This window comes from Oncorhynchus gorbuscha, linkage group LG03, assembly GCF_021184085.1.
Source record: "Oncorhynchus gorbuscha isolate QuinsamMale2020 ecotype Even-year linkage group LG03, OgorEven_v1.0, whole genome shotgun sequence".
Taxonomy (NCBI): Eukaryota; Metazoa; Chordata; class Actinopteri; order Salmoniformes; family Salmonidae; genus Oncorhynchus; species Oncorhynchus gorbuscha.
This window is the reverse complement of record NC_060175.1, coordinates 87601458-87745636: the sequence shown is the minus strand read 5'-3', so window position 1 is coordinate 87745636 and position 144179 is coordinate 87601458. Positions and strand designations below refer to the sequence as shown.

Here is a 144179-nt window from a genome sequence, read left to right as displayed (position 1 = left end):
ACTGTGAACCATATCAGGCCAAACATAGAAATAGACAAACCAGACACACAAAATAGAATGCCCACCCAGCTCACGTCCTGACCAACACTAAAACAAGGAAAACACATACGAACGAGTCCCCCAAGGTGCGGACTCCGAACGCACAACCTAAACCTATAGGGGAGGGTCTGGGGTGGGCATCTGTCCGCGGTGGCGGCTCTGGCGCTGGACGTGGACCCCACTCCATAATTGTCTTAGTCCACCTCCTTAGAGTGGCGACCTTCGCCGCTAACCTTGGCCTAGGAAACCTAACAACGGCCCCACTGGACTGAGGGGAAGCTCGGGACTGAGGGAAAGCTCGGGACTGAGGGGAAGCTCGGGACTGAGGGGAAGCTCGGGACTGAGAGGAAGCTCGGGACCGAGGGGAAGCTCGGGACTGACAGGAAGCTCGGGACTGACAGGAAGCTCGGGACTGACAGGAAGCTCAGGCAGGTTGATGGATCTACCAGATCCTGGCTGGCTGGTGGTTCCGGCAGATCCTGGCTGACTGGCGGATCCTGGCTGACTGGCGGCTCTGGCAGATCCTGGCTGACTGGCGGATCCTGGCTGACTGGCAGTTCTGGCGGATCCTGGCTGACTGGCGGATCCTGGCTGACTGACGGCTCTGGCAGATCCTGGCTGACTGGCGGATCCTGGCTGACTGGCGGATCCTGGCTGACTGGCAATTCTGGCGGATCCTGTCTGACTGGCGGATCCTGGCTGACTGGCGGATCCTGGCTGACTGGCAGTTCTGGCGGATCCTGGCTGACTGGCGGATCCTGGCTGACGGCGGATCCTGGCTGACTGGCGGATCCTGGCAGACTGGCGGATCTAACTGATCCTGGCAGACTGGCGGCTCTGGTGGCGCTGGGCAGACTGGCGGCGCTGGGCTGACTGGCGGCACTGGCGGCACTGGCGGCGCTGGGCTGACTGGCGGCGCTGGGCAGACTGGCGGCGCTGGGCAGACTGGCGGCGCTGGGCAGACTGGCGGCGCTGGGCAGACTGGCGGGACGCACTGTAGGCCTGATGCGTGGTGCTGGCACTGGTGGTACTGGGCTGAGGACACGCACAGGAAGCTTGGTGCGGGGAGCTGCCACCGGAGGGCTGGTGTGTGGAGGTGGCACTGGATGGACCGGACCGTGAAGGCGTACTGGAGATCTTGAGAGCAGGGCTGGCACTAACCGCCCTGGCTGGATCTTCACCCTAGCCCGGCAGATGTGGGAAGCTGGGATGTAGCGCACCGGACTAAGCACGCGTACTGGGGACACCGTGCGAACCACCGCATAACACGGTGCCTGACCAGCACCACGCTCACCACGGTTAGCACTGCTAGGAGCACTGTAGTGCTGAGATGGCACAGGACGTGCAAGGCTAGGGAGGTGCACAGGAGGCTTGGTGCGTGAGGCTGGCACCATCTTCACCAGCCGACTAGCACACACCTCAGGACGAGTATGGAGAGCTGACCCAGGTGTCATCAAATCCCCGACACGCTCCGTTGGGCGAATTCCGTGTCTCATGCACCAACACAGCAACTCCCTCATATCTCTCTCCTCCAATTTCCCCATTAACTCCTTCACAGTCTCTGTTTCACTCACCTCCAACACTAGCTCTGGTTCTGAGCTCCTCCTTGGCTCCTCACGATAAACGGGGGGAGTTGGCTCAGGTCTGACTCCTGACTCTGCCACATTCCCCCTGTGCCTCCCCCCAAGACATTTTTGGGGCTGACTCTCGGGCTTCCGTCCGCGCCGCCGTGCTTGCTTCGCCAACCTCATTCTCCTGTAACCTTCCACGCACTGCTCCATCGATTCCCAGGCGGGCTCCGGCACTCTCCCTGGGTCGACCGCCCACCTGTCTATTTCCTCCCAAGTAGTATAGTCCATATTCTCCAAGTAGTGCAGCCTCTCCTGCTGCTGCTGCTGCTCCTGCTGCTGCTCGTTACCACGCCGCTTGGTCCTGTTGTGGTGGGTGATTCTGTAACGGTTTTCTTCTGGTGAAAGAGAGGCGGGCCAAAATGCAGCGTGGTGGTTATTCATGTTTAATTTATAAAGACACTATACATTAACAGATTAAACAAAACAAGAAAAGTGAAAACCTAAACAGTCCTATCTGGTGCAAACACAGAGACAGGAACAATCACCCACCAAACCCAACACAAAACAGGCTACCTAAATATGGTTCCCAATCAGAGACAATGACTAACACCTGCCTCTGATTGAGAACCATATCAGGCCAAACATAGAAATAGACAAACCAGACACACAACATAGAATGCCCACCCAGCTCACGTCCTGACCAACACTAAAACAAGGAAAACACATACGAACGATGGTCAGAACGTGACACCAAGACAACGCAGGAGTGGTTTCGGTAAAAGTCTATGGGTGGCCAAGCCAAATCCCGGGCTTGAAATTGATCTAACATTTCTGGAAAGACCTGAAAATAGCTGTGCAGTGACACTCCCCATCCAACCTGACAGAGCTTGAGAGAATCTGCAGAGAAGAATCAATCAATCCAATTTATTTATATAGCCCTTCGTACATCAGCTGATATCTCAAAGTGCTGTTCAGAAACCCAGCCTAAAACCCCCAAAATCAAGCACGTCCGGTGAACAGGTCAGGGTTTCATAGCCGCAGGCAGAACAGTTGAAACTGGAGCAGCAGCACAGCCAGGTGGACTGGGTACAGCAAGGAGTCATCAGGCCAGGTTGTTCTGAGGCATGGTCCAAGGGCTTAGATCCTCAGAGAGAGAGAGAGAGAGAGAGAAAAAGAGAGAAAGAAAGAAAGAAAGAAGGAAAGAAAGAAAGAAAGAAAGAAAGAAAGAAAGAAAGAAAGAAAGAAAGAAAGAAAAAAAAGAGAGCGCATTAGAGGGAGCATACTTCAAATCCCACAGGACACCGGATAAGACAGACTGACCCTAGCCCCCTGACACATAAACTACTGCAGCATAAATACTTGAGGCTGAGACAGGAGGGGTCTGGAGACACTGTGGCCCCATCAGACGATACCTCCGGACAGGGCAAACCAGGCAGGATATAACCCGAATGGGAGAAACTCCCCAAATTCAGATATGCCAAGTTGGTAGCGTCATAACCAAGAAGACTTGAGGCTGTAATCGCTGCCAAAAGGTGCTGAGTTAAGGGTCTGAATACTTATGTAAGTGAAAGTTCAAAAAATTATATACATTTGCAAAAATGTCTAAAAACCTGTTTTTGCTTTGTCATGATTGGGTATTGTGTATAGATAGATGAGTAAAAAAAACAATTTAATCCAACTTTACTTAAATCTGATGTCTCACCCCGAGTTCAAGAATGGCTTTTTTCCTTCATTCAGATTTGAAAATGAAATAATCTCCAAAATATCACTATTTTTAAAAACAAGCTATAGAAAGCTGGTTGCAATTTCAGTTTAATCTCAAATATACTAATTGATTTAAAAAAAACATCATTTTTGGAAAAAGTGTTTACAAATGGTATAATCAAGGGCCTCCCGAGTGGCGCACAATTGGTCCAGCGTCGTCCAGGTTAGGGGGAGGGTTTGGCCGGGGGGGCTTTATTAGGCTCAACGCGCTCTAGCGATTCCTTGTGGCAGGCCAGGCCCCTGCATGATGACTTCGGTCATCAGTTGAACGGTGTTTCCTCCGACACATTGTTGTGGCTGGCTTCCGGGTTAAGCGTGTGGGTGTTAAGAAGCGCGGCTTGGCGGGTCATGTTTCGGAGGACGCATGACTCAACCTTCGCCTCTCCCAAGCCCTTTGGGTAGTTGCACTGATGAGACAAGATTGTAATTGGATCGCAATTGGATATCACAAAATTGTGGAGAAAAAGGGGGTACATTTACACACACACAAAAAAAATATATAATCTTTGTAAATTAAATCCTAAATAGGACTTGTGGAGTTATGTCACACATGCAGTTTACAAAAATATATGGAAATGTGTGCGCTTTGCAAAATTGCAAACAACTGATCGTAGAATTACTGCAAAAATGGTGTAGGTAAGTGAAAAGGGTAGAAGGTAAGGAACTTGAAAGTTGGCCCTGCATTTAAGACCAAAATTGGCAAAAGAAATTTTCATTTAAGGACCAAAAAATTGACAGCTGCGCCATACAGGTTGCAAAATATTTGGGAGGTGATTTTTTTATGTACCGATTCCATGGCACATGGTTCATGAACTGATACACAAAATGACGCCGGATTCAAAACTCCAAGTTTTTATTTAAATTATTATACAAAATTCTTGCAACCAATAGATACACAGTGGGGCAAAAAAGTATTTAGTCAGCTACCAATTGTGCAAGTTCTCCCACTTAAAAAGATTATGACAGACAAAATGAGGGGACAAAACCCGGAAAATCACATTGTAGGATTTTTTATGAATTTATTTGCAAATGATGGTGGAAAATAAGTATTTGGTCAATAACAAAAGTTTATCTCAATACTTTGTTATATACCCTTTGTTGGCAATGACAGAGATCAAATGTTTTCTGTAAGTCTTCACAAGGTTTTCACACACTGTTGTTGGTATTTTGGCCCATTCCTCCATGCAGATCTCCTCTAGAGCAGTGATGTTTTGGGGCTGTTGCTGGGCAACACGGACTTTCAACTCCCTCCAAAGATTTTCTATGGGGTTGAGATCTGGAGACTGGCAAGGCCACTCCAGGACCTTGAAATGCTTCTTATGAAGCCACTCCTTCGTTGCCCGGGCGGTGTGTTTGGGATCATTGTCATGCTGAAAGACCCAGCTACGTTTCATCTTCAATGCCCTTGCTGATGGAAGGAGGTTTTCACTCAAAATCTCACGATACACGGCCCCATTCATTCTTTCCTTTACACGGATCAGTTGTCCTGGTCCCTTTGCAGAAAACAGCCCCAAAGCATGATGTTTCCACCCCCATGCTTCACAGTAGGTATAGTGTTCTTTGGATGCAACTCAGCATTCTTTGTCCTCCAAACACGACAAGTTGAGTTTTTACCAAAAAGTTCTATTTTGGTTTTATCTGATGATATGACATTCTCCCAATCTTCTTCTGGATCATCCAAATGCTCTCTAGCAAACTTCAGACGGGCCTGGACATGTACTGGCTTAAGCAGGGGGACACGTCTGGCACTGCAGGATTTGAGTCCCTGGCGGTGTAGTGTGTTACTGATGGTAGGCTTTGTTACTTTGGTCCCAGCTCTCTGCAGGTCATTCACTAGGTCCCCCCGTGTGGTTCTGGGATTTTTGCTCACCGTTCTTGTGATCATTTTGACCCCACGGGGTGAGATCTTGCGTGGAGCCCCAGATCGAGGGAGATTATCAGTGGTCTTGTATGTCTTCCATTTCCTAATAATTGCTCCCACAGTTGATTTCTTCAAACCAAGCTGCTTACCTATTGCAGATTCAGTCTTCTCAGCCTGGTGCAGGTCTTGGCCATAGTGGAGTTTGGAGTGTGACTGTTTGAGGTTGTGGACAGATGTCTTTTGTACTGATAACAAGTTCAAACAGGTGCCATTAATACAGGTAACGAGTGGAGGACAGAGGAGCCTCTTAAAGAGTTACAGGTCTGTGAGAGCCAGAAATCTTGCTTGTTTGTGGGTGACCAAATACTTATTTTCCACCATAATTTGCAAATAAATTAATAAAAAATCCTACAATGTGATTTTCTGGATTTTTTTTTCTCATTTTGTCTGTCATAGTTGAAGTGTACCTATGATGAAAATTACAGGCCTCTCATATTTTTAAGTGGGAGAACTTGCACAATTGGTGGCTGACTAAATACTTTTTTGCTCCACTGTATATATAGACCAATTATTTCTGTATATATATGGGGGGATACGACCATTCCAGCTCTGCAGATTTTGCTGCGAAGAGACAGAATCATTAGGTCACTTGTTTTGGTACTGCCCATATGTAGCTTGCTTTAAGGTCGCAGGTTCAGGAATGGCTGAAAAATTGCAACATTTACTTGGAGTTAACTCTGCGATTAGCACTGCTGGGTGATTTGAAAAGTCATAGTCAATCGATCAATAATATAATAATACTCTTAGCAAAGGTGTTTCTTTAATTTATAATCTGTAGAAACTATGAGAATAGAAAGGTTCAGAACTTTTGAAACAGCACAGTGGAAAAATATATGGCAGCTAGAAATCAAAACTGGATAGTCTACAGTGATAAGATGTGAGGGGTTGAAGTTTGGCTGAAGGCTGGGGCTAAAAACAAACAATAGTTAACTAATGTAAAATATACTGTCCATGAAATGTATGTAGTATGTAAAAGCTGGAAGTGGAAGCATAAGTATTGCTGTCCATTAGTTTACTAGGGTTAGGGGAAAATAATAAAGAAGGAAATATATTTCAAAAATATATATTGGGAATGGAAATTATGCAGACAATTACATTGATAAAAGCCACAATCTATCTGCATTAAAATAAAAAAGGAGAATGTAAGGCTAAAAGTTCTATTTGAAAACCGTATTTGACTAACTTATTTTTGTTGATATTGCAGTGTAAGGGGGTAGGTAACACATCAGAAGTGGTATCTATTCAATGACTTCCTGATTGAGCCAATTGACAAGGTAATCTTTGGTTACTCACTGAATCAACAAATCAAATATCTTATCAATAAAAGAGCTCTTATCAATTCCTCAAATATAACAATGTGTTTGTATTTTTTTTGTTCATGTGTCTCAGGCTGAAGCAGCACAGTTTGATGTGAACTGGAAGCTTCCAGCCATCCTGTATTACGCCAAGAGAAACTACCACTCCAAATACGACCTACGCAGTAAGCCATCCACTCATTGTCTGTTACAGTTTCTTCATTTATCTGATCAGGGTCAACATGACCGTGGATTGCCATACATTTTACATACAGGATTTCATTTAAATCATATAAAATAAATAAGGTAATTTCAGCAGTAGATATTTGCTTTAGTGCATGCCACTCCACAACATAACCTTGACATCCTCTGTGAAGATGAGGGATGGTTGTGGTACTGTGTATGACTGCACTCATTACCTGTTTAAGAACATACCCACCCCGACACTTGATGCCTGTCTGTCTTCCCCAGTTAAGAACCCCATCGAGGCCAGTGTGCTGTTGACAGAGGCATCGCTGGCGCGGAAGCAGAGGAAGAGCCACGTCACGTTCATCCCCCTCATGGTCAGTGGGATGCCCCGGGCCGGGGACCTCGTGGGACTGGACGCTGAGTTTGTCACCCTCAACCAGGTCAGTCTGGCAGGTGTGATTGCTAGATTTAGAGTATACAGTGCATTCGGAAAGTATTCAGGCCCCTTGACTTTTCCCACATTTAGTTATGTTAGAGCCTTATTCTAAAACAGATTAAATAGTTTTTTTTAGGGATGCATGATATATTGGTGAGCATATCGGAATCGGACGATATTAGCTAAAAATGCCAACATCAAAGCTGACGTGCATACCTATATAATGTAAGTAGATGACATAACGACGCCACAAAAAATACAGCGCTACACAGAACAAAAGCAGAAAAATACTAAGCGCACACTTCCAACAACTAAACAAGTTCAAGTCCAGCAGTCATTTGAAACAGTAAGAAAATTTCAGCATGACAACTCAAAGGTGAAATCCATTAACTCCAAGATAATGGAATTTATTACCCTTGACAATCAACCATCTTCTGTCGTGGACGATGTTGGCTTTCGCCGACTGGTCGAGCCCCGGTACACACTTTTTTTCAGATGTTGCCCTACCGGAGTTACAGTATTGTTGAAACGTACAACTATGAGCTACGTGTTATGGGTGTCACTGCTATTAGCTTCACGACTGACATTTGGACCAGCGATGTCAGCCCCATGAGCATGCTGAGTCTGACAGCACAGTGGGTTGATAAGGATTTCGTACTGAGGAAAGCCGTATTGCATGCTCATGAATGTGCTGGTTCTCATACCACTGCTGCCATTTCAATGGCATTTGAGAACATGTTTAAAACTTGGAAACACGAATACACTAGTTAGCGCCATTTGAACAACTGACTCGAGAAATAAGCTAATCAACTGCGTCTGCAGCAGACGTGATACCCTCTGTCATGGTATTGAAAACGCCTGCTCAACAAAACTGCCAACACACCGTGGGGTTCAAATTTGAGGCTGTGAACGAACGAAACGAAACAGCACAGCAAGTAAGTGAAAGAAATAGGTTTTGATGATGTTTTACTGGTAATGGGGACATAAGTAAATACCAACAAAATAACTTTTTGGTCAATGTGGTGTGTGTAACCTTTTATTTAACAAGGCAAGTCAGTTAAGAACAAATTCTTATTTACAATGACGGCCTACCCCGGCCAAACCCGGACGGCGCTGGGCCAATTGTGTCACGGCCGGATGTGATACAGCCTGGATTCGAACCAGAGACTGTGGTGATGCCTTTTGCACTGAGATGCAGTGCCTTAGACCGCTGTGTCCATGTGTGTGTGTTAACTATTTAACTGTACTATAATACTTAAAAGGCTGAAAAAAATGTCTATCGGTTATCGTTATTGTTTTTTTGGCAAGGAAAATATTAGATGTCAGTATCGGCCAAAAATGTAATATCGGTGCATCCCTCATTTTTTCCCCCTCATCAATCTACACACAATACCCCATAATGACAAATCAAAAACAGGTTTGTAGAATTTTCTGCAAATGTATTAAAAATAAAAAACTGCAATATCAAATGTACATAAGTATTCAGACCCTTTACTCAGTACTTTGTTGAAGCACCTTTGGCAGTGATTACAGCCTCGAGATTTCTTGGGTATGATGCTACAAGCTTGGCACAACTGTAGTTGGGGAGTCTCTCCCATTTTTCTCTGCAGATCCTTTCAAGATCGGTCAGGTTCTAACTGAGCTCAATTGTTATGAAACGCATATACAGTGATTACTTTTTTGTCTCTTTTATAGAAACCTTGAGAAATAACAAGGAGCGCCCATAATGTGTTTTGTGTGGGGAAGTGCTTAGTAATGAGTATCTCAAAACGAACAAATTAATAAAATGACACGTCCTGACCAAACATCCAGGCAAAACATGACGGTAAACCCAGGGAGTTATTTCAGAACAGGGCAGAATGCTTCAGGAAACAGTGCTTCGAAAGTGGAAAAGTAAGTCAACTAACAAGGCATTGTTGTCATTAACGTTAGCCAAAGCAAGCTAACTAGCTACTGATAGTGCATCCCTAAGAAACAGTACAGATGAAGATGGAAAATTTAGGCCTACTGTACATTTTACTGTAGAAATTATTGTTGAAAACAAGTTTAGGTTGGAACTGTTGCTGTTACAAGTAATACTTTTTTATTCTGAACTGGAATAAACTGATTGAAGCAAGATGTTTTTTGAGACTAACACAGTTCTGGGTTGCTCATCTTCAGCAGGAAACGGTCTCCTGCCTGACTGAGAAAGCAGTAGATGTTCAGATCCACTTTGGCACCACATACCTATGCAAGTCAGGGTTCTCAAATACAGAAACAGTGTCAATGCTGAGCATCACCTCAGTGTTGCACTGTCAAAAACTGATCCCAGATTAGACCTGCTTGTTGAAAACCTTAACCAGCCACACACCTCTCATTAGTAGTGTGTGTGTGTGTGTGTGTGTGTGTGTGTGTGTGTGTGTGTGTGTGTGTGTGTGTGTGTGTGTGTGTGTGTGTGTGTGTGTGTGTGTGTGTGTGTGTGTGTGTGTGTGTGTGTGTGTGTGTGTGTGTGTGTGTGTGTGTGTGTGTGTTCTGGTCTACATCTGTGTGATGTGATCAATCAGTTTATTCCAGTTCAAAATAAAAAAATATGAATTTTAACAGCAACAGTTCCAACCTAGACTTTCTATCAACAATCATTTATACAGTAAGATGTACAGTGAGATGTACAGTAGGCCTGGTTATTTTTATCTGTACTGTTACTTAGGGATGCACAAGCAAAAAGCCTGTGTGTGTGTGTTCTGTTAGACATCTGTGTGATGTGATCAATCTGTTTATTCCAGTTCAGAATGAGATTATTTATTGTATTTTAACAGCAACAGTTCCAACCTAGACAGGTATGTAAGAGTGTTTTTAATGGGAAAAATAAATATTAGATTTATGGGTATTTCATTGTTATTTGTTTTTGTCTATATCCCTTTTTTTTAGGCATAAGGGCAATGAAATGTACCGATATTTACGCATAGTTTTATATTTTCCTAAGCTTGGGTCCCAGGAAAACATAGAATTTCTCATTCGGGTCCCAGGCTGAAAAAGTTTAAGAACCCCTGCTCAAGGATATTCAGAGACTTGTCCTGGAGCCACTCCTGCATTGTCTTGGCTGTGTGCTTAGAGTTGTTGTCCTGTTGGAATGTGAACCTTCGACCCAGTCTGAGGTCCTAAGTGCTCTGGAGCAGGTTTTCATCAAGCATCTCTCTGTACTTTGCTCCGTTCATCTTTCCCTCGATCCTGACTAGTCTCCCATTCCCTGCCGCTGAAAAACATCCCCACAGCCTGATGCTGCCACCATCATGCTTCAGTGTAGCGATGGTGCCAGGTTTCCTCCAGACGTGACGCTTGGCATTCAGGCCAAAGAGTTCAAACTTGGTTTCATCAGACCAGAGAATCTTGCTTCTCATGGTCCTTTAGATGCCTTTTGGCAAACTCCAAGCGGGCTGTCATGTGCCTTTTACTGAGGAGGGGCTTCCAACTAGACACTCTACCATATAGGCCTGATTGGTGGGAGGGCTGCAGAGATGGTTGTTCTCTCATCTCCACGAAGGAACTCTAGAGCTCTGTCAGAATGACCATCGGGTTCTTGGTCACCTCCCTGACCAAGGCCCTTCTCCCCAGATCTGTGCCTCGAAAACAATCCTGTCCTGGAGCTCTACGAACAATTTCTTTGACCTCATGGCTTGGTTTTGGCTCTGCCATGCACTGTCAACTGTGGGACCTTATATAGACATGTTTTTGCCTTTCCAAATCATGTTGAATCAATTGACTGTACCACAGGTAGCAAAGGGTCTGGATAGTTATGAAAACAAGGTATTTCTGTAAAATATATATATATATATTTGCAAAAATGTATAAAACCATGTTTTCACTTTGTCATTATGGGGTATTGTCTGTAGATACATTAGGAATTTATTTAATAAGTTTTCGAATAAGGTTGTGACGTAACAATGTGGAAAATGTCAAGGGGTCTGAATATTTTCAGAATGCACTGTAAGTCAGAGTATGCTAGGTCAACAATGTATCTGGGTAGAAGGTTCCTTTAGGTACAGATCCGGGATCAGTTTTTCCTGCCCAGATCCTAACCTTAACCATTTAACAGGTGTATAATAGGGGAAGCTTCACCCTAGCAACATAGCAATGAGGATAATAATTAACAACTGTGATACATCAAGGAGCTCTGCTTGGAGATCCACTGTTTAAATTCCCCCTTATGGACCGCATACTGTCTATATATAGGAGGAGGCAGAGCTACGCAGCGACGGCACCAAGTCCACCATTAAGCCTAGTCAGATGTCTGTGGCACGGATCACCTGCGTGCGTGGTCAGGGTCCCAACGAGGGAGTACCGTTCATCGATGACTACATGTTATGCAGGTGAATGAGGACCCAAAAGCGACTTAACGGAAACAGAGTCTTTATTCCAGTTTTAAACAAAAGCGATAATCCTGGATATTATCTAGGTAAATGCAAAAACAGGAAAACTGAAATCCACTCGTCAGTAGAGAGGAACGACTGGAGACGCGACCACAGACTGCAGGTCGCTTCAGGAAGGCACCGGCCGTAGCTGACATTAACACCTGCTCACACGCAGCATCTGAAGAAGGTAAAAACACGACAGGGCGGAACAAGGACACAGAACTGCGAACATGAAACAAGGATCCGACAAGGACAGAAGCGGAAAACAGAGGGAGAAATAGGGACTCTAATCAGAGGGCAAAATAGGGGACAGGTGTGAAAAGAGTAAATGAGGTAGTTAGGAGAATGAGGAACAGCTGGGATCAGGAACGGAACGATAGAGAGAGAGAGCGAGAGAGGGAGAGAGGGAGGGGGAGAGAGAGGGATAGAAAGAGGGAAAGAACCTAATAAGACCAGCAGAGGGAAACGAATAGAAGGGAAGCACAGAGACAAGACATGATAATCAATGACAAAACATGACACTACATCTCTACTCAGGAGCAGGTAATGCAGCCCCTCTCACCCTGGCAATAATAATGACTACTTTAACAGGATGGATGGATGTCCAGATAATTATTGTTATGCAGTTAAATCTGATGTGACAGCTTCCTAACAAAGCGACCTAGTTTTAACTAATCTTAGTTTTTAAAGTTTATTCTTCCTCGCTGTTTTGCTGGTGCAGGTGGTGGACTATCTGACCCAGTACTCAGGCATCAAACCAGGGGACCTGGATGCTAAGATTTCCTCTAAGCACTTGACCACTCTGAAGTCAACATACCTGAAGCTGCACTTCCTCATTGACACCGGAGTACGCTTTGTTGGCCATGGTTTACAGAAGGACTTCCGGGTTATAAATTTGCTGGTAAATTTGTATACTTAATTTACCTGATTTTTAAATTGAACCAATTTTATCTGTGTTTCTATACCCCTGGCCGCAGTTTTAGTAAAGATTATGGGCTGGTTTCCCGGAGACAGATAAAGCCTAGTCCTGGACTAAAAGCATGCTCAATGGGGAATCTGCTTTGAAAAATGTCTGTTTAACCTAGGACTAGTCTTTATATGTGTCCAGGACACCAGCCCTATAGGTTAACTAGATTAACAGTAGACAGGGTAATTTCAATGGAGGGAGAGTGGGAGCTCATTTTGATATACCTTGCTCAGGTGCTGAAGGATCAGGTAGTTGACACCGTCTACCTGTTACATATGCCTCGTAAGGGGATGATCTCTCTGCGCTTCCTCGCCTGTTACTTTCTGGGTAAGAGCTTATACTCCTTCACCACTGTTTTGGTCATATAGAAATTATTACTTTAGTCTGCCATTTTCCAAATTCATCCATGTAACAACCAAATTGTGTGAAATGGCAAACTTCTACTTCCTTCTCCGGACCTTAACATCCAAGGTGAGACCCATGACCGTATTGAGGACGCACGGACTGCCCTTGCTCTGTACAGGACAGGAAGTACCTGGAACTGAGTCGTGGAGGAGGGAACGACGAAGTCCGCAAAGTTCTGAAGGGACTCTATGAGAAAGGCCGCAAGCTAGACTGGAAAGTCCCTGACTGTGACACAGGAGATGGTCAAGGTAGCCCAAAAAGTATGAAACTGGCATTGCATTAGAGGGTGTAATGTAGGTGGGATCTGGATATTATTGGGGCTAACTTTATTTTTATTAGCAGTATACGGGATCTACCAATCTTCGTTGATTGAATGTAGTCCCATCAGTACAGTCTTCCCCTCAGTGAAGGGTCTGTGAAGAGTGCCTGAAGACATTCCTGCCAAACTGATTTAATCCTGGTGTTTAATCATTTCAATCAATCTTTTATTTATTGTTAAAACCAGTACTCACAAGGTATTGACTCCCATAAAGTATGAAACTGGACAGGTTATCAACAAGACCAGAATGCTGAAAGAGGTTGTGTCAGTGTCCCAACTTTCCACATAATCTTGCTTGCCTGTACAGTACCCTGATCTGACTCTGCCATTTACATTATTTGAAAAAGGACTGAACAGTTTTGATCTTCTCCAAAACAGAAGTCAAAACAATTTCTACTTTCATTTAGTATTTTTCTTTAGGTTTGTAAAGAGTGTTTGTCATTATGCTGTACATTATGCTGCTAACATGGGCAAATAATTTTAACATTTTGATAAACTTTTTATAGTGATGTTTTTTTAAATAAAAGCTTAATATAGTACACTGTATATTCATATTTCTATTTTCTTCCTAATTCACTTTTTATGATAAATTGGGAGATAGACATTTACCTTAAAAGCTAGAATCCTCAGTTGCTACATACACTTATACATTAATGATATATACGCATTGATTATTGAGGAATATAACTTTATTTATTTATTTCACTTTTATTTAACCAGGTAGGCAAGTTGAGAACAAGTTCTCATTTACAATTGCGACCTGGCCAAGATAAAGCTAAGCTATTTACTTTTGCAGCTTTTGAAAATGTTTTTCTGGAGCAGGTAAAAAATTAGATTTTTATTGGTTAACGCTTCACAGAGTTGCAATTTAAATGAGTAGACACTGGGTGAACGTATTTATAAATGTTAAAATGGATTTGAATTAGGCCTAAAACGTGCTATTTGGGTTATTGGACGGGATCCTGCGATGACGACCACACAACGTTTCAGTAGCCGTGCGCTAACCCGTGCTGTTACGTCATCCGTGTCTCTATTGTGATGTATGAGATTAGGTGGTTTTCAATGTCCGAAAATGGCTAATCATACGGTCATCATTTTCTACAAGACAGGTCATGAGGCAGTCGATCAGCAGAGATCTTACCAGCCAGCCACCCTACTCAGTAGACCCCTAGATCATACAGTAGACCCCGTCTCGACAATTATGATCGGACAGAAGAACAAAGTAAATCCTGTATTTCTCTATCCTAGAATATCCCATAGCCAAATATCCAGTCCATAATAATGCCAATGGACTTTTCGACTGCATTCAATTTAGTCGCCATAGGCTTATTAATGTTTTAGGATACGTTTAGCAGATTATGTCCTTATTAAGCCGCATTCAGACAGTCCGGGAAAACGCTGCTGCCTCTATTCGTTTTCAAGTGAAAATATATTTCTCAAGCGGCAGAGAAAAATGACCCGCACGTGCGGCTGTAGTTGTGGTCGGTAGCGAGCTGCGCCTTCGATGCCGCTGGGTGGGAGGCAAATCTGCCGCTGGCTTTCCATAGAAACCAATTGAGGGGGCTACGTTTTATTTCGTTGTGTGTAGACCATTGCATGCTCAAAAAAGGTGCTAGTTAATATAGCCTACCAAATAAAGGTTATTCATTTGCATCTGTAGGAGAACCCTTTGGATAACCTTTTATAAAGGTTCTATGTATAACCATCCACAACTAGATCTAACTTAATTAGAGGGTTCTATGATTCCCATACAGGGACAAATCAAATAACCATAAGGGGTTGATATTGTTGCTGTGTGGGAACCGTTTTTGGTGCAATGTATAACCTTTTTATTAGACCCATAGAGGGTTCTTTGATTTGTCCCTTTAGGCTAGTGTAGGTGAATGTTTTTTCATGCTATGTAGAACCAATTTTTGAAGAACCATAAAGGTCATTTGGGTTGTCATCGTAGGAGAACCGTTTTGCTGCTATGTAGAACTTATTTGGAACACATTCATTTAAGGGGACTATTTGATATCTACAAGGGAACCCTTTCTGGTGCTATGTAGTGAGAACCCTCTTATGAAAAACTCTATTCTGGGTTCCAGGTAGAACCAATAACGTGTTCTATCTGGGACTGAACTAGAATTGCATTATCTGATTACTATTTACATTTAGCAGAATGGCATATCCATAATTCAACTGATGAGTTGAACCCTTTTGGAACCATTTTTTCTAAACTGTAGTAGATCATTTATTTCACATATGCAATCCATTCTCTCTTCTCTTCATCTACAGCGTAATAGTCTAAGGCGTAACAGTCGCCGTGCCATGCAGGTGAGGTTGCTGTATGCTAGCATGCTTTCCATGCAGTCTGTTAACATCTGTTGCAACGATGCATCATACCATTAGGCCTATATTCAGCTGAGACCCAACTATACTGATGATTCTACATAGAGGATGCTTTTAAATCCATGGCAGGATAATCATTTTTTTTGTTTGACAATCCCAAATGGCACTCTATTCCTTATTTAGTGCACTACTTTTGACCAGGACCCATAGGGGAATAGGGTGCCATTTGGGACAGATTATTTTATTTAATAAGGGTACAGGAAATACAATTATGTTCACAGGCCACGTTGACCTACCCTGAGGTGATCGTTCGGAGTGTGGAGATGACATCGGTCAGTCGGAGAGACATCTCCTCTTCGATCAGCAACAACACCTACAACCGATACTTGCTGGAGAAACAACAGAAGATAGGTGTGAAACACTTAGATGTTGGTAGCCCTTAAAACTCGTACCCATATATGTGTTTGAAAATGGCTGATTTGGGCACTGATAATCGCCTAAATTTGAACGCAGTGGCTATTCAGTAAAATGCTATAAATTACGTCAGAGCTCAGGCTCTAAGCTTCACAGCGCAGAATGCGGACACAACAAAGTTACCCCCATCCCTCTCGCTAATTGTGCAATGTTTGCACCCTTTTCGTTGTCTGAGTGAGGGAAATGCTGTAAATTAAGAGGGCTCAATATATTTTGAAAGATGAGAAGTTGAGGATTATAATAAATATTGCTTTGATGTCCTACAAGCAAGTCAAACACCCGAGTCCAAATGTGCACTTGACATTTCCATATCATAAAACTCATGTCATATACAGTGTCAACGTTTATGATCACTATGTTTGATGTAGTTACAAGATGACAACGTGGTACCCTGGGTTGTTCTGAACAGAATGAGCCTATGTTTGTCTATTGTGGAGCCAATTTCCTGTGGAACGCGGACCTGAATGCATGCATGACTCCTTTCAATGCGCATCAAAATCATGGTTTGTTTCTCTGAATTGCCCTGTGAAAGCCTAACACTGTAAGATTGTATTTTATAACTTAACTAGTCATGTTGGCAATAGAACAAGATTTCAAATGATGCCCACCTGACCCATGGGCTGTTTTTTTCTTTTGATTGCGTAAGCAACAACAGTAATCGTATGATGGTGGGGATGCAAGGTTGTGTTCAAAACAACTACAAGTGTGTTTGCTCTAGTTCATTTGTGCGATTAAAGTGCATTGAAATTACTTAGGAACGTTGCACCTTTTGGAGAAGTGTGTGTCCACTTGGAGATACCAGTTAGTCCTCTCACTCAAACACATTTTTTTTGTCATGTTGCACCTACTCCACATTTTCCAGGAATATTCTTTATTATTTTCAGATTTCGTAATCAACAAATGCAGCGAAAAGTAAAGTAAATATAAAATGCACATTAAATCAAAAGTCTTGTGTCAGGTGAACTGTTGTGTCCTCATCTTTGGTTCAAATTTTCCCTAAATCCGCAAACTGTTCCCTTTCAAATGCTACTATGCTTATGCATATGCTTTTTATATTTATTCTGTTAGAAACATTTCAATTTAGACCTATAGGCCAAGGGTTAAATAGGCAAATGGATGGTGTTTTTTCAGTTTGGGCTTCTTACACAACAGATTTTGTATAATAAGGAAATACTTGAGTACCAGTTTGGTAAAAACGCAACATGTAAAGTGTTGGTTAGATGAGCTGAAATAACAGATCTCAGAAGTTTTCCATATGAACAAAGCTTATTTCTCTCAAATTTTGTGCACAAATTTGTTTACATCCCTGTTAGTGAGCATTTCTCCTTTGCCAAGAGAATCCATCCACCTGATAGTTGTGGTATATCAAGAAGCTGATTAAACAGCATGATAATTACACAGGTGCACCTTATACTGGGGACAATAAAAGACCATTCTAAAATGTGCCATTTTGTCACACAGCACAATGCCACAGATGTCTCAAGTTTTGAGGAAGCGTGCAATTGGCATGCTGAATACAGGAATGTCCACCGGAGTTGTTGCCAGAGAATTGAATGTTAATTGCTCTACCATAAGCCACCTCCAACGTTTTAGAGAGTTTGTCAGTATGTCCAACCGGCCTCACAACTGCAGACCAAGTGTAATCACCCCAGCCCAGGACCTCCACAACCTGCTTTTTCACCTGTGGGATCATCTGAGCCCAGCCACCCAGACTGGTGAAACTGGGTTTGCACAACCGAAGAATTTCTGCACAAACTGTCAGAAACCGTTCAGGGAAGCTCGTCGTCCTCACCAGGGTCTAGACCTGACTGCAGTTCGGCGTTGTAACCGACTTCAGTTGGCAAATGTTGACCTTCGATGGCCATTGGCACGCTGGAGAAGTGTACTCTTCATGGATGAATCATGGTTTCAACTGTACCGGGCAGATGGCAGACAGCATGTATTGGATCATGGGGGTGAGCGATTTGCTGATGTCAACGTTGTGAACAGAGTGCCCCATGGTGGCGGAGGGGTTATGGTATGGGCAAGCATAAGCTATGGACAACGAACACAATTGCATTTTATGGATGGCAATTTGAATGCACAAAGATACAGTGACAATATCCTGATCAAACCATCATGTCATTCATCCGCCACCATCACCTCATATTTTAGCATGATAACGCAAGAATCTGTAAACAATTCCTGGAAGCTGAAAATGTCCCAGTTCTTCCATGGCCTGCATACTCACCAGACATGTCACCAATTGAGCATGTTTGGGATGCTCTGGATCACTGTGTACGACAGCGTGTTCCAGTTCCCGCCAATATCCAGCAACTTCGCACAGCCATTGAAGAGGAGTGGCACAACATTCCATAGGCCACAATCAACAGCCTGATCAACTCTATGCAAAGGAGATGTGTCGTGCTGCACATGGTGGTTACACATAATACTGACTGGTTTTCTGATCCACGTCCCTACCTTTTTTAAGGTATCTGTGACCAGCAGATGCATATCTGTATTCCCAGTCATGTGAAATCTGTCACACCTTGATCTGTTTGACCTGTCTTTGTGCTTGTCTCCATCCCCCACCAGTTGTCTCCCATCTTTCCCCATTATCCCGTGTATTTATACCTGCGTTTTCTGTTTGTCTGTTGCCAGTTCATCTTGTCCCATCAAGTCCTACCACCGTGTTTCCTGTGCTATAGTTTTTGTTTTTCTTAGTCCTCCCAGCTCTGACCTTTCTGCATGTCCTGACCCTGATCCTGCCTGCCGCCCTGTACCTGCCTGACTCTGATTTGGATTACGACTCTTTGCCAACCAAATGTCATTCAAAACTAGACGTTGAAATGACATGTGTGCCCAGTGGGTTGATAGTTAGACTCGTTGTTAAGCCTTTGTCACGGCTGGCTAGGTGTGTAGCGAGGAATCAGGCGCAGAGAGGTCCAGGGGAAAAGTGCACTTTAATACGGCACAAAAATGAAATGCCCGACACGCAGGGAGCAAACACTGACCAACCCAAAACAACGGGTAACAAGGTCCAGAGCACGAACAACACCAACGATACAACGTGAACATCAAAATGAAATGCCCAACACGCAAGGAGCAAACACTGACCAACCCAAAACAACGGGTAACAAGGTCCAGAGCACGAACAACACCAACGATACAACGTGAACATCAAAATGAAATGCCCAACACGCAAGGAGCAAACACTGACCAACCCAAAACAACGAGTAACAAGGTCCAGAGCACTAACAACACCAACGATACAACGTGAACATCAAAATGAAATGCCCAACACGCAGGGCGCAAACACTGACCAACCCAAAACAACGGGTAACAAGGTCCAGAGCACTAACAACACCAACGATACAACGTGAACATCAAAATAATCCCGCACAACAAAGGGGCGGGTTCCATACGCTAAAATAGGGAAGAAAATCAAGCACACACAAAATAGGAACAGGTGTAACAAATGAGACAAAACTAACAGAAAAGAAGAAAAAGGGATCCGGCTGGTGAAGGTGACCGCCGAGCACCACCCGAACAGGCGGGGGAGCCAACTTCGGCGGGAGTCGTAACAGCCTTTGTCAAGTACTTGTTACACTGTAAAGATTAAACATCTAATCAACTTCATTTTTGGGCTTACAGAGTTGGTTTGGTTCCAGAAGACAGGGAAGAAATCAACTCTGGCTGTCGGAGCAACCAGTCCAACACCTGCTGTGTGCAATGTCACTAAGGGTCTATCTGACAAGTAAGGTATTTTTTACATATCCTTTGTGGTTCAGGGTTGGTATGATGTCGACGGATCCCCAGCAGTTGTCAATTTATGAAGTGCATATACACATTAGGCCTACAACAGAGCCATAGATTGATATGGCTATGGCTATATTGAAGTTGCATTGCACACATGATCAGATCTGACAACGCCTGGTTGTTTTATTGTCTCAGGATGTATCATATTGAAGTGGATCCTTAGACTGTCAAATAAAATCAAATGTTATTTGTCACACACACATGGTTAGCAGATGTTAATGTGAGTGTGGCGAAATGCTTCTGCTTCTAGTTCCAACAGTGCAGTAGTATTCAACACTTCTCCAGGCGTTGTGAGATCTGATCATCTGTGCAATGCAAATGCCATATGATCAGAGCTTTATATAGGCTATGTAGAAATCTATGGCTCTGTTGTAGACCTGGAACATAGCCATTTGAATGATTTCTATTGACCAGCGATATGTGAGTAAAGGTCAAACAGGTCAACATTCACAAGGCCGCTGGGCCAGACGAATTACCAGTACGTGTACTCCGAGCATGTGCTGATGTAACAGTATATTAGACCGTCCCCTCGCCCATACCCGGGCGCGAACCAGGGACCCTCTGCACACAGTGCACAACAACAGTCACCCTCGAAGCATCGTTACCCATCGCTCCACAAAAGCCACGGCCCTTGCAGAGCAAGGGGAACCACTACTTCAAGATCTCAGAGCAAGTGACGTCACCGATTGAAACACTATTTAGCGCACACCACAGCTAACTAAACTAGCCGTTTCACATCCGTTACACTGACCAACTGTCAAGTGTCTTCACTGACATTCTCAACCTCTCACTGTCTGAGTCTGTAATACCAACATGTTTCAAGCAGACCACCATAGTCCTTGTGCCCAAGAACACTAAGGTAACCTGCCTAAATGACTACCGACCCGTAGCACTCACGACTGTAGCCATGAAATGCTTTGAAAGGTTGGTCATGGCTCACATCAACACCATTATCCCAAAAACCCTAGACCCACTCCAATTTGCATACCACAGATGATGCAATCTCTATTGCACTCCACACTGCCCTTTCCCACCTGGACAAAAGGAACACCTGTATGAGAATGCTATTAATTGACTACAGCTCCGCGTAAAACACCATAGTGCCCTCAAAGCTCATCACTAAGCTAAGAACCCTGGGACTGAACACCTCGCTCTGCAACTGGATCCTGGACTTCCTGAAGGCCCGCCCCCAGGTGGTAAGGGTAGGTAACAACACATCCGCCACGCTGATCCTCAACACGGGGGCCCCTCAGGGGTGCGTACTCAGTCCCCTCCTGTACTCCCTGTTCACTCATGACTGCACAGCCAGGCATGACTCCAACACCATCATTACATTTGCTGATGACACAACAGTGGTAGGCCTGATCACCGACAATGATGAGACAGCCTATGGGGAGGAGGTCAGAGACCTGACCATGTGGTGCAAGGACAACAACCTCTCACTCAATGTGATCAAGACAAAGGAGATGATTGTGGACTACAGGAAAAGGAGAACTGAGCACGCCCCAATTCTCATCGACGGGGCTGTAGTGGAGCAGGTTGAGAGCTTCAAGTTCCTTGGCGTCCACATCACCAACAAACGAACATGGTTCAACCACACCAAGACAATCGTGAAGAGGGCTCAACAAAACCTATTCCCCCTCAGGAGACTGAAACGTTTTGGCATGTGTTCTCAGATCCTCAAAAGGTTTTACAGCTGTACCATCGAAAGCATCCTGACGGGTTGCATCATTGCCTGGTGTGGCAACTGCTCAGCCTCCGGACAGCGACTATTTGCATTGCCCCCCCCACACACACACACTGCTGCTACGCTCTGTTATTATCTATGCATAGTCACTTTAATAACTCTACCTACATGTACATAATTACCTTGACAAGGGTGCCCCCCTCATATTGACACATTGACTCTGTACCGGTACCCCTATCTCTTACTTTTTTGGGGGGATTTTCTTAAAACTGCATTGTTGGTTAAGGGCTTGTAAGTAAGAATTTAACTGTAAGGTGTTGTTATTTGATTTGATTTATGACGTGACCAAAGGCAACCAAAGATATTGCAGAGAGATGGCATGAGGCTGCACTCATCAGGACCCAAACACAGATACTACATTTACATTTACATTTCAGTCAGCACCCAAACACAGTGCATTCACTTATGACATCCATCTCACTTAACAATAGTGCATCTAAAACTTAGGGGGGGTGGGATTAAGCATCTGCGTGGAATTAGCTTCTCTCTCTCTCCTGCAACATTGTTTCGCACTGTCTTTGTGTCAGCAGTTGTGCCACGGCTCATGTTTACGTCATATTACTCAATCTACATTTAAATCAAATTGGAACACATTTTAATTTACATTTGTTTCAGGCAGTGGCAGTCCATACAAGGGGAGATGCCAGGCAATGTAAGATTATTTTCACTTTATTCCACCAGAAGAGGCTGGTGGGAGGAACTATAGGAGGATGGGCTCATTGCAATGGCTAGAATGGAAAGATGGAACGGTATCAAATACATCAAATATATGAAAACCACGTTTGACACCGTTCCATGATTCCATTCCAGCCATTACATTGAGCCCGTCCTGCTATAGCTCCTCCCACCAGACTCCTTGTCATACCGTTTCTGTACCATACAGGGTAAATGGTATTATCACCCAAGCCTACTTCATAGAGCTCCTCCCACCAGCCTCTTGTTCATTCAACATACAGTCGAAGTTGGAAGTTTATATACACCTAGGTCATTAAAACCTGTTTTTCAACCACTCCACAAATTTCTTGTTAACAAACTATAGTTTTGGCAAGTCGGTTAGGACATCTACTTTGTGCATGACACAAGTAATTTTTCCAACAATTGTTTACAGACAGATTATTTCACTTATAATTAACTGTTTCACAATTCCAGTGGGTCAGAAGTTTACATACACTAAGTTGACTGACATTGACATAATTTGAGCCAATTGGAGGTGTACCTGTGGATTTATTTCAAGGCCTACCTTCAAAATCAGTGCCTCTTTGCTTAACATCATGGGAAAATCAAAAGAAATCAGCCAAGACCTCTGAAAAAAATATTGCAGACCTCCACAAGTCTGATTCATACTTGGGAGCAATTTCCAAACGCATGAAGGTACCACGTTCATTTGTACAAACAATAGTACACGTATAAACAGCATGGGACCATGCAGCCGTCATACCGCTCAGGAAGGAGATGCGTTCTGTCTCCTAGAGATGAAGGTACTTTGGTGCGAAAAGTGCAAATCAATCAACAGCAAAGGACCTTGTGAAGAGGAAACAAGTACAAAAGCATCTATATCCACAGTAAACCGAGTCCTATATCGACATAACCTGAAAGGCCGCTCAGCAAGGAAGAAGCCACTGCTCCAAAACCGCCATAAAAAAGCAAGATGACGGTTTGCAACTGCACATGGGGACAAGGATCGTACTTTTTGGAGAAATTTGAAACAAACAGAATCAAATCAAATCAAATGTATTTATATAGCCCTTCGTACATCAGCTGATATCTCAAAGTGCTGTACAGAAACCCAGCCTAAAACCTCAATCAGCAAGCAATGCAGGGGTAGAAGCACGGTGGCTAGGAAAAACTCCCTAGAAAGGCCTAAACCTAGGAAGACACCTAGAGAGGAACCAGGCTATGTGGGGTGGCCAGTACTCTTCTGGCAGTGCCAGATGGAGATTATAACAGAACATGGCCAAGATGTTCAAATGTTCATAAATGGCCAGCATGGTCAAATAATAATAATCACAGGCAGAACAGTTGAAACCGGAGCAGCAGCACGGCCAGGTGGACTGGGGACAGCAAGGAGTCATCGTGTCAGGTAGTCCTGAGGCATGGTCCTAGGGCTCAGGTCCTCCGAGAGAGAGAAAGAAAGAGAGAATTAGAGAGAGCATACTTAAATTCACACAGGACACCTGATAGGACAGGAGAAGTACTCCAGATATAACAAACTGACCCTAGCCCCCCGACACATAAACTACTGCATCATAAATACTGGAGGCCTAGACAGGAGGGGCCAGGAGACCCTGTGGCCTCATCCGATGACACCCCCAGACAGGGCCAAACAGGAAGGATATAACCCCACCCACTTTGCCAAAGCACAGCCCCCACACCACTAGAGGGATATCTTCAACCACCAACTTACCATCCTGAGACAAGGCCGAGTATAGCCCACAAAGACCTCCGCCACGGCACAACCCAAGGGGGGGCGCCAACCCAACTGTTTGGCCATAATGACCATTGTTATGTTTGGAGGAAAAAAGGGGAGGCTTGCAAGCCAAAGAACACCATCCCAACCGTGAAACACGGGGGAGGCAGCATCATGTTGTGGGGGTGCTTTGCTGCATGAGGGACTGGTGCACTTCACAAAATAGATGGCATCATGCGGTAGGAAAATGATGTGGATATATTGAAGCAACTCAAGACATCCGTCAGGAAGTTAAAGCTTGGTCGCAAATGGGTATTCCAAATGGACAATGACCCCAAGCATACTTCCAAAGTTGTGGCAAAATGGCTTAAGGACAACAAAGTCAAGGTATTGGAGTGGCCATCACAAAGCCCTGACCTCAATCCTATAGAACATTTGTGGACAGAACTAAAAAAGTGTGTGCGAGCAGGTAGGCCTACAAACCTGACTCAGTTGCACCAGCTCTGTCAGGAGGAATGGGCCAAAATGTACCCAACTTATTGTGGGAAGCTTGTGGAAGGCTACCTGAAACATTTGACCCACGTTAAAATATTTAAAGGCAATGCTCTCAAATGCTAATTGAGTATGTAAACTTATGACCCACTGGGAATGTGATTAAAGAAATAAAAGCTGAAATAGATCATTCTCTCTACTATTATTTTACATTCTTAAAATAAAGTGGTGATCCTAACTGACCTAAAACAGAACATTTTTAGTAGGATTAAATGTCAGGAATTGTGAAAAACTTAGTTTAAATGTGGCTAAGGTGTGGCTAAGGTGTATGTAAACTTCTCACTTCAACTGTGCCCTTCCTCACCATCAAATCCCTCAATTGTTGTTACTCATATTTGTTACTCATATACTATTACAGTATATTGTAAAAATCTCTTTAAAAATATCTTTAGTAATGTAGTTTCAGGAGACATGTCAAAAGACAAAGTGCTAAATATCGTTGGCATTCACATTACCTCTAATTTAAAAAAAGATCTGACTTTTCTTGCCACTCTGTGTAAAAAAAGATGACAAGAGAGGACTTTAATGATACCTGCAACACCATCCTATCATGGGTGAAAGAGGCCGTTGGGACTGCTGTGAAGCCTGCCCTGGACCTGACCTGGGAAATCATCACCACTAACAGATCTTCAATATTGTCCACCCCCTCCAGCTGCTCACAAACAGAGGAATGCTCAGTTGTGATCTGTCCCTTTCCATCAAGGTATTTTGAACGTAATAGTACTCTATGGTCAGTGGTAAGAACTTTGACCTGTGTTAATTATCACATGTCATACATTGACTGTACTGCTACTCTGCTGTTCTCTGAATTGTATTTATTATGGATCCCCATTAGCTGATGCCACAGATTGTAAACGGTCATGGTCAAAACATATTGATACAACATTAGCTATGATGGGGAGAAGTCTGTCCATAATAAAAGGCTCTTCTGCCTTCTTAGCAGCATTATCAACAAGGCAGGTCATACAGGCCCTAGGTTTGTCGCACCAGGACTACTGTTCAGTCGTGTGGTCAGGTTCCACAAAGAGGGACTTAGGGAAATTGCAATTGACTCAGAACAGGGCAGCACGGCTGGCCCTTAGATGTATACAGAGAGCTAACATTAATGTACACCGAGAGCAGCTACTCTTCCTGGGATCCAGCAAAATTAAGGCAGTTATACAATTTAAAAAACATTATGATATATTCACAACAGATTTCACAACACATTAAGTGTGTGCCCTCAGGGTCTTACTCTACTACCACATATCTACAACACAAAATTAATGTGTACGTTTGTGTATTGTGCGTATGTTATCGTGTGTTTGTATGCATGTGTCTGTGCCTATGTTTGTGTTTCTTCACAGTCCCCACTATTCCATATGGTGTATTTTTTTCAAATCTAATTTGACTGCTTGCATGAGTTACTTGATGTGAAATAGAGTTCCATTTACACATGGCTCTTTGTAGTACTGTGCGCCTCCCATAGTCTGTTCTGGACTTGTGGACTATGAAGAGACCTCTGGTGGCATGTCTTGTGGGGTATGCATGGGTGCCAGTAGTTCAAACAGACAGCTCAGTGCATTCAACATGTCAATACATCTCACAAATACAAGTAGTGATGAAGTCAATCTCTCCTCCACTTTGTGTGGAAACAAGTCTCTCACCGTTGCCGCTTGCTATAGACCACCCTCTGCCCCTAGCTGTGCCCTGGACACCATATGTGAACTGATCGCCCCCATCTATCTTCAGAGCTTGTGCTGCTAGATGACCTAAACTGGGACATGCTTAACACCCCGGCCATCCTACAATCTAAGCTTGATGCCCTTAACCTCTCACAAATGATCAATGAACCTAAATACACCTCTGCTGTTTTCAACCAAGATCTCAGCGATCACTGCCTCATTGCCTACATCCGTAACGGGTCTGCGGTCAAACGACCACCGCTCATCACTATCAAACGCTCCCTAAAACACTTCAGGGAGCAGGCCTTCCTAATCGACCTGGCCCGGGTGTCCCGGAAGGATATTGACCTCATCCCATCAGTAGAGGATGACTTGTCATTCTTTAAAAGTGCCTTCCTCACCATCTTAAATGCCCCTTTCAAAACAAAAAATTTAGAACCAGGAACAGATATAGCCCTTGGTTCTCTCCAGACCTGACTGCCCTTGACCAGCAAAAAAACATTCTGCATTAGCATCAAATAGCCCCCGTGATATGCAATTTTTCAGGGAAGTCAGGAACAAATATACACAGGCAGCTAGGAAAGCTTTTTCAAGCAGAAATTTGCATTCTGTAGCACAAACTCAAAAAAGTTCTGGGACACTGTAAAGTCCACGGAGAATAAGAGCACCTCTTCCCAGCTGCTCACTGCACTGAGGCTAGGAAACACTGTCACCACTGATAAATCCACTCAAATTGAGAATTTCAATAAGCATTTTTCTACGGCTGGCCATGCTTTCCAGCTGGCTACCCCTACCCCGGTCAACAGCCCTGCACTCCCCACAGCAACTCCCTCAAGCCTCCCCCATTTCTCCTTCACCCATATCCAGATAGCTGATGTTCTTAAAGAACTGCAAAACCTGGACCCCTACAAATCAGCCGTGCTAGACAATCTGGACCCTCTCTTTTTTAAATTATCTGCCGAAATTGTTGCAACCCCTATTACTAGCCTGTTCAATCTCTCTTTCATATCTTCTGAGATTCCCAAAGATTGGAAAGCTGCTGCGGATATCCCCCTCTTCAAAGGGGGAGACATTCTTGACCCAAATTGCTACAGACCTACCTTGGGGCAAAAAAGTATTTAGTCTGCCACCAATTGTGCAAGTTCTCCCACTTAAAAAGTTGAGAGAGGCCTATAATTTTTATCATAGGTACACTTCAACTATGACAGACAAAATGAGGAAAAGAAATCCAGAAAATCACATTGTAGGATTTTTAATTAATTAATTTGCAAATTATGGTGGAAAATAAGTATTTGGTCACCTACAAACAAGCAAGATTTCTGGTTCTCACAGACCTGTAACTTCTTCTTTAAGCGGCTCCTCTGTCCTCCACTCGTTACCTGTATTAATGGCACTTGTTTGAACTTGTTATCAGTATAAAAGACATCTGTCCACAATCTCAAACAGTCACACTCCAAACTTCACTATGGCCAAGCCAATTGCAATTTTCCTAAGTCCCTCTTTGTGGCACCTGACCACACGACTGAACAGGTGCGACAAAACTAGGGCTTGTAGGACCTGCCTTGTTTATAGTGCTGTTAAGAAAGCAATCCAGGGTTACTCCAAGCAGCTCACCTCAACTTGCTCAAATTCCACGTTATTCATTACAATTTAGTTGAGGTTTAGGGTTTAGTGAATGATTTATCCCAAATACAATGCTTTTAGTTTTATAAATATTTCGGACTAACTTATTCCTTGCTACCCATTCTGAAACTAACTGCAGCTCTTTGTTCAGTGTTGCAGTCCTTTCAGTTGCAGTATTAGCTGACATGTACAGTCGTGGTCAAAAGTTTTGAGAATGACACAAATATTAATTTTCACTAAGTCTGCTGCCTCAGTGTCTTTAGATATTTTTGTCAGATGTTACTATGGAATACTGAAGTATATTTACAAGCATTTCATAAGTGTTAAAGGCTTTTATTGTCAATTACATGAAGTTGATGCAAAGAGTCAATATTTGCAGTGTTGACCCTTCTTTTTCAAGACCTCTGCAATCTGCCCTGGCATGCTGTCAATTAACTTCTGGACCACATCCTGACTGATGGCAGCCCATTCTTGCATAATCAATGCTTGGAGTTTGTCAGAATCTGTAGGTTTTTGTTTGTCCACCCGCCTCTTGAGGATTGTAAACAAGTTCTCAATGGGATTCATGGTCTGGGGAGTTTCCTGGCCATGGACCAAAAATATTAATGTTTTGTTCCCAGAGCCACTTAGTTATCACTTTTGCCTTATGGCAAGGTGCTCCATCATGCTGGAAAAGGCATTGTTCGTTACCAAACTGTTCCTGGATGGTTGGTAGAAGTTGCTCTCTGAGGATGTGTTTGTACCGTTCTTTATTCATGGCTGTGTTCTTGGCAAAATTGTGATTGAGCCCACTCCCTTGGCTGAGAAGCAATCCCACACATGAATGGTCTCAGGATGCTTTACTGTTGGCATGACACAGGACTGATGGTAGCGCTCACTTTCTTCTCCGGACAAGCTTTTTTCCAGATGCCCCAAACAATCGGAAAGGGGATTCATCAGAGAAAATGACTTTACTCCAGTCCTCAGCAGTCCAATCCCTGTACCTTTTGCAGAATATCAGTCTGTCCCTGATGTTTTTCCTGGAGAGAAGTGGCTTCTTTGCTGCCTTTTTTGACACCAGGCCATCTTCCAAAAGTCTTTGCCTCACTGTGCGTGCAGATGCACTCACACCTGCCTGCTGCCATTCTTGAGCAAGCTCTGTACTGGTGGTGCCCCGATCCCGCAGTTGAATCAACTTTAGGAGACGTCCTGGCGCTTGCTGGACTTTCTTGGGCGACCTGAAGCCTTCTTCACAACAATTTAACTGATCTCCTTGAAGTTCTTGATGATCCGATAAATGGTTGATTTAGGTGCAATCTTACTGGCAGCAATATCCTTGCATGTGAAGCCCTTTTTGTGCAAAGCAATGATGACGGCACTTGTTTCCTTGCAGGTAACCATGGTTGACAGAGGAAGAACAATGATTCCAAGCACCACCCTTCTTTTGAAGTTTCCAGTCTATTATTCGAACTCAATCAGCATGACAGAGTGATTTCCAGCCTTGTCCTCGTCAACACTCACACCTGTATTAACAAGAGAATCACTGACATGATGTCAGCTAGTCCTTTTGTGGCAGGGCTGAAATGCAGTGGAATTTTTTTGGGGGGGATTCAGTTCATTTGCATGGCAAAGAGGGACTTTGCAATTAATTGTAATTCATCTGATCACTCTTCATAACATTCTGGAGTATATGCAAATTGCCATCATACAAACTGAGGCAGGAGACTTCTCAAAACTTTTGGCCACGACTGTATAGTGTTGAGTCATCCGCATACATAGACAAACTGGTTTTACTCAAAGCCAGTGGCATGTCATTAATAAAGATTGAAAAAAGTAAGGGGCCTAGACAGCTTTCCTGATTATACCTGGATTATGTTGGATAGGCTTCCATTAAAGAACACCCTCTGTGTTCTGTTGCACAGGTAACTCTTTATCCACAACAAAAGTCTTTAAGGCAATGGGTGGCTACTTTGAAGAATCTTCAATATAAAATATATTTTGATTTAAAATATATTTTTATTTCAACCAAACACGTTTTTTGGTTACTACATGGTTCCATATGTGTCATTTCATAGTTTTGATGTCTTCGCTATTATTCTACAATGTAGAAAATAGTTTTAAAAAATATAGAAAAACCCTTGAATGAGTAGGTGTGTCCAAACTTTTGACGGGTACTGTATGTATTCAAAATATATACAAATTAGAATAAAAAAATTGGCAAAAGTTTTGCACTTGGTCTTTAGTAGGATTAGAGTACCAATATAGACACTATATTCGGAAAGTATTCAGACCCCTTGAATTTTTTCCACATTTTGTTATGTTACAGCCTTATTCAAAAACTGATTAAATAGTTATTTTTCCTCATCATACTACACACAATACCCCATAATGTGAAGCGAAAACAATTTTTTTTAGAAGAAAACCCCCCCGGAAATATCACATTTACATAAGTATTCAGACCCTTTGCTCAGTACTTTGTTGAAGCACGTTGGGTATTCTTCTTGGGTATGATGCTACAGACTTGGTATAGCTGTATTTGGGGAGTTTCTCCAATTCTTCTCTGCAGATTCTCTCAAGCTCTGTCAGGTTTGATGGGGAGTGTTGCTGCACGGCTATTTTCAGGTTTCTCCAGAATTGTTAGATCTGGTTCAAGACCGGGCTCTGCTGGGTCACCAAAGGACATTCAGAGACGTGTCCCGAATCCACTCCTGTGTTGTCTTCGCTGTGTGCATAGGGTCATTGTCCTGTTGGAAGGTGGACCTTTGCCCCCGTCTGTGTTCCTGAGCACTCTGGAGCAGGTTTTCATCAAGCATCTCTATGTACTTTGCTCCATTAATCTTTTCCTCAAGCCTGACTAGTCTCCCTGTCCCTGCTGCTGAAAAACAACCACACAGTATGATGCTGCCATTACCATTCTTCACCGTAGGAATGGTGCCAGGTTTCCTCCAGACGTGACGCTTGGCATTCAGGCCAAAGAGTTCAATCTTGGTTTCTTCAGACCAGAGAATCTTGTTTCTCATGGTCTGAGAGTCCTTTAAGTGCCTTTTGGAAAAATCCAAGTGGGCTGTCTTGCTTTTTACTGAGGAGTGGCTTCTGTCTAACCACTCTACCATGAAGGCGTGCTGCAGAGATGGTTGTCCTTTTGGAAGGTTCTCCCATCTCCACAGAGGAACTCTGGAGCTCTGTCAGAGTGACCATCGGGATCTTGGTCACCTCCCTGACCAAAGCCCTTCTCTGATTGCTCAGTTTGGCCGGGCGGCCAGCTCTAGGAAGATTCTTGGATGTTCCAAACTACTTCAATTTAAGAAAGTTTGAGGCCACTGTGTTCTTGGGGACCTTCAATGCTGCAGACATTTTTCTGTACCCTTCCCCAGATCTGTGCTTCGAAAGCAATCCTGTCTCAGAGCTCTACAGATAATTATTTCAACCTCATGGCTTGGTTTTTGCTCTGACATGCACTGTCAATTGTGGAATCTTATATAGACAGGTGTGTGCTTTTCTAAATCATGTCCAATCAATTGAATTTACCACATGTGGAATCCAATCAAGTTGTAGAAACATGTCAAGGATTATTGGTCACGATAACAACACCCACCCGTAGCACACGTTCCAGCAGGTATATCTCACTGATCATCCCCAAAGCCAACACCTCATTTGGCTGCCTTTCCTTCCAGTTCTCTGCTGCCAGTGACTGGAACGAATTGCAAAACTCGCTGAAGTTGGAGACTTTTAATTCCCTCACCAACTTTAAACATCAACTATCTGAGCAGCTAACCGATCACTGCAGCTGTACATAATAGTCCATCTGTAAATAGCCCACCCAATCTACATACCTCATCCCCATACTGTTTTTATTTTATTTACTTTTCTGCTCTTTTGCACACCAGTATCTCTACTTGCACATTATCATCTGTAATTTATCACTCCAGTGTTAATCTGCAAAATGTAATTATTTGCTCCTATGGCCTATTTATTGCCTACCTCCTCATGCCTTTTGCACACACTGTATATAGACTTCCTTTTTTCTACTGTGTCATTGACTTGTTTGTGTTATTGGCTTGTTTACTGTTTACTCCATGTGTAACTCTGTGTTGTAGTCTGTGTCACACTGCTTTGCATTATCTTGGTCAGGTCGCAGTTGCAAATGAGAACTTGTTCTCAACTAGCCTACCTGGTTAAATAAAGGTGTTCTTGTTATGCAGGTGAATGAGGACCCAAAAGCGACTTGGCAAAAACAGAGTCTTTAATCCAGTAAAGTAAAATACAATCAAAAAACACAACTTCCACTCGTAATGACGAGAACCGACTGGAGACTCGATCTTGAACAGCAGGTTGCCTCGGGAAGGCACTTGAACCTAGCAGACTCAGACACCTGCTCACCACGCAGCATCTGAGGGAAACACGACACGACTGGGCGATACACAAACACAGCACGGTGACCAATACATACAAGGATCCGACAGGACAGGAACGGAACACAAAGGAAGAAATAGGGACTCTAATCAGGGGAAAGGATCGGGAACAGGTGTGGGAAGACTAAATGATTGATTAGGGGAATAGGAACAGCTGGGAGCAGGAACGGAACGATAGAGAGAAGAGAGAGCGAGAGAGTGAGAGAGGGAGGGGGAGAGAGAGGGATAGAAAGAGGGAACGAACCTAATAAGACCAGCAGGGGGAAACGAACAGAAGGGAAAGCATAATGACAAGACAATATATGACAAAACATGACAGTACCCCCACTCACCGAGCGCCTCCTGGCGCTCTCGAGGAGGAACACTGGCGGCAACGGAGGAAATCATAGATCAAACGGTCCAGCACGTCCCGAGAAAGAACCCAACTCCTCTCCTCAGGACCGTAACGAAAAAAACGATAAAAAGGGAAACTAGGGTACTACTCTAAAAAAAAAATGAGACACGGGTAGTGAACTGAAAACTTTAGAGCAAACAGGACCAAACAGGCCAGGAGAGTAACAACTAGGGACAGACTGAGACACAGCAAGGGCAGGAACAAGAACAGGAGAGATGCGATGGCAGGGAACAGACTGAGACCCAGCAAGACCAGGAGCAGAAGCAGAAAAATACGCACAAGGGTGGACCCCATCGTCAGTATCGGAGCGCTGGGACAGAATGGCTCCCACGCCCACCCCCGACGCGTCAACCTCAACAAAAAACTGTTTAGTGACGTCAGGTGCAACAAGAATAGGAGCGGATGCAAAACGCTTCTTAAAGAGATCAGAACAACAATCATACGACCGGTGAGGAGGAAGGGAGTTGGTTCTGGACCGACTGAAGACCGTGCGCAGACCATGATATTCCTCCGGCACTCCTGTCAAATCACCAGGTTCCTCCTGAGAAGAGGGGACAGAACAAACAGGAGAAATAGCAGACATTAAACACTTCACATGACAAGAAACGCTCCAGGAAAGGACAGAACCACTAGACCAATCAAAAGAAGGATTATGACACACTAGCCAGGGATGACCCAAAACAACAGGTGTAAAAGGTGAACAAAAAATAAAAAAAGAAATGGTCTCACTATGGTTACCAGATACAGTGAGGGTTAAAGGTAGTGTTTCATATAATATACTGGGGAGAGGACTACCATCCAAGGCAAACATGACCGTGGGCTCCCCTAACTGTCTGAGAGGAATGTCATGTTCCCGCGCCCAGGCTTCGTCCATAAAACAGCCCTCTGCCCCAGAGTCTATTAATGCACTGCAGGATGCTGCCGATCCGGTCCAGCGTAGATGGACCGGTAAAGTAGTACATGTACTTGACGGAGAGGACCGTCTAGTAGCGCTTATCAGTCGCCCTCCGCTTACTGATGAGCTCTGGCCTTTAACTGGACATGACATGACAAAATGACCAGCGGAACCGCAATAGAGACAGAGGTGGTTGGTGATTCTCCGTTCCCTCTCCTTAGCCGAGATGCGAATACCCCCCAGCTGCATGGGCTCAACACCTGAGTCAGTGGGGAAAGACGGTAGTGTCGGAGAGAGGGGAGACACAGTTAACGCGAGCTCTCTTCTATGAGCTCGGTGACGAAGATCTACCCGTCGTTCAATGCGAATAGCGAGTTCAATCAAAGAATCCACGCTGGATGGAACCTCCCGAGAGAGAATCTCATCCTTAACCTTAGCATGGAGTCCCTCCAGAAAACGAGCGAGCAACGCCTGCTCGTTCCAGTTACTGGAGGCAGCAAGAGTGCGAAACTCTATTGAGTAATCCGTTATGGATCGATTACCTTGACATAGGGAAGACAGGGACCAGGAAGCTTCTTTCCCAAAAACTGAGCGATCAAAAACCCTTATCATCTCCTCTTTAAAGTTCAGATAATTGTTAGTACACTCAGCGCTTGCCTCCCAGATAGCTGTGCCCCACTGCCGAGCCCGACCAGTAAGGAGTGATATGACGTAGGCAATCCGAGCTCTCTCTCTTGAGTATGTGTTGGGTTGGAGAGAGAACACGATATCACACTGGGTGAGAAAGGAGCGGCACTCAGTGGGCTGCCCAGAATAACAAGGTGGGTTATTAACCCTAGGTTCCGGAGGCTCGGAAGAACCGGAAGTAGCTGGTGACACGAGACGAAGACTCTGATACTGTCTTGAGAGGTCGGAGACCTGAGCGGCCAGGGTCTCAACGGCATGCCGAGCAGCAGACAATTCCTGCTCGTGTCTGCCGAGCATCGCTCCCTGGAACTCGAGAGTAGAGTAGAGAGAATCCATAGTCGCTGGGTCCATTCTTGGTCGGATCCTTCTGTTATGCAGGTGAATGAGGACCCAAAAGCGACTTGGCGAAAACAGAGTCTTTAATCCAGTAAAGTAAAATACAATCAAAAAACACAACTTCCACTCGTAATGACGAGAACCGACTGGAGACTCGATCTTGAACAGCAGGTAGCCTCGGGAAGGCACTTGAACCTAGCAGACTCAGACACCTGCTCACCACGCAGCATCTGAGGGAAACACGACACGACTGGGCGATACACAAACACAGCACGGTGACCAATACATACAAGGATCCGACAGGACAGGAACGGAACACAAAGGAAGAAATAGGGACTCTAATCAGGGGAAAGGATCGGGAACAGGTGTGGGAAGACTAAATGATTGATTAGGGGAATAGGAACAGCTGGGAGCAGGAACGGAACGATAGAGAGAAGAGAGAGCGAGAGAGTGAGAGAGGGAGGGGGAGAGAGAGGGATAGAAAGAGGGAACGAACCTAATAAGACCAGCAGGGGGAAACGAACAGAAGGGAAAGCATAATGACAAGACAATATATGACAAAACATGACAGTTCTCAACTAGCCTACCTGGTTAAATAAAGGTGTTCTCAACTAGCCTACCTGGTTAAATAAAGGTGTTCTCAACTAGCCTACCTGGTTAAATAAAGGTGTTCTCAACTAGCCTACCTGGTTAAATAAAGGTGTTCTCAACTAGCCTACCTGGTTAAATAAAGGTGTTCTCAACTAGCCTACCTGGTTAAATAAAGGTGTTCTCAACTAGCCTACCTGGTTAAATAAAGGTGAAAAAAATAAAATAATAATAATCAATGAAAACAGGATGCACCTGAGCTCAGTTTCGAGTGTCATAGCATAAGGTCTGAATACTTAATTACATTTGAAAAAATATATATATAATTACAAAAATCTAAAAAGCATTTTTTGCTTTGTCATTATGGGGTATGGCGTGTAGATTGATGAGGATTTTATTTAATCAATTTTAGAATAAAGCTGTAACATAACAAAATGTGTATAAAGGGAAGGGGTCTGAATACTTTCCGAATGCACTGTAGACATCTGTAGCGCAGGCACACAAAAAAATGTCAGTATCTCTGCTTTGGCAAAAAAAGGTATTTGTATAATTAAGCAATAAGGCCAGAGGGTGTGTGGTATATGGCCAATATGGTCTGATATACCACAGCTGTCAGGCAATCAGCATTCAAACCTTTCTCTGGGATTTGTCAACAACAAAACCCTGTCCTCAAAACTGTACATCAAAAGGTGCAAAGTTATGGGCAAAGACACATAACATCAAATTAAATATTTGTCTTGATCAAATAACATGGAAAACAACCACTTTGTGTGCAGTATTAATTTACCATCCTTACAAACCACTTGTACATTAGTTTATTGTACACAGGCTGGTCATCTAGGTTTGTACCTGTAGACTTTCCATCAGTATGAAGAAAAACAATGCACAATACAGTAATTGAGTACATTGAGACTTCAAGGAGTTTTTGCTGATGTGATGATGGGGCTCAGTTGGTAGAGCATGGCGCTTGCAATGCTAGGGCTGTGGGTTCGATTCGCAACAATTTCAAAGATTTTACTGAGTTACAATTCATATAAGGAAATCAGTCCATTTAAATGAATTCATTAGGCTGTAATCTATGGATTTCACAACTGGGAATAGAGTTATGCATCTGTTGGTCACAGATGCCATTTTAAAAAATGGGCCTCACAATGGGCCTCAGGACCTCGTCACGGTATCTCTGTGCATTCAAATTGCATCGATAAAATACAATTGTGCTCGTTGTCCATCGCTTATGCCTGCCCATATAATAACCCCACTACCACTATGGGGCACTCTGTTCACAATGTTGACTTCAGCAAACTGCTCGCCCACATGACACAATACACGTGGTCTGTGGTTGAGAGGCAGATTGGACATACTGCCAAATTATCTAAAATTAAGTTGGTAGAGAAATTAACATTAAATTCTCTGGAAACAGCGCTGTTGGACATTCCTGCAGTCAGCATGCCAATTGCACGCTCCCGCAAAACTTGAGACATCTGTGGCATTGTGCACATTTTAGAGTGGCCTTCCTTTTATTGTCCCCAGCACAAAGTGCACCTGTGTAAGGATCATGCTGTTTAATCAGCTTCTTGATATGCCACACCTGTCAGGTGGATGGATTATCTTAGCAAAGAAGAAATGCTCACTAACAGATATGTAAACAAATTTGTACAGAACATTTGAGAGAAATAAGCTTTTTGCGCATATGGAACATTTTGGGGATCATGAAACATGGCACTAACACTTTACATGCACCCCCCCCCAATTTCTGCATGTTCATATAAAATCTGTCAAAGTCAATATTGCTCAACTGAAAAGAGAATTTGAACAAAAGAGCTCGAGTTTGAACATGCCAAAGTTTCTTTAGACAACTTCTGCCCTATATGTAGATGAAAGTAAGCAACAATTCTGAACTCATTGCTATGCTAACAGAACAAACAAAGTGAGCAAGCAACATTTGTTTTGGTAAATGATCTTGTGTATGTCATAAATTACATTATAGCATGTTGCAATGTCTATCTTGATATTTCAGTAGCAGATCCAAGAGTGCTTTGTTGGATGAGGTTGTCGATGAACACGGTGAGTTGCCCTGTGGATCAAACAGGTCCAGGCCAAGTAGGAATGGAGGTAGACTGTTGGTGGAACCAGTAGTAGTTCTGTTAGGTGGGTCGCAAGAAAACGTCTATCAGTGCATTCAGTCTGAGATTGATGAGTCAGTAAGCAACATAATTCTCTCGTCAGAGCATAGAGATGACAATCTGTTGAAAGCACTGAGTTCATCCAAGACTGTGAGCTCTGATATCTTTGAGGTGGCAATAAGGGACATCAACGCTGGCCTCTCTTATGTCCTCCTGCAAGCAACATGTAGCAGAAGCAGCCAAGTTGCCAGAGAGATGCTTTGCGGTGTCTCTGTGAAGTTGCTGCCGTTGTTCCCTGAGCTGACAGGAAAGGTGTTTCCCAGTGTCCCTGTAGAATTGCAGAGGATACTGGAATCGAAGTTGCCTCATGCCACAGCACAGGTTATTGTTTCTGTCATTGATACCATGATTAATCTCTGTGGGCAGGAATGCACAAGGGATACTACAGAAGGACAGGATTATGTTAATAGCCAACTAAGTAGATTTCTACATGCTGTGTCTGACAGAATCAAAGACATGATATTGAAGATCAAATCATTTAGCCCCCAGCCTGACAAACAACCCGGAACATCCAAATCCATGGAATCTCTCCAGGACACAATGCCATACTCAAAACCCAAGCTTCTATTGTCAACCACCTCATCCATAGACCAGTCTTGCTCAAGCTTGATAAAGCTGTGCTCCTACTGTTATTCCACACCTGACTTTAACAGAGAGTTCAGTGACCTGGAACAGGAGAGACAAGTGGTTCAGTCACCTCAGCCGTCAATGTCAAGAAAGGAGGTTGTTGACATTGGAGACATTCCATCTGCAATTTGGGGCCAATCAAAAAATATGGAATTCCATAAAATAGCCTCAATGGCAGTGAGCCAGATCTTGGAAAACACTGTAAATGAGATCACCACACTTTTTGATTCCACAATCTGCACCATTTACCAAGAGGGATCACCCTCTATAAAACTCCCACACAACACCGGTGAGGCAGCATTTGGTGTGGTAGATATCATCTTGGAGGGTGTGCGGACTGTAATTGATGCCAAGAAGGATTTCTTAATTACTCTCACAGACCCTATACTCTTTTGGGAGCAAGTCCAATTGGTTTCTGACATTATCCTTCAAATGGTACAGGCTAAATTGAAGGAAATGTTCACCGTACAACTGCTCCTCACCACTGAAAGCAACATCGGATTTAGTCAACATGGTGTAGTAACCTGTGCAAAAGAGATCCTGAGCCGGATCTTGGTGAACATCAAGAAGGGACTGCCAACATGCGAGTTGAAAGGGTCCAGGGAGGCACTTGCAAAGCAGTTTTTGGACTCCCTAATCCATAACCTCGAGCTACTGATCACCAGGGATGTGGATCAACAGCCACAACAAGGTGCCTCCAGCTGCTTTGTTGAACAGAGAGTGGCTGACAATAGTACCTCAATTATTGCAGGGACTAGATGCAGCAGTTCTCTAGAGCTCGAATGTATGGTTTCTGATGTTAGGCCTATAACAACTAATTTGTATCATGCTATTGTGGAGACAGCAAACGTCCTCTCTAAGGATTCGATTGACTTCTTGACTGAGACTGTGCTCATTGAAAAGGCCCAGCAGGTAATGCTAGATTCCAGCAGCACCAATATACTACGCCTGGCAATCAGTAATTCACAGATGGCTTTCAAGAAATCATGCCCTGAGAAGGAGGACCTTCAGAAACAACTTGTTTTGGATTTTGTGAAGACATCGGTAGGGAACCTACTCCAGAAGTGCTTGGGTTTAAGTGCTTCCCAAGATGAATCTCAACCCTTTCAACACCCTGCCTCTGGCCCAAGCCAAAAGTCTATTCGCTCCATCCCCGGCTGGGTGATGTCAAAGCTGAAGGGTACTAAGACAAGCGTGGAAACTGTCTCTGCAACAGCCTTGATCACAACAACCATGGTCCAGGAAGTAATGGGCTCCGTCCAACTGACCAGAGATCTGTCAGTGGATGCAAGTGTTTGCCTCAGCAAAGGTAAGGCATTTATTCATTTTATACATTATTTTCTAAACTGAATATTATCTCAAATGTAAAGGAGATTTGAATATAAGATCTTACTTTCGCAACTTTCAATCAATTCAAATATTCATATTTTTTTACAAAATGTCCATTTTACTTTTTAAAGATACTTCAAATATGTCTTTGCCACTTGAGGATATTCAATGTTATGAGGAGCTAGTAACAGAATGTGACATAGGAAAAATGGCTGAGAAACCTTTGGACACTGAGGCTGACTGTCCAGGAACAGGACTGAAAACTGTAAATTGGCGCGAGAGAGTCCCCTATTTCATGGGTTTTTGTCAAAAGAAAGCACAGACAATGCCCCGTGTAAGTCTGGCTGAAAGTCTGGCTTCGGACAAAACCAATTCTCAGTTTGGTGCAGAGGTTCCCAGAGCCATTGCTTTGTCTGTGGTTCCGGCAATCAGCACTGCCAAAACGCCTGAGCCATCTCTCACCAGCACTAAGGCTCAAGGAAAGACAACCAAAAACAGGCGAGAGAGATCCTATTTCCCTAGTTGTTGTCCACAGAAGGAGCCAAAGAAAGCCAAAGTGAGTTCAGTAGATGAGTGCAGTTCAGAGAGAATTCCCCATTACTTGGGTCTTAGTCAAAAGAAACCAGAGACAATGTCCCTTGTAAGTCTTGCTTCAGACAAAACTAATTCTCAGGAAGATGTTCAAGAATTTCAGGCCACTTCAGGTCTATCCACGGAGGCAAGAACCCCATCCCCAGTGGAATTGATCTCCAATGGGTCTGTGCATAGTGTAATGAATGCCCTTCTCTCAAAAGCCAAAGAGAATTCGGTTAAATCAGTGTTGGAATTGCATCAGGCAGTAGAGGAGTTCAGTGCAGAGGTTCCCAGAGCCATTGCTTTGTCTGTGGTTCCGGCAATCAGCACTGACAAAATTCCTGAACCATCTCTCACCATCACTAAGGCTCAAGGAAAGACAACCAAAAACAGGCGAGATAGATTCGATTTCCCTAGTTGTTGTCTACAGAAGGAGCAAAAGAAAGACAAAGTGAGTTCCGTTTCTACTTTGTCTGACAAAGCTAAGTTTGTTGATGACGTGTACCAGGACCTGCTCCAAGAAAAGGGATCTGCCATAAAACTGTGCCAATCAGTTGAGCAATTGCACCTTGCGGTAGAGGAGTGCAGTGCAGGGAGATTACACCATTTATTAGGTTTTAGTAAAAATAAACCAGAGACAATGTCCTGTGTAAGTCTGACTAAAAGTCTGGCTTCAGACAAAACTAATCCTCAGGAAGATTTTCAAGAAGTTTCAGGCCACTTCAGGTCTATCCACGGAGGCAAGAACCCATCCCCAGTGGAATTGATCTCCAATGGGTCTGTGCATAGTGTAATGAATGCCCTTCTCTCGAAAGCCAAAGAGAATTCGGTTAAATCAGTGTTGGAATTGCATCAGGCAGTAGAGGAGTTCAGTGCAGAGGTTCCCAGAGCCATTGCTTTGTCTGTGGTTCCGGCAATCAGCACTGACAAAATTCCTGAACCATCTCTCACCATCACTAAGGCTCAAGGAAAGACAACCAAAAACAGGCGAGATAGATTCTATTTCCCTAGTTGTTGTCTACAGAAGGAGCAAAAGAAAGACAAAGTGAGTTCCATTTCTACTTTGTCTGACAAAGCTATGTTTGTTGATGACGTGTACCAGGACCTGCTCCAAAAAAAAGGATCTGCCATAAAATTGTGCCAATCAGTTGAGCAATTGCACCTTGCAGTAGATGAGTGCAGTGCAGAGAGATTCCCCCATTTATTGGATCTTAGTCAAAATAAACCAGAGACAATGTCCCGTGTAAGTTTGGCTAAAAGTCTGGATTCAGACAAAACTAATCCTCAGGAAGATTTTCAAGAATTTCAGGCCACTTCAGGTCTATCCACGGAGGCAAGAACCCCATCCCCAGTGGAATTGATCTCCAATGGGTCTGTGCATAGTGTAATGAATGCCCTTCTCTCGAAAGCCAAAGAGAATTCGGTTAAATCAGTGTTGGAATTGCATCAGGCAGTAGAGGAGTTCAGTGCAGAGGTTCCCAGAGCCATTGCTTTGTCTGTGGTTCCGGCAATCAGCACTGACAAAATTCCTGAACCATCTCTCACCATCACTAAGGCTCAAGGAAAGACAACCAAAAACAGGCGAGATAGATTCTATTTCCCTAGTTGTTGTCTACAGAAGGAGCAAAAGAAAGACAAAGTGAGTTCCATTTCTACTTTGTCTGACAAAGCTAAGTTTGTTGATGACGTGTACCAGGACCTGCTCCAAGAAAAGGGATCTGCCATAAAATTGTGCCAATCAGTTGAGCAATTGCACCTTGCAGTAGATGAGTGCAGTGCAGAGAGATTCCCCCATTTATTGGATCTTAGTCAAAATAAACCAGAGACAATGTCCCGTGTAAGTTTGGCTAAAAGTCTGGATTCAGACAAAACTAATCCTCAGGAAGATTTTCAAGAATTTCAGGCCACTTCAGGTCTATCCACGGAGGCAAGAACCCAATCCCCAGTGGAATTGATCTCCAATGGGTCTGTGCATAGTGTAATGAATGCCCTTCTCTCGAAAGCCAAAGAGAATTCGGTTAAATCAGTGTTGGAATTGCATCAGGCAGTAGAGGAGTTCAGTGCAGAGGTTCCCAGAGCCATTGCTTTGTCTGTGGTTCCGGCAATCAGCACTGACAAAATTCCTGAACCATCTCTCACCATCACTAAGGCTCAAGGAAAGACAACTAAAAACAGGCGAGATAGATTATATTTCCCTAGTTGTTGTCTACAGAAGGAGCAAAAGAAAGACAAAGTGAGTTCCGTTTCTACTTTGTCTGACAAAGCTAAGTTTGTTGATGACGTGTACCAGGACCTGCTCCAAGAAAAGGGATCTGCCATAAAATTGTGCCAATCAGTTGAGCAATTGCACCTTGCAGTAGATGAGTGCAGTGCAGAGAGATTCCCCCATTTATTGGATCTTAGTCAAAATAAACCAGAGACAATGTCCCGTGTAAGTTTGGCTAAAAGTCTGGATTCAGACAAAACTAATCCTCAGGAAGATTTTCAAGAATTTCAGGCCACTTCAGGTCTATCCACGGAGGCAAGAACCCCATCCCCAGTGGAATTGATCTCCAATGGGTCTGTGCATAGTGTAATGAATGCCCTTCTCTCGAAAGCCAAAGAGAATTCGGTTAAATCAGTGTTGGAATTGCATCAGGCAGTAGAGGAGTTCAGTGCAGAGGTTCCCAGAGCCATTGCTTTGTCTGTGGTTCCGGCAATCAGCACTGACAAAATTCCTGAACCATCTCTCACCATCACTAAGGCTCAAGGAAAGACAACTAAAAACAGGCGAGATAGATTATATTTCCCTAGTTGTTGTCTACAGAAGGAGCAAAAGAAAGACAAAGTGAGTTCCGTTTCTACTTTGTCTGACAAAGCTAAGTTTGTTGATGACGTGTACCAGGACCTGCTCCAAGAAAAGGGATCTGCCATAAAATTGTGCCAATCAGTTGAGCAATTGCACCTTGCAGTAGATGAGTGCAGTGCAGAGAGATTCCCCATTTATTGGATCTTAGTCAAAATAAACCAGAGACAATGTCCCGTGTAAGTTTGGCTAAAAGTCTGGATTCAGACAAAACTAATCCTCAGGAAGATTTTCAAGAATTTCAGGCCACTTCAGGTCTATCCACGGAGGCAAGAACCCCATCCCCAGTGGAATTGATCTCCAATGGGTCTGTGCATAGTGTAATGAATGCCCTTCTCTCGAAAGCCAAAGAGAATTCGGTTAAATCAGTGTTGGAATTGCATCAGGCAGTAGAGGAGTTCAGTGCAGAGGTTCCCAGAGCCATTGCTTTGTCTGTGGTTCCGGCAATCAGCACTGACAAAATTCCTGAACCATCTCTCACCATCACTAAGGCTCAAGGAAAGACAACTAAAAACAGGCGAGAGAGATCCTATTTCCCTAGTTGTTGTCTACAGAAGGAGCAAAAGAAAGACAAAGTGAGTTCCGTTTCTACTTTGTCTGACAAAGCTATATTTGTTGATGACGTGTACCAGGACCTGCTCCAAGAAAAGGGATCTGCCATAAAATTGTGCCAATCAGTTGAGCAATTGCACCTTGCAGTAGATGAGTGCAGTGCAGAGAGATTCCCCCATTTATTGGATCTTAGTCAAAATAAACCAGAGACAATGTCCCGTGTAAGTTTGGCTAAAAGTCTGGATTCAGACAAAACTAATCCTCAGGAAGATTTTCAAGAATTTCAGGCCACTTCAGGTCTATCCACGGAGGCAAGAACCCCATCCCCAGTGGAATTGATCTCCAATGGGTCTGTGCATAGTGTAATGAATGCCCTTCTCTCGAAAGCCAAAGAGAATTCGGTTAAATCAGTGTTGGAATTGCACCAGGCAGTAGAGGAGTTCAGTGCAGAGGTTCCCAGAGCCATTGCTTTGTCTGTGGTTCCGGCAATCAGCACTGACAAAATTCCTGAACCATCTCTCACCATCACTAAGGCTCAAGGAAAGACAACTAAAAACAGGCGAGAGAGATCCTATTTCCCTAGTTGTTGTCTACAGAAGGAGCAAAAGAAAGACAAAGTGAGTTCCGTTTCTACTTTGTCTGACAAAGCTAAGTTTGTTGATGACGTGTACCAGGACCTGCTCCAAGAAAAGGGATCTGCCATAAAATTGTGCCAATCAGTTGAGCAATTGCACCTTGCAGTAGATGAGTGCAGTGCAGAGAGATTCCCCCATTTATTGGATCTTAGTCAAAATAAACCAGAGACAATGTCCAGTGTAAGTTTGGCTAAAAGTCTGGATTCAGACAAAACTAATCCTCAGGAAGATTTTCAAGAATTTCAGGCCACTTCAGGTCTATCCACGGAGGCAAGAACCCCATCCCCAGTGGAATTGATCTCCAATGGGTCTGTGCATAGTGTAATGAATGCCCTTCTCTCGAAAGCCAAAGAGAATTCGGTTAAATCAGTGTTGGAATTGCACCAGGCAGTAGAGGAGTTCAGTGCAGAGGTTCCCAGAGCCATTGCTTTGTCTGTGGTTCCGGCAATCAGCACTGACAAAATTCCTGAACCATCTCTCACCATCACTAAGGCTCAAGGAAAGACAACTAAAAACAGGCGAGAGAGATCCTATTTCCCTAGTTGTTGTCCACAGAAGGAGCAAAAGAAAGACAAAGTGAGTTCAGTTTCTACTTTGTCTGACAAAGCTATGTTTGTTGACAACATATGCCACGACCTGCTCCAAGAAAAGGGATCTGCCATAAAACTGTGCCAATCAGTTGAGCAATTGCACCTGCCATTAGAGTGCAGTGCAGAGAGATTTCCCCATTTCTTTGGTCTTAGTCAAAAGAAACCAGAGACAATGTCCAGTGTAAGTTTGGCTAAAAATCTTGCTTCAGATAAATACAATTCTCAGGAAGATGTACAAGAGTTTCAGGCCACTTCAAGTCAGTGCACAGTGGCAAGATCCTCATCCCCATTGGAATTGATCAGCAATGGGTCTGTGCATAGTGTAATGAATGCCCTTCTCTTGAAAGTCGAAGAGGATTTGATTAAATCAGTGTTGGATTTGCACCAGGTAGCAGGCGGGTTCAGTGCAGAGGTGCACAGAGCCATTGCTTTCTCTGTGGTTCCGGGAATCAGCACTGACAAAATACCTGAGCCATCTCTCACCATAACTAAGGCTCAAGGAAAGACAACCAAAAACAGGCGAGAGAGATCCTATTTCCCTAGTTGTTGTCCACAGAAGGCGCAAAAGAAAGCCAAAGTGAGTTCCGTTTCTACTTTGTCTGACAAAGCTAAGTTTGATGATGACGTGTGCCAGGACCTGCTCCAAGAAAAGGGATCTGCCATAGAATTGTGCCAATCAGTTGAGCAATTGCACCTTGCAGTAGAGGAGTGCAGTACAGAAGTCTCCAAAGCCATTGCTTCGTCTGTGGCTAGAGTGATTAGCGTAGAAAAAATGGCTGAGTCATCTCTTAACACTATTGCTCAAGGAAAGCAAACCAATAACAGGCAAGAGAGATCCTATTTCCCTAGCTTTTGTCTGCAGAAGAAGAAAAAGCTAAACAAAACCGAACAGAGTTTTTCTACTTTGTCGAACAAAGCTAATTCCTCTGGTCCCCAAGAAGTCCTACCGAAAGTCTGTGGCAGTGCCACCCCAAGTCTATGCAATACAACAGAATCTCAGTCCACAGCTACAGGAACTCAATCTACACCTGTGGTTTCCTTCTCCAGTGGGTCTGTGCATAGCCTGGTATGTGCACTCCTCTTGAAGATCCGGAAGAATGCCGATGGATCTCCTCCTCAGTCAGAGCCAGAGCTGATTGAGAAAGCCCTGTCTGTCAGTGGATCTGTGTTGACACTGTTGGCAGAGGTCAACGGAATGTCCGTTGATGAGGAATCATCTACCCCTAGTCGGGCAGCTCCTGATGAGGTAGTTGAAGCAGTGTACAAGGACCTGCTGCAGGAAAAGGGTTCTGCAATCGAATTGCACCAGGCAGTGGAGCAGTGCAGTGCAGAGGTCCCTAGAGTCATAGCCTGGTCTCTGGTAAAGGAGATAAGCACTGCTCCCCCCAATGAATTCCTTGCTGCCCCAGCTTTCCTCCTCTCCTCTGTCCTGCTTCTCTCCGGACATCCAAGTAAGGCGATCTCATTATCTGGAAATGCCAAATCACTTGCCGCAGCAGCAAGTAATAGACTCCCTAAGGATGAGAGTCAGAAGAGGTTTGGCTTGTTGCCAAAGCTGCCTAAGACACATAAAATGCAGAAGATGCCAAAGTTGAAAGCGAAGGTATGGTTTGAAAGTTTTTGAATTAATAACACTTTATTTAGTTAAGCGTCTCTATTTTGACATTTTATGCTGTATTTATGAACCATCAGTTTTAATTGCTAGTGAATTACAATGATTGGGAATTCAGAATTTCTGTTTCTGACAGCTTAGTGACTTATGTTAACACTTTTCTATGACCTTCCAGAACAAAGTGGATCCACTGGCCATCTACCCCTCTTTTGATCTTCTGAGAGAGGATCCACTTGAGGACACTTGTGATCATTCATAAGGAAGCCACCTCTGATGATCATATAAATGGTAAATCGAAAAAATCCCAAACATTTTTTGTTGAATACACAATCTTGTCCATACCATTTTGAAGTGTTACTGTTGATGGGTATAGTGGGTCTAGGCCATGATTTTAGCTCATGCACAGAATTGATTTATCTCATGTCAGGATGACACTTGTTAACACCATAGATATTTGTCAGCAGTCTGTCACCATCTCACTACTCTGTAATATGTTGGGATGCTGAGCATGTGCAAATTAGTTTTTGAACTGTGGTGAAATGTTTTATGACTATGGGATCCTCACTAACAGTACAGCTGTCCTTTTAAATCACCTTCCAACCCATTTGGAGAACTGACATTCTGGCTCTGGCACCAAAAGACAGTCTCTCTTCACCAGCATTGCCAGTGTCATCACCAAGGCCTGCACTAGAGCACTTCACCCAGTCATGACCAGATCTAGGACCATCCGTAGTAATAGTTAACTTGACCACCTGAATTCAAGAGAGGATCCACTGGATCTTGGGACCTTATGATCATCCATCTTTGTTTATATAAACTTGTTGGTTCAGAATCCAATTTATCATTCCATTGTTTTCATTCTTGAGGTTGGTAGCCACACAATTACATTTAGACTTTAGCTAGGTTTAGCTAGCTAGGTTTCCATCCAATTGGTGACAGATTTTCATGCAAATATTCTAAACTGAGATTTAGACTTGTCCCATCAAGCCTCTGCCACATCTTAAACCACCTTACTTGCTCCAATATGGCAAATTGAATTACATAATTCTTATATAGTTAACCATACAATGAGAAGTGATATGACCGTATCGCCATTTACTTTGCTTACAGTTAAGTTGACATATGAATCTGTAAAATACAGTCACCTTGAACTGTGCCCATGAAAAGCATATGAAGACAAAGGACACCTGCTTATGTATTGCAAAGTTTAATAGTAAATGATAAGTGTGCCTTTCCACATATGGGGGGGAGGTGTATTAGAATGGATGGGGAGGGCAGATGTCTTTGGTCCATACTTCATGGTTGCTGTAAGGAGGGGGGTGTATGAATTGGATGGAGGCAAGAGAAGGCACTTAAGTTTACAGTTTGCACTGGAAGAATTGGACTGAACTAGATTGTTAGTTCAGTCCATATGACTGAACTATTTCAGGGGTAAACCATATGCTCAGCATGTATATAACATACAAAATGCCCCATGTGAGCGCAACACAATTATAGCTATATATACACAGTAAAGAAATAAAACGAAAAAGAAAAAACAATTAACATGCTACTCAATCTAGAATAGATTATCCAATTGGAAAACAATGAAGTTATTTTTTTATAGGCAGAGAAAGAAAAAAAGGAAATGTTTTTCTCTTTGGTGATCACCAGATAGTTGAGAATGTAGACAAAGCTGTGAATGTGAGTTCTTACACTTGGTAAAAGAGATGGACAGGCATAAATAATTCCCCATAGAGAATAACTCTAGTTTTTAGACAACTAAGAAATACTACATGTACATGCTTGAAGCTACCACAAGGTAACAACTAGCAATGTGTTGGAGATAAAATGCAGTGCATGCATCTCCGCAATTGAATAGTAGGCCTACTGTGCATTAGGATTACTGAAAATAGAACCAAATTTACAGTGCAGATCTAAGATTAGGAAACATTTGCTGAAGGCAGGAAGCTCCTGGAGTTGGCTACCAAGCCTTATGTGCTCAAGCACAGTTGCTGATACATGCCAACTGATCTACCCTGCTGTATACACTTTGCACTTCCCCAGAAGACTTTGTAAACCATTGGACAAACAAGAACTACATAATCTTTATGTTGATGTGCAATATAACAAAAATGAAGACATTTTCCTCATGGCCAAATTATATTATGAAAAGAAGACTTCAGTACCTATGTTTATAACATATCTAAAACACAAAGGTATTCCTATGGATAACTTCCCACCAGTAATATTGGAGGAGATGGAGGGGGTTCTCTCAATTCTTCTACTCATCGGGTTTGACCCTTTGGTACACAGAGGTAACAGCTGTATAACCTTATATACACATGCCTTGCAGTTTGACACGACACCGCTTTGCTTTCGGTAAATGGTGAACCAAGCCCCATTTCAAAAGATTATCAGGGGAAAAAAGCAAATCCCGAAAAGCAACATTATGCCTCCAGGCAGTGTACAAGTGGAAACAATCAGATAATTCTCCAGATTTTGTTAAGTTATTGTATACTTTACTAAGAATCTTAAATCAGTCCCAACTCAGTAGTCATAAAACGTATATGAACTAAGATCGAAACAGCATTCACAAATTTGATCCAATTTTTTTCCCTTCTCTAGGAAATGATCAAGAGGAAAGTTAACAATAAAAAAGGACAAAGCTCCTAAAGCTCGCTTTTTGAGATGTAAAAAAATCACAAGAACGTGCACGGATGTTCGTGATGCAGGCATCTCTGAATTTCGAGAAAGGCAAAGTTACACGGCAAGCATGTCAAGTGTGTGCCGTTTATAGTCCTGTCTGAGATGCACTGAAAATAAGAGACCAAATAACACCTAAATAGATGTACTTCTAACAAAGGGAAGTCCAAATTCAGACTGTAGGTGTAGGGGAGTGGGGGTTCCTTTCTCATACCTGAGACTTGAGAAGTGGAATAATTCATAATTAAATATGTATGTAATAAAGAAATCGAGCCTTCTCCTTGGATTATACAATAACAATATAGAGAAGGACAGGACAACTATCCACTAAACTATTCTCATACATGTGAGGGAGGGAATAAACAACTGCCATCAGGCAACATCAAAAGTGATTGCCTCTAGTTCTAATTATAAACTGATTCTTTGTCCAGTTCAAAGAGTACATATTATTTACAGACACAACCAGTATTTATGGAAAGCTCTAAATGAATTGGATACAAATAAACTTATGTAGTGTTGATTGTATGCCATTGATGAAAGTCTTCCAGACATACTAGCAAGCATGCCATAACATATGGAACTAAAATGGTGATGGACTACAAAACAAAAATAGCAACCAAAATTAATTTGATGCTTAAGAAAAAATAAAATAAAGCCTTTTAGCAGTGCACAAAATGCATATAAATCACCGCAGTCTCTGTGCTGAACTCATCATCAGATAACACTGGCCTCTGAAGTAGCAAAATGCTGCTCAATCAACAGGCATGAGAAAATAGGTCTTATTAGCAGATTTTCAAGTTTGGTGGATGAATGGTTTTGCCTATGGGTGGCACTAGAGCTCATTTGACAAAAAGATGTAAACTTGTATTCTATTCTTCATCAAAAAGGAGTTAGTGGGGTGGAAGGGGCAGGGTATCGAGGGTGGAGTGCCAGGGTTAGTAGGGGGTTTTAAGCCAGGTAGTTCCGGTGTCAGGGGCAGTGTGTCCGCGGAGGCCTTTGGGGTAGACCGTTATGAGAAGGGTGGTCTTGACGGTAAGAAGAGGATGGAGTGGAGTTGGAAGGGCCTCTTGTGGAGTTGGAGGATTGTGTTACAGTGCTGGTAGGATGGCTGGGGCCGTCACCTTGGCCTTGGTTGCCCTGGTAGCCTTGGTAACCCTCGGAGCGGTAGCCTCCGCGATTGGTGTTCCTGTCGCGATAGGAGCCACCATTATACCGCTGACCACCGGAGTAGTATCCCGGGCCCGCCGTATACCGCCTGTTGCCTTGGAAAGTCTGAAAGGTGCAGATTAAAAATCACACTTAAAACACAAAGCAATCATATCATGTTTAATATTTTTACTCCTAAGGAAACATGACTGAAAACAGTTAGCAACTCCTTTAGTTGCATGTTTATGATTGCTTTGTGAGCGGACCGTTTTGTTCGGATGGGTAGGGTGTCCTTCGAAGCTGGAGCCCTGGTGCTGAGACTGAGGTGGTGCTTCTAGGGACCCTGGGCCTGTGATGGACGAGGAGGTGGAACTACAGCGGGAGCGGCTGGAGTAGCCTGTCTGAGGGTGGTACACTGAAAGGAGAGGGCGTCACGAGGGCAGGCGTCACCATAGAGATACATAGTATTATTATACAAATATGTGTTCTATTTAATTCTGTGGGCGTTACTATCAAGACAATTGATTAATTACCCTCTAAATAGCAATGCAATACTGTATGATCACAGTGAGTTTCTGTATGAGGAAAGACACCAAAGAGAAGAAAAAAGGAATGTACCTGATCCAAATCCCGTGACGCTTGTCTTCAGTGGTTCTAGCTCGAAAGTGAACTTCACAGCTTTTCCAAGGTCTTCATCATACTTACGTTCACTTACAAAGTGCTGGAAAAAGAGGAGAGACAAGACCTACAGTATGTGGATACCCCTTCAAATGAGTGGATTCGGCTATTTCAGCCACACCTGTTGCTGACCGGTGTATTAAATAGAGCACACAGCCATGCGATCTCCATAGACAAACATTGGCAGAGTTCACACAGAGTTCCAAACTCTGCCATTGGCCTCTGGAGCACTGGAAACACGTTCTCTGGAGTGATGGGGGTGCGTTCTCAGCCCTCTCCTGTAGTGCCAACTGTAAAGTTTGGTGGAGGAAGAATACTAGTCTAGTGCTATATTTCATGGTTCGGGCTAGGTCCCTTAGTTCAGGTGAAGTGAAATCTTAACCCTTCAGTATACAATGACATTCTAGACTACTCTGTGCTTCCAACTTTGTGGCAACCATTTGGGGAATGCCCATTCCTGTTTCAGCATGACAATGCCCCTGTGCACAAAGCGTGGTCCATACAGAAATGATTTGTCGAGACCGGTGGAAGAACTTGACTGGCCTGCACAAAGGCCTGACCTCAACCCCATTGAAAACCTTTGGAAAGAATTGGAATGCTGACTGCGAGCCAGGCCTAATCGCCCAACAGCAGATAGTGTTATTGCGGTTGTCAACTAACCTTTATGTCCGCTCGTAGCTCACTCAGTTGGTTCTCAGACATGGATGCTGATTGGTCAGTTAGCCTGCGGAGCTCCTCTGCTCTTTTTTGACGGCCATCCAAAATGGCCACTTAAATACAGATACACAATATCAGGCAACCGCTCGCTCACCAAATATTCAGACACCTTCAGTTGTACGGAGAGAAATCCACACATAAGCAATACCATACTGAAACTTGGGACTAGCTATGTCCTCAACATGAGAAGGTAAGACTATTAGTTGACTAGTTTTTCCAAAATAAAATCATACAGAATACAACACTGCATCCCTAAATAACTCCACAGGCTTTTCCTGCTGCTGACCAATATCAGGACTGAGGAGGGAAAAAGAAAAACCACAAAAAACTCCCACAGAGGAACCGTACTGTTTGTTTATCAGTTGCTAAGGAGAATCAAATGACAGAAAAATACTTCTCTCCTCATGAGGTTAAAAGGGGAAGGGAAGAAAGTCTAATCCATTAACAGTAACACACACCTAAAGGAAGGGAAGAGATTAGGGAAGAAACTGGTACATTTGAAGGAATTTTTAGTTTCTGTAATGTCAAAGAACTTCTCTAGTTCCCTCGCTTCTTCCCTCAATTCCCCACACACCTAGACACAAAGAAAGCATTTAGTCTCCCTTGAAACCTGACACTATTCACTTTTTCCATGCTCAGGATACACAACACTGTATTTGGAGGCAGTAAAGAATAAAGGGAGAATGGCCTACTTGTGGAAATATGCAGTCTTGCTCTGTCATGTTTCACTACATTGAAGACGGGTATGCCTAAGGCCAAAAATAACCTTAAGGACATACATTCGAAGAATGCTGGTTGGTTACGTGTTAACTTATGAACTGGGAGAGAGTAGATGACATCTATAGGTAGCCTATATGGAATGTCCTAACTGGGACAAAGGCTTTCAGGAAAATAATAGAATCATAGTAATAATAGAAACATAGTAATAATAGAAACATAGTCTAATAAACACAGTGTACAAAACATTAAGAAGACCTTAATATTGATTGGCACCCCCCCTGCCCTCAGGACATCCTCAATTCATTGGGGCAGACTCTGCAAGGTGTCAAAAGCATTCCACAGGAATTCATGTCCCACGTTGACTACAACACTTCCCACAGTTGTGTCAAGTTGGCTGGATGTCCTTTGGGTGTGGACCATTCTTGATACACAAGGGAAACTGTTGAGCGTGAAAAATCCAGCAGCTTTGCAGTTCTTGACACAAACCGGTGCACCTGTCACTTACTACCATACCCTGTTCAAAGGCACTTAAATCTTTTGTCTTACCAATTAATCCTCTGAATTACACAATCCATGTCTCAATTGTCTCATGGCTCAAAAATCCTTCTTTAACCTGTCTCTGAAGTGGATTTAACAAGTGCCATCAATAAGGGATCATAGCTTTCACCTGGTCAGTTTGTCATGGAAAGAGCAGGTGTTCTTAATTTTTTGTACACCAGGTGTACATTGAAGTCCAAATGCTAATTGAAAGGTGTTGTACTCACTGGCTTCTGCTTTGACTTTATCCATCTCTGTCAACAGAGTAACCTCTCTGTCCATTAGACTAAGAGAGAGGTTGGGAGAAAGAGATATGAAAAGACATGTTCTTTTCTACGATAAGTTGACCATGATTATTTACATTTCTAAGATAGTCTGTACTTTGATTTTGGCAATACTCACCATTTGTCAACTATGACAACACTGGTTAGCAATGGGCTACATTTAATGCTGAAATAGTTACTAGTGGTGGTTGCTGTAGTGCAGATGTGAGAGCAATGAACTGGTTCAGTGATCAAATCTCTTAAATTGCTTAGCTAAACATTCTGCTTAAAAATAATGGAATTTGTGGTAAGTTATATCCCACCATAACAACTTAATATTCCAAATATTAACTACAACTTTACAAACTAATGTAGTGGAGTTAATGTTGGGAGATGTACCAGCTCTGGAGCTCAGCAAACGTCTGCTTCATGGTCTTAATAGAGGAGTCCATTTCATCCTTAACCAACACTCTGTATCGAGTAAGCGACACTGTGCATCTCTGCAGGTCCTTCACAGAGCGGTCAATGTTGGGCGCTGAGTGTCAAAGAACAGGGTCAGAGGTGACTTGTCTTAAACAAAGCATTACTACAGCTGTTGTCATTAACACTCCAGTGCACACATCCTAGTTTTATAAGATAATACACAGCTTAGGCACCTGGGACTACTAATCTACCATCGGACTGCAGGAAACCCAGGGATTTGACAATATTCTGTATCAACAATAAGGAAATAAAGCACATTTGGCACTAACCAATCTTCCTGGCTCCAGAAAATCCCTGTTGGCTTTCATCAGTGGTGAGCACAGAGGAAGTGGATGATTGCTGGGAGTTGGTTCTGGGACGGAACTTGTTGCCACGGGGAGGCTGGTGATTCCTTCCTCCTTGAGCATGATGAGGGGTGGTGCTTGGGCCACTACAAAAAGAGTCTGCTTCCACACCTTTAAGGAGAAAGACACTGTAGTGTGATATTTTCCGATGGGTAGGCGTTGGCTTCAACTACAGAAGATTATCAAAAGTGTAGTAGTCTCAACAAACCAAAGTTTGACTGACGGATAAAATAAAGACTGCTCTATAGCAATACCTGTAATGTCCGACGTGGCAGGCTCAGATTCGAGCTCAGCTGCATCCAAGGCAGAATCCAACTGCTCACTCAGAGAGTCTAATGAGTCTCCGTCCAACACAGAGCCATTGGCATGGAACCCATTCACTGCTTCTGTACTCTCAGTCTCCGAAGGCTGTGTGGTTTCGGCTGGAGCAGGCTCCTCTCCCGGAGGCTGTGGCTTGGGCTTCTTTTTCTTCTTGGGCTGGATGTTGTAGAATCAAAGTCAGACTAACCACTACAATAAAACCTTACATATTTTGGAGTTCATACATAAGCATATATGCTCTGCAAAAAAGAAACGTCCTCTCACTGTTAACTGTGTTTATTTTCAGTAAACTTATTAACGTGTAAATATTTGTATGAACACAAGATTCAACTGAGACATAACCTGAACATGTTCCACAGACATGTGACTAACAGAAATGTAAGTGTGTCCCTGAACAAAGAGGGGGTCAAAATCAAAAGTAACAGTAAGTATCTGGTGTGGCCACCAGCTGCATTAAGTACTGCAGTGCATCTCCTCCTCATGGACTGCACCAGATTTGGCAGTTCTTGCTGTGAGATGTTACCCCACTCTTCCACCAAGGCACCTGCAAGTTCCCGGACATTTCTGGGGGGGGAATGGCCCTAGCCCTAACCCTCCGATCCAACAGGTCCCAGATGTGCTCAATGGGATTGAGATCCAGGCTCTTCGCTGGTCATGGCAGAACACTGACATTCCTGTCTTGCAGGAAATCATACACAGAACGAGCAGTATAGCTGGCGGCATTGTCATGCTGGAGGGTCATGTCAGGATGAGCCTGCAGGAAGGGTACCACATGAGGGAGGAGCATGTCTTCCCTGTAACGCACAGCATTGAGATTGCCTGCAATGACAAGCTCAGTCCGATGCTGCAGTGATACACCGCCCCAGACCATGACGGACCCTCCACCTCCAAATCGATCCCACTCCAGAGTACAGGCCTCGGTATAACGCTCATTCCTTCGACGATAAACGCAAATCTGACCATCACCTCTGGTGAGAACAAACCGCGACTCGTCAGTGAAGAGCACTTTTTGCCAGTCCTGTCTGGTCCAGCGACGGTGGGTTTATGCACATAGGCGAAGTTGTTGCCGGTGATGTCTGGTGAGGACCTGCCTTACAACAGGCCTACAAGCCCTCAGTCCAGCCTCCCTCAGCTTATTGCGGACAGTCTGAGCACTGAGAGAGGGATAGTGTGTTCCTAGTGTAACCCAGGCAGTTGTTGTCATCCTGTACCTGTTCCACAGGTGTGATGTTTGAATTTACCGATCCTGTGCAGGTGTTACACGTGGTCTGCTACTGCAAGGACGATCAAATGTCCATCCTGTCTCCCTGTAGCGCTGTCTCAGGCGTCTCGCAGTACGGACAATGAAATGTATTGCCCTGGCCACATCTGCAGTCCTCATGCCTCCTTGCAGCATGTCTAAGGCACGTTCACGCAGATGAGCAGGGACCCTGGGCATCTTTCTTTTGGTGTTTAGTAGAAATGCCTCTAATGTGGCCTCCCGGGTGGTGCAGTGGTCTAGGGCACTGCATCACAGTGCTAGCTGTGCCACCAGAGACTCTGGGTCCGGGAGGTCCATGGGGCGACGCACAATTGGCCTAGTGTCCTCCGGGTTAGGCCGGTAGGGATATCCTTGTCTCATTGCGCACCAGCGACTCCTGTGGTGGGCCGGGCGCAGTGGACGCTAACCAGGTCGCCAGGTGCACGGTGTTTCCTCCAACACATTGGTGCGGCTGGCTTCCGGGTTGGAAGCGCGCTGTGTTAAGAAGCTGTGCGGCTTGGTTGGGTTGTGTTTCGGAGGACACGAGACTTTTGACCTTAGTCTTTCCCGAACACGTACGAGCCCATAATGTTGTAGCGATGAGACAAGATGAGACAAGATAGTAACTACTAACAATTACATACCACGAAATTGGGGAGACAATTAAAAAAAGAAATACCTCTAGTGTCCTGTTTTTATAACTGACCTTAATTACCTACCATCTGTAAGCTGTTAGTGTCTTAACGACCGTTCCACAAGTGCATGTTCATTACTTGTTTATGGTTCATTGAACAAGCATGGGTAACCGTGTTTAAACTTTACAATGAAGATCTGTGAAGTTAGTGATTTTTACAAATTATCTTTGAAAGACAGGATCCTGAAAAGGGGACATTTTTTTTTGTTGTTGCTGAGTTTAGCTATGGTTGAGCAGAATGTAGGTCCTCATGACAGACACCAAATATGTCCAGCTTGAGCTGCTGACTTCAAAGCAAAATGGGAGATGGGTGACAACAAAACAGATTATCTGGGACTGATGTTGAAAATTTGTGTGAGCTAGAAACTCTATAGTGAAATGCAGCCGATGATCGTTTGTTCAATGTATTTTTACTCATCTCTATCCAAATAAACTAAACATACATTTCCTATGACTAGCATTTACAGTTCAAAGTTAAGTGGATTTAAAGTAAGTGTTTTGTTGCTCAAAGTCTGGATTGGTCTGTCACTGGAAGTATATCCTTTGAACTTGTTTTTAAAAAGTGTTGTCTCATAATCCTGTGAGGGACAGGCCATACTTAAAATGTCATGACACAATACATTTCATTCATACTCACGTGGCCCTTTCATAGAGAATGCAATACCCTGAAGTAAAGGACAAAGTTACGGTTACCTTCTTTTTACCAGTTACATTCCACTCCTTCAAGATATCAATGGCACTACCTGAAGGGAAAATGAAGTAATTGTGAGTTAAGAAGAATGCTCTCTTTCCATAACAGCCTGCATTGACATGCAGACAATGTTGCAGATTATCAAGTTTTAAATACTCATAAAAAAAAGATCACTATGGCATTCCCATACCTTCTAGGAAAGCCTGGACGGCCTTATCAACGCAGTTCTCAAAGTGCTGCAACACCAGAACTATCTCATTGTTGCTTTTGTTGGGAACAACGGCCCTGACGGCACTAATCTGTGAAGAGAACGAATAAGAGAATGATCTGGCAAATTACGGAAAATATTTAGCATAGTGATACATATCCCAAGGCCCTGGGGCCTCATTTCTAAATGTTGCATTTTTACAACATGTGTGTGCCAGTTTACACAGAAGTTGGCATTTATCAAATCTGAACTTGTCATGATAATGTGCTTAATTTTGTGCAAACTTTACACACTATAACTAGTGGTTGTATTCCAAGTAAAATAATTAGACATAAGAATGTATTTCCTATTTTATGAGCGTCTGCTAAATGACTTAAATGTAAATGTTATAGGAAGAATAAATTCCTCACTTTTTCTGTCCGTGATGGGTTCATATTGCCGAAGTAGCCATAGGCCTATATCAAATTACCATACACATCTCTCGTTTAATTGGGCCTAGTAAATAGATCTACCCTCATAGATATCCTAACCAACCTGCCCTCCAAATACACCTCTGCTGTCTTCAACCAGGATCTCAGCGATCACTGCCTGCGTCCGTAATGGGTCTGAGGTCAAAACGACCACCCCTCATCACTGTCAAACGCTCCCTAAAACACTTCAGCGAGCAGGCCTTTCTAATTGACCTGGCCCGGGTATCCTGGAAGGATATTGACCTCATGCGATATGCAACTTTTCAGGGAAGTTAGGAACCAATATACACAGGCAGTTTGGAAAGCAAAGACTAGCTTTTTCAAACAGAAAATTGCATCCTGTAGCACGAACTTCAAAAAGTTCTGGGACACTAAAGTCCATTGAGAATAAGAGCACCTCCTCCCAGCTGCCAACTGCATTGAGGCTAGGAAACACTGCCACCACCAATAAATCCACAATAATTTAGAACTTCAATAAGCATCTCTACAGCTGGGCCATGCTTTCTACCTGGCTACCCCTACCCTGGTCAACAGCCCTGCACTCCCTACAGCAACTTGCGCAAGCCTCCCCCATTTCTCTTTCACCCAAATCCAGATAGCTGATGTTCTGGATGTTCTGAAAGAGCTGCAAAATCTGGACCCCTACAAATCAGCCGAGCTAGACAATCTGGGCCCTCTCTTTAAATTATCTGCGAAATTGTTGCAACCCCTATTACTAGCCTGTTCAACCTCTTTCGTATCGTCTGAGATTCCCAAAGATTGGAAAGCTGCCGCGATCATCCCCCTCTTCAAAGGGGGAGACACTTTAGACCCAAACTGCTACAGACATATGTCTATCCTACTGCCTTTCTAAAGTCTTCATAAGCCAGGTTAACAAACAGATCACAGACCATTTCGAATCACACCGTACCTTCTCCACTATGCAATCTGGTTTCCGAGCTGGTAATGGGTGCACTTCAGCCACGCTCAAGGTCCTAAACGATATCATAACCGCTATCGATAAGGGACAATACTGCGCAGCTGTATTCATCGACCTGGCCAAGGCTTTCAACTGTCAATCATCACAATCTTATCGGCAGACTCAACAGCCTTGATTTCTCAAATGACTGCCTCGCCTGGTTCACCAACTACTTCTCAGATAGAGTTCAGTGTGTCAAATCGGAGGGCCTGTTGTCCGGACTTCTAGCAGTCTCTATAGGGGTGCCACAGGGTTCAATTGTCAGGCCAACTCTTTTCTCTGTATACATCAATTATCTCGCTCTTGCTGCTGGTGATTCTCTGATCCACCTCTATGCAGACGACACCATCCTGTATACGTCTGGCCCTTCTTTGGACACAGAGTTAACTAACCTCCAGACAAGCTTCAATGCCATTACAACTCTCCTTCTGTGGCCTCCAACTGCTCTAAAATGCAAGTAAAACTAAATGCATGCTCTTCAACCGATCGCTGCACACACCTGCCTGCCTGGCCAGCATCACTACTCTGGACGGTTCTAACTTAGAATATGTGGACAACTACAAATACCTAGGTGTCTGGTAAGACTGTAAACTCTCCTTCCAGACTCACATTAAGCATCTACAATCCAAAATGAAATTTATAATGGGCTTCCTATTTCGCAACAAAGCATCCTTCACTCATGCTGCCAAACATACCCTCGTAAAACTGACTATCCTATCGATCCTTGACTTCAGCGATGTCAGCTACAAAATAGCCGCCAACACACTACTCAGCAAATTGGATACAATCTATCACAATGCCATCCGTTTTGTCACCAAAGCCCCATATACTACCCACCACTGGGACCTGTATGTTCTCATTGGCTGGCCCTCACTTCATATTCGTCGCCAAACCCACTGGCTTCAGTTCATCTATAAGTCTTTGCTAGGTAAAGTCCCGCCATAGCTCACTGGTCACCATAACAGCACCCACCCGTAGGATGCGCTCCAGCAGGTATATTTCACTGTTCACCCCCAAAGCCAATTCCTACTTTGGCCACCTTTCCTTCCAGTTCTCTGCTGCCAATGACTGGACCGAACTGCAAAAGTCACTGAAGCTGGAGACATATCTCCCTCACTAACTTTAAGCACCAGCTGTCAGAGCAGCTTATGGGCTATTTACAGATGGGCCATCTGTAAATAGCCCATCCAACTACCCCATCCCCATACTGTATTTATTTTGCTCCTTTGCACCCCTCTACTTGCACACTCATCTTCTGCACAGCTCTCACTCCAGTGTTTAATTGCTATATTGAAGTTTTTCCTAGCCACCGTGCTTCTACACCTGCATTGCTTGCCGTTTGGGGTTTTAGGCTGGGTTTCTGTACAGCACTGAGATATCAGCTGATGTATTTATATAGCCCTTTGTACATTTGATTTGATATTGTAATTATTTTGCCACTATGGCCTATTTTTTTTTCTACCTACCTCATTTGCACACACTGTATATAGACTTTTCTATTGTATTATTGACTGTTTTTCTTTATTCCATGTGTAACTCTGTTGTCGTTTGTGTCGCACTGCTTTGCTTCATCTTGGCCAGGTCGCAGTTGTAAATGAGAACTTGTTCTCACCTAGCCTACCTGGTTAAATAAAGGTGAAAAATAATTAAAAATAGGCTACATGCATTAAAAAAAATTCTGTATGCGAGCCCATAGGCAGTGTGGTTTATATAGGCTACACAGTCTAATTAAAACAGACAGATTATATTTAAGTATGTACTGCATTTTTTTTGGTTTTTTTGAGTTGCCTAAACAATGTTTTAGAATTCACAGGCAATCCCACATATTTTAGGTTGGGGGGGAAAAGTTGATGCAAACATGTTCAAACATTCTGCTGACAGGTCGACAACAATTCGTTTCTTAAAGAAAAAACAATGGCCATCACATTCCTTCGCCAAATAAAGCATAAGTTACTGCAAACAATTAAACTGGTAGCGTATGTAAAATATTTGACAATATGGGTAGACTATAATATAGGATAGGAGCACAGAGTGCTTAAGTATTTATACCAAGGCAGGAGATTGTGTTTCTATCTATTGATAAAATATTCAACAATTCATCTTTTGCATAGATGTGTCGGCTGTATGTGTCCGCTGCAGTCATTTAACTGTGGCACTGCCACAATGGAAATAAAAATATCAAACAATATTTCTGTCGAGACGAACTTTGAAGATGCTATAACAGTCGACATGTACTTTTATAGTAAACTAAAATATAAATGCAACAATTTTACTGAGTTACAGTTCATATAAGGAAATCAGTCAATTGAAATGAATTCATTTAGGCCCTAATCTATGGATTTCACATGACTGAGCAGGGGGTGCCTGAGAGGGCATAGGCCCAGCCAATCAGAATGAGGTTTCCCCCATAAAAAGGTCTTTATTACAGACAGAAATATTCCTCACTTTCATCAGCTGTCTGGGTGGCTGGTCTCAGATGATCCCACAGGTAAAGAAGCCAGGTGTGGAGGTCCGTACATACTGCCAAATTCTCTAAAACGATGTTGGAAGCGGCTTATGGTAGAGAAATCAACATTCAATTCTCTGGCAACAGCTCTGGTGAACATTCCTGCAGTCAGAGCCGGTCCTGACCTCCCTGGGGCCCTAAGCAAAACCCGTGAGCCATGTAAACCATTTTCCATGCTGTCCCCACATGCTTCAAGAGGGCCACTATTATTGTTCCTGTTCTCAAGAAAGCTAAGGTAACTGAGCTAAATGACTATCACCCCGTAGCACTCACTTCCGTCATCATGAAGTGCTTTGAGAGACTAGTCAAGGACCATATCACCTCCACCCTACCTGACACCCTAGACCCACTCCAATTTGCTTACCGCCCCAATAGGTCCACAGACAACGCAATCACACCTCCCTAACCCATCTGGACAAGAGGAATACCTATGAAAGAATGCTGTTTATCAACTACAGCTCAGCATTTAACACCATAGTACCCTCCAAACTCGTCATTAAGCTCGAGACACTGGTTCTCGACCCCGCCCTGTGCAACTGGGTCCTGGACATTCTTATGGGCCGCCCCCACCCTGCTGATCCTCAACACTTGGGCCCCACAAGCGTGCGTTCTCAGCCCTCTCCTGTACTCCCCTGTACTCACCCATGACTGCGTGGCCATGCACACCTCCATCTCATCAAGTTTGCAGATGACACTACAATGGTAGGCTTGATTACCAACAACGACGACGAGACGGCCTACAGGGAGGAGGTGAGGGCCCTCGGAGTGCGGTGTCAGGAAAATAACCTCACATTCAACGTCAACAAAACAAAATAGATGATCGTGGACTTTAGGAAACAGCAGAGGGAGCACCCCCCTATCCACATCGACGGGACAGTAGTAGAGAAGGTGGAAAGTTAAGTTCCTCGGCGTACACATCACGGACAAACTGAAATGGTTCACCCACACAGACAGAATGGTAGAAGGCTCAACAGCGCCTCTTCAACCCCAGGAGGCTGAAGAAATTCGGCTTGTCACCAAAAGCACTCACAAACTTCTACAGATGCACAATCGAGAGCATCCGGGCGGGCTGTATCACCGCCTGGTACGGCAACTGTCCCACCCACAACCGCAAGGCTCTCCAGAGGGTAGTGAAGTCTCCACAATGCATCACCGGGGCAAACTACCTGCCCTCCAGAACATCTACACCACCCGATGTCACGAGAAGGCCAAAAAGACCATCAAGGACAACAACCACCCAAGCCACTGCTTGTTCACCCCGCTATCATCCAGAAGAAGAGGTTAGTACAGGTGCAAAGCTGGGACCGAGAGACTGAAAAGAGCTTCTATCTCAAGGCCATCACTGTTAATGTTAGCCACTGTTTAAGTGGTTGCTGCCAACATAATGACTCAAATCTCTAGCCACTTTAATAATTAAAAATGGGATGTAATAAACATTATCATGTACATATTCTTATTCATTCCTTTACACTTGTGTATATAAGAGAGTTGTGAAATTGTTAGATTACTTATTAGATATTACTGCTGTTACACACGCCTCTATGAAGAGGGGACGCAACACCCTGCTACTCAACTCTCCGTGAAGTGAAAGGGGTATGGACTATAGGTGCGAGTAAGGATAACAAAAAGGCAGAGAATTGTACCGTTTACAAGGAATTTATTCCGTCACACAGTAATTTTGGGGAAAAGGGGCTGGACGGCACCAAAGCAAAGAAAGTAAATATTAAAGCCTCCTCTCCTACCATACCTGCCTACCCACTACTTACCTAACAAAGCACCACCTGGTGCCCTAACCAAAATACAGGGGGTGGTCCGCCCAGGTCTTACCTAGTGTGCCTGGACAGTGACTATACTACAGGTATGTGCCTAAGCACTCTTGGTGCCTACCCCTTCCCCCCCTGGGAACAAATGAAACAGAATAACACAAACAATTTCAATAATCAAAACACTACATCCTATTGACACACAACAGACATAACCAATCACCTCCCTCAGCAACAACTAACATAGTACATACCAAATCTCTTTCTGAGAAACAACCAACATATGCTATAACTCTCAGCAATCACTCAGCAGTGAACTTGCTCTCAGCAATGACCTCCCAGCAATAATCTCTCTTCTGAACAGAACACTGGCTTTTATATCGCTTCAGAGGGCATTTGTAATTGGAGACAGCTGCGTCCTGACGAGGGGGCGGGGTCAGCTCTCCAAGTAGCCAAGAAGTCGACCAATCAAATACAATCTTAAAATGTTACTAAGTGTGCAAACATTTGAATTTAAATCTTACCATCAAAATATTCCTCTTCTGCACTGAGGCAAAATCAATGTCATCATCATAGGACATGTTTCCCCACGTCATGATTTATACTCATGATGGCCAGACCACTCAAATTTCCTGTGACATGGAAGACCGCAGGAAGCTTTTGATGCGCTTTCATTTTGAAAATCTCCTCTCTGCCGATGCTACCGTTACTGGTAGGGCGACTGCAATTCTTAGTGCTATCCAAAGGTTAGGAAAGAGTTCCTCCAGGTTTTTCTCACAGAGAAAGGAAAGCAGCTCAAAAGGCAGTCATCTTATCTGATGGCAGATCAGGTCAATTCTGAATCTTGTGTGCCAGATTCATTCCACTGATGTCACAGTCATCTCTGTTTTCAACTTCCATGCAGTGGGCCTTAAAAATACTCCCTGGACATCTGAAAGGCAGTGCAGCACTCCATATTTGGTTTTCACCTGGTTGAGTCTTTCAAAACTCTCATCCATTGATATCACAGCAGAGTCGACCACAATGTTAAAGTAGTTGACTTCAAGGTTTTTCAGTGCATCAGTCACTGGTTCACTAGGACATGCATAGCTGAAATGCCTCCTGCGGTTTCTCAGTCTTTTCCCTTTCAGATCAGCCTCCACATGGATTTCTTCACAACGCTTTTGGCTGTTGTCAGGGGCTCAGACAATCCAGTTTCCCCGTATTTAGTGAGTGAGGCCTTTGCATTTGAGATTAAATTCACTGCGATATTCAACTGCATTGAGGCGGATTGGAGGAGCTTGTTCACCTCGTTTGTCATTGTCAGTATCTCGCACCATACGACACAGCAAATCAAGAAGCCGTAGTATCCAACTTCCTCTGTAAGTGCTTCTGCCTCCACTTTGGCCACAGGATCGTTGATAGTCTGTCTGGCTTCCAGTAATGCCTCCCGAACCTCAGAAGCCTAATACCTGATTGCATGAACAGTTTGGAGCCAACTCTCCCATCTTGTGTCACTCCATGACCTCACGGTTATGTTCACGTGTTTCTTCAAAACAATCCATCTTTGTGTGGCAGCTGAAAAGAAGGTGAAGAGCTTTTGCACATGCCCAAAAAACCCAACTGCATCTTTTAAAGATTTGGCAGCATCTGCAATGACAAGGTTTAGAGTAGCTGCTCCACATGAGACGAACACAGCTCTGGGATTTTTTTTCAGCAGTCTGGCTTGTACTCCTTGGTGCTTGCCCTTCATGTTGGCCCCATTATCATAAGCTTGTCCTCTGCTATCTTCAAATGGAATCTTGAGCTCATTCAGCTTATCTAAGACAACAGTGGACAGATTGAAGCCGGTTGTAACCTCAACATTCACAAAGCCAAGGAAGTGCTCCTTGATCTCTGGCTTTCCCTTTAAAGCTACACTTCTCAGAATAATGGACATTTGCTCCTGGTGACTAATGTCAGGTGTACAGTCCAAGATAATGGAGAAGTACTTAGAGTCTCTTACTTGATTCACTATTGCTTCCAGAATCTTGTCACTCACAATCTGTATCAGCTCTTTCTGTGTGTGCCTCCCAAGGTAATGAGCATGTGTTTCTTCAACTTTAATTTTGCTGAAATGATTTTCCATAGCGGGGTCAAATTTTACCAGCAATTCAACCTCTTTTAGGAAGTTTCCATTATCTGGTTGGAAGAGTTTGTCTGATGAACCCCTGACTGCTAGGTTTCTTTCAGCCAGAGACTGGGTGGTACTTTTTAAATGTGTAAGGACATCCCACAATTACTTTCCTTCAGCCTCAAATGGTAATTGGTATCTGGTCAAGAGCCTGTCCCCGACTTAGGCGCGGATCAAGTTCTCTCCACTTAATCATATTGTTTGTGTTCAGGACTACCCTCATGGTGTTTCAGAATGGTGTTGATATTTGACCAGTCATTCACACCTTCCTTTATTATTTTGTAGAAAAGAGCTTACAGCAAAAACAATACACAGCGTTGTTTTTGATTGAGTATGAAAGCCAGCTCCTGGTAATCTTTTCCCCATTTGACAGCCGTCTCTGTAATATGCCTGAATGGAAACCTCTTCTAGACTTGTCTTTACGGTACGAAAAATCCAGTCCTGGTTGGAATGGACCTCTGCCCACTAACTCAGTCCTCATAAAGTCTGAAGATTGGGGCCAATCTGCTGGGTCATTTGGTGGAGCAGCAACTGTTCTATTAGGGTCCGAGTTGCTTGTATCTGGTGCTGGCTGTACACCTCTGGTTGTGCTAGTACTGGCTGAGGCTGCCTGTACTTCACCTGGGTCTGTGTTAGTATTTGCTGAAGCTGCCAGTACTGGGTCTGTGTTAGTACTTGCCGAGGCTGGATGTGGATCAACAGAGTCTGTGCTTGTACTGGCTGATGATCCAGTATCTCCTCTACTGACAAACTTAAGCATAGCACCTGTAAATTATCGATAACAATATTATTAATTTTAGCAGCTGCATCAAGTCCACTCCAACTGGCTCCCCCAGATTTCCATTTATACATTTACATTTTCAAATATACAATACTATGGCTTGGCTGAATAGTTGATGGTTATTATTTACTGAGAGATGTGCATCCATATTGCCCAGTTTGCTCAGCTAATCAACATTTAAAATTCAATATATAAATCAATAGTCAATGTCAATCCATTGCTTTCCATCTTTCATTAGTCCAGAGTTGTAACTAAATCTTGACTGCGAGACTAGATAATCATGGTCTTGTTTTAAAATGTCGTGCGCCTATGAGGAGTGCCATCACACTCATATTGTCTGGACTGGAAACTTGCGCTTTCCAGCAGCAACCTCTGTGGAGAGGTTTTGTCAGGCACAAATTCACAGAACACAGCCCTGGAAGTGACTGGAGAGCAAGCAAGACAGACAGACCAAGAGATGCACTGCCCAGTTAGGTTAGCAAGACAGACTAAAGAGATGCACTGCAAGCTAGCACATCAACTTAACGTTACTGTTATTTGCCGACATCAAACTTGGAGAGGAGAAAACGGGTTTACCTGATTGCTGTCCCTGCAATTCACTCTCATGGTATTTTTTCTTTCTCTCTTTTCGTGACCAGAAGGATAGTTCCGCTTCATCCAAGTTGTAAACATTGACACCCGCTTTGACACGGGGGGAGGGAGGCGGGGCCCTTGCGTAATTTGCGGGGCCCTATGCAACTTGCGTAGTGAGCGTATAGGGCCGCCCGGCTCTGCCTGCAGTCAGCATGCCAATTGCTTGCTCCCTCAAAACTGAAGACATCTGTGGCATTGTGTTGTGACAAAACAGCACATTTGTGGCATTTTGCACAAACACAAGGTACACCTGTGTATTGATCATGCTGTTTAACCTCTTGCTCCTACCTGGCACGCAGGCGTCCCATCTAGAGATCTGGAAATGCAAATGCGCTACGCTAAATGCTAATAGTACTAGTTAAAACTCAAACCTTCATTAAAATACACATGCAGGGTATTGAATTAAAGCTACACTCGTTGTGAATCCAGGCAACAAGTCAGATTTTTAAAATGCTTTTCGGCGAAAGCATGAGAAGCTATTATCTGATAGCATGTAACACCCCAAAAGACCCGCAGGGGACGTAAACAAAATAATTAGCATAGTCGGCGCTACACAAACCGCACAATAAAATATAAAACATTCACTACCTTTCACCATCTTCTTTGTTGGCACTCCTAGATGTCCCATAATCACTATTGGGTCTTTTTTCCGATTAAATCGGTCCATATATAGCCTAGATATCGATCTATGAAGACTGTGATAAACGGGGAAAAAAATAGCGTCTTATAACGTAACGTCATTTTTTTAAATTAAAAAAGTCGGCGATAAACTTTCACAAAACACTTCAAAATACTTTTGTAATGCAACTTTAGGTATTAGTAAACGTTAATAAGCGATCAAATTAATCACAAGACGAAGTATATTCTATAGCTGTCCTTCTGGAAAAAAATGTCCGGGTAGAATCTCAACCAAAATATCCGGTCCGAGACCTGAAGAACTGCGCTGCCTTGCATCTGTTTGACCAAGAAACAAAGCCTAGGCAAATGACAAGACTCTAGACAACGTGTGGAAGCTGTAGGTATTGCAACCTCAGCCCCATTAAATGTGGTTCACCTTTATCAATGGGTTCAAGTCGCGCAGGGATATATTTTTCCATTTTCAGTGACCAGATTTTCCTGCACTTTTCGATGAAACGCACGTTCTGTTATAGTCACAGCCGTGATTTAACCAGTTTTATAAACGTCTGAGTGTTTTCTATCCACACATACTAATCATATGCATATACTATATTCCTGGCATTCGTAGCAGGGCGCTGAAATGTTGCGCGATATTTAACAGAATGTTAGAAAAAGTAGGGGGTAGGAGTAACAGGTTAATCAGCTTCTTGATATGCCATACCTGTCAGGTGGATGGATATCTTGCCAAGGAGAAATGCTCACTGACAGGGACGTAAAAAAATTTGTGCACAACTTTTTGTTTGCATGGAACATTCCTAGCATCTTATTTCAGCTCATGAAACCAATACTTTACATGTTGCGTTTATATTTTTGTTCAGAATATTTACCTAGTTGGCTTGTTGTTGTGTGCTCTATGCGAGATAGATATTCCTAAATTATATTCCTAAAATATTCCTTCAATTTAAGAGCACTATAGGAAACATGCATTTTGACAAGCAGTCAATGCACAACAATTATTGTAATCACTGGGAAAACAGCAGTTTTAATGGCCTTTGTTACGAGGCAGTGGTGGAAAAAGTTCCCAATTGTCATACTTGAATTAAAGTAATACGATACCTTAATAGAAAATGACTCAAGTAAAAGTCACGTCATCCAGTAAAATCCGATTTTAAGTACCTTGGCATCATACTTGATTCCAACCTCTCTTTTAAAAAGCATGTGAAAAAGGTAATTCAAATAACTAAATTCTACCTAGCTATTTTCCGACTTATACAAAATTGTTTGACTACAGAGGTAGCAAAACTGTACTTCAACTCTATGATACTTTCCCACTTAACATACTGCTTGACTAGTTGGGCCCAAGCTTGCTGTACAACATTAAAACCTATTCAGTCTGTCTACAAACAGGCTCTCAAAGTACTTGATAGGAAGCCCAATAGCCATCATCATTGTCACATCCTTAGAAAGCATGAGCTCTTGAGTTGGGAAAATCTTGTGCAATACACCGACACATGTCTTGTATTCAAGATCCTTAATGGCCTGGCTCCTCCTCCACTCAATATTTTTGTTAAACAGAAAACCCAGACATATGGCAGCAGATCCACAAGGTCTGCCATGAGAGATGACTGTATAGTTCCCCTAAGGAAAAGCACCTTTAGTAAATCTGCATTCTCTGTGAGCTTCCCATGTCTGGAATACACTGCCATCAGACACACATAACTGCACCACATATCACACTTTCACAAAATGCTTGAAGACATGGCTAAAGGTCAATCAGATTTGTGAACATGGTCCCTAGCTGTGTGTTGCCACTTTCCATGTTGTCTGTAGCTTGTGAGGTGTGGAAACACTGTTGCTTTTATGAATTGTGTCTTGCTGCTTTTTGTTCTATGTTGCTCTGTCTGTATGCTATGTCTTGCTTGTCCTATGTTGCTCTGTCTGTATGCTATGTCTTGCTTGTCCTATGTTGCTATGTCTTGCTTGTTCTATGTTGCTATTGTCTATATTGTAATTGTTTTTATTAACCTGCCCATGGACTGCGGTTGAAAATTAGCCGGCTGGCTAAAACCGGCACTTTTACTGAAACATTGATTAATGTGCACTGTCCCTGTAAAAATTAAAAATAAACTCAACTCAACTACTGGAATAAAAGTCTAAAAGTATTTGGTTTTAAATATACTTAAGTATCAAAAGTTATATTAAGCAAACTAGACGGCGCCATTTTTTATTTATTTATTAGCCTGGGCACACTACAACATTCAGACATAATTTACAAAACAAAGCATGTGTTTAGTGAGTCCACCAGATCAGAGGCAGTAGGGATGACCAGGGATATTCTCTTGATAAGTGTGTGAATTGGACCATTTTCCTGTCCTGTTAAGCATTCAAAATGTAACAAGTACATTTGGGTGTCAGGGAAAAATGTATGGAGTGAAAACTACATTATTTTCTTTAGGAATGTTGTTGTCAAGTATAAATACAAAAGTACAGATACTGCAGAACAATTGCTTAGTATTTTCACACCACTGAAAAGAGAGCGATCTCAGAATTTTCTCCAAAATATGCGTGACGTGCACCTTTTTAAACCAAGAGTTTTTAGCAGTTTCATAATTAAGCAGGTTACCCAATTTTCCCTGAGTGCATAGGGAAGAGTAGGGCTAAATGTAACATGGGTCAATTATAGGGTAACTTGGGAGTAAAAAAAAAATGCCACCCTAGCTCAAAATAATTTTTGGGGAGTGATGGGGCAGATTACATTTTTTGTTGAGCAAGAGAAGTGGCAACCAGGGAAAGTGTTTGGGGGAGGGGGGATTGTGACAAAGTGGTTTATGTGAGAAGTACAGGCAGAGGCCGTGTTACCCAAGTGATCCTAACAGATAGACCTACATTCTATTTACTGTATTTATGCAAGTTTTAAATAGGATACTAACTAGTTAAAATACTACATTTGGGATCTAGGCAATTTACCCAATGTATTTATTTCTAGCCACTATGCTGTATTAATTGGGCTACAGGTGATACTGCTTATAGCATACCTGATAATATGGATCATACATAGGCTATATGCATGGACCAATATGTTAAAATAACCTTTACATCCTTTCCCCCCCACTGCATTTGTTATCTCCAGAGGAAACACTAGGCTGTAGCATTTACTTTTAAATTGTTTTGAATATATAATTAATCTTGCAGAATGCAAGGACAGTGTATGGCACTCTCTATAGTCAGCATGCATATTTAAATAGAAAAAGTCATGGCAAAATATCAAAACATTCCACCCACACCTACACAGAATTGTGATAAAATTGACCATTGCTTTTTATTTTTAGAAACTTCCATAGACTAATTCAAATAGTTCCAAATTATACAACAAATAAAGGGTGTTATTGTCACCATAGTGAATGATGCCATTTCTCAGGCGAGGCTATAATCCTAGTTCATACACACCAAGTTTTAGGAAGGCTTTATAATGGAAAACATGCATGTGTATGGTATGCGCCATGTTTATAAATCTCAATATTTTTTTAGACGTACATATTCTTTTTTACTGTGAAATTTACACAACAGATTTAAAAAGAGGCCCATCCTAACAAAACTGGAATTGTATTCAAATCAATGCAATTGGAATGTACTCAAACCTAGAGAGAAATCTTTTGGTGTATGATCCTTTTCAGTCCTTACCTTCTCCTTCATTCTCTCAAACGTCCCTCCCTGGGACATAACCATTTTCAAGTTAGTGTCGAACACCATACCAGAAGTATCTGGGGGGGAAAGAGAGAATAGATTGCTTGAAAACATAAATGTGGATTTGGAATCTCAGTTTTTTGCTGATGCATAAGCACATCATTTGTTCAAACAAAGATCTCATACCTAGTCATTCCTGTACATTCAAAGGTATTTGTGTTGAAAGTCAATCCCTGTGTTCTCAGCCATGGTTGTCATAAATCATGTGGAACAGACGACAGGAGGACTTGGACATTTCCTTACTGGGTGAATAATGAGAAGATGCTTGCTTGATGACCTCTTAAGTAAAATATGCACTTGTTTTACAACTTTTTAAATAAGGTGCTTGAGGACTAGGCCTAAAGATTTTACATCACTTCTATGGGCTTTATTTAGGATAGAACCAAAAATAACTAACCCTAGAGAAATGAAACTTGTCTTCAGAAATCTTAGCATCTGGACTAGCCCAAAATGATCTGAGATCTGCATTGAATTTGAACCGGTTATAACGGATGTACAGTTCTAGAAACAGAATGAGTCAGCAAAGCAGGGGTTTACGCATCAGACGGATAAGAATACCGCCCTAAACAAAATAATCTCAATAAGATGAGAAACAGATGGGTTGCTGCAACCCAAAGACATGTGGCATGAGCAAAGAATGCCAGAGGACAGTTTTGCAGTACTCTGCAACAGCCTTAATGGATGGCTTTATTTCAGAAAGTTCATGAAATAGCCTAACTTTATCTTAGAAAAGTTTGAACCTTTAAAAGGGTATATACTATCCAATGTGGACTGCATGAATGTCAGTTCAAGTTGCTGTCCATCTCTCTCAACTATTGTGTTTGAAAGGATCCATTCTACCTCAATAAGATGTCTTGGAATGTATCCTTTCCAAAAGTGGTTCTGGCCAAAAGCAGCAGTGGCAACGATGTTTGGTTGGCCAAAAGCAGCAGTGGCAACGATGTTAGGTTGGCCAAAAGCAGCAGTGGCAACGATGTTAGGTTGGCCAAAAGCAGCAGTGGCAACGATGTTTGGTTGGCCAAAAGCAGCAGTGGCAACGATGTTTGGTTGGCCAAAAGCAGCAGTGGCAACGATGTTTGGTTGGCCAAAAGCAGCAGTGGCAACGATGTTTGGTTGGCCAAAAGCAGCAGTGGCAACGATGTTTGGTTGGCCAAAAGCAGCAGTGGCAACGATGTTTGGTTGGCCAAAAGCAGCAGTGGCAACGATGTTTGGTTGGCCAAAAGCAGCAGTGGCAACGATGTTTGGTTGGCCAAAAGCAGCAGTGGCAACGATGTTTGGTTGGCCAAAAGCAGCAGTGGCAACGATGTTTGGTTGGCCAAAAGCAGCAGTGGCAACGATGTTTGGTTGGCCAAAAGCAGCAGTGGCAACGATGTTTGGTTGGCCAAAAGCAGCAGTGGCAACGATGTTTGGTCTGAGACAGTCAATGTTTTTTTGTCTACAGTACAACAGCAGAGCAGGAAAATCCGATGGGACTTCCACCATGCAACCTCCAGATATTAAAATAGAAATTTGCCAGGAGTTCATAGCTTTGAGTAGGGACGTCAAATGTTCAGCCCCTATGGACGCTCTTCTAGAGCACCTGGTTAAATTGTACAGAAAAAACCCCATCTCTAAATGGTTAAATTTGAAATGTGATTGGGGAAAAAAAAAAATGCATTTGGCTTTATTTAAAATTAACCCCTGAAACTTATCCAAAATGCTGCAGCCCGCCTGCTGTTCAACCTTCCATGTCACCCAGCTCTTCTGCACACTTCACTGGCTTCCAGTCAAAGCTCGCATCCACTTCAAGACCAAGGTATTTGCCTATGGAGCTGCAAGAGGAACTAAGATATGTGTCTTAAAGATGAATGCACTAACTAAGACGCTCTGCAGAACAGTGTCTGCTAAATGACTAAAATGTAAATTAAGATAATTATTTTGCCATATCTAATTAATGTATAATTACTCTACTTTCCATTGATGTGGGCAGTAGGTGCTACTACATTACACAAGCTGATGTTTTGACAACATCAAATTGGGGGGGGATTACACATGCTTTTTACCTCAGATTGGTGATGTTACTACAAAAGTTTATAGTTAACACAATGACAAGATCAATTGTTTATAGCAGATCAAAATCTTGTGTACTATTGATTTTGTCATAATTCATGATGGTCACTATGAAAAGTCGCTGGCCACACACAAATACACGGATTTCAATGTCTAACCTTCACTTACATAGTAGCCAACTGTAGTCACGTCATATCGTATGGCGGGTCGTGATTCGTTGGAGAAAAAGTAGTTTGTTCCCTTTTCCGTGATGGCAGCTTCACGAAATCAACATCCCAAAATATAGATAGAATTTATAGAATGCTTCTATCTAACCAACCATGTATAGGTTATTCCAAGTTTCCGTGTGGCCTTTGAATAGCGTTAGTTTAAAACAGCACTACACCCAAAATGTTTGCCCCTTGTTCTATTGATTTCAGCGTGATATCCATGGAAGTGATTAACAGGACAAGTGTTATGCTATACTTACCGCATTGGAGACCCACTTGAAACAAAATGCAACACTTCAACATGTAGTTAGCAGTCTTCTTAAATTGTCCTCTAACCAATGATGTACAGATTGTTCCCAGATTCCTTGTTTTTTTAGCTGTGTTAGTTTTAACAGGATGTGGAACCTCATCTCCCCCCCTCTTGCGTAATTGATTTCAACGGGATAATCAATAGGAGGGATTGAGAAAAAAATTGCATTAGTGTTTCTGTTCTGGTGGCCCCTGTATCAAAATGCAACATTCCAAAAAGTACCTGACTATTCTGCAGGTTGCCCTCCAACCAGTGATGTAAAAATATATCCAGTTCCCATGTGGTTGAGTTGTGGGGGTTTCAACAGCGCATAAACATGAGTCCAAAAACGTGCTGTGAATGATTTATTTTGATGATATAGGCCTACCAGAAATCACCAAAACAGGTTTGCCCTGCCTACTATGAGATGAGTCTATGGCCTAAACAGACCCACTTGATTAAATCGCAAGTCAATTTGTTGAGTGCTGCTTATTTAGCCTGATGCCAGCTCTGTGTGCTATCATATCAACTCCTTGTCATTCCAAATATGATGTGCCAATTAATGTTTGGCATGACAAGGAGTTGACATGACCAAACATATCTAGGGCTAGGCTATGCTTCTTGCAGGGAGATACAGCAACACAAGTTAGAGCAGCAGATGAAACTTCCACCATTTACAAACATTTATTTAGGAGGACACAATCACTAGGTCAAGGGAGGGCCTATAAAAATGTGTCCCGATTGACTTGTGTCTTCGAGAATCAGCTTCACACATTTAATGCAGAAATCTCTCCACCATTTCCTGGTTGCTAAAATTGTAATAGTTTGCCTAATTTCAGTTTGTGACAAAACAAGCAAGTATAGTGGAGACCATCATTGTACCATGTAAACCGCTGTGAAATATATTTTCCATAACCAAAAATATTGTATTTTCAGCTGCTGTACAAAACTAAAAGATGCAAAGACGGAATTTAACGGGAAGCATAGAAATAGTGAACATAGAACAGATCTACCACTTCTTAGACTTGCTTTCAATGAAAACTAAAGATCTATAACTAAAATGTCTATGTGAATTTGGCCGAGGGTCGCCCAAAAAGTTACAATGCAACATTAAAATGCAGTCTAACACTGGTTATAGCATTTTCAATGCTCGTTTACCTGTTTTTAAAAACCAATAGCAGAGACGAATGACAGCATACATACCCTTCTGGCTGTTTTTCTTCGCCATGTTGTAACTCCACTAATCCAAAAAGTAAGTAGGTCACAGCTGATAAGTACCCCAGAGTACAGCTCTTCAAGTCAAAAACAAATCAATAAAAACTATTTTCTAGATATTCAGTTTGAACTAGTTTTCTAAATGGAGACTTCAGCTCTTCATGTGTAGAAATGTTCCTCCTTGATTTCCCCTCAGACAGGATGCCAACAAAGGCTCACAAATCTGGCAGTGGGAGGGGTTAAAGGAGGCAGGGGCAGATCAGGCCTCCACCACTTCGGCTTGGATTCAACTTTTCTTCTCCGTTCTCCCCAAAGTTGATCCAATTCTTAAAAAATGAGACAGAAATAAGGTTACTGTCTTGGGTTGATGTCATAAACAGAGAGAATTAAAAAGAGTTGCATGAGATGACCTAAGTGAACAGACAGAAAAAACCTAGTAGTTCATAATTAATATTTCCCAACAAATGTACACAAAATAAAATGGTTGTAACATTTAGCATATTCAGAGAAGAACTATTACATTGGTGCTGTTAAGTCTATAACTAGACTATTTTAGGGAAAATGCCTTGAAATGTAGACGACAATGCATGTGCATTGTCTAGAACTGGAAATAGTCATGCACGTTCACAAACTATTCCTTTGCTCAAAAGTCATAAAACGTGATGAAAAACAGATTTAAATAAATTACTCAGTCTGGGACATCCTTCTAAACACTCTGGACTCAATATTGTACATGGCAGCAGCATATTTTCAGTTTCGCTAAAATGCAGTCAAAGAAACCTTTTAATCATGATTTAGTTTAGTTCCTCTGGGTGAGTTAAACCTGACCTAGACATGCGGCATGTGATGCTGTTTTAAAATAATTTAACTAAACTAATAACTATTAAACCCTCCAAAACAAATAATATGAAGGCCTACAAATCTTTGAGTACAGTTACATGCACTCAATAATACGTTTGTGGATAGCCAGATTAATAATGGTTAAAAACGTTTTCATGCTTTGGAAGATGAACAATTTCACCAATAATCCTGTCTACATGGACACATCTGAAATCAGGCTACCTGATGGGACTTATAAATGTAGAAATTCACCCATCAAAATAAACGTTCTACCACAGCTACCATGTTATTTTTGCAAAGCCTATTCGATTCCGAGTTGGACATATAAAGTTTGCATGTGAAAACTATTTCTAAGATGCATACTTAGTTTTTCCCCCGAACTCACTTCACTATGTGCATTAGAGGAAGGAATGTGCTACCGGAGCAGGCACATTCAAATACACTTCTGGAACGCTGATTAAGGTGTTTACATGTCCTAATAATTAGAAAGATTGCTCAGAAAAACAGGTGTTTTAAAATCGGCGTATGCTTACTTCGATTTGAACTTTAAGCTGATTAAGATAAGCAGAGTAAGGCGTTTACGTGACCAACGTCATACTCGGCCATTTGCCATAATCAATTTAATATTGAATTAGTGTGAATGTAAACGTACTCTGAGATCATGTTGAATTTGTATTAGAGTAGGTAGTTAGGATTTTTCAAAAAAAAAAAAAAGACATACAGATAGCTTGTCACAATGAAGTTTTAGCAATACATATTAACACTAGCCAATATGCCAAGTTAACTTGCTGACAGACGCCATGTCCATAATCAGTTTGATCATGCCAAGTACTTGAGAACCTTGAACACCACCCTCAGCAAACTGTGGAGTCATTTATGGGCCAGCTGTTTCCCACTTAGGTTTCCATTTGACTCAGCAGTCCTGGAAAGGGAAACTTAAACTATGCAAATCCACACCCTTTTCATTATCCCTTCATGTCACAGTCAGGCACTCATTTCATAGTATGCCACCACACCTTTAAACACGTCGAACCATAAGCACTGTCAACAAGTAAGCCAAGACATGAACGCGTTGTGTTTATCAAGAGGGATGGTGCTAGTAGGTTACACACCATGTGTTGATTTAGGCAAAACACTGAATTGGACCAGGCAATACATATTTAATTAATTAGCCTCGATTCTAAAACCTGAAGAAGTTTAGACTAGCAAATTTATGAAACTGTAATAAGATGTCCTTTGGAAGCCTGAGACAAATTTACAAGGGTCATCACACAAGATGTTGGCAACCCACTGTCTTGTGAACAGCATTGTAGTTCAATCAGTGCTGCAGGGTCTTGACTCACAAAACACACAGATAAAGGGCACAATCTGGAAATTTGGGCCTGTGTTGATCAAAGTTGGTAGGACTGCAGAGACTACAAATTATACCACACGAGACTCAATGACGCCAGGCTGTGTGCTTCCTTATGAATAGACCTAATAAATGTTGGAAATGATTATGTTTAGAATCTGGGCAGCTTTAAGTTCTGTGTGTAATCAAAAGGACACCACACTGTAAGTACGTTTACATGAACACCAATAAATCGATATTCAACTAACTATGACAGAGTATGGTATCAGTCATGTAAACACCTTACTCTGCTTATCTTAATTGGCTTAAGGTAATCGAAGTAAGCATACACCGATTAAATCACTTGGTTTTCTGATCAATCTTTCGAATTATTAGAACATGTAAACAGCTTAATTGGAGTTCCAGTAGCGCAAACCTCCCTCTTATGCAGGAATGAAGTGAAGATTTTTTAGGTATTAATCTTAGAGTTTTCACATACAAACCTTATGTCCGAACTCAGAATCAAAAAGTATTGGCAAAAATAACATGGTCACTATGGCATAAGGTTTACTTTGACGAGCAATTTTCTGCATTTATCAAAAGTCCCATCATCAGTAGCCCGATTTCAGAGGTGTCCATGTAAACATGATTATTATTCAAAGTTCTGGGACACTGTAAAGTCCATGGAGAATAAGAGCACCTCCTCCCAGCTGCCTACTGCATCTACGATAATCGAGAATTTCAATAAGCATTTTTCTACAGCTGGCCATGCTTTCCACCTGGCTACCCCGGTGACAGCTCTGCACCCCACAAAGCAACATGCCCAAGCCCCCCCCATTTCTCCTTCACCCAAATCCAGATAGCTGATGTTCTGGAAGCACTGCAAAATGTGGACCCCTACAAATCAGCTGGTCAAGACAATCTGGACCCTCTCTTTCTAAAATTATCCGCCGCAATTGTTGCAAACCCTATTACTAGCCTGTTCAACCTCTTTCATATCGTCTGAGATCCCCAGAGATTGGAAAGCTGCCGCGGTCATCCCCCTCTTCAAGGGGGGAAGACACTCTAGACCCAAACTGTTACAGGCCTATATCTATCCTACCCCGCCTTACCAAGGTCTTCGAAAGTCAAGTTAAGAAAGAGATCACCGACCATTTCGAATCCCACTCTACCTTCTCCACTATCCAATCTGGTTTCCGAGCCGGTCATGGGTGCACCTTAGCCACGCTCAAGGTCCTAAACGATATCATAACCACCATCGATAAAAGACAACTGTACAGCAGTCTTCATCGACCTGGCCAAATCGGAGGGCCTGTTGTCTGGACCTCTGGCAGTCTCTATGGGGGTGCCACAGGGTTCAATTTTCGGGATGACTTTTCTCTGTATACATCAAACCGCTACGCCGACAACACCATTCTGTATACTTCTGGCCCTTCTTTGGACACTGTTAACTCACCTTCAGACGAGCTTCAATGCCATACAACTCTTCTTCCATGGCCTCCAACTGCTCTTAAATGCATGCACTTCGACCGATCGCTGCCCGCCCGTCCAGCATCACTACTCTGGACGGTTCTGACTTAGAATATGTGGAAAACTACAAATACCTAGGTGTCTGGTTAGACTGTAAACTCTCCTTCCAGACTCATATTAAGCATCTCCAATCCAAAATTAAATCTAGAATTAGGTTCCTATTTCGCAACAAAGCATCCTTCACTCATGCTGCCAAACATACCCTTGTAAAACTGACCATCCTACCGATCCTTGACATGTTATTTGGGTAAACTACCCCTTTAAAACACTTTGCATCCCAATAGTAATTACGTTCCTCTGCGCAAGCTTCTGGAAAAGACCATCTGAAACTAACGTGACCTACTTCTAGGGAGCAAAAAAGCAAACAGTTGACAAATTAGTTAGTCAAGTCCCAAGAGGTAACGTTAGCTAATGTTGCCTAAAAACTCATTTTTACCATCTATGTGACTGCATCTTAGCTACGCCTTTCCTGGCTAGCCTACCCCATTTGCAATGTCTCATTTTATGCATTGCCCACTAATTAGCTACTGTAACTCACTTAGCTAATTATGTACATTACTGGCCATTGTGCATTTATTTAGTTAGCTAACGTTAACTAGCCGACCGGGTACCACCTTACCTACGGAATGTCGCTAGGTAATGCGTTAGATAGTTAGGGCTAGAGACCACCTAACGTTAGTTAGTAGCGAACTAGCTACTATTCTCGCATTGTTGAAATAACCTTAAAATGTGCAAAATCCTAAATTAACTGTTAGCTTGCTAATCCAGTAACGCAACAACTACCTATCTACTGTAAATATTTTCAAAAACACCCGACTGCAGTGTAGTCACCGCGTATCACTGCATTCTTCAACTCAGCAGCTTCGTTAGCTCGTTACATTGACAATGCTAGCTCTCCAGTTTGACACACAGCAAGCTAGCTAACTGGGTCTGTTTACTAACTTAATAGACAAGATTGTCAGCTAGCTATATAAAATGTAATATTATATTTTGGAGTGATTAAGCTCCTACCTTGGTGTCTTTTTCTGCAACGTTACGAGTCGTTTGTGTTCTCCACTCCCCAATATTTTCCCGGCCTCTCCAATATAGTGTAATTGCAGACCGCCATTTGGGGGCGTTTCTTGACATGGGCGTTAACATTGTTGCAGATTAGAAAATGATGTTGGTTAGGTTTAGCTACAGTTGTCAACAACTGTTGCCCCCCAAACGTGAAAGAAACGGCCATGGACCAATGGCGAGCATTAATGGGTGTAACTTGACATCAAGAAACGCCGATATCAGAAAAAAAGCCCCTAATTGTAGTCTGCAATTACACAGTTCACGGACTCAAGACAAGCACATCAGTGTCATAAATCCAGCCTATTTCTACTATTCATCTTGTTCAAATTGTATTTTTAACCTAACCACACTGCTAACATTTTGCCTAACCATAAAAAGCTATTTTACAAAAATATCATAAATATATAGGCAATTTTGTCTTTGTGGCTGTGAGAACTAGTGGAAATCCATCTTCCACATCATCATCACTCCTGAACAGATTGAAATCGGTCATGCACCTCACACATACCAAAATAACATTTGGACAAAGTTAATTCAGGCTTGATTTAAGATGTTTTGTAAATAATTGAAATAATCAACATATGTGTGGTCCTTCTGTAGCTCAGTGGGTAGAGCATGGCGCTTGTAACGCCAGGGTAGTGGGTTCGATCCCCGGGACCACCCATACGTAGAATGTATGCACACATGACTGTAAGTCGCTTTGGATAAAAGCGTCTGCTAAATGGCATATATTATATATTATATTATTATTCATATATTATTCTTTATCATTTCTAGAAGGAGAGGGAAAATACTATCTTTGTGTCATAAGTCTTGACTATATTATAACTTTTCAGAGTCGATGATGTTTTGAGCACTGCAAAGACCTATCCCGGGCAGGGTGTGTTCCAGATTGATTGTCACACACATTGTAGAATATAAGATTATTATGTCACACTGGTTCCTGAGATGTTACAAGGTACATTCCAGATTTCTGGCACGTAGGCCTGTGCAGATTATAGGATTGTAAATCCCGATGTAGACAAGAGAGAGAGCAAGTGATGGCTGCTCAATGAAACAAGTCCTGTAAACTCTAGGTTTTATCTAATCATAGCTATTGCCCAGTGATATAGTCAAGTGCTGCAAAGGATCTAGAAAAGCTGCAGCTGGCCCAGAACAGTTACACCTTACCCTTCAATGTAATCAGTCTCTCTCAGTGCACAGTAGAGGAGAGATTGACTGAATCAATTCTTGTTTTTGTGGCAATATTGTGTTCAAAATTCCAAATTGTTTGTATAATCAATTTACATATATCTCTGACAGCTAAGCTGACTGACAGTGTCTCCAGGAAGTACAAGCATTTTGCCATTTTTTGATTTATTCCACATTTTGTTGTTACAGTCTGCATTTTTTTGTGTAAATTAAATACAGAAATATCTCATTTACATAACTATTCACACTCCTGAGTCAATACTTTGTCGAAGCACCTTTGGCTGTGTTTACTGCTGTGAGTCTTTCTGGGTAAGTCTCTAAAAGCTTTCCACACCTGGATTGTGCAACGGTTTTGACTTGAGGTTATTATTTATAGGGGTGCCAGGTAGGTTGTGCATACCAGAGAAAACATTGGTTTCTCCTTTTAGTTTGGGTGGGAATGAGTCCCATCTGGTCCTTCAAGTCTACACCAATACAAAAGGACTTATGTAAAAGTCAGGATGGAAATAAACTTTTCATAAACCCTTAAAACATTGGAAAGAACTTCAAAAACAACTATATTCTTTTGCGTGGGTTGTATTAGCAACAGCGATTACACACACACACACATATAATAATAATATAACACAATGAGTTCTGGTTCCTCCAGAAATGTCCTCTACCTCGGGCCTAAAAAGAGTCCAGCCCGGTAAAGGAGTTCAGTGAACTCAAGTGACTTTTGTCACGCAATGTTTGTCCGTTCATTCAGTGTAGCGTAAACACAGTATTAAACATACCATCAATATAACTATTATTTTACCACAGAACTTAAAGCGTATAAACTCTTACTAAGTCCTCAACTACAACTAACTACATAAATCATCACAGTATACCTCACATCAAAACAAATGAAATACCGTATACAAAAAGGTTGTAGTCAGTTGGTCAGTCAGACAATCCAATCCGCCAATAGATCTCCAGCGGAGAAAGGCCACGAAGAATGGAGAGGTGTAGTCCACGGACGCAAAGAGTGGATCCGATCCTGGGTAAACTCTATTAGGCTAAAAAACACACGTTTTACGGCAACAAAACAACGGAATAGAGAAGCTTCGGGAACTGAGGGTTGAACACATCCTCATTCACGTCTCCATCACAACCCCACTTTTGCGCAGCTGATGCTGGCTATTTAATTGGGAATTAAAGGGAAAGCGCCCTATTGGAAGGAGCTGCACTGAGACGTTCAGAAAAATTCAGGGCCGTCACAATTTGCCCATTATTCTTGTCAAAATTCTTCAAGCTCTGTAAATTTGGTTGTTGATGATTGCTAGACAAATTATTTTCAGGTATTGCAATAGATTTTCAAGTAGATTTAAATCAAGTCTGTAACTCGGCTACTCAGGAACATTCACTGTCTTCTTGGTAAGCAACTCCAGTGTAGATTTGACCTTCGTTTTTTGTCCTGCTGAAAAGGTGAATTTTCTCGCAGTGTCTGGTGGAAAGCCGACAGAACAAGGTTTTCCTCTAAGATTTTGCCTGTGCTTAGCTCCATTCCATGTTTTATCCTGAAAAACTGCCAGGACTCAACGATTACAAGGATACCCATAACATGATGCAGCCACCACTATGCTTGGAAATATGAAGAGTGGTACTCAGTAATGTGTTGGATTTGCCTCAAACATAACACTTTATTCTGGACATAAAGTTTATTGCTTTGCAGTTTAAATATTTTTTAAATTCTGTACATGCTTCCTTCTAGTCACTTTGTTAATTAGGTTAGTACTGTGGAGTGACTGCAATGTTGTTGAGCCATCCTCAAGTTTCTCCTATCACAGCCATTTAACTCTAATTGTTTTAATCACCATTCGCCACATTGTGAAATCCCGGAGTGGTTTCCTTCCACTTTCGCAACTGAGTTAGGAAGGGCACCTGGATCTTTGTAGTGAATGGGTGTATTGATACACCATCCAAAAGTATAATTAATAACTCCACCATGTTCAAAGGGATATTCAATGTCTTCTTATTGAAGTTGAATCTGTTTAAAATTAACTGCTCAACTGAGGGACCTTACAGACAATTGTATATGTGGGGTACTGAGATGAGGTAGTCATTCAAAGATCATGTTAAACACAACGTATGTGACTTAAGCACATTTTTACTCCTGAACTTATTTAGCCTTGCCATAACAAAGGGGTTGAATACTTATTGATTCAATACATTTCGGCTTTTCATTTTAGTTGTAAAAAGTTTGAAAAACATATTTCCACTTTGACATGTTGCATTGTGTGTAGGTCAATGACAAAAAACAAACTACATTTAATCCATTTAAAATTCAGGCTGTAACAACAAAATGTGGAAAAGGTCAAGAGCTTTCTGAAGGCACTGTACTTTCCTCACCAGAAATTCCACCAGGGGTCTCTTCACAGTCCCCAAATCCAGAACAAATTCAAGTTAACACTAAGTATTATATACACTGCTCAAAAAATAAAGGGAACTCTTAAACAACACAATGTAACTCCAAGTCAATCACACTTCTGTGAAATCAAACTGTCCACTTAGGAAGCAACACTGATTGACAATACATTTCACATGCTGTTGTGCAAATGGAATAGACAACAGGTGGAAATTATAGGCAATTAGCAAGACACCCCGGCGGTGCTTTCACTCTACTCTAGTGGTAGCATGAGACGGAGTCTACAACACACAAGTGGCTCAGGTAGTGCAGCTCATCCAGGATGGGACATCAATGAGAGTTGTGGCAAGAAGGTTTGCTGTGTCTGTCAGCGTGGTGTCCAGAGCATAGAGGCGCTACCAGGAGACAGGCCAGTACATCAGGAGACGTGGAGGAGGCCGTAGGAGGGCAACAACCCAGCAGCAGGACCGCTCCCTCCGCCTTTGTGCAAGGAGGAGCAGGAGCACTGCCAGAGCCCTGCAAAATGACTTCCAGCAGGCCACAAATGTGCATGTGTCTGCTCAAACGGTCAGAAACAGACTCCATGAGGGTGGTATGAGGGCCCGACGTCCACAGGTGGGGGTTGTGCTTACAGCCCAACACCGTGCAGGATGTTTGGCATTTGCCAGAGAACACCAAGATTGGCAAATTTGCCACTGGCGCCCTGTGCTCTTCACAGATGAAAGCAGGTTCACACTGAGCACGTGACAGAGTCTGGAGATGCCGTGGAGAACGTTCTGCTGCCTGCAACATCCTCCAGCATGACCGGTTTGGCGGTGGGTCAGTCATGGTGTGGGGTGGCATTTCTTTGGGGGGCCTCCATGTGCTCGCCAGAGGTAGCCTGACTGCCATTAGGTACCGAGATGAGATCCTCAGACCCCTTGTGAGACCATATGCTGGTGCGGTTGGCCCTGGGTTCCTCCTAATGCAAGACAATGCTAGACCTCATGTGGCTGGAGTGTTTCAGCAGTTCCTGCAAGAGGAAAGCATTGATACTATAGACTGGCCCGCCCGTTCCCCAGACCTGAATCCAATTGAGCACATCTGGAACATCATGTCTCGCTCCATCCACCAATGCCACGTTACACCACAGACTGTCCAGGAGTTGGCGGATGCTTTAGTCCAGGTCTGGGAAGAGATCCCTCAGGAGACCATCCGCCACCTCATCAGGAGCATGCCCAGGCATTGTAGGGAGGTCATACAGGCACGTGGAGGCCACACACACTACTGAGCCTAATTTTGACTTGTTTTAAGGACATTACATCAAAGTTGGATCAGCCTGTAGTGTGGTTTTCCACTTTAATTTTGAGTGTGACTCCAAATCCAGACCTCTATGGGTTGATAAATTTGATTTCCATGGATTATTTGTGTGATTTTATTGTCAGCACATTCAACTATGTAAAGAAAAAAGTATTTAATAAGAATATTTCATTCATTCAGATCTAGTATGTGTTATTTTAGTGTTCCCTTTTTTGAGCAGTGTATATAGAGCCATGATCGTATGCAACTCCCTTCCACTTCAAATTACTAAAGCAAATCGCTAAATTTGCTTTAAAAAGCACCAAAAAAAGAAAGACCTCACAGTACTACGCCTCTCCCCTACCGGATCTAAATAACTCTTACGCAAACATATGTACTGGTATGCAACTGTCATTAGAACCTTTTATTTGGTTATTTTGTGTAGTTCAGACATTGAGCTGTTCCTGTCTATTGATGTTCTTTCTGTATTATGTAATGTTTTGTGTTGACTTTTCCAACATTTTGTAAAGTTAAAGCATTATTCTAAAATGTATTAAAATGTTTTTTTCCATCTACACACAATACCCCATAAATGACAAAGCAATTTTTGTTGTTGTAAAAGACAAAAACAGAAATATCAAATTTACTTACTATTCAGACCCTTTACTCAGTACTTTGTTGAAGCACCTTTGGCACCCACTACATAATTGCTGTCTACTTGGGTGACACTACAAGCTTTTCACACCTGTATTTGGGGAGTTTCTCTGATTCTTTTCTCCAAATCCTCTCAAGCTATATCCGGTTGGATGGGGAGCGTTGCTGCACAGCTATTTTCAGGTTTCTCCAGGGATGTTCGATCGGGTTCAAGTCCTGGCTCTGGCTGGGCTACTCAAGGACATTCAGAGACTTGTCCCGAAGCCACTCCTGCATTGTCTTGGATGTGTGCTTAGGTTCGTTGTCCAGTTGGAAGGTGAACTTTTGCCCCAGTCTGAGGTCCTGAGTACTCTGGAGTAGGTTTTCATCAAGGATCTCTCTGTACTTTGCTCCGTTCATCTTTCCCTCGATCCTGACCAGTCTCCCAGTCCCTGCCACTGAAAAACATCCCCATACCATGATTCTGCCACCACCATGCTCCACCGTAGGGATGGTGCCAGGTTTCCTCCAAATGTGACGCTTGTCATTCAGGCCAAAGTGTTCAATCTTGGTTTCATCAGACCAGAGAATCTTGTTTCTCATGGTCAGAGTCTTTTTAGGTGCCTTTTAGTGAGTGGCTTCTACCTGGCCACTCTACCATGAAGGCCTGATTGGTGGAGTGCTGTGGAGATGGTTGTCCTTCTGGAAGGTTCTCCCATCGCCACAGAGGAACTCTAGAGCTCTGTCAGAGTGACCATCGGGTTCTTGATCACCTCCCTAACCAAGACCCCCCCCCGATTTCTCAGTTTGGCTGGGCGGCCAGCTCTAGGAAGAGTCTTGGTGGTTACAAACTTCTTCCATTTAAGAATGATGGAGGCCACTGTGTTCTTGGGGACCTTCAATGCTACAGAAATGTTTTGGTACCCTTCCCCAGATCTGTGCCTTGACACAATCCTGTCTCGGAGCTCTACGGACAATTCCGTCGACCTCATTGCTTGGTTCTTGCTCTGACATGCACTGTCAATTGTGGGACCTTATATTGACAGGTGTGTGCCTTTCCAAATCATGTCCAATCAATTGAATATACCACAGGCGGACTCCAAATCAAGTTGAAGAAACATCAAGGAAGATCAATGGAAACAAGATGCACCTGAGCTCAATTTCATGTCTCATAGCAAAGAGTCTGAATACTTATGTAAATAATGCATTTGTTATACATTTACAAACATTTATAAAGACCCGTTTTCGCTTTGTCATTATTGGCTGTTGCATGTAGATTGCTGAGAATTTCTCTTTGTATATCCATTTTAGAATAACGTAACAAAATGTATAAAATTCACAAGGTCTGAATACATTCCGAAGGCACTGTACATTCTATAACACGCACTCTACACACAAACACATTGTAGTATTGGAGATTCCAATATTGTACATTTGTAATGATGGAAATGTAATGTAATGTAATGTATTGTTTTATTTTTGATGTAGGCTGTTTTATTATGATTAAGTGTTTTAATACTGTTTGGACCCCAGGAAAAGCTGCTGCTTCCTTGGCAGGTCAGGGTTCCATCGCTATTGGGGATCCTAACAATAAATACTTATAAACTGTCGAGAGTAGACCCAAAACTGATCCAAATGGAATGAAACATCACAGGACTTTTGCACCATTTACTCAAATGACATTTTCACTGCAGTTTACAGCTTAGAGTAGAATTTTGTACTCAGTAGAAAACAATGACGGAATTATTCATTGCATTGTGGTATTGCAGGCTAGTCTAGGCAGGGTAGGATAATTAAGGTAGCACGTTAGGAGAATTAGAGTTAAGTAAAAGGGATAGGGTTAGCCTAAATGCTTTCTTAACCTGCTACGAAAACCACTTTGGGCGAAGTGCAGTGTTTTTAGGGAGTCCCAGTAATGATAATTGTATTTTCCCTAAACAGGATCAATAGGGGAGCTTTTTGAGCAGCACGTCTCATGTCTTCACTGTTCTTTCATGTGCACCTGACTCTCCGCTGCTTATCAGCTATTCCTCTATGGTCTTGTGGATTTATATTAAAAATTGGTGCCGCTTTGAATGATTTTGTTTGGTATGATTACTAGTTAGCCTATTGTAGATCTGGACAAACAGTCCACCTACTACTATTGTCACTATGAATGGTGGCTAGGTCAGGATAGACAGACTGGTAGACTATATTGACCTGTGGTATAGTAAGTGTGCAGAAAAGTGCATAAGGGAAGTAAGAAAACACCTTGATAAGGTAGGTGCATGCAAGCAGATGAGGAAACTTGGCTAGGATGGAAGATATGACATAGTAAAACCTTCAAAAAAAGCAAATATAAACCAGGGAGGAAACACTACCATCCCCTGTGGCCAGTAAAAAAACAACCAAGAGCGTAACATTGCGTTGCATGTTGGGAGTGGGGGGTCAGGGTAAATGTATCCAGTGTCAACCACATCATAAAAATGAGTAACTGAGTAGCACTGTCAAAGATGTTTCTACTGTAAACCTTTGATGGAAACCACAGGATGTGGTCTACTTCTGTGAAGTGTGCTTATACGATAACTCATATCGCCCTTGCACTCCTAAACAACACCATTTTTTGAAATTTTGACAAAGGGAAAATCTACAAAACTTAGTCAACAGATTCAGGTTTTGGGAACAGAAAACTGTATTGAGATCAAATGTTTCATCAATGAGAAAATTTGCAGAATGTCAGCCAAAATCCCACTGCAGGCCACTGGGTTTACCACCAAATACGGTAATGAGATTAAGTGGAAATGACAACCTGAAGCTTCAGATTTATACATCCGGTAAAACATCTGTCTCATTGTTCTATCTGTGTCACAAAGCTAGTAGCTGCCTGGTGCTTTACAGTGGGGTTTTTTCTCTCCCAATCAATCATACTCATGGTATATTATTGAGGGGTAAAATTGACTTGTTTCTAAAATGTGTGCACCTGCACACAACCCTCCCCAAAGCCCCAAAACAGTTAGACATCACTCCCCTATTTTGGACATCCCGCCCCACCCCAGTAAATTTCAAACGGTCCCTTAAGTTTTCCTTTTCTCACTCTTGGTGGGAGAGATCGAAGCATTTGGTTGTTTTCTCTCATCAATTGGTTCTCTTTGCTCAGCAACGGAAGACCCCTTTTGGACAGGAGCCAATGAAGGATTTTTGAATGTCTGCCACAGCTTCATTTTGTCTTTTGTAAGATCTCAATGTCTTGACATAGATAAGTAGCATCCATTATTTTGTTTAATTCAACTCTTAACGCACACTTCAGCTGGGATGTGGTTTTCCCTGACTATGTCCTGCCCCATGTTTTCCTCCTGCAGTCTGGAGTCTCTGTCCTTCCCCATGTTTTCCTCCTGCTGTCTGGAGTCTCTACCCTGCCCCATGTTTTCTTGTGGAAGCATCTTCCTTTTAAAGCAACTTGCTTCATTGACAGTGTAATTTTGGTGTGCTTCAGCGATTGAGAACTTGACATGAATGAATGATGTAGCTGGGCTTGTCCGAGTCAATGCCTCCTTCAGCCTTTTCATTGCTTCTTGTTTTTTTGCCCTTGAAGCATCCCCTTTGATACTAAATGTGTCATACCTTAAAGAAAACAGTTTAATACATATTTAATCAAAGCTTAGAGAAATTAGAGGCATTGTTGAAGCATCCATTACATTATACTGTGCCAATTAACTCACCTAGTTACAAGCCGAATGAAAAGCTTTGCTGGACAGTCCACTTGTTTGCCCCTCTACACATATAATCTTTTCTTGCTATATACATGTCATGTTCTGAAGGCTGTTCCTATAGACACATTTGTCAATGAATGAAGAAGTTACCAATCAATGAGTGAAGAAATAATGAAGAAGGCACAACTAACAACAGAGTATTACAACCTTTGATTTGGGGTTATGATAGGTTTATTTAACCCATTATGCCTTTAGACTATTCCAATTCTATGGGAATATATGAATTCCTTATAATGACACTAGACAATGTACCTCAGCTGTAGAAGGTCTTTTCGATGCTTTGCCATGCAAGGATAGCTCTTTTTCCAACACAAACGGGGACATCGTCTGCATAATCCTCCACTTGCCAAAGTAGCCTACTTTTGATTTTATCCTTTTTATGTTCAGACCTAGAGGATCAATAGAAGTGATCATGTAGGTAAATCAATACAGAGGGAAAAAGCACATACATATATATATATAAATGACTAAAAATGTCTAATCAAAAAATCATTTAATTGCATGGACCAAATATTACACATTCAGACCTACCATGTATTGAATGAAGTGCAAGTGGCTCTTTTGTGGTTTTCTAGCAAGAACCCCAATTCTTCCTTAGATTTCAGTGCCAGACATGTAGCCATTGTTCCTACTTATAACTTTGAAAGAGGCAGGAATCCAGGCAAGATCTGTTGAACGCAAAAATGAAAAACATCTTAGATAAACAGAGACAAACCACATTTCCATCCAGTTATTATGCGAGTACGGCTTCCATCCAGTTATTATGAGAGTACGGCTTCCATCCAGTTATTATGCGAGTACGGCTTCCGTCCAGTTATTATGCGATTACGGCTTCCATCCAGTTATTATGCAAGTACAGCTTCCATCCAGTTATTATGCAAGTACGGCTTCCATCTAGTTATTATGAGAGTACGGCTTCCATCCAGTTATTATGAGAGTATGGTTTCCATCCAGTTATTATTATGTGAGTACCGTCATAGTCATACCGTATATATTTTTTTAATGATAGCTGTGATGGAAACAGGACGTTTCAGTACAATTCTATAAATGCATACAGATCATTTGTTTGTTCAGCATGGTGGGATCTTTTTGTCTGTAAAATTAATTATGGTGGAAATGGCAGTGGAAACACCTTCATGCGCAAATATTGATATAATAACCATCATATCGAAATAAACTTTGAGTCACGCGATGATATGGTGTGTGTGGTCCTCCCACAACAACTTGGGAAACCATGCAGTTTATTAGGCTACAGATGAAATAACGTATGATGATCTTCACGGGGTGGTGCACGGTGATCTTGATGCTTGACTGCGTTTTTCTTTTTACAAATAAAAACATTTTCTTATCCATAATAATGTCATCATGTAGACTAGCCTATGCGCACTGTATCTACGAGCTCTTGGCTAGAGAGCACGCGCCAAGACCAGAGTAGGCACATTTGCTATTTAACGCAACAGTTTGACAAAATGATCAGTAGAGTCAAAAATGTGATGGAAACACATTCAACTTTTGATTTTTAATCAGTACATGAAAAATGTACACAAAAAAAGTACATTGTGTACACAATGTCATCACATACTGTTTTTTTTTTATCCGCAACAAGTCTGCTTGGAGGAAACACACCACAGGTGGGAAACCATGCATATTTTCTTTATGTATATTTTTCAATATTCGCATGAAAGTCTGTCACCAATTGGAAGGAAACCTAGCTTTAGACAGAGAGATAGAGACACTTACACACATACAGCGTGTGTAGCTAGGTCTACTGTAAAGCTGTAAAGCTCATACCACATGTTTTCCATGTGTTTGATACCATTCCAGCCATTTTTATGAGCCGTCCTACCCTCAGCAGCTTCCTGTGTGTAAAGTACATGTAGATACATCATATAGACACAGAAACAGAGACACAGAGAGAATGACAGACATACAGAGAGAGGGAGAGATGCTCACATACAGCTTATTCAGCTAGCTCTTCTACGGTACAACTCACATGTCTACTATATACATTGGTATGCATGATACGCATGGTTATTGATAATACTGACCTGAAGTATTGGTTTGCATTTTTTGGTAGCTCACATCACAATCACTGAAAAGGGAGGGGAAAGAGGAAAGGTAGGCATAGTTAATCTGATTTTGGTCATCTAAACGCAAATAATTAATCTCAGTGATATTGACAGTATACAGGTATTATTGCATGTTGACTAACCAATCGCAGTGAAATTAGATTAAATCATGATCAGTTTCATACATTCCATTCAGGTAATCTTAGTAGGTTGGCATTGACGTTGTAGCAAGCAAAGCAAAACGTGACACATGGTTCATTTTTAGGAAAACTTGGATTTATTCGTTACACCGATTCAGTTGAGAAATGTTTCTTCTGCCGCAAAGAAACGGTTTACTCAAAACTAACCCAACGGCCGTAAAAAGACGCCTGAGCGGAATCTCCACATCAGTTTTTCAGGGGAAACGGAAGTTTGGTTGAAAATACTGTATCCATGAAAACCGAAAACATTTGCCTTCTTCCGGGGACTCTGTAAAAGTACCTTTAATTTTTTATATTTTTTATAACTAACCCAAGAGCTCACCTCCTGTCATTTAACGGGAGCAAATTAATCATAATGGGCATAACAAGCAAGGAGGTGTGCAGAGCCAAGCACAAGCTAGCGAGGTCCTATTGGCACGTTATAGGATGTATTTGCATATTGCCATTAGGGAATACCTACTTTGTGAAATAACTCAATTCGTCCTTTGCACCCCTAAGCAACTACATTTTTACTTTGGCAAACGGTAAAGTTGACAAAAAAAACTTAGTTCACTCTTTTTTTGTATGTTTACCCCCTTTTTCCCCCAATTTTATTATATCCAATTGGTAGTTACAGTCTTGTCTCATCGTCGGACTCGGGAGAGGCGAAGGTCAAGAATCGTGCGTCCTCCGAAACCAGACCGGCCGCCACAGGATCGCTAGAGCGGGCCAATTGTGCGCTGCCTTGTCGCGGCCGGCCGGACTCGAACCAGGATCTCTAGTGGCACAGCTTGAAACTGAGATGCAGTGCCTTAGTCCACTCTGTTCATAACATATTTTAGTTTTGGGAAGAGAAAACTATTGAAATCAAATGTTTAATAAATAAGAAAATGTGAATAATGTTGTCACGACAATGCATTTTCCCCCTCAGGAGATTTGGCATGGGTCCCCAGATCCTCAAAAAGTTCTACAGCTGCAACCTCGAGAGTAGAGGTCGACCGATTAAACGGATTTGGCCAATTTTTTTTTTTTTACACCTTTATTTAATCTTTATTTAACTTGGCAAGTGAGTTATGAACACATTCTTATTTTCAATGACGGGCTAGGAATGGTGGGTTAACTGCCTCGTTCAGAGGCAGAACGACAGACTTTTTACCTTGTCAGCTCGGGGGGATTCAATCTTGCAACCTTACAGTTAACTAGTCCAAAGCTCTAACCACCTGATTACATTGCACTCCACGAGGAGCCTGCCTGTTACGCGAATGCAGTAGAAGCCAAGTTAAGTTGCTAGCTAGCATTAAACTTATCTTATCAAAAACAATCAATCATAATGACTAGTTAACTACACATGGTTGATAATGTGTCACATGAAGACACTGGCACCACAAACAAAATTCTGATCAGCACCTCAACTTGGTCAAACAACCTCAGGACCTCTGCTGCCTCCCCACTGCTTCTACAGGGGTATTTGTTGCGAAAGAGATGCAACTGCAGCAAAAGAGATGCAACTGCACTGAAAGAGAATCTATGTTCAGCTCAGGATACTGACCTAGAGACTCATCCAACTCCCCTGTGAGAAGCGCTCTTTCCAAATTTTGCAGGGTGTTTAGACTGTCCTGGTCAAAACGGTCACCAAACTGAACCTCCACACGATCCAACACTTAAAAACAATTCTGCACTATAGTGATCCACTGCTTTGCCAGCAAATCGTATGTCTCAATGGAGTCAATCAATGTTGTTGCTTTCTCATACAGTGCAAGGTGGCTTTCATCATTTCTCTTGCCCCTAAGAGAAGACCGCACACAGTTGACTGCAGCCTGCATACCAGAGACAGTCTGAGTTTCTTTCTGCAGTGAAATGTTTATGCATTCAAGCTCTCCAAGAACCACAGAGGCAAGTGTGAGGCCCAACAGTGTTGCCTTTGCTGAAGTGCTCAAATAAGCCACTGGCAGTTGAAGCTGTCTTGGATGCAGATTTTGCCATCTCCTCTAGGCTGCTTAGTACCCGCTCATACTGCCCTAGCACAGCTCTAATAGCAGTATTCGGCACAGTCCACCTTGTTAGACATAGGGGTTTCAGGGTGGTCAGATGTGCATCTTAGGACGGGGCAATTGATTCAAACATGCTCTTAAACTTTCCTGACTGTGACATCAACTGATGTAAAAAAGGACTTTATAAATACATTTGATTGATAGAGGACACCTAACTGATGGACCCAAGAAAGGGAATCCCAGATCAGTGGGGAGGCTGAGGAGCCAGCCTGTGTAATCAGAGTTACAGTGTGCTCCACAATGCACATAGAGGGCTGATGGCTACTGCCCCCTAACAATTGCCTGTGCACCAGTGTATTTTCCTGCCATGTTTGAGGCACCATCATAACTCTGCCCACATAAGCTAGACATGGGCAAGTTGGGCCACATCAGTTGCCACTTTCGCAAATTCCTCACCTGTTGTCTCCAACAGCCCAATAAACTCATAGTGAGGGACAAGATCATGGTATACATAACGCAGGCAGACACTCTCCTGCTCAGCACCAGAGACATCTTGAGTACCATCAACAATTACTGAAAATTGTACAATCGGCAGAGACCTAATCTCAGCTGTAATGCCTGTGTACATTGTGGTACGCTCTGTTAACTACTGTAAAATGGGATCATCCTTCTGCCCTAAGTTTCAAAAGCTGGTATAAATTACAACTGTCATCCATATGGCCTCTAAAGGCATGTCCTGGTCTTGCTACATGCCGCACCAAACTAACAATTTTCATCAAGCAATGCCTTGCGCCCTCCTGCTGTTTACCCCACGCACTGGATAACTGGGCACTGATTGGATTTAGCTGGTGTGCTGTTGCAGTTACAAAGTGGCGGTGGGTTTGTCCGTTTTTGATGTGCTGCAAATGTTACAATGGCTTTTCTCCAGTTCCCGAAATCCTGCACTAATGAAGGCAGCATCCGCTCTTTGGCCAAAAGATGGCTGGCTTGAAAACCCTTGGCTACAGTGAGCCATGTAGCCAGGGGAAAATCGCAAAACCAGTTCTCTTGAAACATCGACACACTGTTGGCAAGAGTTTGCAGTACTATAAATTGTGGGTGTGGCTGATATGGTTTTGTGCCGTCACTGAGCTAACTGGACAATGCTGTGCCACTGTCCAATATAGTGGTGCTGCTGGCAACAAGGTTGATACCTGGTCCTGACGTGGCTGTGACACTGTCCTCTGAAGTCTCTCTCCCTGGCTCTTTCCCTTCCCTTAGTCTGTCTCCTGGAAAATAAATAAGGTCTTTGCCATACTCCTAACTACCGGTACCCAAAACAACACAATCACAACATTAATACCATTACTTTAAACAAATCTTGGTTCAGTCACCAGTTTACGTTGAGTGGGGGTATCCATTGTCCAATTATGTCCCTATTTTAGAAGTTTTACTAGAGAGAACCTTTCATAATGTTGCCAAACAAAGACTCAACAAATTTACCTGAGACTCGCTGTCTCAGCCAGTCTGTCCCTCACTCTCTGTTCCCAGCTCTGCTGTCTGTATGCCATCCGTTGCCTGCTCTGCCTAATGACATCATTATGAAACATTACCATTAGGATTTCACTTTTTTCTTATGAACATTTTATCAACTAGTCTGAGATATTAGGCTACTAGGGTTCTTACTTTGCATTTTGGTGTACTGAAAAATGCTCCGAGATCCATATTTTTCTACCTGGCTCATATTTTTCTACCTGGCTGGCCACACACACACAGGGTGCAGGTTATTTACAGTAGGATATGGGCTTCTATCATCTATTATCTTCTATAATGGGCTTTGATCTAGTAGCTAGCTAGCAAATGTGAAACTGATCGCAGTGACAAGGGTTGACAGATGTATGAGCTCACCACTTACACAATGTAAGTTGCAACCTTTTTGAATTGTATATAGTTTGTTTTACATTGGCTGGCTTCCCACAATAGCTGAATTTGCAGAGCTAGTGAGCACCAATCCGTTTCTGTGGTGTTTGCTATAATCTTTGCTATCGTCAGTTTACTCCAAGATCGCCACACAGGTGCTTCAAAGTCCCCTAGCGACAATTTAGCTTTTGCAACGAGACCATTAAATATATTTAACACAATGGTAGAAGAGAGTGTAACGTTAGTTCTGTTCAGTTTGGAGTTCAGTTTATCGCTAACCTTATCACAGGGATTTAGAAGCACTACAGCTGCATGCTGATCTTGGAATAAACTGACGATAGCAAAGATTCCATCTTTGACGACGCCACATGAATGGAATAGGTGCTAGCTAGCTTACTAGCTAATGTTTGCTTTAGTTTGCTGCATTGGTTTGCTCGTTAACTCTGCAAATCCAGCTATTGTGTGTATAAATCCTGCCAACATAAAACAAAATCACTATGGTGCGATTGACTGGATTAACCTCACGTGCATTAACTACGTGCATTAAGTGCCTTTCAGACGGTAGACACGAAAACTCTTATCACCTTGCCAGCTAAGGAACACGACATTTAATTCGAGTCAGAGAGAAGCTAGCAATGCAAACAGCTGCAAACACTGGTTGATGTTACTGTAGCTAACTAGCAAAAGTCAGCTAATCGCTAGCTACAAGACCCAGCTAGGTAAAGTCCCCCCTTATCTCAGCTTGCTGGTAACCATAGCATCACCCACCTGTAGCACGCACTCCAGCAAGTATATCTCTCTGGTCACCCCTAAAGCCAATTATTTCTTTGGCCGCCTCTCCTTCCAGTTCTCTGCTGCCAATGACTGGAACGAATTACAAAAATCTCTGAAACTGGTAACACTTATCTCCCTCACTAGCTTTAAGCACCAGCTGTCAGAGCTCAGATTACTGCACCTGTATATAGCCCATCTATAATTTAGCCCAAACAACTACCTCTTTCCCTACTGTATTTACTTTATTTATTTATTTAGCTCCTTTGCACCCCATTTATTTTATTTCTACTTTAAACATTCTTCCACTGCAAATCTACCATTCCAGTGTTTTACTTGCTATATTGTATTTACTTTGCCACCATGGCCTTTTTTTGCCTTTACCTCCCTTATCTCACCTCATTTGCTCACATTGTATATAGACTTGTTTCTACTGTATTATTGACTGTGTGTTTGTTTTACTCCATGTGTAACTCTGTGTTGTTGTATGTGTCGAACTGCTTTGCTTTATCTTGGCCAGGTCGCAATTGTAAATTAGAACTTGTTCTCAACTTGCCTACCTGGTTAAATAAAAGTGTGTGTGTGGGGGGGTGCAATCATATTTTTCTCTATATGGGGGGGTCGTGTCCCCTCCGCCCCCCCTGAGATTTCCACATATGCCCCTACCTACATGTATAAATTGCCTTGACTAACCTGTAACCTGCACATGACTCGGTACCGGTACCCCTGTATAGCCTCATTATTGTTATTTTATAGTGTTACTTTAGTTTATTTAGTAAATATTTTCTTAACTGCATTGTTGGTTAAGTGAACATTAAGTGAACATTTCACGGTAAGGTCTATTCGGGGCATGTGACAAATACAATGTGATTTGATATCTGGCTCATTGTTCTATCTGTGCGTATGGTCATGCCGAGAAGGGATCCAGCATGTCAAATTAACGTCAACAGTACATTGTTTTGGCTAACCATAACCTAGTTATCCTAACACGATAATTATCCTAACGATGTCAATTTCTCCTAACGTGTTACTAAAAGTAAAATCTGACGTTAATTTGACAAAAGCTGGATCCCGTCTAGCCTTCACCAGTGCTTATGGTTAATGAGGCTGGCCGTGGGTTTCCACTAGCTACCACAGACCAGCCCAGTCAACTTTGGCAAGATAGCAAAAATTCATGAAAACCAATATTTTATTTTTGGTCTTCATTTAATGTTAGGTATAATGTTATTATAAATGTAAAGCATGTTTAACTGTAATGTTTTAGTAAAAATATATATTTGATTGTGTATACTTAGCCTTATTAAGCTTTATGGCAGCACGCTAGCTAGCTAGTTTTGCAAACGTTAGCTAGAGTCTAGTCAGTGTAGCGATAGAAAAATGGCCATAACGAAAACTGACGATTACATTTTCTTTTACCGGATAATTACTTTTGATGCAACCGTAGCAAATACGTTTTTCTAGCTAGCTCATTGTTCTCTTTGCCCATAATGTACAACAACTGCCATTACTGCAGCAAGCGAAAAACAGGAAACAGTCATTTTCAGAAGGTCCTGCTATTTGACCCCGCGCAAGAGAAGGAAAAGCCCATTGGACAAGTTCAGGTAGGTCCCTCCCTGTTTTGTTCAGTTTGCTACGGTTAAGTTCTTATACAGTACGTGTGTTCCGTTGTGAGACTTGAATACACCGATGGTTCAGCCACTTGGTAGTTAGTTATCGTTAATCAAAGTGAGCAAAATTATGTAGTAAAGTATAAATTTACCATAGTCATGTCGGTGAAGAAGTTTGAATGAGGTCCTAGGCGGTGATTCTCGGATGAACGTGTGTACGCGTATCGGACAGTTCTTCCACTTTGACGTATAGCACGAAATGCAGTGGAAATTGTGGGTTGGATCATTTTGCATGGCCTGGTGCCCCGGTTGAGCGGAGTCTGGAATTTAGACCATTCCATTGGTTTTTAATCTCCTGAGGTACTGGGCCATGCAAAACGAACTATCAGTAAGGATGACGCCACTTCCTGTCATTCCTGCCAACGGAAGTAGTTAATTGAGCAAAATGGCAACCCCTTATATTGAAGATCAATCTGGTAAGGCTGGCTCAAGTCAGACATCCAGTTAAATATTGGTGAAGTTTGAGAATGAACACACAGTTTAGCATGAATAACCCGTAGCTACCCCAGAAAAGTAACCCCACGACCTTCGTTTTGTGGAGTAAACCAATTGTTCCAGCGCGACGTATTCTGTGCTGGCTAACCAGTTACTAGCTCAAACACAACACACTACACTAGCGCTAGATAGTTAGCGAATTAGCTAATATTTCTAGTTAGCTAGTAGCTATCTCTGTGTTAACAAACTAGTTCGATATGATACCTGATTATGTTGGCTAGCCAAGATGCGGGCAAAATGTGTTTGTTAGATAACTAACTAGTAGTACCAGCAGCAGCAAGTGGCTAATTTGAAATGCATTAGCTAGCAAAGACGCTAGGTAGCTAGTTTACGCTTATCAATAATGGGTAATTCCATGGTAACAGAGTGATGCCGAAACTCTTTTTTTTTACTTTAAAATGTATGTCAAACAAAAACAAATGGTTGCTAAGTTGATGAAATCACACAACTATGCACAAGGACTAATTTGAAAATGTTCCCCTTTTTATTTACAAAAACACCTTTTAACGTTACTTGAAGAACCGTGCAGATACTACATTTGTTAACAGTATGAAGGCACAAACAGTACAAACCGTTATTCTGTTATCAAACTTTTGATATGCACTGTTAAAGTACATGTGTTTTGGTAAAATGTATGGTGGAAATGTTTAAAAGTAATCATTGTTCATAGAGTTGTATGGTTTGTTTAACTTTGGTTTTTGATAGAAGTAGTCCTTGTGCATAGATCCTCTTAAGGATCGCCCCCTTTTTAAAATGTTCTTCTAAAATGACAGAAGAAAGGATATACATATTCTTGGTATCATTTGAAAGGAAACACTTTGACGTTTGTGGAAATGTGAAATTAATGTAGGAGAATATAACACATTAGACCTGGTAAAAGGTAATACAAAGAAAGAAAAAAAAACTTGTTTTGTATTTTTTTTTGTACCATCTTTGAAATGCAAGAGAAAGGAAATAATGTATTATTCCAGCCCAGGTGCAATTTAGATTTTGGACACTAGATGGCAGGAGTGTATGTGCAAAGTTTCAGACTGATTCAATGAACCATTGCATTTCTGTTTTGTATCAAGACTGCCCAAATGTGCCTAGTTTGTTTATTAATAGCTTTAAATGTTCAAAATTGTGTACTCTCCTCAAACAATGGCATGCTATTCTTTCACTAATAGCTACTGTAAATTGGACAGTGCAGTTAGATTAACAAGAGTTTAAGCTTTCTGCCAATATCAGATATGTGTATGTCCTGGGAAATGTTCTTGTTACTTACAACCTCATGCTAATCGCATTAGCCTACTTGAGATCTGTCTCAGCATCACTCTGTTACTGTGGAATTGCCCCCTATTAACATACAAGATGGCTTGACAAATGTACACGGGCTAGCTAGCTAACGTTACCTATTTAATAACGTCTATAAAACATACATTTCTATTAAATTGTTCTCGGTACTGTTCATGCTACTGCTGATGCAAATGTGGCAAATCGAGAGCTTTGGACTATAAGGTTCTATCTGCAAAAAAATGATTGATAATTGGCTTCAAAGTTCTGGACCCTCATTGATTTGATGGTGTCAGTTATCAGTGAACTTAACAATGTGAATTGGGGTATTTATACTACTATATAGGTAGAGAACATTGAACAGAACAGGGCTATATCATTAACTCAATTTTGACAAATGCAGATTGAACCTTATAGTTCCTAATTCTCAAAATGCACTGTAGTATAGTGAGTAGTGTATTGTTGTAACATACACACAGGGCAATGTTTTAGCAAGCAAGAGTCTACCAGCTGAACAAAACATTGGTTCAAAATAAATGCATTGTTTTCAGTGAATTTATAATATTTGCTCATGTTTGCTCCTCCTGTTATAGGGAAATACATTGCTGCTACACAGCGACCTGATGGAACCTGGAGGAAGCCTCGTAGAGTGAAGGATGGTTATACCCCTCAGGAAGAGGTCCCTGTGTAAGTAATGCTTCCTAACAAAGTTACAGTACCAGTCAAAAGTTTGGACACACCTACTCATTCAAGGTTTCTACTTTATTTTTACTATTTTCTACATTGTAGAATAATAGTAAAGAAAAAACTATGAAATAACACATGGAATCATGTAGTAACCAAAAAAGTGTTTTAACAAATACATATTTTAGATTTTTCAATGTAGCCACCCTTTGCCTTGATGACAACTGTTGTGAAGTGACTTTCAGTAATGTGAAAGTCTTTTAAGGTGCCTACTTTGTGCATGACACAAGCAATTTTTCCAACAATTGTTTACAGACAGATTATTTCACTTATAATTCACTGTATCACAACTCCAGTGGGTCAAAGTTTACATGCACTAAATGGACTGTACCTTTAAACAGCTTGGAAGATTCCAGAAAATGATGTCATGGCTCTAGAAGCTTCTGATACAGTGGAGCAATAAAGTATTTAGTAAGGCACCAATTGTGCAAGTTCTCCCACTTAAAAAGATGAGAGGCCTGTAATTTTCATCATAGGTACACTTCAACTATGTCAGAAAAAATGAGCAAAAAAAATCACATTGTAGGATTTTGAATGAATTTATTTGCAGATTATGGTGGAAAATAAGTATTTGATAAATAACAAAAGTTTATCTCAATACTTTGTTATTATACCCTTTGTTGGCAATGACAGAGGTCAAACATTTCTGTAAGTCTTCACAAGGTTTTCACACACTTGCTGGTATTTTGGCCCATTCCTCCATGCAGATCTCCTCTAGAGCAGTGATGTTTTGGGGCTGTTGCTGAGCAACACAGACTTTCAACTCCCTCCAAAGATTTTCTATGGGGTTGAGCTCTGGAGACTGGCTAGGCCACTCCAGGACCTTGAAATGCTTCTTACGAAGCCACTCCTTCGTTGCCCGGGCGGTGTGTTTGGGATCATTGTCATGCTGAAAGACCCAGCCACATTTCATCTTCAATGCCCTTGCTGATGGAAGGAGGTTTTCACTCACAATCTCACGATACATGGCCCCATTCATTCTTTCCTTTACACGGATCAGTCGTCCTGGTCCCTTTGCAGAAAAACAGCCCCAAAGCATGATGTTTCCAGTGGGTATGGTTTTATTTGGATGCAACTCAGCATTCTTTGTCCTCCAAACACGACGAGTTGAGTTTTTACCAAAAAGTTATATGTTGGTTTCATCTGACCATATGACATTCTCCCAATCTTCTTCTGGATTATCCAAATGCTCTCTAGCAAACTTCAGACGGGCCTGGACATGTACTGACTTAAGCAGGGGGACACGCCTGGCACTGCAGGATTTGAGTCCCTGGCAGCATATTGTGTTACTGATGGTAGGCTTTGTTACTTTGATCCCAGCTCTCTGCAGGTCATTCACTAGGACCCCCCGTGTGGTTCTGGGATTTTTGCTCACTGTTCTTGTGATCATTTTGACCCCACGGCGTGAGATCTTGCGTGGAGCCCCAGATCGAGGGAGATTATCAGTGGTCTTGTATGTCTTCCATTTCCTAATAATTGCTCCCACAGTTGATTTCTTCAAACCAAGCTGCTTACCTATTGCAGATTCAGTCTTCCCAGCCTGGTTCAGGTCTACAATTTTGTTTCTGGTGTCCTTTGACAGCTCTTTGGTCTTGGCCATAGTGGAGTTTGGAGTGTGACTGTTTGAGGTTGTGGGCAGGTGTCTTTTATACTGATAACAAGTTCAAACAGGTGCCATTTATACAGGTAACGAGTGGAGGACAGAGGAGACTCTTAATCTCAAACCCGGATCCGGGAGTGTAATCATCGCCTCAAACGAATTAGCATAACGCAGCGGACATAAATCTTCCTAGAAAATCTTCCTATTCATGAAAATCACAAATGAAATATATTGAGACCCAGCTTAGCCTTTTGTTAATCACACTGTCATCTCAGATTTTCAAAATATGCTTTACAGCCAACGCTAGACAAGCATTTGTGTAAGTTTATCATGGCATAATGCTATGCTAGGCTCTGCTGGCAGCAGGCAACATTTTCACGAAAATAAGAAAAGCAATCAAATTAAATAATTTACCTTTGAAGAACTTAGGATGTTTTTACTCAGGAGACTCCCAGTTAGATAGCAAATGTTCGTTTTTTCCAAAAATATTATTTATACCGTTTGTTCTTCACGTTTGGCTGTGAAATCGACTGGAAAATGCGGTCACTACAACGCCAAACTTTTTTCCAAATTAGCTCCATAATATCGACAGAAACATGGTAAACGTTGTTTAGAATCAATCCTCAAGGTGTTTTTCACATATTTATTCGATAATTTATCCGTCGGGACAATGGGTTTCTCATAAGAAGCGATTGGAAAAATGGCTACCTCAGTACTTTACGCAAGATTTTCTGCGGGAGCCATCATGTGACCACTTGCTCAATGTGGTCCCTTACGAATATTCTTCAACATAAATGCGTATAAAGACGTCACAATGCTTTAGACACCTTGGGGAATACGTAGAAAGCGTAAGCTCATTCGTAGCCCATTCACAGCCATATAAGGAGTCATTGGCATGAAGCGGTTTCAAAAAATGCAGCACTTCCTGATTGGATTTTTATCTGGGTTTCGCCTGTAACATCAGTTCTGTTGCACTCACAGACAATATCTTTGCAGTGTTGGAAATGTCAGTGTTTTCTATCCAAAGCTGTCAATTATATGCATAGTCGAGCATCTTATCGTGACAAAATATCCCGTTTAAAACGGGAACGTTTTTTATCCAAAAATTAAAATACTGCCCCTAGTCGCAAAAGGTTAAAGAAGAAGTTACAGGTCTGTGAGAGCCAGGAATCTTGCTTGTTTGTAGGTGACCAAATACTTATTTTCCACCATAATTTGCAAATAAATTCATTCAAAATCCTACAATGTGATTTTCTGGAATTTTTTTCTCATTTTGTCTGTCATAGTTAGTGTACCTATGATGAGAATTACAGGCCTTTCTCATCTTTTTAAGTGGGAGAACTTGCACAATTGGTGGCTGACTTACTACTTTTTTACCCCACTGTAGGCTAATTGACATCATTTGAGTCAATTGGAGATGTACCTGTAGATGTATTTCAAGGACGACCTTCAAACTCAGTGCCTCTTTGCTTGACATCATGGGAAAATCAAAAGAAATTAGCCAAGACCTCAGAAAAAAATTGTAGACCTCCACAAGTCTAGTTCATCCTTGGGAGTAATTTCCAAATGCCTGAAGGTACCACGTTCATCTGTACAAACAATAGTATGCAAGTATAAACACCATGGGACCACACAGCCATCATACCGCTCAGGAAGGAGACTCGTTCTGTCTCCTAGAGATGAACGTACATTGGTGCGAAAATTGCAAATCAATCCCAGAACAACAGCAAAGGACCTTGTGAAGATGCTGGAGGAAATGGGTACAAAAGTATCAATGTCCACAGTAAAACGAGTCCTATATTGACATAACCTGAAAGGCCTCCCTACACCCAAACAAGGGCACTGCATTCATCCACCTCTGGCCTGCTCGCCTCCCTACCACTGAGGAAGTACAGCTCCCGCTCAGCCCAGTCAAAACTGTTCGCTGCTCTGGCCCCCCCAATGGTGGAACAAACTCCCTCACGACGCCAGGACAGCGGAGTCAATCACCACCTTCCGGAGACACCTGAAACCCCACCTCTTTAAGGAATACCTAGGATAGGATAAGTATTCCCTCTCACCCCCCCCCCCCCTTTAAGATTTAGATGCACTATTGTAAAGTGACTGTTCCACTGGATGTCATAAGGTGAATGCACCAATTTGTAAGTCGCTCTGGATAAGAGCGTCTGCTAAATGAATTAAATGTAATGTAAATGTAAGGAAGATGCCAATGCTCCAAAACCGCCATAAAAAAATCCATACTACGGTTTGCAACTGCACATGCAGACAAAGATCGTACTTTTTTGGAGAAATGTCCTCTGGTCTGATGAAACAAACAGAACTGTTTGGCCTTAATGACCATTGTTATGTTTGGAGGAACAAGGGTGCGGCTTGCAAGCTGAAGAACACCATCCCAACCGTGAAGCACCGGGGTGGCAGCATCATGTTGTGGGGGTGCTTTGCTGCAGGAGGGACTGGTGCACTTCACAAAATAGATGGCATCATGAGGTAGGAAAATGATGTGGATATATTGAAGCAACATCTCAAGACATCAGTCAGGAAGATAAAGCTTGGTCGCAAATGGGTCTTCAAAATGGACAATGACCCCATGCATACTTCCAAAGTTGTGGAAAAATGGCTTAAGGACAACAAAGTCAAGGTATTGGAGTGGCCATCACAAAGACCTCAATCTTATAGTGAATTTGTGGGCAGAACTGAAAAATAGTGTGCGAGCAAGGAGGCCTTTACAAACCTGACTCAGTTACACCAGCTCTGTCAGGAGGAATGGCCAAAATTCACCCAACTTATTGTGGGAAGCTTGTAGAAGGCTACCCAAAATATTTGACCCAAGTTAAACAATTTAAAGGCAATGCTACAAAATACCAATTGAGTGTATGTAAACTTCTGACTCACTGGGAATGTGGTGAAATAAATAAAAGCTGAAATAAATCATTCTCTCTACTATTATTCTGACATTTCACATTCTTAAAATAAAGTGGTGATCCTAACTGACAGGGAATTTCTACTAGGATTAAATGTCAGGAATTGTGAAAACTGAGTTTAAATAGATTTGGCTAAGGTGTATGTAAACTTCCGACTTCAACTGTAGATAACGCTTACATCAATAACAGTCACTTATTAATCATTATCTCATATCAGTCTCATTCTGAACATTGCAGACCTCTTGAATCCGTAAGAACCCCAGCCTTTTCTGGTTATTCAGTTCTACACACATTTATTTATTTACTAACTAAATAATAACACCGAATACACATACAGACTTACATGAGACAAATGTCCGTAGTGGACTGACAAGATATGACTGCTTGTTACACATATGGAGAGGGAGGGGTAGATGAAGAGAGGGAGAGTCAAACTTATCGTACATTTAGGAACTACCCTCAAAGTAATGATAATGCTTTGCTCACAAACTGCCTGCCATTTGGGTAATAAATGCAATGTAATTAGGTGTCTTTGTTCGTCGTCTCTCTGTTGGAACCAACCAATCCTTCTATGAGGAAGGGGCTGCATGGGTGTAACACTCTGGTTGTCCACCAGAGGTCACAATCTGCTTAGTAGTTCCGGCTTGTAGTGGTTGTTTCGGATGCACCAATGATTGTCTGAGATGGGGTGTAAAATCTTTTCTTTCTCAGGTAAATTGTCAAGTTCTAGATCCTTTACATGCACAGCTGCAGAATGTTAAATAATAATAATATCATAAAATAATAAACAATGTGACAGGATTATTCTTTAGATCCCCATGGACCATTCTTTAACATTACTATCTAATCTAATAAATATTGTTCCAAAGTTCTCTCTTTGGGTGTTATATTTTTGGGCGACAAAATGTCTCTGTAACAAAGGAATTCCTTTCCCAATATTGAGGAGCAAAGGGAGAGATTCCCCTCCTGCCTAATTTATGACTGAGTGATACGGTTTCAACCCCCCCTTCTGTGGGTAAGAGGGTCTGGTTGTCAGCTATTTACCAAGCTGATCTGAGGCCTTTGATCCTCGACCAGGGGAGTCATGACACAGCTTTGCACACTCTTGGCATTCTCCCAACCAGCTTCACATGTAATGCATTTCCAACAGTCTTGAAGGAGTTCCCACAAATGCTGAGCACTTGTTGGCTACTTTTCCTTTACTCTGCAGTCCAACTCATCCCAAACATTCTCAATTGTGTTGAGGTCAGGTCAAATCAAATCAAATGTATTTATATAGCCCTTCGTACATCAGCTGATATCTCAAAGTGCTGTACAGAAACCCAGCCTAAAACCCCAAACAGCAAGCAATGCAGGTGTAGAAGCACAGTGGCTAGGAAAAACTCCCTAGAAAGGCCAAAACCTAGGAAGAAACCCAGAGAGGAACCAGGCTATGTGGGGTGGCCAGTCCTCTTCTGGCTGTGCTGGGTGGAGATTATAACAGAACATGGCCAAGATGTTCAAATGTTCATAAATGACCAGCATGGTCGAATAATAATAAGGCAGAACAGTTGAAACTGGAGCAGCAGCACGGCCAGGTGGACTGGGGACAGTAAGGAGTCATCATGTCAGGTAGTCCTGGGGCATGGTCCTAGGGCTCAGGTCCTCCGAGAGAGAGAAAGAGAAAGAGAGAAAGAGAGAATTAGAGAGAGCACACTTAAATTCACACAGGACACCGAATAGGACAGGAGAAGTACTCCAGATATAACAAACTGACCCTAGCCCCCCGACACATAAACTACTGCAGCATAAATACTGGAGGCTGAGACAGGAGGGGTCAGGAGACACTGTGGCCCCATCCGAGGACACCCCCCGGACAGGGCCAAACAGGAAGGATATAACCCCACCCACTTTGCCAAAGCACAGCCCCCACACCACTAGAGGGATATCTTCAACCACCAACTTACCATCCTGAGACAAGGCTGAGTATAGCCCACAAAGATCTCCGCCACGGCACAACCCAAGGGGGGGGGGGGGGGGGCGCCAACCCAGACAGGATGACCACATCAGTGAATCAACCCACTCAGGTGACGCACCCCTTCCAGGGACGGCATGAGAGAGCCCCAGTAAGCCAGTGACTCAGCCCCTGTAATAGGGTTAGAGGCAGAGAATCCCAGTGGAAAGAGGGGAACCGGCCAAGCAGAGACAGCAAGGGCGGTTCGTTGCTCCAGAGCCTTTCCGTTCACCTTCCCGCTCCTGGGCCAGCCTACACTCAATCATATGACCCACTGAAGAGATGAGTCTTCAGTAAAGACTTAAAGGTTGAGACCGAGAGTGCGTCTCTGACATGGGTAGGCAGACCGTTCCATAAAAATGGAGCTCTATAGGAGAAAGCACTGCCTCCAGCTGTTTGCTTAGAAATTCTAGGGACAATTAGGAGGCCTGAGTCTTGTGACTGTAGCGTACGTGTAGGTATGTACAGCAGGACCAAATCAGAGAGATAGGTAGGATCAAGCCCATGTAATGCTTTGTAGGTTAGCAGTAAAACCTTGAAATCAGCCCTTGCAAGGACAGGAAGCCAGTGTAGAGAGGCTAGCACTGGAGTAATATGATCAAATTGGTTGGTTCTAGTCAGGATTCTAGCAGCCGTATTTAGCACTAACTGAAGTTTATTTAGTGCTTTATCCGGGTAGCCGGAAAGTAGAGCATTGCAGTAGTCTAACCTAGAAGTGACTAAAGCATGGATTCATTTTTCTGCGTCATTTTTGGACAGAAAGTTTCTGATTTTTGCAATGTTACGTAGATGGAAAAAAGCTGTCCTTGAAATGGTCTTGATATGTTCTTCAAAAGAGAGATCAGGTTCCAGAGTAACGCCGAGGTCTTTCACAGTTTTATTTGAGATGACTGTACAACCATTAAGATTAATTGTCAGATTCAACAGTAGATCTCTTTGTTTCTTGGGACCTAGAACAAGCATCTCTGTTTTGTCCGAGTTTAAAAGTAGAAAGTTTGCAGCCATCCACTTCCTTATGTCTGAAACACATGCTTCTAGCAAGGGCAATTTTGGAGCTTCACCATGTTTCATTGAAATGTACAGCTGTGTGTCATCCGCATAGCAGTGAAAGTTAACATTATGTCAGGTGATTGTGGAGGCCAGGTCATCTGATGCAGCAAACCAGATGGGATGGCGTATCGCTGGAGAATGCTGTGGTAGACATGCTGGTTAAGTGTGCCTTGAATTCTAAATAAGTCACTGACAGTGTCACCAGCAAAGCATCATCACACCTCCGCCTCACTTCACGGAAGGAAACACACATGCGGAGATCATCTGTTAACCTGCTCTGCGTCTCACAAAGTCACAGCAGTTGGAACCAAAAATCTCAAATTAGGTCTCATCAGACCAAAGGACAGATTAACACCAGCCTAATGTCCATTGTTCGTGTTTTCTGGCCCAAGCAAGTCTCTTCTTATTATTGGTGTTCTTTAGTAGTGGTTTCTTTGCAGCAATTCAACCATGAAGGCCTGATTCACAGTCTCTTCTGAACAGTTTATGTGGAGGTGTCTGTTACTTGAACTCTGTGAAGCATTTACTTGGGCTGCAATTTCTGAGGCTGGTAACTGTAATGCATTTATCCTCTGCAGCAGCAAAGGGAAGCACAGCCGCGAGCTGCCCAGTGACACGAGCCTACCAAACGAGCTAAATCTCTTCTATGCTCGCTTCGAGGCAAGCAACACTGAGGCATGCATGAGAGCATCAGCTCTTCCGTACGACTGTGTGATCATGCTCTCTGTAGTCGACGTGAGTAAGACCTTGTGAATGTTGACCTGTTAAAAAGGCTGCAGGGCCAGACGGATTACCAGAACGTGTGCTCCGGGCATGTGCTGACCAACTGGCAGGTGTCTTCACAGACATTTTCAACATGTCCCTGATTGAGTCTGTAATACCAACATGTTTCAAGCAGACCACCATAGTCCTTGTGCCCAAGAACACTAAGGTAACCTGCCTAAATGACTACCGACCCGTAGCACTCACGTCTGTAGCCATGAAATGCTTTGAAAGGCTGGTCATGGCTCACATCAACACCATTATCCCAGAAACCCTAGACCCACTCCAATTTGCATACCACAGATGATGCAATCTCTATTGCACTCCACACTGCCCTTTCCCACCTGGACAAAAGGAACACCTGTATGAGAATGCTATTAATTGACTACAGCTCAGCGTTCAACACCATAGTGCCCTCAAAGCTCATCACTAAGCTAAGAACCCTGGGACTGAACACCTCCCTCTGCAACTAGATCCTGGACTTCCTGACGGGCTGCCCCCAGGTGGTAAGGGTAGGTAGCAACACATCTGCCACGCTGATCCTCAACACTGGAGCTCCACAGGGGTGCGTACTCAGTCCCCTCCTGTACACCCTGTTCACCCACGACTGCATGGCCAGGCACGACTCCAACACCATCATTAAGTTTGCAGATGACACAACAGTCTGATCACCGACAACGACGAGACAGCCTATAGGGAGGAGGTCAGAGACCTGGCCGGGTGGTCCCAGAATAACAACCTATCCTTCAACGTAACCAAGACTAAGGAGAAGATTGTGGACTACAGGAAAAAGAGGACCGAGCACGCCCCCCATTCTCATCGACGGGGCTGTGGTGGAGCAGGTTGAGAGTTTCAAGTTCCTTGGTGTCCACATAAACAACAAACTAGAATTGTCCAAACACACCAAGACAGTCGTGAAGAGGGCACGACAAAGCCTATTTCCCCTCAGGAAACTAAAAAGATTTGGCATGGGTCCTCAGATCCTTTAAAAGGTTCTACAGCTGCAACATCGAGAGCATCCTGACTGGTTGCGTCACTGCCTGGTACGGCAATTGCTTGGTCTCTGACCGCAAGGCACTACAGAGGGTAGTGCGTACGGCCCAGTACATTACTGGGGCTAAGCTGCCTGCCATCCAGGACCTCTACACCAGGCGGTGTCAGAGGAAGGCCCTAAAAATTGTTAGACCCCAGCCACCCCAGTCATAGACTGTTCTCTCTACTACCGCATGGCAACCGGTACCAGAGTGCCAAGTCTAGGACAAAAAGCTTCAATAGTTTTTATCCCCAAGCCATAAGACTCCTGAACTGGTAATCAAATGATTTACCTGGACTATTTGCATTGTGTTCCCCCCTCCCCAACCCCTCTTTTACACTGCTGCTACTCTGTTTATCATATATGCATAGTTACATTAACCATATGTACATACTACCTCAATAAGCCCAACTAACCAGTGCCTGTACTGTACTTTTTTACTGTTGTTTTTATTTCTTTAGTTACCCATTGTTCACCTAATACCTTTTTTGCACAGTTGGTTAGGTAAGTAAGAATTTCACTGTAAAGTCTACACCTGTTGTATTTTAAATGCCACAAATGAACTTTTAACAAGGCACACCTGTTAATTGCAATGCATTCCAGGTGACTACCTCATGAAGCTGGTTGAGAGAATGCCAAGAGTGTGCAAAGCTATCATCAAGGCAAAGGGTGGCTACTTTGAAGAATCTCAAATGTAAAATTATTTATGATTGGTTTAACACTTCTTTGGTTACTACATGATTCCATATGTGTTATTTCATAGCTTTGATGTCTACACAATTATTCTGCAATGTAGAAAATAGTACAAATAAAGAAAAACCCTAGAACGAGTAGGTGTGTCCAAACTTTTGACTGGTTCTGTACCTCTCTCAAGTCATCCTTTTATATGGATTTTGTTAGAAGCCTTTGCTGTAGATTGGTTGTTTCCTCATTTTCTCTTTGCTTTCAGCTACGAGAATAAATTTGTTAAGTTCTTCAAGGGCAAGCCCGATCTGCCACCAGGTATGAGCCCCGACAATGCGGCCCAGGCAAGGCAGCAGCAGGGGATCCCCGGCATTGCAGAGAACGAGACAGCTGGACTCTCCAAGACAGCCAAGCGAAACATGAAACGCAAGGAAAAGCGCAAGCAGCAAGGCCCGGATAGCAATGTGGAATCACTAACAAATGCTGTTGAGACTATGACGTTTGCCGAGGACGGTGATAGTGTGACGCCTGCATCTAACCCAGCTGGAGCTACTAATGACCCTTCATCTGCAACAGCAGAAAAGGCCAAGAAAATCAAGAACATAAAAAAGAAGCTGAGGCAGGTTGAGGAGCTGCAGCAGAAACTGGACTCTGGGGAAATCAAGCAAGCTACAAAAGAGCAGCAGGAGAAGCTTGGAAGGGCCAAAGCCTTACAGGACGAGTTACTGCAGCTTGAGGAGGATTCATGAGATAGAAAATGTTGTAAAAATGGGCAGCAAACCAGGTGTGGAAGTTAGACTGTTCAAAAATACAAACACCCAGTTCTAAAAGAAATGGACATTTACAGCTGTGTTGATGAGCTTCCCTTGAACAGTTTCTGGATATTTGTTGATATCAGACAGCCAATGAACATGAACTGGCTTTTGGAATATCAAGTGTACATAAACCCAACACTTCACGTGTTATGTTGTTGACAATAAGTGATCATGCTTTTCCCACACCTTGTCCAAAACCAATTACCGAACAACAATGAGCCAGCCAGGTGTTTTCTCTTAATTTAAAATGTACAATTGTGTACATGTACAATTGAACTGATTCCTTATGCTTGGCTTATGCTTGGCTATGAACTTATTGGCCATTCAATTATAGTTGTAATAGCATTTATTTGTGTACTTAGTATGTTTGTGCATTTTGTATATTTTTTTTATTTTTTATCTTTATCTGTCAAGAATAGCATCAAATATTATATATTAGTTAGTTGCATTAAAGATACAAAAATCCCCCATTGAAAAGAATACCTGTTTGTTGACCCATCTCTGTACTGAAATGATACATATTTTCCCAATGATTGGATTACTTCAAATACAGTTTGAATTTGTGTACATAATGAAGAGGTTCATGGTTTACAACATTGTAAACAACTAATAATGTAAATCCCTGTGATTACAGGGGATAGAGAGGATTGTGCTGTTTTTTGATCTGATTTCAACAATCAGATATGATTAAATGTTAGAATGTGATTCTGGTCCTCTTTGTAGGAATTCGAATTTGGTTATCCAATCTGACCTTTTAATCACGATTAAATGTCGTTTTTCAAAGGCGATTTGGATAGTTTTGATGCTGAAATTCTGGATTATCTTGATCTCACTGGAAGGGTGGTTCTAGAAAGGTGAATGGCACTACAACCAAGACATTTTAATGTAAACTGAACAAAAATATAAATGCAACATGTAAAGTGCCGGCCCCATGTTTCTTGAGCTGAAATAAAACATCTCAGAAGTTTTCCATTGGCACAAAAAGCTTATTTCTCTCTAATTTTGTGGACACATTTGTTTACATCCCTGTTAGTGAGTGTTTTATCTTTTGTCAAGATAATCCATCCACCTGACAGGGTGGCATATCAAGAAGCTGATTAAATGGCATGACCATTACACAAGTGCACCTTGTGCTGGGGACATTGTAAGGCCACTAAAATGTGCAGTTTTGTCACACAACACAATGCCGGAGATGTCTCAAGTTTTGAGGGAGCGTGCAGTTGGCATGGTCACTGCAAGGAATGTCCACCAGAGCTGTTGCCAGAGGTTTGAATGTTGATTTCTCGACCAATGTTGTTTTAGAGAATTTGGCAGTTTGTCCAACCAGCCTCACAACCGCAGAACACTTGTAACCATGCCAGCCCAGGACCTCCACATCTGGCTACTTCACCTGCGGAATCATCAGAGGGGGTGCTGAGGACTATTTATGTTTCATTGGCTGGGCCTTGCTCCCCAGTGGATGTGCCCCTGCCCAGTCATGTGAAATCCATAGATTCGGGCCGAATTAAATTATTTAAATTGACTGATTTCCTTATATGAACTGTAACTCAACAAAATATTTGAAATTGTTGTGTTTATATTTTTGTTCAGTATAACTAAGGTGACAAGGTTTAAAAAGCAATTTTGCATCTGAAAATGAAAGGTAATGTTAAATTGGTTGTCTTAAAGTAATGTGGTCAGTTGTTATATTGAGAAGTGTCAAATAAATGCATGTACTTATGTGATATGCAGACAATTTTTAATCTAGGTACCTTTTATTAATATAGTTTACTCAGGTTGAGTTAAATGCAGAAGACACATTTCAGTTGAATGCATTCAGTTGTACAACTGACTAGCTATCCCACTTTCCCTTCCCTTACTCATATCTGTTTCATGACAGTGTTGAAGTAGTACCATAGCCTGTCCAGTAGATGGCAAGGTGTAGGCCTGAAATGCCGGATTGTGTGATCTTGATATTGTGTTATCTGAATCAGAATGATCCTATCTGGTTATTTGCTGAAAAACCGTCTCAAAAACAGCTAGATCAATCTGATCTTGCATTGCAAAAACGAGGATTACAGAATCCAGATCATTCTGAACCAGATTAAACAATTTGAGAAACTTGCTCTGGTGACATCAAGAGGCAAAAATGTGACATTGACGTGTTAAATTAATGGATCTTATATATAAGCATACTAATTAACGGTTGTCTCAGAACGGAAATGTGGTTAGTTGTTTTTCTCTCATAGGACAGTTGTAAAACATTACATTACTGGAGGATTAGATTTTTATCTCAGACTACATATTTATCTAGAGAAATGTAGAAAGAAACACAAATCTTGATTGAGCAACTTCAGTGATATATTTAGTAAATCCTTCACTGTCTTTGCCTAGTAGTGAATCACTGTTTCATTGTTCATTAATTATGCAATATATAGTGCATTGAATACACCATCTGTATTGTAACCCTGTCTCAATTTTCATTTAAACTGACCAAGAATAGACCTTTAAAAGTTGTTAGTTATATTGACCTAATTATTTTGTGTTCCTCTGACGTGATCTAGGATATTAGTGGCAATTTAATTCGTTGACATGGGATAGCTTTTGGGATAGTTGTAAATTGCAGTGTAAGTGGGCTGTGTACGTTGAGTTGCTGTCGGTGTCTGGAGTATTTATTTGCTCTAAACTAATCCAAGAATGCATTCCTCTAATGTTTTATTATGTGGTTGGAAACAGGTCCCAGTGGGCAGACAATGATATAAAACTATGTGAAACCATAAACTACCAGTTCCATAGAACGTTATGAGACCGGGACCAACAGAATGAAAGTTATGAACTAGGCTTAGAAGACTCCTCTAGATGGATTCAAATATACCTGAAATATTTATTGGATTAATTTTATTTGATTTATTATTTTATTTTATTTTATTTTATTGGATAGAGTTCTTAGTTTATTTTCATCACACTGTATCTCACTGAAGAAATAAGAAATAGACAAATAGATACAGTACGGATTATTAGATGGAGTACAGTCGTGGCCAAAAGTTTTGAGAATGATACGAATATTAATTTTCACAAAGTCTGCTGCCTCAGTGTCTTTAGATATTTCTGTCAGATGTTACTATGGAATACTGAAGTATAATTACAAGCATTTCATAAGTGTCAATGGCTTTTATTGACATGAAGTAGATGCAAAGAGTCAATATTTTCAGTGTTGACCCTTCTTTTTCAAGACCTCTGCGATCCGCCCTGGCATGCTGTCAATTAACTTCTGGGCCACATCCTGACTAATGACAGCCATTTCTTGCATAATTAATGCTTGGAGTTTGTCAGAATTTGTGGGGTTTTGTTTGTCCACCTGCCTCTTGAGGATTGACCACAAGTTCTCAATGGGATTAAGGTCTGGGGAGTTTCCTGGCCATGGACCCAAAATATCAATGTTTTGTTCCACGAGCCAATTAGTTATCACTTTTGCCTTATGGCAAGGTGCTCCATCATACTGGAAAATGCATTGTTCGTCACCAAACTGTTCCTGGATGGTTGGGAGAAGTTGCTCTCTGAGGATGTGTTGGTATCATTCTTTATTCATGGCTGTGTTCTTAGGCAAAATTGTGAGTGAGCCCACTCCCTTTGCTGAAAAGCAACCCCACACATGAATGGTCTCAGGATGCTTCACTATTGGCATGACACAGGACTGATGGTAGCGCTCACTTTGTCTTCTCCGGACAAGCTTTCTTCTGGATGCCCCAAACAATCGGAAAGGGAATTCATCAGAGAAAATGACTTTACTCCAGTCCTCAGCAGTCCAATCCCTGTACCTTTTGCAGAATATCAGTCTGTCCCTGATGTTTTTCCTGGAGAGAAGTGGCTTCTTTGCTTCCCTTTTTGACACCAGGCCATCCTCCAAAAGTATTTGCCTCACTGTGCGTGCAGATGCACTCACACCTGACCGCTGCCATTTCTGAGCAAGCTCTGTACTGGTGGTGCCCCTATCCCGCAGCTGAATCAACTTTAGGAGACGGTCCTGGCGCTTGCTGGACTTTCTTGGGTGCCCTGAAGCCTTCTTCAAAACAATTGAACCACTCTCCTTTAAGTTCTTGATGATCCGATAAATGGTTGATTTAGGTGCAATCTTACTGGCAGCAATATCCTTGCCTGTGAAGCGCTTTTTGTGCAAAGCAATGATGACGGCACGTGTTTCCTTGCAGGGAACCATGGTTGACAGAGGAAGAACAATGTTCCAAGCACCACCCTCCTTTTGAAGCTTCCAGTCTGTTATTCGAATTCAATCAGCATGACAGAGTGATCTCCAGCCTTGTCCTCGTCAACACCCACACCTGTGTTAACGAGAGAATCACTGACATGATGTCAGCTGCTCCTCTTGTGGCAGGGCTGAAATGTTTTGGGGGGGATCCAGTTAATTCGCATGGCAAAGAGGGACTTTGCAATTAATTTGAAATTCATCTGATCACTCTTCATAACATTCTGGAGTATATGCAAATTGCCATCATACAAACTGAGGCAGCAGACTTTGTGAAACTTAATATTTGTGTCATTCTCAAAACATTTGGCCACGACTGTACATGCTGTTTCTTGTCTCGCTGACAAGTGTCATCCATTGCCTTGAACAGGGAGGAACTCATGGAAGCCATGGTAAGAATGTCCCATATAATAGATTATCAATGAGAACTGCTGCAATTAATTATTTACTAAACAGCCTGGTCTGAGCTTTAGCCAACTCCTCTTTGTGTTTGTTTGTTGTCATGCCAAACATGTACCTACTAATAATGTTAATGTTAGCATGTCTGCCAGTGCCACATCTCCTTAGGTCTATTTAAGGAACTATGGCTACCTGCACATCCCACTGAATAATAGTATGAGCCAAGTTGATCAGACTTAGAAAATGACAGGGGCACTGAGGTAACCACCAAAAATCACAGTTCGTAGCATGTTCTCTCTTCTCTTGTGCTTTAGGCTGTCCTTCAGCTTGGCAGTCTTACATACTCAATATACTACATATGTGTTTAACTATAAGAACCTTTGGAACCTTCCAGAAGGCAACTAACTTAGCCGTCTCAGCAACACTTAATAAGGCCACATTGGCAATGATGACACAAACTTTGAGATCTCCTTCAATGACAAATCCCTTAAATATCAAGTCATGGGTGGGTCACTTTATTTATTCTCTTCCGGATTCATTGTTAGATATTCTTGACTTGGTGTGAGGCAAAAATATGCCCACACAATCAACTAAGGGCAAAAACAGCCTTGCCATAAATGTTTTAGCTCATTTCCAGAGGTTCTACTTGGTGTAAGATAATGCTGACCTACTGCATCTATAGCTACACCCCAGATATGGGCCTGGCAAAAACATGTGCGGCCCTGCGGTCTGTGTTTAGGTACTGAAGTAAGATGTCATCCCTGAATTTCTGGGAGGTGTTGTTTCTGTGAAGAGCAGACATCAGAATCGTGTTTCATAACAATGATCTTGTCCAGTACCATTTGACAGACCAGGTGAGTGTCAGAGTGCGCCATAGGCGTACAACTGTCACTGCAGTTTGGATGTGTGAAAGAAGGCTTTTCAGATCTCAACTGAAATGGCATGACATGAGTCTGATGTAGACGCTCTGCTGTATATGCATCTGAATGTGATATCATCTGTACTTTCACCTGTCTGTAACAATCCTCTGTCATTAAGGGGAGTCAGGCATTGTCGCAATTGTAAATGAGAACTTCTTCTCAACTTGCCTACCTGGTTAAATAAAGGTGAAATAAAAAATTGTGCATTTTGACAAAGACAAGTAGTGGACAGAGGGGAAGTCTTCTGGCCATGAACTGAGGATTGTAGCAACCCATGAGATTGGTCACGTCCTTGGCCTGGGTCACTCTCACAAGGCTCTAATGGGCCCCGTTTACCCTGGATACCATGCCAACTTCAAACTAAATCCTGATGTCATCTCTGGAATCCAAGCTCTCTGTGTTTAGGGCTGGATGATTATTTATTTTGTTAATACAGATTATGTGATCAATATCTGATAAAACATCAAATAATTCTGTAGTAAGACTTTGATTTCCTGTGGATGTTGTATGTACAGCTGAAGTTGGAAGTTTATATACATCTTAGCCAAATACATTTAAACTCAGTTTTTCACAATTCCTGACATTTAATCCTCGTAAAAATTCCCTGTTTTAGGTCATTTAGGATCACCACTTTATTTTAAGAATGTGAAATGTCAGTATAATAGTAGAGAGTGATGTATTTCAGCTTTTATTTCTTTCATCACATTCCCAGTGGGTCTGAAGTTTACATACACTCAATTAGTATTTTGTAGCATTGCCTTTAAATTGTTTAACTTGGGTCAAATGTTTTGGGTAGCCTTCCACAAGTTAACCACAATACGTTGGGTGAATTTTGGCAATTCCTCCTGACAGAGCTGGTGTAACTGAGTCAGGTTTGTAGGCCTCCTTGCTCGCACCCTATTTTTCAGTTCTGCCCACAAATTGACTATAGGATTGACATCAGGGCTTTGTGCTGGCCACTCCAATACCTTGACTTTGTTGTCCTTAAGCCATTTTGCCACAACATTTACATTTACATTTAAGTCATTTAGCAGACGCTCTTATCCAGAGCGACTTACAAACTTTGGAAGTATGCTTTTTGCCATGACCCATTTGCGACCAAGCTTTCACTTCCTGATTGATGTCTTGAGATGTTGCTTCAATATATCCACATAATTTTCCATCCTCAAGATTCCATCTATTTAGTGAAGTGCACCAGTCCCTCCTGCAGCAAGCACCCCCACAACATGATGCTGCCACCCCGGTGATTCACGATTGGGATGGTGTTCTTCAGCTTGCAAGCCTCACCCTTGTTCCTCCAAACATAACAATAGTCATTATGGCCAAACAGTTCTATGTTTGTTTCATCAGACCAGAGGACATTTCTCCAAATAGTACGATCTTTGTCCCCATGTGCAGTTGCAAACCGTAGTCTGGCTTTTTTATGGCGGATTTGGAGCAGTGGCTTCTTCCTTGCTGAGAGGCCTTTCAGGATATGTCGATATAGGACTCGGTTTACTGTGGATATAGATACTTTTGTACCTGTTTCCTCCAGCATCTTCACAAGTTCCTTTTCTGTTGTTCTGGGATTGATTTGCACCTTTTGCACCAAAGTATGTCCATCTCTAGGAGACAGAACACATCTCCTTCCTGAGCGGTATGATGGCTGTGTGGTCTCATCGTCTTGATACTTGTCTACTATTGTTTGTATTGTTTGTACTATTGTGGTGCCTTCAGACATTTGGAAATTGCTCCCAAGGATGAACTAGACTTGTGGAGGTCTACAATTTTCTTCTGAGGTCTTGGCTGATTTCTTTTGATTTTCCCATGATGTCAAGTAAAGAGGCACTGACTTTGAAGGTCGTCCTTGAAATACATCCGCAGGTACACCTCCAATTGACTCAAATGATGTCAATTAGCCTATCAGAAGCTTCTAAAGCCATGACATAATTTTCTGGAATTTTCCAAGCTGTTTAAAGGCCCAGTCAACTTAGTGTATGTAATCTTCTGACCCACTGAAATTGTGATACAGTGAGAAATCTGTTTGTAAACAATCTTTTGAAAAAATGATTGTTAGATGTCCTAAACGACTAGCCAAAACTATAGTTTGTTAACAAGAAATGTGTGGAGTGGTTTAAAAACAAGTGTTAGTGTAGATGATAAAGACCCGTTCAAGACGTTATGTGTTTGAAACCTTTGCCTTTTCTGTTCTTCTTTTGTGAAGCCAGCCAATTGTCCCACAGTATACAGAAAGCCAAATCATCCAATCCTAGAGGCAGGTCCACCACATTCTTACAAGGGTACTATGGATGCAATTATGTTAGGTAGGTACCGTAAAGATTTTATCCCCATGTCTGTCATACAAAACACAATGTAAACTATATGTGAAACTGCAAAATGGCACAGCGCTTTCCTTTGGATATACAGTATTTACAAGTGGCTATTTGTCTGATATTTATCCAACACCCAGGTCCTTTTTGCAAGACACACATCTTCAGCGGTTAGTATGTGTGGACAGTGTCTGACACTACTGGCTACAACACACCCATCCTGATCTCTGTGCTGTGGAAGGATCTACCAGGGAGCCTCAATGCAGCTGTTTACTCTTAGAGGACCAATAAGTCATACTTCCTAAAAAGTTTACCTTTTTGCCCTGACTCACACTATTCCTAGCCTGGTCCCAAATCAGTTTGTGCTGTCTTGCCAACTTCGTTGTCATTACCAACATTGTTCTACCTATACACAGGAGTCGTCAGTCAATTCAGTCTTGTACTTTAACTGGAATAACAAAGTGATATTCATTCCCGGGACCACCCGTACGTAGAATGTATGCACACATGACTGTAAGTCGCTTTGGATAAAAGCGTCTGCTAAATGGCATATATTATTATTATTATTATATTATTCAAGGTAAGGTGCAAATAAACAAACAATGTTTTGGGGATAATATGTGAACATGTAATATACCCTCTAGTCTAAACCATTTCAGAATGAGTGGACTGTAGCGACCAGATAATAGTTACCTTTCATTCTATTCCTTAGTGTTCTCAGTATTGGCAGTTGCTGGGGCAATGGACTCCAGCACGCATCCAAAACCCATCTCTTCTCTGGGGCATCCTACAACCCTGCCTTCACATGGACAAACAGCCATCTATAAGTTTTCGAAGGTAACGAGTACTGGCGCATCAACAATAACCCAAGTTATGGATAAGGGCTACTCTCTCAGAGAGAGAGAGTGTTTTATTTGTACAGTAAGACCTCAACCTCCAGAACCAGACACTATAGCCTAGCCAGTATATCACCTAACCCTATGAGGTGAAATATAGTAACATTTAAGGATGTGTATTTATTTTGACAACAGAAGAGTGACAAAAATGTTTTATATACTATCTCTTGTGCAAGGAATGTACAATGTACGTAATGTATCCCCCACATTGTATTTCACCCTCTTGTACACTGTGCATAAAACTGTTGGATTCTGGGTAAACTTTGAACATTGCTATACCAGATACATGATAGATCAGAAGTATGGTATCTGAGGGATGGTAGAGAATGTTTTTTTACATCAAAGTTAATGGTTATCTGTAGGAGTTAGATGGCTTTGGGAATGTTTAGAGGAGACAGGTGGAGACCTTAGAACCTAACAATTAACAATGTCACTGAGGGCAAAAAAGAAACACTCACTGTCAACTGCGTTTATTTTCAGCAAACTTAACATGTGTAAATATTTGTATGAACATAAGATTCAACAACTGAGACATAAACTGAACAAGTTCCACAGACATGTGACAAATGGAAATGGAGTAATATGTCCCTGAACAAAGGGTGGGTCAAAGTAAAAAGAGGCAGACAGTCAGTATCTGGTTTGGCCACCAGCTGCATTAAGTACAGCAGTGCACCTCCTCCTCATGGACTGCACTAGATTTGCCAGTTATTGCTGTGAAATGTCAACCCAATCTTCCACCAAGGCACCTGCAAGTTCCCGGACATTTCTGGGGGGAATGGCCCTAGCCCTCACCCTCCGATCCAACAGGTCCCAGACGTGCTCAATGGGATTGAGATCCGGGCTCTTCGCTGGCCATGGCGAAACACTGACATTCCTGTCTTGCAGGAAATCGCACAGAACGAGCAGTATGGCTGTTGGCAATGTCATGCTGGAGTGTAATGTCAGGATGAGCCTGCAGGAAGGGTACCACATGAGGGAGGAGGATGTCTTCCCTTTAACACACAGCGTTGAGATTGCCTGCAATGACAACAAGTTCAGTCCGATGATGCTGTGACACACTTCCCCAGATCATGACGGACCCTCCACCTCCAAATCGATCCCGCTCCAGAGGACAGGCCTCGGTGTAATGCTCATTCCTTCGATGATAAACGCGAATCCGACCATCACCCCTGATGAGACAAAACCGTGACTCGTCAGTGATGAGCACTTTTTGCCATACCTGTCTGGTCCTGCGACTGTGGGTTTGTGCCCATAGGCAATGTTGTTGCTGGTGATGTCTGGTGAGGACCTGACTTACAACAGGCCTACAAGCCCTCAGTCCAGCCTCTCTCAGCCTATTACGGACAGTCTGAGAACTGATGGAGGGATTGTGCGTTCCTGGTGTAACTCGGGCAGTTGTTCTTGCTCTCCTGTACCTGTCCCGCAGGGGTGATGTTCGGATGTAACGATCCTGTGCAGGTGTTGTTACACGTGTTCTGCCACTGCGAGGACAATCAGCTGTCCGACCTGTCTCCCTGTAGAGCTGTCTTAGCCGTCTCACAGTACGGACATTGCAATTTATTGTCCTGGCCACATTTGCCGTCCTCATGCCTCCTTGCAGCATGCATAAGGCATGTTCATGCAGATGAGCAGGGACCCTGAGCATCTTTCTTTTGGTGTTTTTCAGAGTCAGTAGAAATACCTCGTTAAGTGTCCTAGGTTTTCATAACTGTGACCTAACCCTAACCCTTGCCCACCATCTGTATGCTGTTAGTGTCTTAATGACCGTTCCACAGGTGTATGTTCATTAATTATTTATGGTTCATTGAACAAGCATGGGAAACAGTGTTTAAACCCTTTACAATGACGATCTGTGAAGTTATTTGGATTTTTACTCATTATCTATGAAAGCCAGGGTCCTGATAAGGAGACGTTTCTTTTTTTTGCTGAGTTTATAGCGTTTACATTGTGTCAGGATATGTTATTGTTAGGCATCAGGGATCCTCTGGGAGGAGAAGAGACACAGTCTGGTATCAATAACCATGACAGCCTTGAGTTGGGGAGGGGTGAGCACTGGGTAGAGGTGAGGTTAGATGAAGTGAGGAAGAACAGATATCACTAAGGTTCTGTCTAGCAACAGAGATGCGTTGGCTGTTCAGTTGTGGAGGAGACTCAGCCTAGGAGACAGGGTTAAATATTAGTACTTGTGTGAATTTTTTTGTTGCCTGAATTACAGCTGTAATGACCCTTTGGGAAGAATTAAACTTGGTTAAGCTTCTCTAGTGTCCGTGAGTTATTTACTCAAAATTGGAACCTAACAACTGTAACAATGGATATCTTCACAAAAATTATATTAGCAAACTGACCAAAATAAAGCAATTTGATTTATTTTAGTAATGATCAATGGTTATATTACGATTGACTGTCAGATACCTTTAGAAAGACAAAATAATAAACAAAACAACAAGGTGAATTAGTTGGCTGAATCTCTTGTCTCAAGAATCAGTCTTTTCTTTATACAGCAGTGTATGAATTGTCTGCTGGAGAGAGGTGTTGGGCATCTTAGTGGAACGGGGAGGTGATGCCTACTATTTGGTGTTCGTCCCTCAGACCCTGTAGACAAGGGAGGAGGCATTCAGGGGAACCATGAAGCCTGTCTCAAAGTCTAAGTCTATCGTGGTGTGGTTGACTGTGCTGTTGCTGATGATGCTGCTGCTAGAGGAGCCTGTACCCATCTGGCGGTCACGAAGGCTCTGGATGTAACTCTGGAAGGTAAAGTGGTAAAGAAAAAACATTATTGTTGCATTGATCCTCTGTCTATGATGATAGAAAAAAATGCAATATTTTAAAACATGACATGCAACTAATTGTCTATTAGCTACGTGCGTAACGTTTTTCAAAAAAGTGTCTGAATCAAGCTCATTCATGCCCATTAGGACATGCCCATTAGGAGTGAAGTAACTCACTGGGGCCAGGACGTCTCCAGCATAACGCTTTAGAATTGGAGGCTTGCGATGGCGGTAAGTGCCCAGCTGGGGTCGTCTCTGGGCATCTCTCTGTCTGATTCGCATCAGTTGGACCTGTCTTTGTCGTCCACTGGCAGGTACTGGAGGGCATTCAGAGTAAAATAGCATTAGACAGAAAAACAGAATTATGTTGTAACCGGTCAGTTTAACCTAAGTATCAAATGAAGTAGTAATGACAACGAGGAAGTAAGCGTTTCATATTTTTTCTGAAACTGTGCCACTCACCTTCTGTGTGTGACAGTCCTTTGGCAGTGAGCATCCATTGCACCATTACCCCCATCAGACTAAATAGAGGAAATACGCCTGTTATAACCCAGCTGTACCAGCAGAGGGGCCGAGGGGGAACCTGAGACAGGATGTCGTACGCATGGCCAGCCAGCAGAGACGTCTCTACAAAGTAGTCCACGCATGCCATCACCACAGCGGCTCCGACTGCAGCCGTGGCGAGCACAGTGAATAGTTTCTGCCACTGCAGTGTGAGAGTGGCACAAAAGGTGCTCGTGGCTAGGATTGCACCGAGAGGCACCCATAGTGGGGTAAGACTGTAAAACTGTCTGACAACCAGTAGGTTGGCAAGGGTGAGCAGAAACCCCAGCTCTAGGCCAGTAATGATGAGCCCCACAGTCTGTACCAGCATAGTTACCAGGGCACAGAGTACAGATACTCCTAGGAGGATACCTGCTTTGGTCTCCATAGTCAACTGGGTATCCAGCACAGGCTCCTTAAGGTACAACAGGCAGACTAGCGCAGAGCCAAACATGAAGCCTGACAGGAACATGACCATCTTAAAGCAGCGGTATCCTAAAGAAAGAGAGACAAGTGGAGAGATGTTAAGTAATAAGATGGAGAAGGAAACAAAATGTACTAAAGTGAACTAGGTTTATTAATCATTTTTATTTGACCCCTTTTTCTCCCCAATTTTGTGGTATCCAATTGTTTTAGTAGCTACTATCTTGTCTCATCACTACAACTCCCGTACGGGCTCGGGAGAGACGAAGGTTGAAAGTCATGCATCCTCCGATACACAACCCAACCAAGCCGCACTGCTTCTTAACACAGCGCGCATCCAACCCGGAAGCCAGCCGCACCAATGTGTCGGAGGAAACACTGTGCACCTGGCAACCTTGGATCGCACGCACTGCGACCAGCCTGCCACAGGAGTCGCTGGTGTGCGATGAGACAAGGTAAAGTGAACTAGGTTTGACTGAGTAGGGATTGTTTTTTATTAAAAATAGATGTCAGAGTTTGGTATACTGTACAGTTTACAGAATATTAGAGAGAAAGTTTACATCACATGATGCATAGTCTGCTTAAGAAAAACGAAGTGTTTCTTATATCAGACATCAACATTTAATGGATTTGGACCAGGCCAGAAAGCTGCCTGCATTATCCCAGGTGGCTGTTTTCTGACTCTCTCTCAGAGGAATGCAACAGAACCAGGTGACCCATCTACCTCTCTCCTAGCCTGGAGCTTATCCATTATAACCCTGGCTAGTCTAGGTCAAATACCTGGCCCTCCTGTTTTTACTATAAGGCTTAGGGTGAGCTGAGGAAATCACTTCAGTTAGTATGACGAGGTTAAATGTCAGCTGGGAATTAAATGTTGATGTATCTAGTGGAGCATTAGAGTGTTTTGTGAAAATACTGTAATTGAATTGCAGATATGCCTATCATGTCTTTAATGTGTAAGTCCTTGAGAGTACACATGTGGAAGTTCCAACTGTCCTCTATTACAGGTCAGGAACTTACCAAAAAAGCAGTAGATTAGGCCTAACAAAAGGCATACTGAGCAGACGATGGATGGGATGAGGTCATACTTCCTTGTGAACCCCAACTCACATGCATCCACTTCAGCCAAGCCAGAGAGGATATATTGATCAACTTCAGCCTGGCTCAGCACTGCCCCATCAGTGACCAAGAGTGAGCTGGGGTCTGCCATCTTGGAGCAGCCGTTCAACAGGTCTGGATAATTACTGTGCTTTTATTTAGCAATTAAGGCCATCTGTGTAACCATATTGTTTTCCTGGTTTAATCTCATTTGGGAGCATATGTCAACAGTCAACACCAAGCCAGTATATTGTCAGTATTCCATTAGGACAGGACTTTGCTTCATTAATTCAATGAAAGAATGTGACAAATGCTTCATGTTGTTAGAATGTAAGTGCTGAGGAAACAGGAAGCTCCTGTGAGATGTGTTTGAATCAGACCATTTCCTGCCCTGCACCTGTAACAAGAGGAGAGGAGAATCAAATACAGCCAGAGAAAATTATATGACATCTGTAATAGGCAGACTCTAAATGATCAAACTGGACTCTTCATATCTAGACTTCACATTTACATCTAAGGTAGATAATAGATTGCATGAATACGATGTATTTCAAGAAAAATCCCTCTGTACTCCATAACCCTATCCCTAGGAACCAGAAAAGGAAACTGAGATTTTATCTGGGTCACACTTTTTTTTTCTTGACCCTTTGTTAAAATAGAGGATGCAGATGAGGAAACGAGGGGTGGCTTGATGCCGACTGAGTCATTGGGCCTCTTTGTTTTGAACATATGGTAAAGATCTCCAGTCACAGAACAATGCTAAGAAAACAAACACCCCAACAGTAGGACATACCGTTCCAAAACTCCAAAAAGGCATTGTATATTTTTGAATACACAATGTCGCTTGCAGATGGGCTCAAAAGCTGGGGAAAAATATTGAAAACTATGTAACACAATTAAACAAAATCAAAAATCTGGACAAAAAAGCAATACCTTCAGCATTCAAACCATTACTTTAAATGTGCACATGTACCTTGTTGATCGCATACTTACTTCTGCACACAAGGATAAATTGGGTTGCGTTAATCAACAGAGTATACTCTATGTTATAAGCTTTTAGGCAGATCCCCAGATAATTGAATTAGAGGCCTATTAGTGGAGTCTAGTGAGGCTCATGTCCTTCTGTTCTGACATCTGCTTGTAAGTCACACAGAAAACACTATCACTTTCTATGGCACCAATCAAGTGATTTCCACTATTAGAATCTAATTAAGATATCAGGATGATAAACTTCGCATTTTTGATAGCGAATTAAAACTGGACACAGCCATTTTCCAAAAAGAGACTCCCTATATATTTATATAGTCAGACGCATGACCTCATTGTTTATTACTAAATAATTACTAAATATATGACTAAATAGTCATATACAACAGGCATTACATGAGTTGTATAGCAACTTCCACTTTGATAATTAATAGGTGGGATCACGTATTTTGATCAGACATAACAGACATATGCCTACCAGAGAGTATTTGTGATCATGAGTTTACAAATACTGTTTGCATGAATTGTTTTAAGAGTCTGAAAATAAGTAGTCTTACCGGACATGAGGCTTATCCAGAATTACAATCTGTGATGAGAAGAAATAAGACTGCTACTGATTTGTCACTTTGTATGGTATTCTAGGTGGAGGAGTTATATCTGTTCCCTCTGTCTTTGCTGTGTTGAGGACATCCTACTCATGCGTGCGTTCCTCTCATCTGTGGACACTGGACGGCTGACAGCATCAGTGCAAGAAGTGACCATCTGTCGCAAGCTTGTGCAGATTAGAGGTGAGGGAATACTGTTTTTGTCCACATGATGTCTCTCTAGTCATACAGATTTGCAACAGAGGAAAATGTAAGATTGGTTGAACCCATTGCCAGACATGTTTCGTCATGAGTCAGGCATGATGTAAGTTAACATGTTAGGGATGGAATATGGAAGTTTACGTTCTAGGAAAAGTGAGTGGTCCAGAAAAGAGATTCTGGATGTGATGAGTCAACAGCTCATCCATTAAATACACATTAAATAAACTCATGTAGTCTCATATCTCAGTGAATATTAAATATAAAAAAAATAAGATGTCAAAAATCGGACAAAGGAGCCTTGGGATTTATTCTGTAGGTTCAAGATTTTTTTACGGAATATGAATATACAGTCACATCCGAAATGTGTAACGGCGTTCTTCGTTTGTCGAGAGTCGGACCGGAATGCAGCGTAGTGGTTACTCATGTCTTTAATGAACAAAGATCGTGATACATGAAATAACTTATACAAAAACAACAAACGGAACATGAAACCTATTACAGCCTATCTGGTGAAACTACACAGAGACAGGAACAATAACCCACAAAATCCAAAGCGAAACCCAGGCTACCTAAATACGGTTCCCAATCAGAGACAACGAGAATCATCTGACTCCGATTGCGAACCGCCTCAGGCAGCCAAGCCTATACAACAACCCTACTCAGCCGTAATCCCAATAATACAAAAACCCCAATATGAAATACAACAACATAAACCCATGTCACACCCTGGCCTGACCAAATAATAAAGAAAACACAAAATACTAAGACCAAGGCGTGACAAAATGATTGTCAACCTTGAAAAAGATTAGCATAAAAGACTGTATAGAATGAATAATACAAATACGGAGCTAGGTTGTATGCTCAAATAATTATAATATTTTATAGGAATGAACATGCTCAGAGAAATATTTTGTTTAAAAATGTATATATATTGGCACCCCTTTTTTCAGTACTTAGTGCACCCTCCCATTTCGAGGATAACGGCACTTAGCCTTTTTTTCTATACTGTTTAATGAGTTTGAAGAACACATTAGGAAGGATCTCAGACCATTCCTCCATACAGAATCTTTTCAGATCCTTGATATCCTTCAGTCTGTGCTGATGGACTGCCCTCTTCAATTCAAACCACAGGTTTTAATTGGGGTTCAAGTCCTGAGACTGAATGTTGATTTTGTGGTTAATTAACCATTTCTTTGTGGATTTTTGTGTTTTACATTTACATTACATTTAAGTCATTTAGCAGACGCTCTTATCCAGAGCGACTTACAAATTGGTGCATTCACCTTATGACATCCAGTGGAACAGCCACTTTACAATAGTGCATCTAAATCTTTTAAGGGGGGGTGAGAAGGATTACTTTATCCTATCCTAGGTATTCCTTAAAGAGGTGGGGTTTCAGGTGTCTCCGGAAGGTGGTGATTGACTCCGCTGTCCTGGCGTCATGAGGGAGTTTGTTCCACCATTGGGGAGCCAGAGCAGCGAACAGTTTTGACTGGGCTGAGCGGGAACTGTACTTCCTCAGTGGTAGGGAGGCGAGCAGGCCAGAGGTGGATGAACGCAGTGCCCTTGTTTGGGTGTAGGGCCTGATCAGAGCCTGGAGGTACTGTTCCCCTCACAGCTCCGTAGGCAAGCACCATGGTCTTGTACATCACAAGGCAAGACCAACAGGCTCTAGTTTTATCATGATTATTGTCCAGTCATATGGTCAAGTGCTACAAAGAACGATCTAGTTAGGCTGCAGCTGGCCCAGAACAGAGCAGCACGCCTTGCTCTTCATGGTAATCAGAGGGCTGATATAAATACTAGGCATGCCAGTCTCTCTTGGCCGAGAGTTGAGGAAAGACTGATGGTTTCTTACAAAAACAAGAATTGACACCATGTTGGAAATTCCAAATAATTTGCATAATCAACTTACACACAGCACCGACACTAGGACTGGGGACGATCTGGCTTAAATATCATACCCCTATATTTTTCACATTTTTTTACAGTATTTAAAAAAAAAAAAGTTTTTTATTTCTTATATAAAGGATTACAACAAATGAATTCTAAGTGGGTTTTCATTAGCTTAATCCAATCTGACAGCATTAAACAACATTAAACAACACTCATTAGCTTAATCCAATCTGATTTTTGTTGTAACAGCATTAAACAACACTGACAGTAAATAACAGTAGTGCTATTGGTTAAACTTTTACTAAAAACACAGGAACACTAATAAATAACGTTGCAAAAAGAAAATAAAAACTGAATATATTCACAGTGAGACGGTTACGGTGAAGGAAAACAAGCCCGTCTACGGTCCATGGCTTCAGTACTTCGCGGTTGGGGTCATTGTCTTGCTGGAAGATCCACTTGCAGCCAAGTTTCAACCTCCTGGCAGAGGCAACCAGGTTTTAGGCTAAATTGTCCTGCATGATACTTGGTAGAGTTCATGATGCTGTTGACCTTAACAAGGGCCCCAGGACCAGTGGAAACAAAACAGCTTCATAACATCGAAGATCCGCCTCCATATTTTGCAGTAAGTATGATGTTCTTTTCTGCATATGCATCCTTCTTTCAAGGCCAAACCCATCACCCTTCTCTGTGGCCAAAGAGCTCTATTTTTGTCTCATCTAACCATAGCACCTGGTTCCAATCCAAGAGCCAATGCCGTTTAGCAAACTCCAGGCGTTTACTTTTGTTGGTTGCTCTCAATAAAGCTTTTTTATGGCAACTCTTCCAAATAGCCCATTGGTTTGGTGGCGTCTAATTGTAGATTTGGAGACTTGGTGACCCCAAGATGCGGCAAAGTTTTGTAATTCTCCATCTGTGGCTTCAATGCCATTTGTTAAACTGAGATAAACAAAAAAAGTTGAATGATAATACAATTTATAGCTGGGTGAATGATAATACAGATTAAAATAATCATTAGGTGTCAAAATGATTGGCACCCCTATCTTTTTGAGTAATAATAAACTATTAAATTAAATATTTCTCTCTGAGCAACTGAATGAGTATAAAATAATATATATATTTTTTAAATGTAGCATACAATATAGCTCGGTATTTATATTATTTATTTTATACAATATTTTTTGCTCATCTTTATCAAGGGTGTCAATAATTTGGATGTGACCGTACCAGTGGCAACCCCTCCCATTTGAAGATAGATAAAGCTAAAGTTATGATTCTAGACACTTCTTAAAGAGATGGAATCTTGATGCTCCTTAAAGAGAACAAAATAATTTAATTCCAAAACGCTAAAAATAGCGTTTTGTAATTAACTGTTGGGTTGTTTTTTTTAATGGGCAAGACAAAATATTGAAGTGCCTTTGGATGGGGTATGGTAGTAGGTGCCAGGCGCACCGGTTTGAGTGTCAAGAACTGCAACGTTGGTGGGTTTTTCACGCTCAACAGTTTCCCGTGTGTATCAAGAATGGTCCGCCACCCAAAGGACATCCAGCCAACTTGACACAATTGGGGGAAGCATTGCAGTTAACATGGGCCAGCATCCCTGTAGAACGCTTTCTACACCTTGTAGAGTCCATGCCCTGACAAATTGAGGCTGTTCTGAGGGGAAAAGGGGGGTGCAACTCAATATTAGGAACGTGTTCCAAATGTTTTGTTCAACTCAACAGATAAATAATTAGTACTACTAGGTTTTACACAGTCAAATATAACAAATAACTACATTTTTTATAAATAAATGTACAAATGATTCATTTGTGACATCAATATTTAAATAAATAATAATAATGCTATACAGTAATATGAGATCTGTATGTAAAACATTTACATTTGACATTTTAGTAATTTAGCAGATGCTCTTATCCAGAGCGACTTATAGTAAGGGCATTCATAAGATAGCTAGGTGAGACAACCACATATCACAGTCAGATATACAGTATACGAACAATCCATTCCAGCTAAACAATGGATATTTAACATTTTGCAAAATATATTAATCTATATTTTTAGAACAATCATATTTTACACACCATAAGCAATCATTTCTGATGGAAAAAAAGCAAATATGAAATTGGTAGACATAGCGTTTTGGAAATAAACTCTTTAAATCAAATCAAATTTATTTATATAGCCCTTCATACATCAGCTGATATCTCAAAGTGCTGTACAGAAACCCAGCCTAAAACCCCAAACAGCAAGCAATGCAGGTGTAGAAGCACGGTGGCTAGGAAAAACTCCCTAGAAAGGCCAAAACCTAGGAAGAAACCTTAGAGAGGAACCAGGCTATGTGGGGTGGCCAGTCCTCTTCTGGCTGTGCCGGGTGGAGATTATAACAGAACATGGACAAGATGTTCAAATGTTCATAAATGGCCAGCATGGTCAAATAATAATAAGGCATAACAGTTGAAACTGGAGCAGCAGCACGGCCAGGTGGACTGGGGACAGCAAGGAGTCATCATGTCAGGTAGTCCTGAGGCATGGTCCTAGGGCTCAGGTCCTCCGAGAGAGAGAAAGAGAGAATTAGAGAGAGCACACTTAAATTCACACAGGACACCGAATAGGACAGGAGAAGTACTCCAGATATAACAAACTGAACCTAGCCCCCCGACACAAACTACTGCAGCATAAATACTGGAGGCTGAGACAGGAGGGGTTTAAGGCCACCTGTTTAAGGCCACCATGACATTTATAAGACTCATATATATCCCTCAAAAGTAATGCCAGGATAAGAATATTGGGTTTAAAAGACAACAAATGGAAGTCTCCTCAGAGGGTTGACACTGTAGAGATGAATTTGACTGGATAATTCAAACCTGCTCTCAAAGGGGGAATCTCTGACTGTCCTTTTTGCACCCCTTGATATATAGTGGGTATTTATTTATTCTTTTGATTTAACTAGGCAAGTCAGTTAAGAACAAATTCTTATTTTCAATGACGTGGGTTAACTGCCTGTTCAGGGGCAGAACGACAGATTTGTACCTTGTCAGCTCAGGGATTTGAACTTGCAACCTTTGGGTTACTAGTCCAACGCTCTAACCACTAGGCTGGTATGTTTTACTACTCATTACAAATCACATATAGTGAGACCCCAACATGGAGGTATATGAGGGTTGTGGAGTATAAAGAAAACTAAGGCTGACACCACATTTTATTACGTTACAGCCTTCTTCTTAATTGGATTAAATAAATACAAAATCCTCAGCAATCTATACACAATACCCCATAATGACAAAGCGAAAACAGGTTCTTACATGTTTGCAAATTTATAAAAAACAGAAATACCTTATTTACATAAGTATTCAGACCCTTTGTTATGAGACTCGAAATTGAGCTCAGGTACATCCTGTTTCCATTGATCATCCTTGACAAGTATCTACAACTTGATTGGAGTCCACCTGTGGTATATTCAATTGATTGGACATGATTTGGAAAGGCACACACCTGTCCCACAGTTCACAGTGCATGTCCGAGAAAATAACAAGCAATGAGGTCGAAGGAATTGTTCGTGGAGCACCGAGACAGGATTGTGTCGAGGCACAGATCTGGGGAAGGGCACCAAAGCAGCATTGAAGGTCCCTAGGAACACAGTGGCCTCCATCATTCTTAAATGGAAGAAGTTTGAAACCACCAAGACTCTTCCTAGAGCTGGCCGCCCGGCTAAACTGAGCAATCGGGGGAGAAGGGCCTTGGTCATGGAGGTGAACCAAGAACCCGATGCTCAAATCTCCAAGAGGTTTCTAACTGAATGCAGTTTAATGAAGAGTCACCAGACTCACCACAGCTGAAGATGTTCATTTAAAAAACAAATTAACTGCCTTAATCCATATTGCACAGGGAAGAGGTGTCATAACCTCAGTAGAGAGTTATGAACAGGTGCCAAATTGCAGGATTGGATTTATGATAAAGATAGATTTGGATACATTATGCACTCTCTTTTATTGCTCAGTATTATAACTGAGTGCACAGTTTCTGCTTGTGTGGAATTACTCAGATCGGAGATCATGCCTATTTAACAAGGTGTAAAAATACTTTTTTTGCATGTTGAGATGACATCACCCTCTTGGCCTCTTCAAGCAGTTATACATAAGCAGATGTCCAAAATATTGAAAAGTACATTTAAATAGACACTTGGTATCCTTTGTAACACTGTTGGACTATGGATTTTATTAGTTGTCCCAATTGACTTTTTCTGCCACCTAGCCATGTCAAATATGACCACACCACACGTAGCAAAAGATTTTCCTCAACAGAGAAAAATAAGCAGAATATATTTTATACCTACGGGCACTGTTGCTCACTGACATATCAAACTGCAAGTTTAATTCTCAAGACCTTTCTACGTGGGATTCTTTATGGCACTGCTGATTGGAAAGAAGAGTGTATTGATTGAATGACCATTTCACCTCCATAAATGGAAGGTATTTTTCACTTCAATGGTCTAGTGGTACACCGTCCAGCCGAGGAACGGTGGCATCGACTCTATGAATATAAAATGGCTGTAGCATGGGCAAAGTCAATAAATAACAAATTCAGTCTGATGTTTCAGATGACTCATCTAGCCAAAGTTTGGGAAACTGATATAGAAATAGATTTAGTTGTATACACTCTAGGAGCAGAATTTTCACTATTTTTAAGACGGAACCTGCAGAGTGAAATCCCTAGAAGTACAGTACGCAGAAGATTTGAGGTGACAATTTTTATGGGCCGAACAGTTTTCATATAATACAGATTCTACAGTTTTCTTGTGAATATACTGTATGTCAAAGAGAGTATCGTAACTTGTTGACTATACTCTACCTTTGGGAAATCCATGAGAAAATCCATTGAGTTCCACTTGTTGCATCACTCGCAGTTTCAATAATGGCAAAGAAACAATGAGTGCTTTTCAATAAAGGCATTGTTTTTTTTCATGAGAATGAATTGAAGACAATAGAATGTTCAGTCCATAGGCCTGATCTAGAAAATAAATCAAATCAAATATTGTTGGTCACATACATATATTTAGCAGATGTTATTGTGGGTTTAACAAAATGCTTGTGTACCTAAATCCAACAGTACAGTAGTATCTAACAATTCACAACAATACACAAATCTAAAAGTAAAAGAATGGAATTAAGAAACACATAAATATTAGGCCAAGCAATGTCAGAGTGCTATTGACTAAAATACAGTGGAATAGAATACAGTATATACATATGAGATTTGTAAAGCAGAATGTAAACAATATTAAAGTGACGTGTCCCATTTATTAAAGTGACCAGTGATTCCATGTTTATGTATATAAGGCAGCAGCCTCTAAGGTGCAGGGTTGAGTAAGCAGGTGATAGCCGGCTAGTGATGGCTATTTAACAGTCTGATAGCCTTGAGATAGAAGCTGTTTTTCAGTCTCTCGGTCCCAGCTTTGATGCACCTGTAGTGACCTTGCCTTCTGGATGATAGCTGGGTGAACAGGCCGTGCCTCGGGTGGTTGATGTCCTTGATGTTCTTTTTGGGCTTCCTGTGACATCGGGTGCTGTAGGTTTCCTGGAGGGCAGGCAGTGTGCCCCCAGTGATGCGTTGGGCAGACCGCACCACACCGATATCTGGAGAGCCCTGCGGTTGTGGGCAGTGCATTTGCTGTACCAGACGGTGATACAGCCTGACAGGATGCTCTCAATTGTGCATCTATAAAAGTTTGTGAGGGTCTTTTAAAAAATTTTTTTATTATTTTTTATTTAAACTTTATTTAACCAGGTAGGCTAGTTGAGAACAAATTCTCATTTGCAACTGCGACCTGGCCAAGATAAAGCATAGCAGTGTGAACAGACAACACAGAGTTACACATGGAGTAAACAATTAACAAGTCAATAACACAGTAGAAAAAAGGGGAGTCTATATACATTGTGTGCAAAAGGCATGAGGATGTAGGCGAATAATTACAATTTTGCAGATTAACACTGGAGTGATAAATGATCAGATGGTCATGTACAGGTAGAGATATTGGTGTGCAAAAGAGCAGAAAAGTAAATAAATAAAAACAGTATGGGGATGAGGTAGGTAAAAATAGGTGGGCTATTTACCGATAGACTATGTACAGCTGCAGTGATCGGTTAGTTGCTCAGATAGCAGATGTTTGAAGTTGGTGAGGGAGATAAAAGTCTCCAACTTCAGCGATTTTTGCAATTCGTTCCAGTCAGAGGCAGCAGAGAACTGGAACGAAAGGTGGCCAAATGAGGTGTTGGCTTTAGGGATGATCAGTGAGATACACCTGCTGGAGCGTGTGCTACGGATGGGTGTTGCCATCGTGACCAGTGAACTGAGATAAGGTGGAGCTTTACCTAGCATGGACTTGTAGATGACCTGGAGCCAGTGGGTCTGGCGACGAATATGTAGCGAGGGCCAGCCGACTAGAGCATACAGGTCGCAGTGGTGGGTGGTATAAGGTGCTTTAGTGACAAAACAGATGGCACTGTGATAAACTGCATCCAGTTTGCTGAGTAGAGTGTTGGAAGCAATTTTGTAGATGACATCGCCGAAGTCGAGGATCTGTAGGATAGTCAGTTTTACTAGAGTAAGTTTGGCGGCGTGAGTGAAGGAGGCTTTGTTGCGGAATAGAAAGCCGACTCTAGATTTGATTTTCGATTGGAGATGTTTGATATGAGTCTGGAAGGAGAGTTTACAGTCTAGCCAGACACCTAGGTACTTATAGATGTCCACATATTCAAGGTCGGAACCATCCAGGGTGGTGATGCTGATCAGGCATGCGGGTGCAGGCAGCGAACGGTTGAAAAGCATGCATTTGGTTTTACTAGAGTTTAAGAGCAGTTGGAGGCCACGGAAGGAGTGTTGTATGGCATTGAAGCTCGTTTGGAGGTTAGATAGCACAGTGTCCAAGGACGGGCCGGAAGTATATAGAATGGTGTCGTCTGCGTAGAGGTAGATCAGGGAATCGCCTGCAGCAAGAACAACATCATTGATATTTACAGAGAAAAGAGTCGGCCCGAGGACTGAACCCTGTGGCACCCCCATAGAGACTGCCAGAGGACCGGACAGCATGCCCTCCGATTTGACACACTGAACTTTGTCTGCAAAGTAGTTGGTGAACCAGGCAAGGCAGTCATCCGAAAAACCGAGGCTACTGAGTCTGCCTATAAGAGTATGGTGATTGACAGAGTCGAAAGCCTTGGCAAGGTCGATGAAGACTGCTGCACAGTACTGTCTTTTATCGATGGCGGTTATGATATCGTTTAGTACCTTGAGCGTGGCTGAGGTGCACCTGTGACCGGCTCAGAAACCAGATTGCACAGCGGAGAAGGTACGGTGGGATTCGAGATGGTCAGTCACCTGTTTGTTGACTTGGCTTTCGAAGACCTTAGATAGGCAGGGCAGGATGGATATAGGTCTGTAACAGCTTGGGTCCAGGGTGTCTCCCCCTTTGAAGAGGGGGATGACTGCGGCAGCTTTCCAATCCTTGGGGATCTCAGACGAAATGATAGAGAGGTTGAACAGGCTGGTAATAGGGGTTGCGACAATGGCGGTGGATAGTTTCAGAAATAGAGGGTCCAGATTGTCAAGCCCAGCTGATTTGTACGGGTCCAGGTTTTGCAGCTCTTTCAGAACATCTGCTATCTGCATTTGGGTAAAGGAGAACCTGGAGAGGCTTGGGCGAGTAGCTGCAGGGGGGGGCGGAGCTGTTGGCGGAGGTTGGAGTAGCCAGGCGGAAGGCATGGCCAGCCGTTGAGAAATGCGTGTTGAAGTTTTCGATAATCATGGATTTATCGGTGGTGACCGTGTTACCTAGCCTCAGTGCAGTGGGCAGCTGGGAGGAGGTGCTCTTGTTCTCCATGGACTTCAGTATCCCAGAACTTTTTGGAGTTGGAGCTACAGGATGCAAATTTATGTCTGAAGAAGCTGGCCTTAGCTTTCCTGACTGACTGCGTGTATTGGTTCCTGACTTCCCTGAACAGTTGCATATCGCGGGGACTATTCGATGCTATTGCAGTCCGCCACAGGATGTTTTTGTGCTGGTCGAGGGCAGTCAGGTCTGGAGTGAACCAAGGGCTATATCTGTTCTTAGTTATGCATTTTTTGAACGGAGCATGCTTATCTAAAATGGTGAGGAAGTTACTTTTAAAGAATGACCAGGCATCCTCAACTGAGGGGATGAGGTCAATGTCCTTCCAGGATACCCGGGCCAGGTCGATTAGAAAGGCCTGCTCACAGAAGTGTTTTAGGGAGCGTTTGACAGTGATGAGGGGTGGTCGTTTGACTGCGGCTCCGTAGCGGATACAGGCAATGAGGCAGTGATCGCTGAGATCTTAAGGGCCAAGACAAATGTCTTCAGCCTCCCGAGGTTGAAGAGGTGCTGTTGTGCCTTCTTCTCCACACTGACTGTGTGGGTGGACCATTTGAGTGTCCGTGATGTGTATGCCGAGGAACTTGAAGGTTTCTACCTTCTCCAATGCGGTCCTGTCGATGTGGATATGGGTATGCTCCCTCTGTTCTCTCACGTCACCCCGCTCCTCCGTTCTCTCCACTGGCTTCCAGTTGAAGCTCGCATCCGCTACAAGACCATGGTGCTTGCCTACGGAGCTGTGAGGGGAACGGCACCTCAGTACCTCCAGGCTCTGATCAGGCCCTACACCCAAACAAGGGCACTGCGTTCATCCACCTCTGGCCTGCTCGCCTCCCTACCACTGAGGAAGTACAGCTCCCGCTCAGCCCAGTCAAAACTGTTCTCTGCTCTGGCCCCCCAATGGTGGAACAAACTCCCTCACGACGCCAGGACAGCGGAGTCAATCACCACCTTCCGGAGACACCTGAAACCCCACCTCTTTAAGGAATACCTAGGATAGGATAAGTAATCCCTCACCTCATCTCACCCCCCCCCCTTTAAGATTTAGATGCACTATTGTAAAGTGACTGTTCCACTCGATGTCATAAGGTGAATGCACCAATTTGTAAGTCGCTCTGGATAAGAGCTGTCATGTTTTGTCTTATATTGTCTTGTCATTTTGCTTTTCCTTCTGTTCGTTTTCCCCCTGCTGGTCTTTTTAGGTTCGTTCCCCTTTTTCTCTCTCCCTTCCTCTCTCTCTCTTCTCTCTATCGTTCCGTTCCTGCTCCCAGCTGTTCCTATTCCCCTAATCAATCATTTAGTCTTCCCACACCTGTTCCCTATCTTTTCCCCTGATTAGAGTCCCTATTTCTTCCCTTGTTTTCCGTTCCTGTCCTGTCGGATCCTTGTCTATTGTTCACCGTGCTGTGTCTGTGTATCGCCCTGTCGTGTCGTGTTTCCCTCAGATGCTGCGTGGTGAGCAGGTGTCTGAGTCTGCTACGTTCAAGTGCCTTCCCGAGGCAACCTGCAGTTCATGATCGAGTCTCCAGTCTGTTCTCGTCATTACGAGTGGAATTGTGCTTTATGATTGTATATTTACTTTACTGGATTAAAGACTCTGTTTTCGCCAAGTCGCTTTTGGGTCCTCATTCACCTGCATAACAAGAGCGTCTGCTAAATGACTTAAATGTAAATGTAAATGTCTGCGGTTTCCTGAAGTCCACAATCAGCTCTTTTGTTTTGTTGAGGGAAAGGTTGTTTTCCTGACACCACTCTGCTAGGGCTCTCACCTTCTCCCTGTAGGCTGTCTCGACATTGTTGGTAATCAGGCCTACTATTGTTGTGTCGTCTGCAAACTTGATGACTGAGTTGAAGGTGTGCGTTGCCACGCATGGGTGAACAGAGAGTGAGCTTGGAGGGTACTATGGTGTTGAATGCTGAGTTATAGTCAATGAAAAGCATTTTTACGTAGGTATTCCTCTAGTCCAGATGGGATAGGGCAGTGTGCAGTGCGATGGCGATTGCATCGTCTGTGGATCTATTGGGGCAGTAAGCAAATTGAAGGGGGTCGAGGGTGTCAGGTAAGGTAGAGGTGATATGATCCTTAACTAGCCTCTCAAAGCACTTCATGCTGACAGAAGTGAGTGCTACGGGGCGATAGTCATTTAGTTCAGTTACCTTTGCTTTCTTGGGTACAGGAACAATGGTGGATATCTTGAAGCAAGTGGGGACAGCAGACTGGGATAGGGAGAGATTGAATGTCCGTAAACACTCCAGTCAGTCTTGTGACACTGTATATCAAATAGATTTCCACAACATCTACTAGGCCTACACCATACTACAGCCATTAGATGCCTGTGGACCATAAGTTATCATATCGCTGAATGGTTTAATGAAGTTTGAGATGTACTGTATATAGTTTGTTATGCAGCAGCAACCCAACAATAATCTTGGGTTCTCTGTAAGCTCCACTTCTATTGAAAAGAAATGGCCACAGAAATGACTAGTAAAATGGAAGTGTACTGATGTATTTCTTATGTGTCCAGCCTTTGCAGTCTGATGTAGTGTCCATTTCAGGACATCCTCTGTTTTCTTTTGAAAGTCTCTCATTCCTCCATCTGCCAAATATTTAGTCTATTCACATTTAAAATGTATTGGATGGATTGCAATTTCACGAAGTCTACAAAGTCTGCACTTGTAATTATACTTTGGTGGGAAACCTTGTTGATTCTTGTAGTGAATTACATTTACAGTGCCTTCAGAAAGTATTCACACCCCTCGACTTCATCCACATGTTTCTATGTGACGAAGTGGGATTCAAATGGATTGAATTTTTTAAAATTATTAACGATCTACACAAAATACTCTGTAATTTAAACTGCTTTAAATATTGGAAAATAAAAATTGAATATATTTTGATTAGATACAGTATCTATTCAGCCCACTGAGTCAATACATTATAGAATCACCTTTGGCACCAATTACAGCTGTGAGTCGTTCTGGGTAAGTCTCTAAGAGCTTGGAAAACCTGGATGTACAATATTTGACCATTAATCATTTTTAAATTCTTCATGCTCCATCAAGTTGGTTGTTGATCATTGCTAGATAGACATTTTCAAATCTTGTGTCATGTTTTGTCTTAGATTGTCTTGTCATTTTGCTTTTTCCCCTGCTGGTCTTTTTAGGTTCGTTCCCCTTTTTCTCTCTCCCTTCCTCTCTCTCTTCTCTCTATCGTTCCGTTCCTGCTCCCAGCTGTTCCTATTCCCCTAATCAATCATTTAGTCTTCCCACAACTGTTCCCGATCCTTTTCCCTGATTAGAGTCCCTATTTCTCTCCTTGTTTTCCGTTCCTGCCCTGTCGGATCCTTGTCTATTGTTCACCGTGCTGTGTTTGTGTATCGCCCTGTCGTGTCGTGTTTCCCTCAGATGCTGCATGGTGAGCAGGTGTCTGAGTCTGCTGAGTTCAAGTGCCTTCCCGAGGCAACCTGCAGTTCAAGATCGAGTCTCCAGTCGGTTCTCGTCATTACGAGTGGAAATTGTGTTTTTTGATTGTATTTTTATTTTACTGGATTAAAGACTCTGTTTTCGCCAAGTCGCTTTTGGGTCCTCATTCACCTGCATAACAAGGATCCGACCAAGAGAATGGATCCGACCAAGGAATGGCGACTACAGACGCTCGTAACACTGCCGTCGAGATCCAAGGAGCCATGCTCGGCAGACACGAGCAGGAATTGTCTGCTGCTCGCCATGCCGTGGAGAACCTGGCCGCTCAGGTTTCCGACCTCTCTGGACAGTTCCAGAGTCTTCGTCTCGTGCCACCTGTTACTTCCTGGCCTGCCGAGCCTCCAGAACCTAGGGTTAATAACCCACCTTGCTACTCCGGGCAGCCCACTGAGTGCCGCTCCTTTCTCACCCAGTGTGATATTGTGTTCTCTCTCCAACCCAACACATACTCTAGAGAGAGAGCTCGGGTTGCTTACGTCATTTCACTCCTTACTGGCCGGGCTCGAGAGTGGGGCACAGCTATCTGGGAGGCAAGGGCTGATTGCTCTAACAAGTACCAGAACTTTAAAGAGGAGATGATTCGGGTTTTTGACCGTTCAGATTTTGGTAGGGAGGCTTCTAGCTACTCCGGGCAGCCCACTGAGTGACGCTCTTTCCCTCTGCTGGTCTTGTTCGGCCGCACATACTCTTCGAGCTCGGGTACGTCATTTCCTCCTTACTCTCTAATGGGGCACAGCTTCTCAGGGTCTGATTGCTCCCTGAACTTTAAAGGGAGATGACTCGGGTTTTGACCGTTTCAGTTTTTGGTGAGGGAGGCTTCACAGGGCCCTAAGCTGGCTTCCCTATGCCAAGGTGATCGATCCATAACGGATTACTCTATTGAGTTTCGCACTCTTGCTGCCTCTAGTGAGTGGAACGAGCCGGCGCTGCTCGCTCGTTTTCTGGAGGGACTCCACGCAGTGGTTAAAGATGAGATTCTCTCCCGGGAGGTTCCTTCAGATGTGGACTCTTTGATTGCTCTCGCCATCCGCATAGAACGACGGGTAGATCTTCGTCACCAGGCTCGTGGAAGAGAGCTCGCATCAACGGTGTTTCCCTGCTCCGCATCGCAACCATCTCCCTCCTCTGGCTCAGAGACTGAGCCCATGCAGCTGGGAGGTATTCGCATCTCGACTAAGGAGAGGGAACGGAGGATCACCAACCGCCTGTGCCGCTATTGCGGACTTGCTGGACATTTTGTTAATTCATGTCCAGTAAAAGCCAGAGCTCATCAGTAAGCGGAGGGCTACAGGTGAGCGCTACTACTCAGGTCTCTCCATCTAGATCCTGTACTACATTGTCGGTCCATCTACGCTGGACCGGTTCGGGTGCTACATGCAGTGCCTTGATAGACTCTGGGGCTGAGGGTTGTTTCATGGACGAAGCATGGGTTCGGAAACATGACATTCCTTTCAGAGAGTTAGAGAAGCCTACGCCCATGTTCGCCTTAGATGGTAGTCATCTTCCCAGTATCAGATTTGAGACACTACCTTTAACCCTCACAGTATCTGGTAACCACAGTGAGACTATTTCTTTTTTGATTTTTCGTTCACCTTTTACACCTGTTGTTTTGGGTCATCCCTGGCTAGTATGTCATAATCCTTCTATTAATTGGTCTAGTAATTCTATCCTATCCTGGAACGTTTCTTGTCATGTGAAGTGTTTAATGTCTGCCATCCCTCCCATTTCTTCTGTCCCCACTTCTCAGGAGGAACCTGGCGATTTGACAGGAGTGCCGGAGGAATATCATGATCTGCGCACGGTCTTCAGTCGGTCCCGAGCCAACTCCCTTCCTCCTCACCGGTCGTATGATTGTAGTATTGATCTCCTTCCGGGGACCACTCCTCCTCGGGGTAGACTATACTCTCTGTCGGCTCCCGAACGTAAGGCTCTCGAGGATTATTTATCTGTGTCTCTTGACGCCGGTACCATAGTGCCTTCTTCCTCTCCGGCCGGGGCGGGGTTCTTTTTGTTAAGAAGAAGGACGGTACTCTGCGCCCCTGCGTGGATTATCGAGGGCTGAATGACATAACGGTTAAGAATCGTTATCCGCTTCCCCTTATGTCATCAGCCTTCGAGATTCTGCAGGGAGCCAGGTGCTTTACTAAGTTGGACCTTCGTAACGCTTACCATCTCGTGCGCATCAGAGAGGGGGACGAGTGGAAAACGGCGTTTAACACTCCGTTAGGGCATTTTGAGTACCGGGTTCTGCCGTTTGGTCTCGCCAATGCGCCAGCTGTTTTTCAGGCATTAGTTAATGATGTTCTGAGAGACATGCTGAACATCTTTGTTTTTGTCTATCTTGACGATATCCTGATTTTTTCACCGTCACTCGAGATTCATGTTCAGCACGTTCGACGTGTTCTACAGCGCCTTTTGGAGAATTGTCTCTACGTGAAGGCTGAGAAGTGCTCTTTCATGTCTCCTCCGTTACTTTTCTCGGTTCCGTTATTTCCGCTGAAGGCATTCAGATGGATTCCGCTAAGGTCCAAGCTGTCAGTGATTGGCCCGTTCCAAGGTCACGTGTCGAGTTGCAGCGCTTTTTAGGTTTCGCTAATTTCTATCGGCGTTTCATTCGTAATTTCGGTCAAGTTGCTGCCCCTCTCACAGCTCTTACTTCTGTCAAGACGTGTTTTAAGTGGTCCGGTTCCGCCCAGGGAGCTTTTGATCTTCTAAAAGAACGTTTTACGTCCGCTCCTATCCTCGTTACTCCTGACGTCACTAGACAATTCATTGTCGAGGTTGACGCTTCAGAGGTAGGCGTGGGAGCCATTCTATCCCAGCGCTTCCAGTCTGACGATAAGGTTCATCCTTGCGCTTATTTTTCTCATCGCCTGTCGCCATCTGAGCGCAACTATGATGTGGGTAACCGCGAACTGCTCGCCATCCGCTTAGCCCTAGGCGAATGGCGACAGTGGTTGGAGGGGGCGACCGTTCCTTTTGTCGTTTGGACAGACCATAAGAACCTTGAGTACATCCGTTCTGCCAAACGACTTAATGCCCGTCAAGCTCGTTGGGCGTTGTTTTTCGCTCGTTTCGAGTTTGTGATTTCTTACCGTCCGGGTAGCAAAAACACCAAGCCTGATGCCTTATCCCGTCTGTTTAGTTCTTCTGTGGCTTCTACTGATCCCGAGGGGATTCTTCCTTATGGGCGTGTTGTCGGGTTGACAGTCTGGGAATTGAAAGACAGGTTAAGCAAGCACTCACGCACACTGCGTCGCCGCGCGCTTGTCCTAGTAACCTCCTTTTCGTTCCTGTTTCCACTCGTCTGGCTGTTCTTCAGTGGGCTCACTCTGCCAAGTTAGCTGGTCATCCCGGTGTTCGAGGCACTCTTGCGTCTATTCGCCAGCGCTTTTGGTGGCCGACTCAGGAGCGTGACACGCGCCGTTTCGTGGCTGCTTGTTCGGACTGCGCGCAGACTAAGTCGGGTAACTCTCCTCCTGCCGGTCGTCTCAGACCGCTCCCCATTCCTTCTCGACCATGGTCTCACATCGCCCTAGACTTCATTACCGGTCTGCCTTTGTCTGCGGGGAAGACTGTGATTCTTACGGTTGTCGATAGGTTCTCTAAGGCGGCACATTTCATTCCCCTCGCTAAACTTCCTTCCGCTAAGGAGACGGCACAAATCATCATCGAGAATGTGTTCAGAATTCATGGCCTCCCGTTAGACGCCGTTTCAGACAGAGGCCCGCAATTCACGTCACAGTTTTGGAGGGAGTTCTGTCGTTTGATTGGTGCGTCCGTCAGTCTCTCTTCCGGGTTTCATCCCCAGTCTAACGGTCAAGCAGAGAGGGCCAATGCGCCAGCTGTTTCAGACGATTGGTCGCATACTACGCAGCCTTTCTTTCAGAAACCCTGCGTCTTGGGCAGAACAGCTCCCCTGGGCAGAATACGCTCACAACTCGCTTCCTTCGTCTGCTACCGGGTTATCTCCGTTTCAGAGTAGTCTGGGTTACCAGCCTCCTCTGTTCTCATCCCAGCTTGCCGAGTCCAGCGTTCCCTCCGCTCAAGTGTTTGTCCAACGTTGTGAGCGCACCTGGAGGAGGGTGAGGTCTGCACTTTGCCGTTACAGGGCACAGACTGTGAGAGCCGCCAATAAACGCAGGATTAAGAGTCCAAGGTATTGTTGCGGCCAGAGAGTGTGGCTTTCCACTCGCAACCTTCCTCTTACGACAGCTTCTCGTAAGTTGACTCTGCGGTTCATTGGTCCGTTCCGTGTCTCCCAGGTCGTCAATCCTGTCGCTGTGCGACTGCTTCTTCCGCGACATCTTCGTCGCGTCCATCCTGTCTTCCATGTCTCCTGTGTCAAGCCCTTTCTTCGCACCCCCGTTCGTCTTCCCTCCCCCCCTCCCGTCCTTGTCGAGAGCGCACCTATTTACAAGGTACGTAGGATCATGGACATGCGTTCTCGGGGACGGGGTCACCAATACTTAGTGGATTGGGAGGGTTACGGTCCTGAGGAGAGGAGTTGGGTTCCGTCTCGGGACGTGCTGGACCGTTCACTCATTGATGATTTCCTCCGTTGCCGCCAGGATTCCTCCTCGAGTGCGCCAGGAGGCGCTCGGTGAGTGGGGGGGTACTGTCATGTTTTGTCTTAGATTGTCTTGTCATTTTGCTTTTCCCCCTGCTGGTCTTTTTAGGTTCGTTCCCCTTTTTCTCTCTCCCTTCCTCTCTCTCTTCTCTCTATCGTTCCGTTCCTGCTCCCAGCTGTTCCTATTCCCCTAATCAATCATTTAGTCTTCCCACACCTGTTCCCGATCCTTTTCCCTGATTAGAGTCCCTATTTCTCTCCTTGTTTTCCGTTCCTGCCCTGTCGGATCCTTGTCTATTGTTCACCGTGCTGTGTTTGTGTATCGCCCTGTCGTGTCGTGTTTCCCTCAGATGCTGCGTGGTGAGCAGGTGTCTGAGTCTGCTGAGTTCAAGTGCCTTCCCGAGGCAACCTGCAGTTCAAGATCGAGTCTCCAGTCGGTTCTCGTCATTACGAGTGGAAATTGTGTTTTTTGATTGTATTTTTATTTTACTGGATTAAAGACTCTGTTTTCGCCAAGTCGCTTTTGGGTCCTCATTCACCTGCATAACATCTTGCCATTGATTTTCAAGACGATTTAAGTCAAACTGTAATTAGGCCACTCAGGAACATTAAACATTGTGTGGAAGGACCACTAGAGGACAGGCTGGGCTCATGGATAGTAGCCCAACAAAGCATGGGAGACAAGGTAACCAGAGTCAATTAAGCACAGCTGACGGTACTAATGACATACTCTCCTTCCCCTATAAAAGAGAGAATGGAACCAGCAGA

The 144179-nt window shown here is 42.8% G+C and overlaps 3 protein-coding genes and 1 pseudogene across 8 annotated transcripts; 2 read left to right on the top strand and 2 right to left on the bottom strand.

The window, feature by feature from the left end:
* Nucleotides 1-13764, top strand: part of LOC124017820 — a 20270-nt pseudogene extending 6506 nt beyond the window's left edge.
* Nucleotides 13765-47318: 33554 nt separating this feature from the next.
* LOC124032145 (spermatogenesis-associated serine-rich protein 2-like) lies at nucleotides 47319-97167 on the bottom strand. 5 transcript variants are annotated; one of them, XM_046344286.1, is made up of 16 exons: nucleotides 96909-97167; nucleotides 90289-90332; nucleotides 88772-88908; nucleotides 88493-88629; nucleotides 74230-74567; nucleotides 70417-70496; nucleotides 56837-56945; nucleotides 56649-56698; nucleotides 53955-54177; nucleotides 53626-53811; nucleotides 53273-53408; nucleotides 52838-52896; nucleotides 51297-51406; nucleotides 50577-50679; nucleotides 50225-50373; nucleotides 47319-50084 (listed from the first exon to the last, which is right to left on the bottom strand). In XM_046344286.1, the coding sequence occupies exons 5-16, from the start codon at nucleotides 74252-74254 to the stop codon at nucleotides 49782-49784; spliced, it is 1533 nt and encodes a 510-aa protein (XP_046200242.1). In that variant the 5' UTR covers nucleotides 74255-74567; nucleotides 88493-88629; nucleotides 88772-88908; nucleotides 90289-90332; nucleotides 96909-97167; the 3' UTR covers nucleotides 47319-49781. The 5 variants fall into 5 exon arrangements, with proteins under 5 accessions (XP_046200242.1, XP_046200244.1, XP_046200245.1 ...); XM_046344288.1 differs by lacking the exon at nucleotides 96909-97167 and adding an exon at nucleotides 95147-95181; XM_046344289.1 differs by lacking the exon at nucleotides 96909-97167 and adding an exon at nucleotides 93673-93713.
* On the top strand, nucleotides 96789-111152 carry LOC124032146 (partner of Y14 and mago A). The gene is made up of 3 exons (XM_046344291.1): nucleotides 96789-97232; nucleotides 99177-99270; nucleotides 109636-111152. Exons 1-3 carry the CDS (start codon nucleotides 97202-97204, stop codon nucleotides 110117-110119), a joined length of 609 nt encoding a protein of 202 aa, XP_046200247.1. The 5' UTR covers nucleotides 96789-97201; the 3' UTR covers nucleotides 110120-111152.
* A 10147-nt stretch (nucleotides 111153-121299) lies between these two features.
* LOC124022779 (transmembrane protein 198-like) lies at nucleotides 121300-125479 on the bottom strand. Of its 2 annotated transcripts, XM_046337473.1 has the most exons (6): nucleotides 125326-125479; nucleotides 124575-124644; nucleotides 123704-124178; nucleotides 122180-122755; nucleotides 121895-122034; nucleotides 121300-121693 (listed from the first exon to the last, which is right to left on the bottom strand). In XM_046337473.1, exons 3-6 carry the CDS (start codon nucleotides 123891-123893, stop codon nucleotides 121535-121537), a joined length of 1065 nt encoding a protein of 354 aa, XP_046193429.1. In that variant the 5' UTR covers nucleotides 123894-124178; nucleotides 124575-124644; nucleotides 125326-125479; the 3' UTR covers nucleotides 121300-121534. The 2 variants fall into 2 exon arrangements, with proteins under 2 accessions (XP_046193429.1, XP_046193423.1); XM_046337467.1 differs by lacking the exon at nucleotides 124575-124644.
* Nucleotides 125480-144179: the final 18700 nt, after the last annotated feature.

What these genes read in the sequence shown, in the direction of transcription:
- LOC124022779 (XM_046337473.1), bottom strand. Translation starts at nt 123,893, where the DNA reads ATGGCAGACCCCAGCTCACTCTTGGTCACTGATGGGGCAGTGCTGAGC. An exon ending in CCTAATCTACTGCTTTTTTG is followed by an intron (nt 122,756 to 123,703) that starts GTAAGTTCCTGA and finishes CTCTTTCTTTAG; the next exon opens with GATACCGCTGCTTTAAGATG. An exon ending in AGGACTGTCACACACAGAAG is followed by an intron (nt 122,035 to 122,179) that starts GTGAGTGGCACA and finishes AATGCCCTCCAG; the next exon opens with TACCTGCCAGTGGACGACAA.
- LOC124032146 (XM_046344291.1), top strand. Translation starts at nt 97,202, where the DNA reads ATGGCAACCCCTTATATTGAAGATCAATCTG. An exon ending in TTATATTGAAGATCAATCTG is followed by an intron (nt 97,233 to 99,176) that starts GTAAGGCTGGCT and finishes CTCCTGTTATAG; the next exon opens with GGAAATACATTGCTGCTACA. An exon ending in CCTCAGGAAGAGGTCCCTGT is followed by an intron (nt 99,271 to 109,635) that starts GTAAGTAATGCT and finishes CTTTGCTTTCAG; the next exon opens with CTACGAGAATAAATTTGTTA.
- LOC124032145 (XM_046344286.1), bottom strand. Translation starts at nt 74,254, where the DNA reads ATGGCGAAGAAAAACAGCCAGAAGG. An exon ending in TTGAGAGAATGAAGGAGAAG is followed by an intron (nt 56,946 to 70,416) that starts GTAAGGACTGAA and finishes TTCTCTTCACAG; the next exon opens with ATTAGTGCCGTCAGGGCCGT. An exon ending in TTCTGGAGCCAGGAAGATTG is followed by an intron (nt 53,409 to 53,625) that starts GTTAGTGCCAAA and finishes TTTGACACTCAG; the next exon opens with CGCCCAACATTGACCGCTCT.